This window comes from Callorhinchus milii, unplaced genomic scaffold, assembly GCF_018977255.1.
Source record: "Callorhinchus milii isolate IMCB2004 unplaced genomic scaffold, IMCB_Cmil_1.0 Scaffold4, whole genome shotgun sequence".
NCBI lineage: Eukaryota > Metazoa > Chordata > Chondrichthyes > Chimaeriformes > Callorhinchidae > Callorhinchus > Callorhinchus milii.
The window spans coordinates 54,282,420-54,400,237 of record NW_024704745.1 but is presented as its reverse complement, the minus strand read 5'-3'; the positions used below and the strand labels follow the sequence as shown (position 1 = coordinate 54,400,237).

Here is a 117,818-nt window from a genome sequence, read left to right as displayed (position 1 = left end):
TGGGATATTGCTGTGCACAATTTGGCTGCTTTGTTCACCTACAAATGCAGTCACTCCACTCCCCAGTAATTCTTTGAGATGTGTTGATGACATGTTGAGGTGATATACGAAATGCATATATAAGTGGCACAATCAGTCTTTTTATGTACGATTTTGTTTGTTCGCAACATTTGTAATGCTATCCAAAGGTTCAAATCTGTGCTTGTCAGATGTCAAATGGCCAACTAGCAACTATGTGTAAACTATCTCCACGGTGAGGTGCTTGGCAACGGAATATCAGAATTGAGTCAACCCTCTGTGGCAACCTCAGTAGTCCAGTTCCTTAGCCAGGTGGGTCCACAGTACCCCTAGGGAATGCATCCCTAAAGGGAGAGAGTGTGCATTACATTCTAAAAATGGGAATTTCCATGCGTGGGTGGCACACGTGGAACTCTTAAATCTGGTTTAAATATTGTTAAGGATGGTGATGGGTTTCCACATGTGCAAGATCCCTGACTGGCAAAAAAAAACTCCAACAAATGAATACCCTGGGATCCGTCAAGCTCTTGCCAACGTCCTCCTAAATGTCTGAAATTAGGTAATCAGGATGTATTCCTCCAAGGAAATTCCATTCTAGATACAGTGAAATTTCTGTGTATAAATGGCATATATATGTCAAATTACAGTCTGAGTTGAATACGTTTAAGCATGATGGTGCATTTCAGCATGTGTCAGATATTCAGATGACCAAAAAAAATGAAATGAATAGTTAATTATTTTGAATTTGTGGATTAATTTGGACGAGGAGGAAATATAAACCAGGATAATTGGAAGGTCGTCCCATATATCTTTGATATTACAGGGGGAAGGGGATTTTTCTTAATGTCCACATAAAACGCAAAGCAGATAAAATTACATAAAAAGCAAATTATCTACAAATAACTGAATAGCAAATAAATGTGTTTGCAATGTTGAATATTGTTATGTGACAAAATTAATATAACAATTGTTATTAATTATAAGTTACAAATTGAAATGCATATCTTTCAAATGACATTTTTATTAGAATAGATAAATTAGCATTGATTCAGAGCAACATTGGAAATCATTTTGTAATCAATGTAAACAGGATTTTAGATGAATTATCATATGACTGAAGTGTCTAATTTGCAATTTTTTAAAACTGATTTCTTAACGAGAAATGTGCATCTATAGAACTCCTAAAACAAAATCATCTGGAGAAATAATTTTGAATACCTCTATTAAATCTCTCCTCAACCTTCTCTACTCTGAGGAGAATAATCCCAGCCACTCTTGTCTCTCCACATAATTGTAGTCCCTCATCTCTGGTCTAATTGTTGTAAATATTCTCTGCATCCTCTCCAAGGCCCAGACATTCTTCCTAAAATGTGGTGCCCAGAATTTGAATACAATACTCCAGCTGAGGCCTAACCAGCGATTTGTAAAGGTTCAACATAACTTCCTTGCTCTTATACTCTATGCCTCTATTTTTAAGTCAAGGATCCCATATTGCTTTTTTTCAAATATCTTTGTGAACTTGTCCTGCCACCTTCAAAGAACTATGTATGTGAACCCCCAGATCTCTCTGTTTCTGCACGTCCTTTAAAACTTACCATTTAGTGTATATTGCCTGTTCTCATTCCTCTTCCCAAAATGAATCTGCATTAAATTTCATCTGCCATGTGTTTGCCCATTTCACCAGACTGTCTATGTCCTCCTTTAATCTGCTACGATCCTCCTCATTGTCTACTACATTTCCAAGTTTTGTGTCATCTGCGAACGTAAAATTTTGCTCTCTATACCTGAATCCAGGTCAATAATATATATTAAAAGGAATGGTGGTCCTAATATCAACCCTTGGGAACACCACTGTATACCTCCATCCAGTCTGAAAAACATCCATTCACTACTACCTTCTGCTTTCTGTCTCCCAACCAATTTTGGGTCCATGCTGCTTCTGTTACCTTAATCCCATGGTCTTAAATTTTGCTAACAAGTCTATTATGTGGCACTTTATCAAATGCCTTTTGAAAGGCCATATACACAACATTAACTGCACTACCTTCATCAACCCTCCCTATTACTTCATCAAATTTTTGATCTGTTTGCAATTAATTACGGTCAGGGTCAGGGGTATCATGTAAACAATTTCTTCCTCTGGGGCAGACACCATCTCCTGAGGTTTGACAGTAATTTTGAAAACATCCAGTCACGTAGGCACCAACTTTCTCTCAAATAAAAATGAGGCGAAATAGGAGAATATCACAATGGAAAGTAAGGACAGCAACATTGTGAAGGTTCTAAAGGGAAAGAGATGCACAAATGTTCAATTTTCAAAGGAAATGTCTGGATATTGAATGATGGGTGGGAATTGAAATGAAGGTTCACCAGCTAATACTCTTACTGTGAGCCCAGTAAGATATCTTGCAGCTGATCCATATGCATTTGTGTTAGGAATGAAGAGAACACAGACAAGTTGTGGAAACAATATGGAATAAATGAATTCTGCACACAGGAACCATAGCTGGTAAACAGAGTCAAATAGAAGACTCATTAGACTTCCAATTGCACCAAGTAGCTGAAGGGAGAGGAACCTGGAGCGAAAGTTAACCCATTCATTAACCCAAGAAATCCTGACTCAGCTAGGCCATAATCAGGGACGTGGAGGTGGCTTTGTCTCGGCTATAGTCGAGGGGAACCGACCATGCCCTCAGTGACGTGTTTCGGTCCCACACCCTGATGTCAAGTGAGCAATCGGTTGTGTGTCCCCTTTAAGAAATACGAGGGACCAAGGCCGTTTATATCCATGAAGGTGTGTGGGACCATCCATGCTATTTTGGTAGATTCAGGCTCTGCAGCCACCCTGCTTAATTTCGACAACCAACCCCTTCCTCCCCTAACAGGTGAATGTTTGGAATTTTCTGGTGTGTCTGGTAGCCCTATGTATGGTCAAGTGTTGCGTCCTTTGCCTGTACAATTGACTTGTAAAGCAACAATTGTTTTAAAACAGCCAATTGCTGTAAATTTAACCACTGAACCTGGTATCCTCGGTAGCGATGAACTAACCTCGCGTAACGCTCTGCTTGACTATACTAATCATTGTTTATGGTTAGATCAACATCCTGGTCAGGGTCGGTTTTGTGAGATATTAGATCGGCATGCTGTGTGCGCTATTAAAAAGCCCACCCCGTACCCTCCAGTTCAGTCAAGTCACCCCTGGATTGGTCCATTATTATCCCAGTTTCCAGGTCTCCTAGCCACTCACAAACACGACTGTGGGAGGATGGCAGTAACTGAAGAGGTTAATGGTCCCACCCACCAGCCCTGTAAACAATACCCTTTGCCTAAAGAGAGTTTACCTTATGTCCAGGCCACAATTGAGAGTTTAAAGGAACAAGGTGTGATTCGTGAAGGGATATTTACTACTAACTCCCCTATATGGCCCATTAGGAAACCTGATGGTTCCTGCGGTTAACCATTGATTATCAGCAGCTTAATAAAATTACACCTGCTTGTGCCCCAGTTGTAAGTGACATGAGCCAGCTTCTGAAGGACATCCCGTCTACGGCTAAATGGTTCTTGACCCTGGATATTTCAAACGGATTCTGGAGCATTCCTCTAAAACCAGAGGACCAGCATAAGTTTGCGTTTACGTTCAATGGTCAACAGTACACTTGGACAGTTCTACCTCAAGGCTTCCATAACTCTCTGACCATATTTCACAAACGTATGGTTCAGGCACTGCGTAATGTTGTTCCTCCTGATGGTACAAGTATTCTCCAGTATGTTGACGATATTTTGCTAACTTCTGATACTCAGGAAACTCATCGGACTCTCCTAGAACGGGTATTGAAAGCGCTTTTTCAAGCTGGATTGAAACTTAACCCCATGAAGGTACGGTTGTGTGTTCCAGCTGTCTCTTTTCTAGGTGTACAACTGGATGCAGAGGGACTTCGACCCGATGCTCATAAGGTCGACATCATTCAGCGCCTCCCACTGCCTGTGACCAAGACTGCTCTTCGTTCCTTCCTTGGACTGGTGGGGTACCAAAGGCAATTTCGCCCACAATTTGCTGAACTGGCCAAGCCACTGTACAACCTTGTTAAAGGCGATATCCCTGATGATCTCCGTGAACACTGGACAGATGAACATACGGAAGCTGTATCTCAACTTAAACAAGCAGTGATGCAGGCTGCTGCTTTGGTGCACCCCCAGCATGATCAGCCTTTTCACTTAGAGGTTGCCGGAGGTCCTACTGCATTAGCAGCCGTTTTGAGTCAGCAATTTGAAGGTCGGTACCTCCCGATTGCATACATATCTCACTTTCTCACTGGTGTGGAGCAACAGTTTGATCCATGTGAACGTCACCTTTTAGCCGTGTGTTGGACAGTCACCTCCTTTCAATACATCACTGGACTCCAGAAGATTATTCTTCACTCTCCGCACACCCCCGTTCGTCTCCTGCAACGACCGGGCAATACGCTCGTCTCCTCGCAAAGACTCACTAAATGGGCTCTCACTCTGGCTGCTGCTGATTTATCGGTTGTTACTGGTCCGACTACCCTCATTCCCCAGATGATATTGTATGACGGTGACCCGCATACATGCCCTCTTCCGTGCTTGAACTTCAGTGATACTGGGATCCTTAAGTCCCCGCTGGAGGCTTCCCCGGTGCAGTCTGTCGCCAATGTGTACATTGATGGCTCATCCTTCCATGTTGATGGCAAGGCTTTCACTGGTTTTTCCGTTATCCTCCCTGATCGTGACATTGGTTTCCGCTGCATACCACATTCTGCTCAATATGCTGAGTTGGCTGCATTCGTTGAAGCGGTGCGCTAGACTGCCAAAGTGGCTACCAACATATGGTCCGACAGCGCTTATGTTGTAAATACTGTGTTACTATTACCTTTGTACTCTTCCCGAAATTTTTGTACCTCTGCAGGAACGACGTTGGTTCACGCATCACTTCTGAGATGTCTGGCTGATGAGATATCCTGTCGCACCCATCCAATGTATGTTGGTAAGATGGTAGGTCATCAAAAGACTGGACCACACTCAGACGGGAACAATCGTGCTGATGTCGTTGCTCACCAGTCCGCTCTTGATGGAGAAGCATGGATTTCTTCCCCTCTTCCGTCCCACTCAGTGATGAGTATCTCAACTTCGCCCTCTTTGAGTGATTCGATTAAACTCCAGAATTCATACCCGCCTTACATCGAAGCCGTGCAGTGGCACCAGGAGCAACTTGCTGGACTTGATATCCATCCCGAGCCGCAATATGATTGGCTAGTGCACACACATTTGTATGTTCCTCTGGACTCTCTGGCCTCCCCTGTTCTCATGTATTCTCAGCACGATATCTCCACTGTGTGTATTCCCCCAGATTGTGCTGATGCGATGTTTCAATTATACCACTCACATCCTACTGGTGGTCACTTTGGTCCCTCAAAAACCATCACTAAGTTGTTGCGCTCTGTCTGGTGGCCTGGTTTGTCTTATGACGTTTGAGAACGATGTAAGACGTGCCTTGTATGCCTCCAGCACAATCCCCCTCGATCTACTAATCGAGCGTTATTGCAGAGTGCAGCCTCTCCCTCGGGTCCTTGGACCAATATTCAGATTGATTTTATTGGGCCATTGTCCACAGCTGCCGGTGGTTACAAATACTGTTTAGTTATTATTGATAAGTTTACAAAATAGATTGAAGCTTTCCCGACTAAAAATAACACAGCGCTCACTGCTGCACGCATTTTATTGCGTGAGGTAATCTGCAGGTGGGGAATCCCTGGTATTTTGGATAGTGATCAGGATCACATTTCACGGGCGAAGTTTTTACCAAATTGATGGAATTGCTGGAAATTGATCACAAATTGCATGTGTCATACCATCCTCAATCCTCAGGGGTAGTAGAAAGAAGTAACCGCACATTAAAGGTTTTGTTGACAAAATTTTGTGCAGATCACCCCACGCAATGGATGAAGGGATTGCCACTGTGTTTAATGGCAATTTGCTCCACCCCACATGCTAATACTGGCATTTCACCCTATCAAGCGATGACAGGTTTAATGAGGCTACCAGGTTGTACAGTAGCGATGACTAAACAAGCCCTTGAACAATTAGAGGGTAATGTTAAATTGCAGGGAACTGCAGAGGAGACATGGCTGAAAGAGATGCTAAAGATCATACAGGAAACCAACAGGTTTGTGGCTACAAGCACTGGTAAGGCGAAACAAAGTATGAAGCAACAATTTGACACTACCGTTAACCATGTAGAGTATGAAATTGGAGATGAAGTCATGGTCCCCGTGTATGGGAAAAAGGAATCTCCTTTTGCCCCGCGATGGAAAGGGCCTTTTGAAATTTTGGAAAAGGCAAGCCCGGCAGTATATTTAATTGCCATGCCTTTGTCTTCTAAACTGACTAAATGGTACCATGTGAATCAACTCCAAACTGTAAAGAAGGGAAAAGGATAAACTGATGACTGAATATATGCTACAGTTGTATTTTGCAGGCACCAACCGAGTGATTACCGGATCTTCTGTATCAATATGGATCTGGATGGAATTACTGGAGGCCTGGTGCTTGGCGTTTTAATACTACTAATCCAGAACTGCCATGTTTACTCCCATGATAACCCCTTTAATGGAAACCCGCATAATACTTTCTTATTAACAGCTTATAGATATGCACAAAATAACCAGGTGTCTAGTTGTTATGTATGCGCTAATATACCAGTTATACTTTCTATACTTTTATATTATCTGTCTTTTGTACTATCAGGTTGTGTAACCTTATATTATTTTCCTGATTTTATATTATATTCTTTTTGTAGTTTTGTGATACCTCATGTCCATTCGGTATCAAGGTGGGGACTGTTAGAATTTACACTTTTTGTATAATGTTAGAATCATAATAGATGTTGCGAACGGGTTAACTTTTAAGTTAAGTGTGGGGGGCAACTGGACTGAAACTCATGAGTTTCCCAGGATCAGGTGAGTGTCTCAAGGATAAGATGTGTACTACTGCCCTGCAAGTACACAAGATAACGGACTGTCTCAAGGACAGTGTGTTTGTGTGTGTGAGGCACGTACACCCCATGAGATGTTCACGTGAACCCAGCATGATTTTGGGCAGGTGACCTAATGTCTGCACCATGATTGGATGGACACAAGCTTAAGACACCGTGCCAGACCAAGATCGGCGCGCGCCCAGGACAGTACCTACCGTGGATGGAAGACTGAGAGCTAGAAGGCAGAAGTAGACAACCACGAGGAGGGATTACGTATTGTTCTGTCAGTGAATCGATTGATTGTGCTTACTTGCCCACGCCCATCGGGAACTTGGACGGATCCTGGCGTTTAATAAACACCACTCTGGTTGCAAACAGTAGCTGTGTTTGATTGGAACTCGAAAACTTTTTTTTCCTTAACAGTAGGGTGGGGGGTAAGCAAATCGGATAAGTAGGGAGGTGCGAGGGCGTGAAGGGATTTGAAAACAAGTGGGAGGTTCTTGAAATCGATCTGTTCAGTAATTGAGAGCTAGTGGAGCCCGGAAAGGACTGGTGTGATGGGGGTATGGGGATATGGAGTTTTGTGCCAGTGCGAATCCAGGCAGCGGAGATTTGAATTGATTGTATTTTGTGTATTGTGGAGCTGGGGAGACCAGAGAGGAGGATATTGGAATAGTCCAGGCGGCAAGTGATGAAGGCTTGGACAAGGGTTTTGGCTGCTTTTGTTGTGAGGTATGGACGGAGACAGGCAATATAAAGGAGGTGGAAGAATGCAGTCCTGTTCAGGGAACACATGTGGGGTAGAAAGGAAAGCTGGGGATCAAACGTGATGCCTAAGTTGCGTATAGGTTCGGTGAATTTGAGGGAGAGACTGGGGAGGTCAATGGCCTACGTGTAGAAATAAATATTGCTAAATTTGCAGATGACTTTAACCTGAGAGATGTTGTAAATTATATAAATAGGTCATAAATGTAAATCGACCTGGACAGTTTAATTGAGCAAAACTAGGTCAGGCGGAATTTAGCAGAACAAATTATGAATTTGCACACATCAGATGGAAAAATAGTGGTCGGGAGTATGTTTGAAGTGGGAAAGTACCAGAAGGGGTAGATGTGCAGAAATCTAAGGGTTCAAGTGCAGAGATCATTAAAATCTGATTTGCACAGAAAATATTCAATAAGGCAAGCAAATCAAATGGGATACTGGCCTTTATTAAAAGAGATCTAGAATATAAAAATTTGGAGGTTCTTCTCCGGTTGTAGAGAGTGTTAGTTACTTAGAATCATTGTTCACTTTTAGGTAAATTATTTTTTCTAAAAAATAATAATTGGTTACTTCAATCCACGACTGTTTATGGGACACTGCTGTGTGCAATTGGCTGCTGGGGTTCACCCACAAAATATACAGTCAATTCACTTTACATTGTATTCTGTGAAGCGCTTTGAGACATCTAGAAGACATGAAAAGGACTATATCAAATGCAAGGATTATTATTTATCAAATGAAAGAATTATTATTATTATCAATCTTAGGAAGGATGTACTTGGAGACTGTCCAGTGATGGTTCACTAAATTTATACTAGGGCTGAAGGGGTTTAGTTACAATAGCTATGATGAGAGACTGGGTCGACTGAAAATAGATTCCGTAGAAGCTAAAGTGAATATTTAATGAGGCATTTCAAATAATGAAATAAAAGAAATTGATAATGTAAGATGATGGATGACTTCCCTCTGGTAGAGGGATCCATTACAACAATAATATAATAGTATTCCTTCTATTTGATATAGTGCCTTATCATATCATCAAGACATCAAGGTCCCTTGAAAAGAGAAGAGAGCTTCTTCAAATGCCCTGACCAACAATCCCCCAAATAAAATTGCACAATTGGGCCGATGTGTTTGCCTACAAATACATAGACACTACACTTCACAGTAAATCCTGTGAAGCACTTTGAGATTTCCTCCTGATGTGAAAAGCGCTGTAACAAATACAATAATTACTGATATTATAACAATTTAGCGTAACTTGCTACTAAATTGTCACTGTCACTCAGAAAGGTTTTGCAAAGGATTACTGTGGAATAACTTTTCTCATTTTCTGATTCATGAAGTGAGTAACCAATTTTATTTGGGGATTGTTGTCCAGAATACCAGGAGAAACTCCATTCTCTTTTCAAATAGCGCCATGGGATCATTTGTCCATTCTTCCTCTGTCAGCACTGCATTTGATAATCAGATATGACGTTGATTTTAAGGTCCTTACATAGGCTGTGAACCCACAAATTTCTAACTCACAAGTGATTCAAAAGCTGACACCTACCTAGAAATTGAGAAACCATCTGAAATATAAAATATGCAGACAAACAGAAGGGTAGAAAAAGCATCAGAAAGAACAGAGGAAACAGAGGAAAAAGCACAACAAAGAGAAGCAACAGACTTTACCGAGATTCCACCTGAGATTAAAAGGTCAGTTATAAATGATGCAAATAGCATTTCATTGAAAAACATAGAAGGTCTGAGAAATAAACGATGTAATATTCAGGAAAATATGGAAACTATTTTTTCCCTGTGGGTTTGCATCAAGTATGTGCAATAAAATAAAAATAAAATTCAAATGGAAAAGCAGCAACAACAGATAACTCCAGATACACATGATACTATTTGTGCTTGAGTGTCTGATGCTGCAGCAAAAACTCGCTGACAATAAGGTTCCCAGCAAAGAGATATCAAGGTCTGAAGGAGTAAACAAGAAGTTAATATTTAAACAAATGGAGAACCAAACATGCAATAAAAGGTTAAATGAATACAATATAACAACATTAAACAGGCTACAAAAAGTACCAGTTACACAGTGTAATAAGGATAACAATAACACTGAAATATTCTAACCAGATGAAAGAGATCATCAATCCATCGCCCAATATGGTTTATCGCTATTTTTCCAATCAGGGGCTCTGATAGAGTTCATTTAACATGGTATATTTAATGTCTCCAACAGCTGGATTCGTTATGGCAAAAGGCACAAAACACCACTGGATGAAAAAAACAAAGCAACTATTGAGGATCATGTAATGTTGAACAAACCTCAATAGCAGCAACAATTTGCATTTATATGACACCTAGCATGCATGATGAATGTCTCAAAGCACTTTGCAAAGATGATGGGGATCATCGAGTGGGAGGAAGTGAATGGGAATTTGAGAGTGTTCATCAAGGACGTGGTCATAGACGTTTCAACGACGTGATAAGAAGGTGCTATACCAAATGCAAGGATTACTATTATTATTTTTGATGTAGCATGTTTACAGTGTTTTTAAGGCAGGTAGAAAAGGTACAAGCTGAAGACATTGTGAGAGAGAGGATGGAGGGGAAAGGTTGTTAGATTATAGAAGTTGTAGTCTATAATAATGAACATTAAACAAATGTAGAATGGAGAAAGTACTGACAGTCATGGGATAGGACACATCTGTTTTTCTCTGTTTTTGAAAGAATAACAGGACAGCTTTGGAATAGGGCAGGGGGTCACCTCTCATCAGTAAATGACAACAAACCCAGAGAGATAACGGTCCAAGGTACCGGTCGACACAGGATCTCGACTTAGCAATAAGTCTCTAGATTCTGACAGGGCCTGCCAAGCGACAGAAGGCAACCCTCAAGAATACCAACTAATGAGCAAGTTGCTTAAACTGGAGGACCTTGGTACCATTCCGGGATACTGATAAGAAATAACCAGTCACTTAAAAGGAATGTACTAATGATCCCACATAACAAAATAACAAGCACCAGATACAGCCCTAAACTGATCAATCCTCTATCTTAGACAGGAAAAAGGGAAGACCTCGTGGAGACTCAGTCAGGCTGGCACCAAGCTAAATGATTGATTAACCTGAGTATGTGACTGTATCAGAAGTGGGTAGAGGGGCCCAAGGAAGGATGAGGCAGTTGGTTGACAAACCACCGAATAAGGCTAGGTAAAATACAAAGTGATTGGATATGTAAATACGGGATGTAATGGCAAGTCATGCGACTGACTATAAGTAGCTGAAAAAGAGAAGTGGGAAGCAGTCCGGAACGGCGCCAACAGGCGGTGATGGAAGATCGAAAGCCTGAATAACTGAAGCAACTAAGAAAGAACCCTGTTCCAGACTCACAGCACTCGGTCTGGCGGCGTTGATGGTTGACTGCTGAAATAAGCGCGCTTCAATGGTATTTTTGTTTGAATAAACTTGGCTTAACAGATTTTACCTAAACGGAATGCTGGGTGACCTTTTTGATATCTAACAAGGTGACTGTAAGCAATGTCTAAGAGGTTGATTTTTATGTGGTGCAGGTTATATGGATTTTATCCTGATGTGAAAGATGCTACATAAATGCAAGTTGTTATTGCATTTAAAGGCAGATTAGAATACAAAAGTAGGGAAGTATTGCTGCAACTGTATAGGGCCTTGGAGAGACCCCACCTAGAATATTGTGTGCAGTTTTGGTCTCCTTATTTAAGAAAGGACATACTCACCTTAGAGGGGGTGCAGCCTAGATTTACTAGATTAGTTCCTGGGATGAGGGGGTTGACCTATGAGGATAAGTTAAGTAAACTAGGCCTATATTCTCTAGAATATAGAAGAATTAGGGGTGATCTTGTAGAAACATATAAGATTCTTAAGGGGGTTGACAGAATAGATAGTGTAATACTTTTTCCCCTGGTAGGAGAATCTAGAACTAGGTTCACAGTCTTAAGATTAAGGGACAGCCTTTTCGAACATAGAGTTGAGGAAACACTTCTTCACTCAGAGGAAAGTGAATTCATGGAATTCTCTACCCTAGAAGACTGTAAATGCTCAGTCCTTGAACATATTCAAAACTGAGATTGATAGGTTTCTAAAGGATAGAGGGATTAAGGGATATGGGGATAAGGCGGGCAGATGGAATTAGGTTAGCAGATCAGCCACGATCTTATTGAATGGCAGGGCAGGCTCGAGGGGCTGAATAGCCTACTCTTGTTCCTAATTCTCAGCACCTTGGGACGTCCTCCCGATGTGAAAGGCGCTATACAAATGTAATCTTGTTGTTCTTGTTGTTGTTTCTATGTTCCTATCTTGAAGTCGATCCAATCGATCATGGGGAGCCAGTGCAGCCTGGCCAGAACTGGTGAGATGTGGGTATGGAGTTTGGTCCGGGTCAGTATGTGGGCAGCAGAGTTTCAAATGAGCTGGATCTTGTGAATGGTGGAGCTGGGGAGACCAACAAGGAGTGCGTTGGAGTAATCAAAGTGGGAGGTGACAAACACTTGCACTGGGGTTTCGGCTGCATATGGGGTAAGGTATGGTTGGAGGTGGGCAATGTGGCGGAGGTGGAAGAAGGCAGTTCTGGTCAGGGACCAAATGTGGGGGAGAAAGGACAGTTGGGGGTCGAACTGGACTCCTAGGTTGCGTACTGGTTCAGTGAGTCTGAGGGAGAGCCCAGAGAGGTTGAAGAGTTTAGATCCGCAGGAGTGAAGATGTTGATGGGAGTCAAGGAGTATGGGCTCCGTTTTGTCCATATTCAGCTGCAGAAAGTTTACAATCATCCAGGCCTTGATGTCTGCCAGACAAGCTGATGGAACATCGGCGGACCTGGAGTTGATACTGGAGGAGGCAAAGTAGATTTGTGTGTCATCCTCGTGGAAGTTGACCTTGTGTCTGCGCGTGATATTGCCCAGAGGGAGCATATAGATAAGGAAAAGTAGAGGGCCAAGGATGGAGCCCTGGGGTATCCCGCAGGGTAGGACGGGATGAGAAACCATTTGCTGAGATGAAATGGAGGCAATTGGTTAAGTAGGACTCAAACCATGCGAGTGCTGTCCCACTAAGGTGGATGATGGAGGAGAGCTGATGGAGGAGGATGGCGTGGTCGACTGTGTCGAACATGGCAGAGAGATCCAGGAGGATGAGGAGGCAGAGGGAACTCTGGTAACAGATGGAGAGAATATCGTTTGTGACTTTGACAAGCGCTCTCTCTGTGCTAGGGTGAAAGCTAGACTGCAGGGACTCGAGAGGGAATGGAAAAAGAGGTGTGACCGAAATTGACCTGCAATAATGCGTTCCTAGACTTTGGCAAGAAAGGGTAGGTTGAAGATGGGACAGTAGTGTGCAAGACTAGAGATCGAGGGTAGGTTTTTTGAGAAGGGGTGTGATGACAGCGGTTTTCAAGGGAAGTGGAACAGAGCCTGAGAAAAGAGACTGGTTGACCGTGTCAGCCAACAGGGGGGAGAGAAGGGGGAGTTGAGTGACCAGCAGCTGGGTGGGGAGAGAGTTGAGGTAGCAGGTGGTGAACTTAATCCAGGTGATTGTGGTTGAGAGGGAGGAGGGAGAAATAGGGGCAAAGGAGTGTAAGGAGTGGGGAGTGGCAGGAGCGGTGGCGGACTGAGAAGGTGGTGGAGTGAGAAGGTGGTGTGGATGGTCTGGTAGGGGACATGGGGAGGTGCAGAATGATGCAGCCAAGTGGATGTTTTCAATTTCTAAGTCAAAGTCTAGGACCTCATCGCACTTGGTGTTTGATGTGAGGATAACGGGGGCTTGAGGGGTTGCATGGAGGAGGTGATGGATGGTGGAAAACAGCATCTTTGGGTTGTTGTTTACCTCCACAATGACTTTGGAGTAAAGGTCAGTTTTGGCCTGTGAAAGGGAGAGGCGATAGGTGCGGAAGTGTTCGAGCAACACCTGGCGGTGGATCTTGAGGCCGGATTTCTGCCCTCTGTGCTCAAACATCCAGGTTTGTGTTTTGAGTGAGCGGAACTGATTGTTGTACTGGGGGAATGGGTGGGTTTGAAAACTACCCTGGATTTCAGGGGAGACAGGGAATTGAAGTTGTGGAGAAATGGTCATTCAGCAGCTTCATCAGGATCGCTGCAGGTGGAGGGCCAGAGGGAGAGGAGGTCCGAGGAAGAGAGAGCATTTGTGAAGGACTCAGGGGGAAGCTTTTTCCAGGGATGGAAAAAAAGGTGGAGGACTTGGAGGCGGGGAGGGAGATGTGGGAGGAGAGGGAGATGAGGAAGTGGTCCTAACGGATACAATTTTCTAACAAAAATCTTATCTAATTTCTATGATAGAATCATGAAAGTAACAGTGTTTCTGCATGAAAACAGAACAGAAAAAATTGGAATTTGCAAAAAGAAAATATCAGGGCTGGATAAAGACCGACACCTGAACATCACTCTTTGTGCAGCAACAATAACAAGGTTACATTTGTATAATGCCTTTCACGTCGGGAGGACGTCCCAAGGCACTGGACAGTGTACAGCATTTAAGACCCGAGCAGGGGTCAGGCGGGGAGAAGAGAGGGGAGGGGAAGGGGGGATGGCCGACGGCATGGTCAAAAACGAAGGTCTTGATCATGTAAATCTAGTTTGAGTTGACAGTGCTGAGCCATATCAGCATTAAGTAGTGTCCTGCACTTAATGAACTGGCTTATTGAGCAACTGCTGGCTGGTGTTCAAGACGTACCTCTTTGATTGCACTTTCAGTCATCTTTCGGAAATCCTCCTAACGTGAAAGATATCTAGGGTGTTAGCTGTTGGTGTCTGGGGTATTGGTTGTGGGCATTTGTGAAGGACTCAGGGGGCAGCTGTTTCCAGGGACGGAAAAAAAGGTGGAGGACTTGTCACCTCCTTTCTGTTTTGAAATACCTGCCTGAAAAGTTACCTTTTTTTGATTAGCCTGGGACATAAGCAGAAACCCATCACCGTGTATCTCACCTACACATGGAAATTCCAGAGATATTTATTGGAATGCAATGCACACTCTCTCCCTGGAGGACCTGAAACGTTAACTCATTTTCCTATCCTCTTTCCTCTATCCATGGATGCCGCCTGACCTGCTGTGTGTTCTCAGTGACTTCCGTGTTTATACCAGATTCCCAGCATCTGCAGTACTTTGCCTTTTGTTTTCCGTAGATTATTAGGTGCAGGTTGGCAAGACCGCACCTGTGGTTACACCCCCTTCCCGCCGTTGAGTTCTCTGTAATAATATTTACCAGACCAGGCTATGTCCCATCCAAGGGATTTTATTTTAGATCTGATGTGACTTTTCCACAGGAGAAACAATACAAATGCTTACGCTGTATTAAGCTGATAGTCTGGAACAAAACATACATACAACAACAGCAAGATTACATTTGTATAGCGCCTTTCACATCGGGAAGATGTCCCATATCTTTCCTGGGAGCTGGTCGGAGATGTCTTTTTCAGTTCTTGTCAGCAAATAATACAACCCCTTTACCCAAGTACTCCCCCAAATCTTTATACCACATTTGTCCAAACCTAATGCATTCATGTTTCTCTCTTCCAGTGTCCTGGCCAGGGCATTAATGCAATCATCCTGGTCAAGAATGTTAGTACAAACAGAGTCTCCAGGCACCTCCTGTCTCTCTTTGTCACAGTTGGTTGGTCCCTTAATAGTGGCCTTCCTTATCTCACCCCACAGTTCCAGATCAAGGCTTTCACTCTGGCTTTGGGGTCTAAAGCAAACCCCTAGTAATAGCTTACTTCTGTTAATTCTTTTAATTCTCCCAAAGTGATTCTGCGTCTGCCCTTTCCCTTTTTATATCCACTTTCACTTGTGTCTCAATAATAGGCCTTATATATAGTGCCACACCACCTCCTCTTCTTCTAATACAGTCTCTCCTGAACAGTTTATAACCTCCAGATGCATATCCCATTGATTGGATTCATTCCACCATGTCTCTATTATGTTAATGATGTTCAATCACCCCCTACAAGACCTTCTAGATCACGCATCTTGTTTGTCAGACTTCTTAAATTAATACAAGTACAGCTCCATTGTTTTTTGCCTTTCCCATTTACTTTATAAGCATCCTTTGTTTCTTTTTCACCAATCTTTGGAATTAGACCCATTACACTGGTCCGCTTTAAAGTTTTCCCTAATCAGTTCAGATGCTCTCTTACACCTACAACAACCACCCCGTGCCTAGTTCAAACACTCCCTAAATAAATCATCTTTCTTTCCTGCCAACACCTCCAACCCCTCCACCCACCAGGATTATTATTATTATTAAATACTCTCTTCTGATCCCCAATCATGTCTGCACTAAGGTGACTAGTTGATCATTAAGGTGATTAGTTGATCACGTTAGCCCATTAGTCTTCCCTCCAGACTGCAGATCCCATTAAGTCATTTATTTACATCTCTACACCACAATCCCTGCCCACTCAGCGTTGACCCTGTGCAAGGCATCCTGTGTGAAATGTGTTATATAAATGCAAGTTATTCCTAAGGTGATCTCCACGTGGTGCTTTGGGACACTCAAAAAATTGATCACTCAACCCATGTTTGCTTGTTGCACAATTGGCTGCTGCATTTCAAACAAAATCTACAGTCAATTGACTTTACAGTATATTCTGCGACGAGCTTGAATTCATCTTGAAGATGTGATAAGGCCCTACATCAAATGCAAAGATTATTATTATTATTATTATTATTATGAAGGCTCTGTATAAAAGTGCAAACAGCTGCTAAACTGCAGGGTCAGGAAAGCCATCACGACCCGCCCTTAAAAGTGCGTCTTGAGTCTCATAAAATGAGCCACTTAAAACTGAACGGTTAGGAAATTGTGAAAGAGGCAGTTGGGGAAGGCTGACATATGGAGAGAGAGAGAAAAAAAAACAAATCATGTGGATCAGCAAAAACTCAGCAAAGCACATTCCTGGAGATCACCGTGGAGACGAGGGGGAGGACAAGCCGACACTTCCCAACAGTTGCAGTGATTCCCCCGCAGCCGACGTGCAGAGAGGGAGGAGATCCCCCAGTGAAGCTCAGGCTGTGACTTACAGCCCATGGGTTTGGGAGCAGAGCGATCCTGGTCGGTGGATGCTCACACACCATGAGTCCTGCCTGTGCTCTGGCTTTCCTCACTCTCTGGTCGCTGGCAAACTCCGCCACTCGAACCTACCACATGGGAATTAAAGAAGAGGAGTGGGACTACGCACCCAGCGGGGAAAACCTGCTCACCCGCCTGGACCTGGAACGGGATGAGTATGTGGGGTGAATGTTTGGGGGCAACGTCCCTGATCTCCGGTTCGCCTTTCGCAATTATTCCGTCTCCTTCTCGGCGCGGCTCAACCGCTGCAGTGTGTGCGGCAGCTCCGCTCCCGGTCAGTCAGACAGATACCCATCTCGCACGTACTTGATACCTTACTCCCAGACCCCAGACCTGGTCTCCACTGTGTGCTCTTGTCTGTGTTGATGTACTTAAGCCCCGGAATCGCCACCACAGCCCCATTCCCCCCCACTGAGGGAGGCGTACAAACAGCGGATGCGTCTGCAGTATTTTTGTTGTCCAAACAGCAGTGCTTTGTCTGATGGTTGAAATATTTCTATAAAAGGTTGGGTGGTGATATCCTGTGCTCCAGCAACCGAAAGCAATTGTTTCACAGGAGGGTTTTTTTTGTTGCTGTTGGGTGGCAGATCTGACAGCTGGGACTGTCCTGGTCCCTGCTGATAAGATAGTTGTGAATCTGAGCCTTGGAAACAGCTCGTTACAGAGCTTTCCTGTGACAGTTACGCAATCTTTTCCGTTGCGGAGAGAGTTAAGAATTATACAAGCGTAGAATCTTAATAATAATAATAATAATCCTTGCAGCTTGATACAGTGTTTTTCACGTCTTCTCGACGCCTCGAAGCGCTTCACAGAATAGACTGTAGAGTGAATTGACCGTATATTTGGGGGCGAAACGCGGCAGCCTTTTGCGCACAGCAGTGTCCCACAAACAGTCCTGGATTGAAATGACCAACTTATTATTGTTTTTTTTTTGAGGGATTATTATCAGGCGCGTGGAGTAAGGAAACTTGGCCAAGGTTTTGCCGGGAATCGAACCTGGGTCTCTCGTTTGCGAGGCTTGCGCACTAACCACTGAGCTACAGGACTCCACAAGCAGGAGGCCATTCGACTCATCATACCTGTACCAGCTCTTTGAAGGAGCTACTAACTCTTCCCACTCCCCCAATCTTACCCCAGAGCCTGCAAATTTTAAGGAAGAAGATGATTAAAAGTTTTGAATGTTCATTGTCTTGTAACTGAATGTTGAGGTAAGATGTGGGTGTCCGCCAGTTCAATCAGTAAGTGTTGAGACATAATTGAAGTAAAGAGCTTATAGCAAACCAGCTTCATAATTGAGACTTTATTCATAAATTTGACAAACTGTTGGATGCTCTGAAATACAATGTTCACAGAGTAAATCTATAGGTGGAATGTTACCCCTAACAATATTTGAAAGGAATTTGACCAGATTGGTCTTAACTCTTTTGAAATGAGGATTGCTCATTTTTTTAAAAAAAAGGACAGATCCACTGCAACGACAAAAACAATAACAACTTGCATTTACAATAATAATAAGCCTTGCCTTTGATATTACGCCTGATCACGTCTTTGAGACGTCTCAAAGCGCTTCACAGAATATACTGTAAAGTGAATTGACTGTATATATTGTGGGCGAAATGCAGCAGCCAATTGCACACAGCAGTGTCCCACAAAAAGTCATGGCTTGAATGACCAAATTTTTTTAAAGGAATTATTACCCCTGGTAAAGCGATCCGCCAATCGACCAACAACCGGGTTCCTACTTACTGCTAGGTAAACAGAGGCATGTGGAGTAAGGAAACTTATCGAATGATTTGTCCTGCTCAGGAATTAAACCCAGGTCCTCTCACTTGTGAGGCAAGTGCTATAATCACTATGCTACACGACTCCATTTATATAGGGTTTTCATGCGAGGTAGCAATTTAAGAGCACCATGATGAATTTTCTGTGAGTGGGTTCTCAATCCAGTGTTCTCATTTCATCTTATTGAAAGCATTGCCTCATACCGGAGTCTGGTTTCATAGAAGCTGGTGATTTGCCAACAATTGTGAACTGAGATGCCTTGTTCCCAATTTGCAGGACCAATTGGCCCAGGATATGTGTGAATGACACACAAGTTTGGATGTATACTGGTACCACATGCACATCATAACTCATTTATTTTACCTTGAAATGTAATCCAAAATATGGGCGATGTAATTTGGAACATATGACCTGCACAGGAAGTTGCAAAATTAGGTTTCCAGTGAGTGGTTATGTGGCAATGTGGATATTCTAAGATTACTCAATAGTTGTATGATGCAACTCAGTTCATCTATGTCTATAACCAAGTTGTGTACTTTGGTTTAGGTTAAAAATAGAAATCTCATTCTTCCTGTATTGCAAAGTTCCTTGCTTTTTTTGTGAAATGACTCTTTTGCTCTAAATAGCTTTTAATTTTGTAGAGATTATCTCAAAATGCTTTACAAAAATGGAGTGAGAGACTGAGCTGGGAAGGAGGTTCCTGGGAGGGGGATCTAGGGAGATGTTGTTTGAAGACGCAGGTAAAGATAGATTCTAGCAGAGAGGAAGGGGGTGAGATAGAGGGATTTGGGAAGAAAGTTGCAGAGGGAAAATTGGATTCAGCAGTGGTGTAGAACAGGCAGGGGAATGAAGCAGGCCACAGAATTGCAGAAAATTGCAGTGGCGAGGATGCGGACAGACCTTTGAGATAATTGAAGGTGAGGCAAACATCTTAATGTTGATCTACTAGGAGGCGGGAAGCCAGTGAGGATGATGGTGATAGACTTGGGGAGCTTAGTGCAGGGAGAATGCAAACTGGCATTCTGGATGATCTGGAGCTTGTGGAGGATGATGCTCATGGGGAAGCTGGTGAACAAACCATTGAATGAGTCGATGTGACAAAGAGATAAATAAAGATTTTGGCTATGTTGGGATGAGGTGATGGTTTCGGCAAGTAATGTTGTTGGAGATGTCAGAGCTCTGATGAATAATAATAAATCTTACATTACCTAAAATTCATCCATGGATTCATCCCACCCTAAATCTGTGACCTCCTACAACCTAATATCTCCGCTCAGTGAACACTGGCCTACTTCATGTCTCTGCCCTATCTGCCCCACCATTGGTGGGCGAGTTTTCAGCTATTCTGCTCCTGCTTTCTGAAACTTCCCCAGCTCACCCTCTTCATCTCCTACCCACCAACTCGGGTGCCCAGCCAGCAGTGTCAAGCATGTTGATACATCCTGGATTCTGAAAAGAGCCATAGAAATGTAAATTGCATCGCATTGAATTTGATATGGCAAATTAACGCATTAACCTTCCAAAGTGCTTCACAGATTATTTCTGTGAAGAGTAGTGACTGTGTATTTGGAGGTGAACACAGCAATCAATTTGTGAACAACAATGTCCCACAAACAGTGATGAAGTGAATAACCATTTTTTTTACACTGGGTATTGACACAGTTAGAAATCCTTCTCTTTTTTGAAAGTGACATGGGTTCTTTAACGTCCATTAAATGGCAGACAGAACCTCAATTTAGCATATCATCTGAAGAGCCAGGAGTGAAAACAAGGAAAGTGTGGAACCATAGGGGGTATCAGGGAGAAGAGACTGTGGGGAAGGATAGAGTACTCAACAATGTAAAAGCAAGTAGAGAGATAGAAGAGAACAAGGAGCCCTGGTTGTAGATGGAGAGGATGTTTGTGACTTTGATCAGGGCTGCCTCAGTACTCTGGGTGCAGTTGAAGCCTGATTGGAAAGACTCACTCAGAAACTGGTGGGAGAGGAAGGAGCAAACCTGAGAGACGACACGTACTAAAATCTTGGAGAGGAAATGAGAGCTAGAGATTGCCGGTAACTGGTGAAAGAATAGTCAGATCTGCTGTTGTACTGCAGGGCAACTCTGACATCAGACTATTTTTGTAAAAGAGCACATTGTTTCTAATATTTCAGGATCGCTTCAGGTATTTATGAAAATGTTAAATGTTAGTCGATTGGCGGATCGCTTTTCTGGGGTAATAATTCTTTGAAAAAAATTGTGTCCCTTCAATCTATAACTGTTTGTGGGACACTGCTGTGCGCAATTGACTGTCATGTTTTGCCCACAAAATATATAGGCAATTCACTTTACATTATATTCTGTGAAGGGCTTTGTGATGTCTTGAAGATGTGATAAGGCGCTATATCAAATGCAAGGATTATGTATTATTAAATGTAATTTATAACTATTTCTGCTTGCTAGACATTCCCCAGGATGTAACAAATAGACGTTACATGCCTGTATGGGAAGACTGAAGACAAAATTACAATTATAGAGCGCCTTTTACGTCAGGAGGACATCCCAAAGACCTTAGCAAGCCGGAAAAGTTAACCCATTATTTACTATTATTTATTATTTACGTAACTAAACTGTAGGTCATTTGGCTGAGTAGAATTGTGTCAGCTGTGGTCTAGTGTGGAGAATGGACACAGTGACTCCAGTTTAACAACAATAATAAAATTACATTTGTGTAGCACCTTTCACATCAGTGCCAAGGCGCTGGACAATCAGTCTGCCAATTTCGGACCCGAGCTCGGGATCGGGGAGAGTGGAGGGCATGGTGGGGCAGGAGGGTGACTGAAGGCACCATCAAAGAGGAGGGTCCTGAAACGGGTCTTGAAGGAGGCAAGGGAGGGGGCGAGGTGGAGGGACTGCGGGATGGAGTTCTAGAAAGTGGGAGCAGAGTGCCAAAAGGCCCGCCTGCCAATGGTTGGGCGGACGAGGCGGGGGATGTGAAGCAGGCCAGAGCCCGCTGAGCCGATGGAGCAGGCAGGTTGGTAGTGGGTTAGGAGGTGGTAGTGATAGGGGGAGCAAGACCATGGAGGGCTTTGAATGTGAGGACCAGGATCTTGAACTGTATCCTCTGTATGATGGGAAGCCAGTGGAGTCGGGTGGGGATGGGGGTGATAGGGTCGCGGAGCCCGGTGCAGGAGAGGTGAATGATCTGCAGCCTTTGGAGGGAGGAGTTGGGGAGACCAACAAGCAGGGAGTTTGCATAGTCAAGCCTGGATTCATGAATGTGTGTATAAGGGTTTCAGCGGCCTGTGGAGTGAGACAGTGGTGGAGCCGGGTGATATTGTGGAGGTGGGGGAAGGCAGAGCGAGTCATGGCATGGATGTGGGATAGAAAGGAAAGTTGTGGGTCAAACAAAACTCTAAAGTTCCGGACTGGCTTAGCAAGTGTGCAACCATGGATGGTGATGCTGTCAGCGCCTGTGGTGTGGAGGGATCTAATCAGGAGAGCCTCGGTCTTGTTGATGTTCAACTGAAGAAAGTTAGCTCTCACTCAGGACCTTGACCTTACACATATCTGCATTTGCTACCCCCAATGAAACCTGGATGTAGTACTTTCCTTTGATCTGTCAACAAACAGTCGTAAGTGGAACCTTTAATACCCTGCATTTAATTTTATATCAAGCTCAATTTTTTATCTGGTTTCTTCCTGTTCTCCTCCAAGTGACTAAACCATACAGCACTCTGCAAGAACACCAATTGTTAGGTAGCAGTAATGTCCATGAAAGTCCATTTTGAATGCCATTAAATTGAACAACATCTTCTTCCTTATTTATCAGTGATTCAAATTATTCAGTTCTAGCATAAATTCCAGTGCGGGGGTGGGTGAGTGGGGGCTGTTGGGGGGGGGGGGGGGGGGGGGCTGGTTAGGGCCATTTGCATTGTTGGAGGTGTCATGTCATTCTTTGAATGAGATGTTACACTGAGGTCTTGTCTGTATGCTTTGATGGGTATTAGAGAACTCAAAGTACTATTCGAAAAGAGAAAGCATTTTCTCTAAGTTCTGGCCAACAATCCACCAGATTTTAAAAAGATGAGTTATTCACTTCATGTCTGTGGGACATTATTGTGCACAAACTTGCCACACCTACAAAAACACAGTCAACAGACTTTACAGAAAAGTTTTGACATGACAGGGCACTATGTAAGAAGATTATTACAACAATTGTATATTAAATCTGTAAGGCTAAGTGCTCCTCATTTTTTTTGTTCCTTAATCCATTGCCTAAGGAACTCATGTCATTCCAAAATTATTCTCTTCAATAAACTTTCTCTCGGTGGATGACCTCTGTGCCTACGTTAGTCCTTGACCTTACATGCACCTACATTTGCTATCCCCAGGGAAACCTGGATATAGTACTTTCATTCGATCTTTGTTGTTTCAAAAGTAGGTAATATAACAAAACAAACACAAAACACAACATAAACCTGTTAGATTGGCATGGGAGGCAATCATATCGCTTGGTTGTTCCTGAATGTTTCTTAATAGCCTATTCTTTAGGTTTTTAATTATGCAACAGGTTAATTATCATACAAAAGATGTCCAAGTACAGATATAAATACCTCTGTTCCAATTTGTTCTCTAGGCCTCTAATTGTTACAGGAGGTTAGTTTTTCACACAACAAATGTACTTGTATAATTACTGCTACTTTATAATTATGATTGCTTTATGCCTCTAACTTTGATTTTATATTTGTATTATATCTAGGGTTACTATCGTAACAGTGACCTCTTGTTTTTGTCTTGTGACCATTATAATCCTTGCATTTTCTATTTACTTCCTTTCACTAATCCTTCAATTCATTTGATCCATATGCTTTCCCCCTTTGTTATTCCCTAAGTTTCTTTCATCTGTCCATTCACTAAATTCTCCCTTGGCAGAAATCTGAATTATGTGTCCAATATCAGAATATACGCTAAAGTGAATTGACGGTATATTTTGTGTGAGAAATCCCGCAGCTAATTGCATACACACATTCATGGATTGAGTGACCAAATTATGATTATTTATTTATTTTTACTTATTCATTTTTGAAGTGATTATTACTCCCGGAAAAATGATCCGCCAATCGACCAACAACCATTTTCCTACTTACTGCGAGGTAAGCAGAGGCGTGTGGAATAAGGAAACTTGCCCAACGTTTTGCGCTATCCGGGAATTGAACACAAGTCTTCTCGCTTGTGAGGCGAATTCTCTAATCATTAATCTACAGTCATGGCTGTTGATGGACTTTTAGTGTATGTAAATTGGCCGCTGCATTTGAAGACATTGGGAAACATTATTTCACTATGCAGACAGTGTATTGCAATTTCTTGGTTAGGGAGGTTAGGACAGAATATATAAGTCATAGCAGTGTTTGACATAACGTAGCTCTAGAGTGTTAGGGTGACAGGACACCTTGGAACCAACATGCCCTTTTCTTCTTACAGTGCCCTTTTCCAGGTCTGCTCAATTATTTGGTTTGTAAGCCTTCAGAAGCCACTTCCACTCCAGTGATTGCTAGATTCACATGTCTTGTTAAGTTGCTCAAAAACTTATTTATGTAACCCTATCAACTCAGATTCTGATTGACTCAATAACCTGGCACTTTATGGTTATTGCATTCTGTAAAATACTCTGTGATCACAATATTGCTGTGCTATCCCATTCCAGTGCTTGCAATAAACCATTTTGGTGAATTTTACTGCTAACACACAGCTTCCAAAATTTTGACCCCAGTTACCTCACTTTACAGCAATTCCCTGTGAAGTGATTTGAGATGTTTCTGCATTATGGGTGCTGTATCAAATGCAAGGATAATGATATTACTGTTTTGCCATCAATGTGGGCTGGATTTTAAACTCATGTTCTGGAGGCAAAGACTTCACCAATACACCCTCAATGTTCTATGCATTACTTTCATAAAGGTTAGCATGTGGATATAATAATCCCTACATTTATGACACTTCTGTTCTACTAATGTTCTGTGCATTACTTTCATAAAAGTTAGCATGTGGATATAATAATCCTTACATTTATGACACTTCTGTTCTACTAATGGATTTGTTTTTGCTTTCTTTTAGGAATGCAGCTGTTTTTCTGAAAAGGGATAGGAACCGTATTGGACGTAAATACAAAAAGGCCATCTATAAACAGTTTACTGATGAAACATACACCACTGAGATTCTTAAGCCAATTTGGCTGGGATATCTTGGCCCACTGCTGAGGGCAGAGGTAGAAGACGTGATTGTTGTTCACCTAAAGAACTTTGCATCCCGCCCTTATTCTCTGCATCCACATGGAGTTTTCTATGAAAAAGATTCTGAAGGTAACTTTGCTAAGAGCATGTGCAATATTTGTGTACACTTGAGTTGGGAATTCATTGAGCTAAACTGGTAGTGTTAAAATCAGCAAAAGTATTGCTTACTGTGTTTTGGGCTCTTGAAGAGCTTATAGAAATAATTGAATATTCAGCATAAATACAATGAACAATTCCCTTTAATAATTATACTATTGTACATTGTATATGTGGTCACAACTAGGGAAAAATTTCATCCATATTAGTGTAGCACCGTTGTCGATGCACAGCTTTAATGGCAAACCATAATTCCTTCAAAAAAAATTGGTCACTCAATCCATGACTGTTTGTGGGACACTGCTGTGCGCAATTGGTTGCCACATTTCACTGAAAAAAATACAGTCAATTCACTTTACAGCATATTCTGTGAAGCACTTTGAGACATCTCGAAGACGTGATAAGGCGCTATATCAAATGCAAGGATTATTATTATAAATCATATTAGTGACAAATTTGATGCACGTAACGCTGAGTGGAACTTTTACATCAAGGCCAGGATATACCTGCATTTCACTTTTTTTTAGTCACGAGGAGCATTGGTGCAGTGAGTCTAAGGGAGAGTCCAAGGAGGTTGAGGAGTTTAGATCCGCAGGATTGAAGATGTTGATGGGAACCAAAGAGTATGGTTTCTGCCTTGTCCACATTCAGCTACAGGAAGTTTGCACTCATCCAGGCTGTGATGTCTGCCAGACAAGCTGATAGAACATTGTATACATGAATAATTTGGTTTCAGGTATAAGAGGGGTAATGTCAAAATTTACGAATGACACCTTGCTGTGGTCATGGTAAGAAGTGAAGGGGATTGCAGAAGTATGTAGGAAGACATAAGCAGGCTAGCAAAATGAGCAGACATATGGCAAATTAAGTTTAATGTAGGAAAACACAAAGTAATTCACTTTGGCAGGAAAAATAAAGAAGCTGTCCACAGTCTAGATGATAGGAACCTAAGAATAGTAGAGAAGCAAAAAGATCTGGGGATTCAAATCCACAAATATTTGAAAGTAGCTGAACAGGTAATTAATGCTATAAAAAAGACCAATGGGGTTTGGGGCATTATATCCAGAGGGATAGAATATAAAAGTGAGAAGATGATGTTGAATTTATACAAAACCTTAGTTAGAGCACATTTGGAGTAAGTCTCCACACTATAAGAAGTTGTATAGCAGTGATGGAAAAAGTAGTGTGGTTTACGAGGATGATACCAGGGCTGACAGATTACTGCAATAAAGATAGACTAGATAGGTTAGGCATTTTTGCTGGAGAAGAGACTTTTAAGGCCTAGCAGAAGGTTCCCTCCCTTAAATGTCTTATAACATTTCTAATTATACAAGAGTTGATGAAGTTAGGATAATTAGACTGTTTCCATTGGTTGGGGAGTCCGTAACCATATGACACAAAGATAGCGACTAGGGGATCTAAAAGAGAATTTAGCAGGAACAACTTTATGCAGAGGGAAGTGAGAAAGTGGAATTTGTTGCCTAAAGTGGTGTTTGAATCAGATAGTATTGTAGAAGCTAGACCTCTGCATGAGGAATAGGGGAATAGAATGCTATGGAAGGGAGTAAGGAATGGGTGAAGACTCCTGTATAAACACTGGCACAGAATGCTTGGGTCGAGTAGCCTGTTTCCTTGCTGTACATTGTTCGTAATTCTTACACTTTCACATCTGGGAATTAACTTCAGACAAATCTCCATGATAAGGAACATCCACATTTTGTATATATGTAGCTTTCTGCCATCTAACACAAACTAATTGGTAGAGGAGAATAGAATGACTTTTGAATCATATGTAGTCCTATTTGGTTATTCTTTGAATTTGACCCATTGCATGTGATGTTTATCTTTTAGCTCAGATCCACCTGTGCTCCTAAGGTCACAGTTGGATTCTTCTGTCCATTCACGGTTATATGGTCCTGCTGCAACATTTTCTTTAGTACCTTCAGGCATTGCTGTCACTAAAGCAATTCAGGTATAAGGGCAATCTCTCCAGGTGTTGCTATTTGAAGCAATACATTCAGGCTCCTTTAATATGGCAAACTTGGTTATTGGGGAGTCTTCTGTGGGTTAGTACCAGCATTTGACTCTTTCCAACCTGCACCTAATACTTTCAGGGATCAGGAAAGCAGGGTGTTCTCTCCAGGGAGAGAGGGCACATTCCATTCCAACAATCTATCTCTGGAATTTCCATATATAGTAATATAATAATAATACTTGCATTTGATATAACACCTTATGACATCTTTGACATGTCTCAAAGCATTTCATAGAATATATGGTAAAGTGAATTAGTTTACTGTATATCTTGTGGGCGAAACGTGGCAACCAATTACGCACAGCAGTGTCCAACAAATGGTGGTGGATTGAGTGACCACATGTTTTTTAATGGATTATTACTCCCAGAAAACCTCCAATTGACTAACAACCAAGTTCCTCCTTACTGCTTAGTAAACAGAGGCATGTGGAGTAAGGAAACTCCCCAGGAATTGAACCCAGGTCCTCTCGCTTGTGAGGCTAGTGCTCTGACCACAAAGCTACAGGAATCCACCTGTAGATGGGATGCATGGAATTTTCAGTTTGGTTTGGATACTCTTAAGCAGTTTCTGGATGAGTCAGACACCCGGCTGACCCCAAACCAATGTGTGTTTGGAAATTTCAACCTTTCCTGTAATAACTATTCTTTACACAGCTGTTATTTGAAATCATTCAAAACATTCAGTAAGATCATATTTAGCCTCTAATCCATTCATTGCATTCCTCATCTGCTGGAGAGCAAGGGAAGGAGTCGCTGAGATTTGTTTGTAATAATTTTGAGTTTATCATCCTTTTCAGTGTAAGTAAACTACTGAGCAGTATTTTCTCACCTTGAGATTCCTCACAAGGAGCATAAACATTTTAGAGAACACAGACTGTGACCAGCATTAAATGCCGAATGTCTGAGGAACTAGAGTAAGATTGTTACAGCTAATTCTATTTTGAGCATATTCCTTTAAGAGTCATCGGATGGTGCAGGGCTGGAACAGTAATACACCAAATCTGACGTGTTTGCACCATGTGATTCTGTTTGGACAGACTGGTGCACAATGATGAATCTTTGTTGAATAGCACACTGTTGTTCCAAAGAATATGCTGTAGGGTGGCAGTGGTGGGGTTGATTTATCCTCGTATCCTCTTGCCTCTGCCAGTTTTGCAGCTGCTGTATTTTTATTCTCTACTGAAGTGTGAAAAGCAGGGAAGTAGATAGTGACGGTTGTCTAGAGGAAAAGTGAAAATATAGGTTAATTACAGACAATTTGTTTACAGTACTGTAGTCTATTTATTGCCAGGGTAGAACAATTTTGGGAAAGGTCTGTGAAAAGGAAGGATAGCACCTTGATTTTGGCAACTGGGGAATAAGGATAAGGGAGAAAAAGCTGAAGAAAAGAGGAGTTAAAGGGAGTTGTGTGTGGAGCTGTGCAGAATAACTAACCAGCAGGGTGTATAATATGTTCTAAATTGTTACAGGAAAGGGGATAATTGAAAAAATGCTCAATAAAATTCTTGAAACTCTAGTCATTTGATGGATAATTAATCATTAACTTTTTTTTAAAGAATAAACAGTTAAATGATGCACGCTTGATCTGTTGATTTTGCTGGGACACGATTGTTATTTTTTAGCTGAGTGAGTGAGTGGAGGTAAATTGGCTGACAGTGTAATTCCTACTGAATCTCCCCCCTATGTTTTGGATTCCTCGAACTCTATGAATTCTAGAGGTTAGAGGTTAATTAAATTTGTCTGTACTGGAGCATTGGTATTTCTGTTGAAAAATATAGTCCAGCATTTTAGTAGTCAGATACTTCATAGAGGAACAGGTTTCATAAATGCAGTTTATTTTGTTACAGGATTTTAACCTCTGACACTTTTGACCTCTGAGTCCTGTAGAATATTGGTTTAAAGCACTCGCCTCTCAAGCGAGAGAACCTGGGTTTGATTCCCGGGCAGGGCGAAACATTAGGCAAGTTTCCTTACTCCAGTTGCTTGTTAGTTGATTGGTGGATCGCTTTTCCAGGGGGTAATAATCCCTTCAAAAAAAGAATAATAATAAAAATTAATAATAAAAAAAATAATAATATGGTGAATCAGTCCACATCTGTTTGTGAGACACTGCTGTGTGCAATTGTCTGCCATGTTTCACCCACAAAATATATAGGCAATTCACTTTACAGTATATTCCGTGAAGTGCTTTGAGATATTCCAAAGACACAATAAGGCACAATATCAAATGCAAGGATTATTATTATATAGTCACACTTTACAGGAAACTCTGTGACATACTTGTTATATTATTTGGAAATATTTATTATCTATAGTATAAAGCAGCCAAAATTAAAGACACCAAAGCGTCCAGAGGCACATAGTATAAATGGCCCCTGAGTAGGGAGACCGAGTCATGTGATATGGAGACTGATGGATGTACATTCCTTTTTCTCCACTCCAATAAAAGACAACCTACTTAAGACAACACCTGCCTTTGTCTCCCAACATATTACACTAACATATTTCACCATGACTAGGTACTTTACCAAATATAAGGCTTATTCATATTATTATTCCCCCTGGGTAAAACTGGTCATATGGCTTTTGAAAGACCTTGAAGGCATTTGAGATCAGTATGTTTTAGCAATTATTTTAGCAAATTCTAAAATTTAATTCATAGACTGGAAGTTTAGGGTGTCAGCGTGGCCTAATTAAATCACTCTCACCTCTATGTCATGTCAAGACTTTGAACTCACAGGCTGGCACTCCAATGCAGTGCTGGGGGTGTGTTGCATTGTTGAAACTCCCGTCCTTCGGATGAAATGTTAAACCAAGGCTCCTCCTGCTTGTTCAAGTGGACTTTAAAGATCCTTTGATTCTCTTTGAAAAGAGAAGAGTTTCTCCCAGTGTCCTGGCCAACAATCCGTCAGATTAAGTTGTTGAATTACTCCTTGGGTATTGCTGGGACATTGCATTGCAAACAATAGAAGAATTGAAGCTCTTCCAAAGGCTGTTTGATCAGTTTTGGTCAGGTGAACATTTGCGTGACAAGCACACAGTCATTACACTTTACAGGCAACTCTGTAAAGTACTTTGAGATGTTTTGATACTAAAGCCACCATGGCACATGCAATAATTATTATAATTTGCTAAAAGTGCAGTGATATCTGGTTTGCAGATATTGTTGATTTATTTCTTGGTAACCATGCACATCGGTTACAGTGTAACTCTTTCATGTATTTCAGGTGCTCTCTATCCTGATGGTACGTCGAGGAAGCAGAAGCTGGATGATGCTGTGCCACCAGGAGGAACCCATGTGTATACATGGGTGGTTAAGAAAGAGTATGCACCTACCAAGGATGATGCAACTTGTTTAACCTGGATTTACCATTCACACATTGATGCTCCAAAAGATATTTCCTCGGGTTTGATTGGGGCAATGTTAACATGTAAAAAAGGTATGATATGGCACTGGGCATTCAGCCGTTTGGAAACACTACTGTCGGAGTCTCACAGGCTATCTTAACACAAACATGTACTTTGTTACAAAATGATAACATTTTCTTAGTGCCCAATTAATGACATGAAAACACTTAAATGTCTTCATATAGCCCTTTAGATTTAACCAAACTACTACATGCTTTCTTTTTAGCATATCATAGATATGAAAGTGTGACCCATGTTATGAAGATTTAAGATCTAGATTAAAATACAGCTATTGTCTTGTAAAGGTGAAATTGTGTTGGTGGCCTAAGGTTCACAGTTACTTTAATGTCACTGCCTTTGCTTGGGGCTGAGTCCCCATGAATTTAACATCAGTTATTCATTTGTTTGTTTAACACAGTATTTGATCCTTTGGGAGCTGAGTACACTGTTGATCAGTTTAGGTATCCACACTGCTTGGGACTGGCCCCTCTGCAGATAAACTGAAAGTGGCGATAATTTGACAATATGCAAAATACAAATTGACAGCACTAACGTAAACAAAGTTCCATCAGGAGTTATACTGTCATTATAGTATCACACTATGACAGTCATTCTCTCACTCTCTCTATTCTCCTTCAGACTTTTTATCATTTTTATTTTTTTCTGCTGTCACTGCCCTCCTCAAAAATCCTTCCCTTGATTCTTCCAGCTTTGCAAACTACTGGTCCATCTCAAACTTTCCTTTCATTTTATTATTATTGTTATTTCTAAAGTCCTGGTATGTGTTGTTGCCGACCATCTACACTCCCACCGCTCCCTTCACTATCACAACAAAATTGCATTTGTATAGTGTCTTTCACGTCGGGAGTATGTCCCAAGGCGCTGCACAACCAGTGTTTCGGATCCGAGCTGGGGGGGTCGGGATTAGGGAGGGTGGAGGGTAGGGTGAGGGGTGGCCAAAGGCATGGTCGAAGAGGAGGATCTTGAGATGCGTCTTGAAGGAGGCAAAGGAGGGCGAGGTGGAAGGACCGTGAGATGGAGTTCCAGAAGTTGGGGGCAGAGTGGCAGAAGGCCCGCCCACCAATGATGGGACGGGCGAGGCGGGGAACATGAAGCAGGCTGGAGCCCGCTGAGGGGAGGGAATGGATAGGTTGGTAGTGGATTAGGAGGTGGCAGAGGTATGGGGGAGCAAGGCCAGGGAGGGCTTTGAAGGTGAGGACCAGGATCTTGAACTACCTACTTGAGCCCCTCCAATCTGGTTTCCGCCCTTTCCACAGTACTGAGACGGCGCTCATCTCAGTCACAAATGATGCCCCCTCTCTTTCTGTGACAAGGGGTCCCTCTGCCTCCTTGTTGTCCTGGACCTCTGCACTGTCTTCGATACAGTTGATCATGTCATTCCCCTCGACTGCCTCTCCTCCCTCATTCACCTTAATGGGACTGCACACTCCTGGTTCGAGTACAACTTGACCCACTGCCATCACTACATCTCTCGTAATGTTTTTTCCTCCAGCCCCACCAGATCCCACATGATGTACCCCAAGGCTCCATCCTTGACCCTTTCTTTTCTTGATTTACATGCTCCTTCTCAGCGGTATCATCCGCAGACATGGGGTCAACGTCCACATACATGAGGACGACACTCAAATCTGCTTCTCCTCCTCCAACTTTGACCCCAGTTCCACCGATGTTCTGTCAGACATAAAGATCTGGATGAACATCAACTTTTGGCAGTTAAATATTGACAAAATGGAGATTTGTCAACATCTTCTCATCTGCTACTCCGATCTCCTTAACCTCCCTGGCCTATCCCTAAGACTCATCAAACCTACCCATAACTTTGGCATTAGGATCAATCCCATGCTGTCCTTCCTACACCATATCCAGGCCCTTACCAGGACCGACTATGTCACATTGCCCTCCTCCAACCATACCTCATGCCCAACACAGCCAAAACCCTAATCCACACATTCATCACCTCCCACCTCAATTTTTCCTATGCCCTCCTCGTCAGCTCCACCATTCATAAAGTCCAATTAATTAAAAACTCCATGCCCGTATACACATCTGCCATAAACTCCATACTTGCCAGGTTCCATTGGCTCCCTATCATAAAACAAATTGATTTTAAAGTCCTCAGCTCACATATAAATCATTTCTACCCTGGCACCTCTCTACCTATCCAACCTTACAACCCATTCCACTAACTGCCACCTTCGCTCAGCTGACTCCAGCCTCCTGCACATCCCTCATCCCCTCCACTCTACCATTGGTGGTCTTGCTTTCAGCCACTATGTCCCAAAACTATGAAACTGTCTGCCTCAGTCCCTCCGCTTTGCCTGTCTTTAGATAATGCTTGAAGACCTTCTTCTTTGACTGTGCCTCCCCAATCTCCCTGGCTCGGTGTCGAACTCCATCACTGTCAAGTGCTCCGACATGCTACCCCACATGAAGGGCACTGTTTAAATGCAAATTGTTGTTGTTCTCTCTCTAAACGTCTGTGTAAGTATGTGCCTCTTTATCTATGTGTGTCTTTCCCTGAGTGTCTCTCTCTGAGCGTCTCTCTAACTTTGCACCTTTCTGTCTCTACAATATCTCTTCTCAAACCCTAATGTAAAAGACGAAGAAAATGTCATTGAATATGTGCACAGTTAGTTGTAGGCATAAGTAGGAAGTTGCCAGGTCAGTGTATTCGTGGGTATCCTGCACACAGCTTGGCACATGCTTTCTACTTGGGTGACATATTGCAAGACTGTGTCTACCTTCTGCAGCAGAATCCAAGCGGATAAACAGATTTGTGAATAACTGGTGTTCTATTTTAGTAAGAGCTTTTAGAAAAATAGTCTTATGTTTTAGTCCCAGCAATAACGTAATGTGGAACACAAATTCCAACTTGTTTTTCTGATAGCAACCATACCCACAATTTCCTTGTCTGCCCTGGGGGTGAATAACAGCTTTCGGTAAATGGATTGTCATTATTAAGTAAATGAGTAAGTTTTAATTTCCTCCCAGTGGGTTTCTAGCAATGCAACATTTTTTTTTACCTTATTCTTTACTTGAAGTAAGATTAAAAGCTCCTTCCTGATTCTGCTTCAATGACCACAGGAACCTTGGATGCTAATACACTGGGACGTAAAGATGTTGACTGGGACTTTGTGTTAATGTTCAGTGTTGTGGATGAAAATTTCAGCTGGTATCTGGATGATAATATAAATAATTATTGCACTGAACCATCTTCAGTTGACAAAGATGATGAAGATTTTCAGGAAAGCAACAAAATGCACGGTGAGTGCTGTTATGTGTCTTTACCAATCTTATAGAAACTATTTTTGCAAGTTTACCACTCAACACCTTGATACAATGGAAGGAAATGGATATTGCTGTGATCAATATAGATGCAGTTGACTGCAGTTTCAGAGGAATAAACTCACTTTTGATTTCCATTTGATGGTAGTGTGATTATACTTGGATGAATTTTTTTAGGTCAGCCACACGCAGAAACCTATCACTATGCTCAATACTAACCAAACCAGACCGAAAATTCCACATGTACATGGATGAATCTAAAATTCCACATGTATGTATGCAAGAACATTTATCTGTGCCTGGAATGGAATGACTTTGGTGAAATGAGCAAATAATGTGCAAGGTCCTCGTAATTACCATAGAACAGATTGTACATTTTAGCTCTTTAATTTATGGAGTCAACTTGTATTATCTGGAAAGGCTGAATCTACATTCCACATCTGCTTACAGAATACAGTCTAACTACACGCTACAGTAAACCTTGTGCAATGCTTTGGGATGTCCTCCAAATTTGAAAAATGCTATATCAAATGCAGGGATAATTTTATTCTAATAATGTGCCAGTGGTATCCAATTTCTTCTCAATTCTCTCGCGAAGAATGTGAGGTTATAAAATAATCCTTGCTTTTGATATAGTACCTAATGAAGCCCAAAATACTTCATACAGTTTTCTGTAAAGTGTAATAACTGTGTATTTGAAGACAAATGTATTGACCAGTTTGCTATAAGAATGTCTCACTAGCAGCCATAAAGCAAATGGACATTTTTTAAAAATCTGGATTGTTTGGCAGGACAATGGAGAAACTTCTTTCTCTTTTCAAAGAGTACCACGGGATTTCTAACATCCACCCAAAATGATTATATTTTAAAAGGGGACCTCAGTTTGATATCTTTTCCGAAAGATGGCAACTCCCAACAATGGGAGCACTCCCTCATCACTGCTTTGGAATATCGGCCTAGAATATGAACTTAAAGGGCTGGAATTTGGGGCCGGAACCAACAATCTTGTGATGAAAGTGCTACCAACTGAACTAGCTTAACAACTTTGTAGATTATACTATAAATAAGTGCCCTTTGCAGAAACATCTTAATAGTTCTCAAACAGTTTTCTTCACTGTTGTGTTCCCTTTACAATTACAAGTAAATTGTGAATAATAATTCAGAACTTAGCTTTACAACACCCATGCCCAGGCAGGCACACCTATGACATATCAGATATCAAACTGTCTCATTGCAATTCCATTGCAAATATTAATAGTCCTATTATCATCTTGACAGTAAATGTATTCATATTGGAGGGGGAGGGAGGTTACAATTGGATATCACTGAAATAAAATTTAGCTCATTTTCAGAAATTAATATTGAAGGATTAATACTGGGTTACAGTACAGTATCGGAACACTTTGTTTATGCTTTGTAAGAACCTACTGGTGAACAGTAGTCAGGATAAATGTACTTGTGGTTTTCTTACTGTACTGCAAGAGATTTTTATCACGGGGTCTTTAAAATATAATTAATTAATGCACATTATACTCTGATGCATCTGTATTGATAGATTTTAGATTGATGTTATTTACTTAAATGTAGCAGTTGTATTAGGTGACAAATGCAACCCGTGATGTGTTAATTAAAACGTGATAAGGCGCTATATCAAATGCAAGTACTATTATTATTATCACTGATAATAAATGACAGGTCAGTATCTAAACATTTATTGTGGGTGTGAGAGGTTGCCCTCCGCACCCTGCCCTCAACTTCATCACGATGGTTGGCCTAAAACGAGGGCATGACACCATTGGGCGACCCAAGTTCAGATAGCTGGTATTGAAGTGCTGTGGAACATTGCCTTAAGTTTGATTTTGTTTCTTCAGTTAAACTGGTATCCCACTAACCAGCACTCCAATGCTGTATTCTGCAATTTAGGAAGCATAACTACTGTGATGAAGTTGGTGGGGCAGTCATACCTGAGGCCGGTCTATAGTTATCGACTGTCCTTAGTTGTCATCTGGCTTTGTTGCCCACGTTTATCAACAATGGGATAAGATGTCAAAGGTTCCAATTTACACTCTGTTGTACTTCTGGCTATGAAGGTCATTTGTGCCATCGTTTATTTGAATTTTGAAGTCAACACCATCTTATTTTAGTCTGTCTTAAAATATTTTGCCTTCAAATACTTTGGAACCTGTGATGTTGAATTTAATCTACAAATTTGCAAACTTGCACGCTTAAAGGGATTTTTTTATATCACCTTTGTAAAAATAAATAGGTAACCAGAAATAACCCTCAAACATCAGAATACATTTTTCCCAAAGCTTTTTTATGCCTTTTCCCCAAGTTTCCAGCTCAAAGTGATTATATTTATGAATTTAAACTGAAATATGAAGAGAACTCAGAAATATTACTTAATGCTGCCTCTTGTTCCCTCTCCTCAGCTATCAATGGCTATCTGTATGGAAATCTAGTTGGGCTTGAAATGTGCAGTGGGGAGTCAGTTTCTTGGCATTTGTTTGGAATGGGAAATGAAGTTGACGTGCACTCAGCTTATTTCCACGGCCAGACTCTCATTGATAGAGATCACAAAGTGGACGTCATCAGCCTTTTTCCAGCTACCTTTGTTACAGCAGAGATGGTCCCGAGGAATATTGGAAAGTGGTTATTGAGTTGTCAAGTGAATGACCATATTGAAGGTGAGTGGTTGACCCTCTGTATTTCATCAATCTGACTTAAAGTTAGATTAGAAATTCTAACTCCTTCATTGTTGGCATTCCAAGAATCATAATTCTATCAGTTTATAGAAGTTCTTTATAAACGCAGAATTTTTAGCACAAATTCAAACGTTGGTTATAAAAGGTACATTCAAGATATAACAGTCAAAAGAGCCGACAGTTGGGTAAAAATTCCCGGCAGCATTACTACACACACATTGGCTGTCAGGCTACAATGAGGGTTTGCATGGTACATCACCAAAGGACCCTGAACGGAAATTTTACCCTATGTGTTGAAGTGAACATAAATCTATATTTATTCTTAACTCTGTTTTTGTTTAATGAAGAATTGTGCATAGAATAAGTTTTGTAACTTAACTATATACGGTGGAAGCCGGTTAAGCCGGACACATCGGGAACAACGTTTGGTCGACCTTAAGAAGTGTCTGAGGTTAGCTGGAAATACCATTCCCATCCAGCAGAGGAGCCCCACCGATGCCGTATAACGATATGTAATAATGTTGTTTCACTTGAAGCAATGTTAACTAACCAGATACAGTTAAAATACTCTCACAGAATTCACTGAAGTATACTTACCTTTGTTTGGCTGCAAATTACAATTCAGTACTTTCCCACCCAGCAGTGGGGGAGGAGCTTCCTACCTCCCATTGCCTTTCCCAATGGATGGGAAGGGGACTGGTTTGCGGGAGCTTCGAGGTGATTGACAGCCTGCAGCGACTTGTGAATGGATGGGCTCCACCTAGTTACAAGTGGCTCAGCTGTCAATCAATCGTGATTTCCCCTCCCTTGTTGTTCCCTGTTGTTCCGCCCGCTCACAGATTGACAGCCCAACTCCAGCCACTTGTGAATGGCTGGTGTCTGCTGTCAATTGCAATTTGACTCATCCCATCTATATCCGAGAGTCCCTTGTGGCCGAATGGACCGAGTGAGAACATTCAGCGGTGACCAGAGCGTTTTTTTGCCCCAAATAACCAGATTTTAGTCCGAATCAACTGGTATATTTAAGCATAAATAGGTAAGAATACAAATGAATCAGTGCTGGGCGTTTTGTTCGATTTACCCGACGTCCGGGTTTAACCGATGTCTGTCAAAAGCAGATTCCACTGTATTCTCTTTTAAAATCTTAATAGTTTAGTGAAAGATGTGTGAGATTTATTTTATTTTGCAGCTGGAATGCAGACATTGTTTACTGTGAAGGTTTGTGGGGCGAATTCTACAGAAACATCACTGACTGGGAAAGAGAGGAAATACTTCATAGCGGCTGAAATGGATCTGTGGAAATATGCTCCCTCGACATACAATCAATTCACTAATCAGCCATTAGATGCAGAAGAAAGGTAATTTTTAAACTAATCTGAGACCCTAGTAGAATATTAGTGTGCACTTTTTTCCCTCTGCTGAATGCACTTACTAATGAACAAAAGTCTTGATTCAAGCTGTTGCTTCAGGGGAATGGGTCTGAATCCGTATGAGCATTATGTCATGGCCATGCATTTTTTGAACAGCCTTGAATACAATACATCTTAATATAATGATGCTAATAATAATAATAATCCTAGTGTTTGATATAGCACATTATCATATCATTGAGACATCAAAGTGCTTCACAGGACGTACTGCAAAGTCATTCTGGCTATGTGTTTTGTGGGCAAAATATATATATTCAGTTTAGTGCCTTTCTCACCGCCAGTGCACCCGAGCCATGAAGGGGGAGGAGAACTGAAAAGGGTTATGGGATGGAGAGTGGTGGGGGTGGGGGTGGAGAGATGATATTCCTATGCTCCGGTGATGACATATGGAACGGACTGACCTGACCAAATGCAGAGGGATCTGGATACTTATGGAATTGGACTGGCAAGTTCTAAATATTATTTAATGAGGATTAACGCAAAATAGTGAAATTGGTGAAGTAAAGGATGTAAATTAAACAATGTTAGTCTAGAGCACATAGAAGAATGGACAACTAAATTGATAGCTTTAACTATGAACTTGAACTACAGTGCTTATGCCCTCTAGGTCTGGTCTATACACACAGCACAAAAACTGCATTACCTATTATTATCCATTACACTCAGTACTTAGCAACATAGGAACAAAAGAAAGCTATTCATTAACAAAAATGCTAAACACTTATTGTTTAGCCTGGTCAGTGTCAGCCTACCTCAGTTGGTAGTGCTTTCACCTCTGTGTCAGAAAGTTAGGGGTTTAAGGCCCACCTTGGGACGTGGAGCCCATATGTCTATTATTGAAACTCCAGGTCAGTGCTGGGTGTTCGCTAAATTGTTGGAAGTGCCATCCTTCGGAAGAAACGAGATCTCATCTTTTATGTTCAGATAGACATTAAAAATCCCATGGCACTTTTCAAACAGAGATGGGAGTTTCTCCCAGTCCAACAATTCCTCAAATAAAATTGGTTACTGAACATTTTATTATCATAAAACAAATTGTTGGGATGTTGGTATTTATAGATGTACAGTTTTAATTTTCTTTTTGTATCTCCATTGTTCTTTTGACAGTGACTCTGAGCCTTTCTTCAAGAAAAGTACAGATCGAATAGGAGGAGAATACTGGAAAGTGCGATATGTTGAATACACTGATGAGAGCTTTAATACCAAAAAAAATAGATCAGCAGCAGAGGAACATCTTGGGATACTTGGTAGATATAACATTTTTGCTGGCAAATCAATTATGATATTGGGAAACAATCAAATAAAACCACACATGAATATTGTGTTTCTATTTATAAGGTCCGATAATCAAAGCTGAAGTTGGCGACACTGTTCTTGTCACATTTATGAATAAAGCAAACCAGCCCTATAGTATCCAGCCACACGGGATATTCTTCAGTAAGGAATCAGAGGGAACAAATTATGTCGATGGTATGTTTTTGTTTCATAAATGCTATTGATGAATTATGTTTTAGCTGTTCTAATGTCCTGGCTAACATTATAAATAAAACACAATATGAGACAGTGGTGTACACTTAAAATGCCCTCCTGATGTGAAAGGTGCTAAATAAATGTAAATTGTTGTTGATTTGATATAGACATTCTCCTTCAGTAATCAATGGGCTTTCATGCGATCTAAAACTTGGTGATATGAAACTAGATTATTCAATGAAAGAATCCAAATGAAGAGTGTTTACAGTAGTCAGAAGTGTGTCAAGCACATCACAGTACCTCTGTCGGACAGCTAAAGGCATTAGTGGGAATTCCTGTGAGTTGGTGTGAAGTACTTCTGGATTCCTTAATTAAACACAATCCCTTTATTTATGATTCAATTATTAATATAGCAATGGATCAACGTTTAAAGGTATATCAATTACTAAAAATGTATTTTAAAAGAGAAAGAAAGTCAAAAAGATGTTCCAAAATTTATTGGATCTAAAATTTAGTAACTATGTCAGGTTGATAGGACTCTGGCCTCTGAGTCCGATGATTATGGATTCAAGCCCTATGTCAGTACTTTGAACTCACAGTCTAGGCTGGCACTACAATACACTATTGGGGGAGCATTGCATTTTTGTAAGTGTCATTCTTCAAATGAGCTGTTAACTGGGGTCTTGTTAGCCTGATCAGACAGTGCTGTGGATCAGTCTGACACCTAATGTACATTTGCTGCATCATTCGCTTGCGCAGTACCACCCAACCACATACAGCCTGGCCAATACATATTGGTACAGTGTACATCTTCAAGGTATAAATGTATGAAGTAGCAGATGAACACAATGTAAAGTGGCTTGATTTGTGTAAATATATTCCATTTATTTTTATGTAAATGTTACACTTTGAAAAAAAACTCCTTGATTTGTGTAACATCATCACATCAATGTATTTTACAGTAATTATTGTCAAGTGACTGGGTGTTTGTAGACAGTTGGAATAGCCAATTTGTGTACATCAGGGTTACTATGTGAAAATGACCAATTAATCTGGAGTATTCTTGGCCAGAATACCGGGAGAAACTGCCTTCTCTTTTCAAATAGTGTCATGAGATCTTTAACATCCATCTAAAGAACAGGTAGACAGCACTTTTGCACAACTTCTCATCTGAAAGATGGCATTTCTGATAATGTAGCACTCCCCAGTACCAAACTGGATTAGAAGACTGGACTATCAGCTTTTGTTCCAACATGGGACTTGAACCCACAGCCTTCTGATTTACAGACAGCAGTTGAACCAACTGAGCCAAGTTGACATCTCATTTTATGTAAATGTAGTGCATTTAAAATGTATTTACCTTATGATTTCTTTAAAAAATGTTTTGTAATTTTGAAGGTTTTCAGAGGAAAGGAGGCCATGTAGAGCCTGGTAGTTTCTTCATCTATAAATGGACTGTGCCTGACCATGTTGGACCAACAAATACTGGTGACCCATCTTGCCTCACTTGGATGTACTACTCAGCCACTGACCCAGTTAAAGACACCAATTCTGGCCTTGTCGGGCCATTGATAGTCTGCAAACGAAATATGTTGACTCAAGGAGATTTACAGGTATGTTATATTAGACATGAATTTCAACCCTTTATTAATGTTATTATTTAGCATACTTATTTCTGAGAGAAAGAGTAAGGTATGATTTTATTTATTTTAATAAAGGATGGATTGCAAAGGATTTTATTCAGTCCTACATATTCCTTTGATTAATATGTTGGATGGCTTAGTATTGCCATTAGAATTTGGAAGTTATAAAGTAACTATGAAATCAGACAGACACTTCTTAGAACAAGAACGAGTCTTGTTCTCCAAACAAACAAACAAACAAACAAACAAACATTTCCTGTAGCCCACCAGGACCCACTCAAATCCAGGCAGAAACATGACATTGTGAACTTCTTGCCCTCCATTGCACCAGAGTTGAGATACATGACAGTGATTAATAGTGAGACTTTATTTTATAACTATTCAGCTTTAACATAGAAATTTCAAAAGGATACCACAAGTACACACACATAGGCACACAATGTACTGGGAATTTGGCCTTTAAATGCTTGTTGTTTTAAGTTTGGGCTCTGATTGTTTCTTACTAATTTATTCATATTTTTAATTTCTACGCACATTTTCTTTTGTGCACAGAATACCACATGAAAGGTAATTGTGCAAGTTAATAACATTCTAAAAGTATTTTCTTCAAAGCTAAGTGTGCCCCAGTGAAAGGTTCAGACCAAGGTTGGGTATAGCCTCTCTGGTCCACATGAAGGTGTTGACACCAAGCTTATCTGACTTTTGATAGAAGGGGAGAGAGGCATCACCATTAACCAGGTTCAGTTCAAATACAGGCACCTTGCAGCTATTTTTTTATTTTACAAGAGCTCGGAATGTCCCCCCAGCTCAGTGCATCCATTTGTACTGTTCTCGCTGAACCGAGTTGATGAAACGTGACTCGTCATTTGACTTTTCAACTTTTGGTACTATACAGCTCCGTTTCATCTGGCAGTGGAGAAACTATGTCTATAACTTATGTTCCAATATAGCCAGAGAAGTATTTTAAACAAAAAAAATATTCCCACAAGACACCACTTACTGTCATGGTAAGTTAAGGAGTTGTAAAATGATATTTATCCTCGCAGTTGGTATGACACTTCCCACGTCAGGAGGATATTTCAAAGTACTTCACAGGATTTACACAGATGAACGCAGCAGCCAATTGTGCACAGCATTGTCCCACAAGCAGCCATAAACGAATGAGCAACAGTGTTTAGGGGATTCTTGGCTAGGATACTGGGAGAAACATCCTTGTCATTTCAAATACTGCCATGGGATCTTAATATCCACTTGAACAGGCAGACGTGAGGTTGATTTAATGTTTCATCAGAGTCAGAGCTAACTGAGCCAAACTGACAATGTAATAGTACAGTATCAATACTGACTGTAATATTACAGCATTAATATTGAAGCATTAGACATTCACACACAGACACCTTTACATGCACAAGTCTGACTATAGAGCTCCAGTGTAATTAGAAACCTTCGCAATAGTATGTTAAGAAGTAGAAATGCAATATTCATGCTATAATTCATAGATATATTTTACAGAAAGGAATTGACAAGGAGTTTTACCTGCTGTATACAGTTTTTGATGAGAACCTCAGCTGGTTCCTCTCTAAAAATGTGGAAACATTTATTCAGAATGCTTCTGGCATTGACCTGGAGGATGAAGACTTTCAAGAGTCGAATAAAATGCATGGTGCGTGGTTCTAATCAAAATACTACTGAGACATCATAGTTGTATGAATGTTACAGGATTGCCATGTCACACTCAAACTTCACAAGGATTTTCACCAAAGCCAACAAGTGGTCAGTGTGTTATGGTTTACGTTTTTGGGGTTGGGATTTGTTTTCACCATCCTTCATTCCAAATGAACTGCTTCTAGTAAGGAAGAGACTCGAGACCTCCTCTTATGTAGCTTAATAACATACTGCTCAGAGGTGTATAAAAACTCCTGGGTACTGAATATATACTTCTGATAGCATCATGAGAATCATAGGCAAGCAAAGTTAAAATGGATCAGCATTGTTTTGATGCTATAAGTATTATTGATGGGTGCTGCAGTACTGATAAGTATCTATCAGTGGCAATGTTGGAAAGAAATGTCTTGCACATGTGCAGCAGTGCAACCAGCAGGGAACCAGTGGTACTGCATCACATTTTGAACATCTTTCTCAATATATTTCCTCCAATTGGATCTCTGACCAATTTAGGTGTAACAATTTATTTTGTTGTGTTACAACAAAGCGAACAATAACTTTTGACCCCTCTACTGGGCAAGCTCTCTTGTCTGACTGCTTGCCCGCCTCAAGACTCTCCTCTTCAACCGTGCCTTCGATCACCCTCCTTCCCTCCCTGCCCTCCACCCTCCCCGATCCCGACCCCCAACTCGGGTCCGTAACACTGATTGTCCAGCGCCTTGGGATGTGCTCCTGACGTGAAAGGCGCTATGCAAATGTAATTTTGTTGTTGTTGCACCAAGAACAACCACAGCTTGCATTTATATAGCGCCCTTCATGCCGGATGACGTGTAGGACGTGAAAGGAAAAGTTTGCACTCCAATGGTGCTCACCTGTTTGATATATTGAAACAACATCAAAGGTTAACCTACTCACATCAATGATTTAACCATGTTCCTCAAGAAAAAAAACAAAAAATTGGTCACTTCAATCCAAGACTGCCGCATTTCGCCCACAAATTTACAGTCAATTTGCTTTACAGTATATTCTGTGAAGTGCTTTGAGACGTCTAAAAGACTTGAATAGCGCCATATCAAATGCAAGGATTATTCTTATTATGTCCATTTTTAGACACTTTTGTAAAAAAAATCTTAAATTCAGTCTTACTCTGTAAGCTGTCTTTCCGCAGTTTTTAAAAAGGTTAAGCACAGTTTTTAAACAATAGACTAAGGTAGAGGTATCCAAAACAACGGGATTTAATCTTAATATTAGAGATAGATCATTTAGAATCCAGCTCAGAGAATGTTCCTTCACACAAAGTGTTGTAAAATAATAATAATAATGATGCTTGCATTTGATATAGCACCTTATCACGTCTTTGAGATGTCTCAAAACACTTCACAGGATATACTGCGAGGTGAATTGACTGTATATTTTGTGAGTGAAATGTGGCAGCTAATTGCACACAAGCAGTGTCCCACAACAACAACAACAACAAAACTACATTTATAGAGCGCCTTTCAAGTCGGGAGTCCCAAAGCGCTGAATAGGCAGGTGTCGGGACCCGAGCATGGGGGAGGGGTGGTATAAGGGTGAGGGAAGGCAGAGAGGTAGGAGGGAGACCAAAGGTACGATCGAAGAGAAGGGTCTTGAGACCGACCTTGAAGGAGGCAAGGGAGGAAGCGAGGCGAAGGGACCATGGGATGGAGTTCCAGAGTGTGGGGGCAGAGAGGCTGAAAGCCCGGCCACCAATGGTAGGGCAGGTCGGGAGACATGGAGCAGCCCGGAGCCCCCTGAATGTAGGGAGCGGGCAGGTTGGGAGGGAGTCAGCAGGTCAGAGAGGTAGGAGGGGGTAAAGCCATGGGTGGCCTTAAAGGTGAGGACGAGGATCTTGAACTCGATCCTCTGGGGGATGGGGAGCCAGTGGAGTCAGGGCGAGGGTGGGGGTGATGGAGTCACGGAGCCTGGTGAGTGAGAGTACATGAGCTGCAGAGTTTTGGATGATCTGCAGCTTGTGAAGGGAAGAGTTGGGAAGGCCGATGAGGAAGGAGTTCCCGTAATCGAACCTTGATGTGACGAATGTGTGGGTGAGGGTTTCGGCAGCCTGTGGGGTGAGGCAGTGGCGGAGTCTGGCATTGTTGCGGAGGTGGTGGTAAGCAGTGCCGGTCATGGCGCGGATGTGGGGAAGAAAGAACAGTTTAGGGTCAAACAAGGTACCCAGGTTCCTGACTAGCTTAGTGAGGTTGAGTGTGCAGCCGTGGAGGCTGATGCTGCCAGCGCCTGAGGTGCGGAGGCGCTGGCGTAAGCCAATCAGGAGGGCCTCGGTCTCGCTGACGTTGAGTTGGAGAAAGTTGGCCCTCGTCCACAAACAGTCATAGATTGAAATGACCAAATTATTATTTATTTAATTACTAGGAAACCATTTCTCCCTATTGATTCCATCAAAACCCCTCAGAAATGTCAAAGATCTCCATCAGGTCACCTCTCAATCTCTTTTTTTCTCTCCAGAGGAAAATGTCCCAGTTCCTCAAGTCTCCACTCATACAGAGACCAAACCACTCATTCCTGGTATCATCCTAGTAAAACTCCTCTATCCCATCTCTATCACTTTAACATCTTCCCTAAACTGGACACAATATGCTAACTGCCATGTCAGAGTGGGATTGTCAATCGCTCCTGTGACTGGTCCACCAATCTTTGCCCATCTTTTCCTCTCAACCCGCTCACACACTCACTTATAATAATAATAATCCTTGCATTTGATATAGCGCCTTATCACGTCTTCGAGATGTCTCAAAGCGCTTTACAGAATATACTGTAAAGTGAATTGACTGTATATTTTGTGGCCGATATGTGAAATGTTAATGATGCAGAATTGATTTTTAAGTTGAAAGGCAGATTATACATTTAGGATGCAAGGATATTAAAGGATGTGGAGAAAGGCACATTAAAAGATCTACCATGATCTAATAAAATTGTAAAACAGGTTTGAAGGATTGAATGGCCTTCTCTTGTTCATAAAGTGGTAAATAACAACAACAACTTGTTCTTTTATAGTAACTTTCACATAGGAAAATGTCTCAAAGTACATCATAGAGCCAAGTAGGAGCCCAAGCAGGGTGGAAGATGGGGGAATGGGTAGGAGCAGATGACCAAAGATGGAATAAAAGAGGAAGGATTTTGAAAGCAGGGGGGTGATTTGAGGGGGAGAGGTTTAGGGAGAGTGTTCCGGAGAACGGTGGCAAAGCAAATACCATTGAAACTTTTCTTTGTACATTAGTTACACAATTATAATGGTTCAATTGTTTTTTTAAGCCATCAATGGTTACATGTTTGGCAACCAACCTGGACTGGAAATGTGTATTGATGATATTGTAGCATGGCATTTGATTGGACTTGGCACCGAAATCGACATGCACGGAGTTTATTTCCAAGGGAACACAATCCGTGTGAAAGGATCCACACGTGACACATTCTCTCTGTTTCCTCATACTTCTGCTACAGTTCTCATGCAGCCTGATAATGTCGGTAAGGGTCTTTTCTTTCTACTTTTGTCTCACTAATCATAATCTTAACAGGTTGAAGTCATTGATGTTTGCTCTTTATCCATTGTCTCTTAATGCTGGCAATCTATTGTCTACAGAATCTGAAATAATTTCATTTTAAACTATACAACTTTACTGTAATAATGATAGTTGTATTTCATATAACCCCCAAAACATTTCAAAGCGTTTCAAAGGGAATTGCAACAGGTAGTGGTCATGTATTTGTAGACAAATGTGACAGCCAATTCATGTACAATAAGGTACCATAAACAGCCTTAAAATGAATGACGGTACTTCCAACAATGCAGAGTCCCCCTAAGTCCGATACGGAGCTTGAACCTACATCTTTCTCACCCAAAGGCAAGAGTGCTACCAAGTAAGTAGATTAGTAGGGATGTAACCAAAACAGATTACAGGAGAATGAGTTTTTGAAACTACAGCTGATGATTTGTGCCAGAATTGCTTTGAATGGTTTGAAACTTCAACCAGTAAATTGAAGAAGTGAACCAGAATAGCAGATTTGAGTGGAGAAATTCCATTTGGGTGTAGATTTACTCTGTTAATGTAGTATTTTAGAATTTTCAGAATTTGGCAAATTGTTGAATTCAGTCTTAACTTTGAAATTATAATAATAATAATAACACTTGCATTTGATATAACACCTTTCCCGTTGGGAGGTTGCCTCAAAGTGTTTCACAGAGTGCTTCTGTAAAATGTAGTGACTGTATTTTGTAGACGAACCTGGCAGCCAATTTGACCACAAACAGCCGTGAAGTAAATGACCAATTTTATTTGGGGGAGTTTGGGCTAGGAAATAAGTTTCCTGTAATTCTTAAAAAAAACTGACTTCAAAGTTAAGACCATATTTAATAATTTTTCCAAGTTATGCACGTTTTGACATGCTACATAGAGTAAATCTAGACCCATGTGGCATATCTCCCTACATGTGTCTCAATTTACATTTTACATTTAATGAAACCAATGTTCCAGTTTTCATTACCTTCCCAGTTGTAATTTTAAAAGTTTGTTTGATATATTTTTAAAAAAAACATGTTTCAAATTTAGGTACATTTAAGGTAATCTGTCGAACTGTTGATCACTATGTGGGTGGAATGAAACAGCTGTACCATGTTAAAGAATGTAATACAACTGCTTCAGAGGAAATGTATGGAACACTAAGAACATACTACATTGCAGCAGTAGAGATGGAATGGGATTATTCTCCTGACAGGAGCTGGGAACTAGAACAACACAACACTACCAAGGAAGAGAGGTAACATCAAGGGGATCAATTTGCTCATGTTCTTAGGCTTAAAAACATTGTCTTAAAATTTAAAATTGTGGGAAAGTTTCCAATCTTTTTCAGTACAATAAAGTTGGCCTTCAAATTAATACTGTTTTTCAAAATTCTGTACAATCTTACATTTTGCGGGCAGGATACTAAAGCCTGAGATTTTTCAGCCATTGCAGATTTCTACAATGAAAATACAAAGAGCAGTGAAAATGAGTCATCGATACATTGAAGTCAACTATTGCTAAATTCTGTTGAACAATGGAATAATTCTTGTCAGTGCATAAAATTATCTCTAAAATGTTTGTACAATATACTCCTGGATTCTGGACCATTTTTTAATAAAATAGATAATGGCCTTATGCAAATTGCATAGAATTATATAGAATATTCAACACAGAAACAGGCCATTTGTCCCACCTGGTCTATGCTTCACATGAGCATCCTACTGGCCTTCCTCAACTAAGCAAATGTAACTTGAGATCTATGCAGAAGATTTCTCATTGGCTTCTGTGACTGCTTCAGTAACTTTCAGTGAGTAGCTGAGCTATTTGGGGCCAATATGCAGCTCAAATGTAAAACTTTGTCATGTGTTGATTTAGAATGACATTGTATGTGCTGGAGGTTGATCCCTACTCCCTCTCCAGCAATCACAACATCCATGAAGCTGCATTGCTCATTCAACTTCCGATCAAAGCATTCAACTACTGATCTGAGATTTTCTACATGACAAATCTCAACTGTGTCACTAAATTGACCAAATTATTGAGATATTTTATTTGCAGCAATTGCATTTTATAGTTTATAAAATTCCAACTCATTTGCAACTATGTTGATGTTTTGCAGTGAAATGACCAGACAATTTTAATATGCAGGAAGGATAATCTGGACCATTGGCACAAAAATTCCAATCTAATGTATTTATACAAGATTTACATACTGTGCCTAAAAGGTGTGGGTCATTGATGTTGGTGTGGATCATCTTACTAGCTGCCCAAACTTGCACTGTTTTATTAAAAAATATATTATTGTTATGAAGTAACTGGAAATTAGTTTCGACAAATCATGCAAAGATGTAGTACCTATTACGTTGAAACATCTCAAAAGTAGTTGCTATTAAGAGTATTACAAGCAAATACAGCAACCATTTTACACAAAGACCATTTGTTTACAACAATGTCCCACAAACAATTTTGAAGATAATGATGATTGATGTTATATTTTGTTGTTATATGCACTATATCAAATGTAAGAATTATTATGATTCATTATTATACCATATAAATCTAACCTATCATTAATTCAGCCCTGTGCTCTGTTGTTTGACCCTGGAGCAAAATTCTGCTGCAAAACTCTAGCCTATCTATGCATCCTGTAGCTCAGTGGTTAGAGCACTCGCTTTGCAAGCGAGAGACCTGAGTTCAATTCCAGGCAGGGCAAAACCTTGGGCAAGTTTCCTTACTCCACATGCCTAATAATAATCCCTCCAAAACCAAAAACAATAATAAATTGGTCACTTCAATCCATGACTGTTTGTGGGACATTGCTGTGCGCAATTGGCTGCCGCGTTCGCTCACAAATATACAGTCAATTCACTTTACAGGGTGTTCTGTGAAGCGTTTTAGGACGTCCTCCCAATGTGAAAAGCGCTATATCAAATGCAAGGATTATAATTATTATTATATCCAAATGTTAGCAATATTCAACTCTGGCTGCTGCTTTATACAGATGTCCCTTATCTTCCAACGACACAGAAGCCGTTATGACCATTGGGTTGGGCTTCTCTTTGCATGATATGTTGAAACTGTACTTAACTGTACTTAACACAGTAAAGATAATAAATAGTGTGACATTATGATGAACCACAATTTGTCTGGAGTAAGGCTCTGCCACTGTAAAGCATTCTGAGTAATATACAAGTGATACAAGTGCAAGTTGTTGTTGTTGGAGGATTCTTGTGACGAATATCAGCAGAATATCAGCTCTTCTTGAATAATGTCACAGGATGTTAAATCCCCATCTGAACTGGAAAATGGGATCTTGTTAGAAAAATAGCACACAGCAGTACCTCATAAAAACACAAAAGTGAATGACCAAAATGTGCATATTGGTGACCATAGTTTGTTTTGTTTTCCAGCTATGGACAAGTGTTTGTCGGTTTCGGAATTGGTTCTAAGTATAAAAAAGCAGTTTATAGGGAATATACTGATGGAACATTTACTAGGCAGAAGATCAGGTCACCTGAGGAACAGCATCTGGAAATACTGGGTACTGTACAAAAAGTTAACTTGCTTCCATTACTTGCCTTTAGATGTGGCTTTATGTACTCTGAAGAATAAATGGGGTATAATAGGTTGTCATTCTAAAAAGTTGTCATGAATTCATTGCAATTTTCACATTGATTCAGAAGTGAAAGTGGAGCATGAACTGTATTTCTTGGCATCAATTAGATTCGGAAGTTGTTCATCAGTAGGAAGAAGGTTCAGGAATTAATCCAACGAATCAGCTGTAGTATGCAGCAGGTAATACAGGAACTTTTCTAATTAAAAATCTGTTTCAAAGTTCTTATCATTCCTTTGGAGCATTCATTCACTGTTATTGGGATGTCCTTCTGACCTGATATGAGGACATTTATATCTACATACATATATATATTTATATATAAATGTAAATTAAAAAACTGGAGAACAAGGTGCCCCAAATCTCTCATTATTTTCATCTTAAAATGATTTAGAATTAAAATTAAAGATTGTACAGAATTTTGGAAAACTCTTAAATTCAGCTTTAATTTGGAGGCCGGTTTCCTGCAGTTATTAAAAGAGCAGCATAAACTGGCTTCCAAATTCGGACTGAATTTAAGAGGTTTTGTTTTCAAAATTCCACATGATCCTAACATATTAAGCCAATTGTCTTCAGGGTGAAAATCAAGAGACTAGCTGTAACCAGCTATCCCTGATCCAGCACTGGTTAGCAGATATACATATATGTTCTTAGTTGTATTTGCACTGGGAGCTTCACAGTGAGTGTGACTTTGGAAATCTAAATCATATCTCCCATTTCTAATTGCTCCACTCTTGAAACTGGCAATGAATCACTCCAGCTGTACAAATCCAGCATAAATAAACTCTGTTGTTTATTCTTCATCCTGCTATTGTGCAGGAAGTCTTCTCTGTGACATTCCGGTATAAATTAGGCTACAAAGCACCCATCAGGTCCATCTCTCATCCCGTATATTTAACAGTATAGAATAATTTTTAAAATGTTTCAGTGTGAAAGGAGTGCAGGCAATGACAACTTTTTTTAAAATTACTTCTTCATCTGCGGGGTACACCAGGGCTCCATCCTTGGCCCTCTTCTTATCTATATGCTCCCTCTGGGCGATGTCATCTGCAGACACGGGGTAAACTTCCACGTGTATGCGAATGACACACAAATCTACTTTGCCTCCTCCAGTACCAACGCCAGGTCTGCCGATGTTCTATCAGCTTGTCCGGCAGACATCAGGCCCTTTCAAAAGGGAACTAGATAAATATCTAAAAAGGAGTAAACTACAGGGGTATGAGGAAACGGCAAGTAAATGTGACTGAAAAGATTGTTCTTTAAAGAGACACAGTGGGCCAACTGGCCTTCTTTTATGTCTTGTAAATTATTATGGTTTCATGGTTCCAAGTGTCAATCTTCATGTGTGAGGCATTAAAAAGCTGTGCAGCTCCAGCAAATGTCACTCGAGGGATATCAGGAGCAGAATCCTGTTTTTATTTAAATGATGTACATGAAACCGAGAGCAGAATAAGTGTACTATTAATTGGTGGTTTGGTGGATAAAATCAAACCCCATTTTACAATGAGACATACGACTGCTGCTGATGTTACTTCCTATGTACTTGCTTGGTGCAGTAAGCATCTGTGGCCTTACTTCCTGTGAGCTGTGCACTATGCGCAAGGAATGGGAGTGTACTGTACTTCTGACACACGTATTCAGTATGATCGCACTTTAAGCAGACCTGCCCGTATCTCTTCATTCAGGATAATTTGTATTCAATATTTAATGAATATCCAAATTTACACTGCACATAAACCTTCTATTTTACCCTAATTGCGTTTACAGTTTCCCTGTCTAAAATGTTCCTTTTAGATATGAATGTAATTGATCTGTGTCAACATGAACCTATTGTTACAGCCATTTATTTCTTGAACAGCCTGTATATACCATTTTACGACAGATTAGAATTTATGTGTACAGTTACATATATCAAAACTGATTTCACATAACTTTCTGTGTCTAGGTCCCATCATCCGTGCTGAGGTGGGTGATACCATCCTGATTGTATTTAAGAACTTAGCTTCCAGGCCTTACTCTATACATCCACACGGAGTTGAGGAAGTGGGCAGTGGTAAACAGTTAAAAGTACCAATCACTATGCCAGGTAACATAGATTTTCTTTAAAATTGTCTATGCAGCTGTTTTCTTGAAATAATTACAATGTCCTATTGCCTTGGAAATGAAACTCTTTTAGATGAGATGTTTAATTGAGGTCCTGTTTGCTTGTTCAGATGAATGTTAATGATCCCATAGCACTATTCAAAAAGAGAAGGGAATTGCTCGGGATTCCTAGCCAGCAATTCTCCAAATATAATTGGCTACTCACATCATGGCTGTTTGTAGGACGTTGCTGTGTCCAAATTGGCCTTCACATACAAATATGTTTGCCTACAAATAGTCACAATACTTCAATGTAAAATCTTATGAAGCACTTTGAAATGTCTCAGCAACATACGGCGCTGTATCAAATGTAAGGATTATTATTAAAAAAGTCTACTTTGGTCTGCAGAAGCTGATATGCATGACATAAAATAAGCTTAATGGTCAATTGCCAACCCTAGGAACATGTACCATACATTAAACTGTAAAAGTGACGTGGGGATCTGAACTCAACTGATTTTTAGAATGAAGGCCGGCATCCTGTTTGTTGGAAGAGTGATGAGTCAACTAAAGTATGTCAACTTATTCCTTGCCAAGTTCTATCCATGGATTATATGCATCTCCTATTGCAAATGTGTTGTTATATTGGTTTTTAACCTTTATGAGCATTTCATTGCACTTGAGTTTAGTACGAAACTTGGACTCTGCTGTGATAACACCACAGTTTTAACTATTGTTCTATTGCGACTGCTTTAAATGTGCATGACCTCAAATTGGAGCTTGCTTCAATGCAGTTTGCACAGAAATGAGAGGGCACTTTTTTCAAAAGTGATTATTCCAGCGACACACTTATTTTTGTCCTCATGTTTTGAGGAGTTTTAATATAAAGATGTTTGTTTGAAAATAAATTGTTCTAGTTATAGAGGTTGCTGTCACATCATATTAGATCATTTCAGAGATTGACTTCTCTGATCTTAACTATCTTTGATGCTTGAATGCAGCTTACTGAAGGAGAATAATGTATCAAATCAACAGCAACACTTTACATTTATATAGTTCCTTTTACAATAGGGAGGACAACAACAACAACAAAATTTGTAAAGCGCCTTTCACGTTGGAAGGACTTCCTAAGGCGCTGGACAGAGTTACAGACCCGAGCTGAGGGTCAGGGTGGGGAAGGGAGGAGGGTGGGGGGGAAGCAGGGAGATTGAAAGCACGGTCGAAGAGGAGGGTCTTGAGATGGTTTTGTTGGTGGCAAAGGAGAGGCGAGATGGAGGGACTGCGGGATGGAATTCCAGATGTGGGAGCAGAGTGTCAGAAGGCCGCTCGCCAATAGTGGGGCGAGCGAGGCGGGGGACATGAAGCAGGCTGGAGCCCGCTGAGCTGTGGGAGCGAACAGGATGGTAGAGGGTTAGGAGGTCGCAGAGTTAGGGGAGCAAGACCGTGGAGGGCTTTGAAGGTGAGGACCAGGATCATGAACTGTATCCTCTGTGTGATGGGAAGCCAGTGGAGTTGGGCAAGGATGGGGTTTATAGGATCACGGAGCTTATTGTGAGAGAGGACACGGGCTGCAGAGTTCTGGTTGACCTGCAGCCTGTGGAGGGAGGAGTTGGGGAGGCCGACAAGCAATGAGTTTGCATAGTCAAGCCTCGATGTAATGAAAGCATGTATGAGGGTTTCGGCGGCCTGCGGTGTGAGACAGTGGCGGAGCTGGGCGATGTTGCGGAGGTGGGGAAGGCAGAGCGGGTCATGGTGCAGATGTGGGGTAGAAAGGATAGTTGAGAGTCAAACAAGACCCAAAGGTTCTGGACTGGCTTAGCAAGGTGGAGTGTGCAACCATGGATGGTGATGCTGTCAGCGCCTGAGGTGAGGAGGCACCAACGGGAGCCAAGCAGGAGAGCTTCGGTCTTGTTGACGTTCAACTGAAGAAAGTTAGCTCTCATCCAGGACTTGATGTCCGACAGACATTCTATCAGCACAGCAGAGGTCCTGGAGTGAAGGGTCGAGGCAGAGAGGTAGAGTTGAGTGTCATCCGCATACATGAAGAAGTTGACCCCATGTCTGCGGATGATGTCACCAAGAGGGAGCATATAGATATTGTAGGAGAGGGGACCAAGTCAGAGCCCTGAGGAACGCAATGGTCCGAGGCTTAGAGGAGAAACCGTTTGAGGAGATGAAGTGCAGGCGGTGTGAGAGGTACAATCTGAACCAGTCATGGACAGCACTGTTGAGGTGAGAGGAGAGGATGAGGATAGAGTAGTCGATGGTGTTAAAAGCAGCAGAGAGGTCGAGTAGGATGAGAAGCAGAGGGAGCCCTGGTCGCACATGGACATCTCAAAGTACTTCACAGAGTTGACTCAGAGCCTGAGTGTTGTGGGGGAGCTGGGGAAGGGAAATGCAGTGGAAAGTATTGTTTAAGAGAGAGATGTTTAAGTTGTGCTTTGAAGGTAGCCTTGGGAGAGAGTCAAGACTGAGATATATATATTTCTTATTGCAAAAGGGATTAAGAGATATGGGGATAAGGCAGGGTTATGTTATTAGCTGGAGTTAGATTAGAAGATCAGCCATGATTGAATGGCGGGGCAGGCTCGAAGGGCCAAATAGCCTACTCCTGTTCCTACGTGTTATGTTAAGATAGAAGGACTCTAGAATAGAGATCCAGAGAGTGGGAAGAGAAATTGACCAATGGTGGGTAACATGAAGGAGACTGGTATTTGCTGAACAGAGGGAGCAGCCATACCAGAAGGGTTGCTGGGGTAGGGTGGGGTGAGGCCATTGCAGGCATTTAAAAGTGAGCACGCAAATCTAGTTCAATATGTTAGGGGACACTTGTCCAGCCAGTGGAGCTGGACAAATCTTAAAAATATGAGTTTATCTTTTTTCAACAAAAAAAAGTGATGTTTTATTATACAAAAAGCACTATTAACAGAAATATCTTATCTAAATTCTTTAGAATTATAAGTATATAATATTAATGTATTTTTTATTTTTGAGTCCAGTCTTAGGGAATTAAATGGAGCAAATTATATCAAATGAAAGGATTATTATTAAGATATCCTACTTTGAACAGTGGGCTTTGGTAAGATTTTAATTGTATCGTTTCTTTTTTAAAAAAATGTAATGTGCAGAGTTACTGCAGAATGATGGGTTTGCAATAGGATTAAGATGGAATCCAATGTCAATGATTTTACCAATAGTCTGAATAGGAAAATTCTAAAACTTGTAATATGCATTGTCCAAATAAAATAATGTGTTTCAATGATGTGGTTCATCGATTAATTCAGTTCGTTTTCTGGCCTGGCTGATTGCTATATTCAGTGGAATAAACCAGGAAATCAACCTACGTTTGACACCACTCACAAATTGCACAATCCCGCTCATTTCAACTTATTACAGTGGGACAAATTTCAATTGGAGACACCTATTCTGAGTACTCTTTCCAGCTTGCTCCACATATTGCCAGATTCCTTTGAGTTCCTTTTCCTTTTAACTTATTATCAATAACAATAATAATAATCCTTGCATTTGGAATAGCTCATTTGACGTCAGGTGGATGTCCTGAAGCACGTCACAGGATCTATTGTAAGTGCCCTTTGCATAAAGTAGCATCTCAGAGCACTTTCTATCCATGGGGAACTCAGGCCAATTGTAGTGCCAAGTATGCCAGACCCGGCTGATAATAATCAAAGCAACAAAGTTCGTGGATAGAGCCTGAGACCTTATAGTTTACTATCATTGAGGAAGTTGAGCATGTGTGGATGTTGTAGTATTCTATAATAAAATATATAAATTTGAAAGAGATCCATAACAGTACATTTTATTCCTGCACTCGAGACACACACATTCAATGAATACTTTAAATATTTTTAAGTCATTGTTAGTGATTGTAATTTTACTTTTTTGCAGGTGAGATAAAAACCTATCGATGGAATGTTCCAACAAGATCAGGCCCTGGTCCTGGAGACTTAAATTGTATTTCCTGGATTTATTATTCTGCAGTAAAATTTGAGAAGGTATCATTCAATTAAAGCAGTCATTAACTGAACCAAAACTGAAGCAAGGCCATAGATTTTTTAAACTACTGAAAAATCATAGTTAAGATGTGTTGATTTCTGGAATACCAGTATTTTTATAGGAATGTGTGCCATCTTGGCCTGGTAGTTAGGGCTCTTGACACCAGGTCAAAAGGTTCTGGGTTCAAACCACACATCAGGACATGAGCTCAACGTTAGGGGAAACCAATTAACCCATTAAATTTTCACTGCAAACTCTGCAGCAGACTGTTTTGATGTGTGTAACATTGAAGGAGCTCACTTGCTCTTTGTAGAATACTGTAATGAACTTCTACCCTGTCACCTTAACATCCAAAGTTATCTGCTTCATAGATGTAAGAGTATCGCAAACCTGTATGTAATTTACAAGAAGCTTCCGATAAAATTTGGTTTATTCTATTTCAGGATTTATACAGTGGTTTGGTTGGCCCCTTAATAACCTGCCGTCAAGGAACACTTGACGAGAATGGAAAGAGGAAAGATATAGATCGAGAATTTGCAATATTATTTCTAGTATTTGATGAAAACATGTCCTGGTACTTGGAAAACAACCTCTACACTTACTTTCATGTTGATCCTAGTAAATTCATCTCCAATGATGAATTTGAAGAAAGTAACAAAATCCACGGTGAGGATACTTATTGGCTATAACTTCTTAAAATTACAAAAGCAAGAGCAATTTTACAGAATTAGCTCACGAGATTTATTTGGATTTTATTTTATTTCAGCAATTAATGGGAAGATCTATGGAAATCTTCATGGACTGAAGATGGTTAAAGGAGAGAAGATTGACTGGTATTTACTTGGTATGGGAAATGAAGTAGACATACACACTGTTCATTTTCATGCTCAGAGTTTTATTTACAGAGTAAGTAAACTTAAGTCACCAGTTACTAAAAATCTTATATATACACTCTACAACTGCTTGTGGGAAGTTGTTCTGCGCAAATTGGCTGCTGTGTTCTCCTACAAAACGTGGCAGTATACTATACAATAAATCCCCTGAAGCTTTTCAAGACATTTCGGTATAATGAGGTGCTATATCAAATGCACCTCATAATACCAAAATTATTTGTTGTTTATTAACCATATGTTAATGAAATACTGTTTAGTTCATCTCCCATATGTCCCTCGTCCCCTCCACTCCATCATCGGCGGTTGTGCTTTCAGCCACTGTGCCCGAATCTCTGGAACTCCCTGCCTCAATCCCGCTACCTCACCCATTCTTTGCCCATTTTCAAATTGCACCTGAAGACCTTTCTTTTTGTGCCATGGTCACTTCCTCTTTCTCTCCGGTTCGCCGTTATTTTAAGTGCTCTGAGACACCACGCCGTGTGGAGGCTGCTATATAAATGCAAGTTCTTGTTGTTCTTGTAGAGGGTTAAGGTGATGAGCTTATGAAGTTGAGAATACAAACTGAACACAATTTAAAGTCATTTGTTTTGAAGATTTAAGTTTGTGCTTTTATTCCTAAATTTGTTTCTACACAAGGCAGGAAAGTGAAACTAAAAGGACAGTTCCTTTTAGATGGCCAACACAATGGGCCTATGTTGCACATTTTTATGGTTCTGTCATAATTTGCTACCAAACTCTATGAATGTGTTCACACTTATTCTCTATGCGACTTCTGCCAATAAAATAGTCATAAACTGATGCATTTCTGTGGCATCAGTTACAAGTTTGCCGCATGCTGCATTTTGCTGATTTTATTATAATCGATTGTTAGACTCTTAGTTTACTGCCAGCTTCCAGAATCGTATCAATTTTCTCCTACATAAAAAATGCAAGGTTTCTATTATTTTTAGGAATATTTATTTAGATAGGTAAATATATATAACTGAGTTGAATTCACAGTAGGTGTATTATTTACACTATTGTAGATACAGTTGCGCGTTTGCTTACAAAACACAGTCACGTAACGTAATAGTATATCCTGTAAAATGCTTTGAGATATCCTTCTGAAATGCACTATACCAAATGCAAGAATTATTGTTATTTTTATCATCTTGTTGAAGGTAATATTTTGCATTTGGGATTTTATTTTTGTAGATGGTTAAGAATCACAGAGCGGATGTGTTCGACCTCTTTCCTGGAACATTCCAGACAATAGAAATGATAGCAGGAAACCCTGGAACTTGGCTGCTGCATTGCCACGTAACTGATCACATTCACGCTGGCATGGAAACCGTTTATACGATCCTGAATCGTACAGGTATCCAATGATTATCCAGAACCTTGGCCTATTACAATATTGCATACAGAATCATTTCTGCACACACTTGACAGACTAATTTCTGTGTCCATGCCATAGAATGCAATAGTCCAATAGAGCAAGTATATCCGTAACTCACTTTACAAGTCAGATGTGGTACAAATGAAGTGAACCTTGAGCTTTAAACGTGCATGATGCTTTCACTCAATACCCCAAAAAAACGTGTTTCATAATTAATGGGCATTTCCATTCACTACAAGCTCAGTCCGCCGTGTAGCTGGTCTGCTAGATCTACCCATAACACTGTATTGATTGTTATTTTAATCCTTGCAGATCGTGTGAAGACTACTGTGCAAACTGTTCTTGCAACAAATGGTGAGAAACTGTAAAAACCCTTGTCTAAAAAATGTCCAGACCTGAAAAATATGAGGTGTTGTTGGTCGTGATTTATACAATCAGTTTCCCTAAAAAACTAAGAGTAATTTCCAATACATGTATTATTTGTGTAATATAGGTGTTAAATCTACTATCCTGCAAATAAGCCTTTTTAGACATTTGTAAACTAGTTGTAAGACGAGTGTAGTCACCAACACTTGACTACGAGTTTTTCACAAAATAGGTTAAATGATCCAAATGCAAGGTAACAATGGTAAGTTTTATTTTAAAAATGCCAAGGATTGAGAACAAGCCAAAACAAAATGTATTGTTTAATTCTGTAGATTAGTTTAATATCATGTATGGTTCAGCACATTGCAGAAAATATTTTAGAGTTTTACATGACATGGATAACACAGAATTCACAGTTCACACTGACACTCCAATACAGTGCTGAGGAGTATCTTTCAGATGAAATGTTAATCCGAGGTTCCATTGGCCTATTCAGGTGGACATTAAAGATCAGGTGGCACTATTTGAAAAGATAAGGTCGTTTCTCCCGGTTTCCTGGCCAACAATTCCTTGATAAAATTGTTCATTCACTTTATGGCTGTTTGTGGGGTCACTAATTTGTGCGTATTGACTGCCATGTTCCCCTACAAAATACAGCCCTTACACTTTACAGTAAATCCTGTGAAGTGCTTTGAAACAGCTACCTAATTTGAAAAATATAGAAAATCCAAGGATTATGTTTTTATTGTTATTTAGAGCAGTGAACAAGCCGACAAAGTGATTTTCTATTCTACTTGATAATTTACAGAAGACTTAAAATAATAACCTGTATTTTCGTTTTTGCAGGTCAATTTGAGGTAGACTTCCTTGGAAAGAAGCTTCATAAAAAGGAAATCAAAATTGCCCTGTTAGTGCTTCTCATCATTGGAATTGTTTTGCTGCTGATAGTCCTTACACTAATCGGCATTTTTTTTTGCCAATGTGGAAAGAAGTCAGATTATGTTATTCATAACCAGTCCTTGATTGCCATGAATAGCATCTGATGTTCTACAAAGAAAAATTGCCGAAGATATTTTTGCCTCTAAAATGTTCAAAATTGCATCTTCTCTACTGGAACTGACAATAAGTTAATTTTTTTTGCAGATGCTTAAGAATGAGTAAATAACATGTCAGTTTGGACTAGGGTGTTTTGGGAATTGGAAAAAAAAATTTCATTACGTCTGATGGTTAAATGGAATAGGTCACAAAGACCATAAAGTCGAGGGTTCAAATCTTGGTCTGTGCTGAGTTAACTGATCTTAACCAGTAGGATGCTACATCTCAATTGGCCTCAGTGCCCCTGGGTTAGAGAGAAAGAAATCACCAATGTTCCCATCCAGAGACACCCACCCCAACCCACTCCTCCTGAAGAGGGCACACATGTTGAAGTTGAATGAGGACATGATTGGGGTCAGCGTCTCACAGTTAAATAGTACATGACTTTGTAGAATTAAAAAATAGTCCAATGCCTTCAGGAGAGGAGTAGAAAGAAAGTAGACCCCTTTATGTGTATAAGGAGCATTTATCATTGTGTGAAGTAACCAGATCACAAAATATACAAACCTTCAAAAATTCTTCCACTTATTTGCAGACAATGGAGAACACCACTATTTTTTGTAAACGTTCCAGACAATTTGTATAGTTCATCTTAGTGCCGATGAGCTTTTATACTTTGTCACTTGTGAGAAATTGCCTCTGGAAGTATTTTTAATGAAACCATTTTCAGGTTGTATGTGTTTTCCAATAAAGTAGCTTTCATTTGTATTTTGTTCGCTCACATAACATTCACTGCACTATGTCTTGTAAAGCACTTTGGGACATCCTCCTGATATGAAAGGCGCTAAACCAAATGTAAGGTACATTACATTTGGAATAACCAATTCCTATTCGTACCTAATTTCTCAACCTTATTCCTCTCCTCTGCACTGTGTTTAGCATCTGGGCGGCCCCTTTATGTTGCGACAACCCAGAACTGCGTACGGTACTGCAGCTGTGGCATGACCGGAACACTAACCACCACTAACCACTAACCTTGTTTTCCATGGCATTGGAGTACTGCCTATTAGTGGCATTCATTTATCTTAAAAATACAACTGAGCTCACTGAATGTCTATAACATTAGTACTAATAATAATCCTTGCGTTTGTTATTGGCCTTTTCACTTTGGGAAGCTGCCTCAGACGCTTCACAGATTTATTATGTAGTGACTGTTTTGTTGGCAAACACATTAGTTATTTGCGCGCAGAAATGTCCCACAAAGTGATAAGGCTACAAATATCATCAAACGCCAAGTACCATTTTGTAAATAAAACTCACTAGTGCACATGGGGCCTTTAAACCCAGCTTTTGAATGGCCAGCAGTGAAATATGTGGTCAAATTATGATCTTTCTCTTTGTGAGTCATCTGGAAATTCCTCTCCCTTCTGCGAGTAATAATTCTTCCTCCTGTTTTGTCTAGTTTTGATAAGGTTAGAAGGATAAATAGTGGTGATTAAAATTGTCCAAAAATATAACATGAGTATTTTCCTGAAGGGGATTTTTGCAATTATTGTAAAACATTCAGATATCTGCTTGCAATCCAAATCAACGCTTCACTGGGGAATAAGCTACACATTAAATCACTCATATAAAAATTATGCACATCTGTCCATCCAAGCAGTTACCAGAACCCTATCTAATATAAATGTGGACTTAATAATAACCCTTTCTGATATTAAACCTATTAAATCTATATGATCCCTCTGGGCGATGTCATCCGCAGACACGGGGTAAACTTCCACATGTATGCGGATGACACACAAATCTACTTTGCCTCCTCCAGTACCAACTCCAGGTCCGCCAATGTTCTATCAGCTTGTTCGGCAGATATCAAGGCCTGGATGAGTGTGAACTTCCTGCAACTGAATATGGACAAGATGGAAGCCATACTCCTTGGTTCCTGTCAATGCCTTCACTCCTGTGGACCTAAACTGCTCAACCTCCCTGGGCTTTCCCTCAGATTCACCGAACCAGTACGCAATCTAGGCGTCCGGTTCGATTCCCAGCTGTCCTTTCACCCTGCATCCGGTCCCTGACCAGGGCGGCCTTCTTCCACTTCTGCCACGTTGCCCGCATCCGACTGTACCATAAAACAAAGGCAGCCAAAACCCTTGTGCATGCACTTGTCATCTCTTACCTGGACTATTCAAACACAATCCTCACTGGTCTCCCCAGCTCCACTATTCAAAAAGTCCAGCTCATTCAGAGCTTTGCCGCCCACATACTGACCTGGACCAAACTCCGTACCTCCATCTCACCAGTTCTGGCCAGGCTCCACTGGCTCCCCAACACTGAACAGATCGACTTCAAGATCCTCACACTCGTGTTCAAATCCCTTCACACCCTGGCACCTCCCTACCTCTCCAACCTCCTCCCTCCCCCAAACCACCACCCGGCGCCTCCGCTCAACTGGCACCGGCCTTCTGCTCATCCCTCGCACCATCCGCCCCACCATCGGAGGTCATGCTTTCAGCCAATACGCCCTGAAACTCTGGAACACTCTCCCTCAATCCCTCATGTGCGGTGAGTAGAAGACGTGTCACAGGGAGAGAGCAGAGAGGTCATGGGGAAATTTAAAAGTGAGCATAAAAATTAAGAATTTGATCTGCTGGGAGATGGAGAGCTATAAAAGGACTGAGCGAGTTTGGGTATGATGGGCTTGGTACTGGATAATTCACGTTCTACAGAGGTCTGGATCATTTGTTTAAGATTGTGTAAGAAGGTAATTATAAAGCTATATTGCTATGTATTTTAGGGTGGAGGACTGAACATGCCTAAATTTATATTCTTAAATCATCCATTATTCTAAGCACAATGCATCAATCATCTCTTCAGGAGTTTCTGGGTGGTACTTTGCGGATAATAATAATCCTTCCATATAACCAAGAATTTAAAAAATGCTTCACATTATATATTATTCAGATCCCATGACACTATTTGAAAAGAGAAGGGAGCTTCGTTAGTTTCCAGGCCAACAAACCCCGATCAAAAATTGATCAATCATTTCTTGGCTGTTTGTGGGACATTGCTGTGTGCAAATTGGCTGCGCATTTGTTTACAAATACAGTCACTATACTTTACAGTAAGTCTTATGAAGTGCTTTAAGACATCTCCAATGTGATAATGTACCATATCAAATGTAAGTTATTATTATAAAAAATACAGTTTTGCAAATAGTGTTGTAAGAATCCACATGTCCAGTGGAGAGAATACAGCTTAAAGGTTTTTGGCCTCCTCTTTATTTATCTTTAAATCCCTCCTTAAAACTTATTTCTTCAACCGCACCTGTGGGCATCTCCCCCTTCACTCTTGCACAGTGCCCCTGCCATTGTGCAGCACTCGGAGATGATATCCTGACGAGATAAAAAAATAATAATCCTTGTTGCATTTGTTCTATTGCCTTATTACTTCGTTGAGGGGGTCTAAAAGCGTTTCACAGGATATACTGTAAAGTGGATTGACTGTGCATCTTATGAGCGAAACACAACTTATTGCTGTTGTTGACATTTGTAATAACAATAATACACCGTGCGTTTGATATTGTGTCATTGGGACATTTCAAAGCGCTTGGCAGAATATATTGTAGAGTGGATTGACTGTGTATTTTGCGGGCAAAAGGTAAATGGCAAATTACATTAGAGTATACAATACAGAAACAGACCATTTGGCCCAACTGGTCTATGCGGTGTTTATGCTCCACATGAGCCTCCTTCTGCCCTTCCTCAACTAAGCCTTCAAGCATAATCTTCTACTTTCTCCCTCATGTATTAGCTTTCCCTTAAATACATCTACGCTATTTTACCTCCACAACTCCTTGCATGTCCCACATTCGCACGACTCTCCGTGCAAAGAAATGTCTTCTAACTTACCTATTTGATCTTTTTGTGACTATATTACTTTGAGGGCCACTGGTTTGGGTCTCCCCCACAAGAGGACACATGTCCCCTGCCTCTACCCTATCAAAGCCTTTCACCAGTTCGAAGACCTCTATCAGCCTCACCCCCTGTACCCTCCTCTTCCCAAGAGTCCCGAGCACGCTCAGCCTTTCCTGCCGGGTATAAGGGAAGGCGAGGTATAAATTGCAGGGTGGCAAGTGCGACTTTATTATTAATAAAAAAAAACTTATCAGATTGGAGCACTGACATCACGGGATGGTGACAACTGCAGCCTTGTAACCCTCAGCCGCCACAGCAGCAGCAGCAGCAACAGCAGCCATTGTGTCCCTGTGTACAGTGGTGTGAGGGAGTGAGGGGAGGGAGGGAGTGAGGGGAGGGAGTGAGAGAGCCTTTATTCTCAGTGGCACACAGTGTGTCTGGTGTCTGTCTGTCTGTCTGTCTGTCTCTCGGTGCCAGGCTCCGGCTGAGGCTGAGGCTGAGGCTCCCACCGCCGCCTCCTCCTCCCCTGCGCCACACAAAGAGGGATGGATTGACGGCTCGCGGGACATTTTTTTCCCCCCCTTTTTCCTCTCCTCCCCCACCCCAAAAAAAAAAGCAAGAAAAAGCAGAAGAAGAAAAAAAAGAAAGAGAGAGAGAGAGGGAAGGAGGGAGGACGAGAGAGAGAGAGAGAGGGAGGGAAGGAGGGAGGACAAGAGAGAGAGAGAGAGAGGGAAGGAGGGAGGACAAGAGAGAGAGAGGGAGGAGGGAGGAGAGGGAAGGAGGAGGGAGGACAAGAGAGAGAGAGAGAGGGAAGGAGGGAGGACAAGAGAGAGGGAAGGAGGGAGGACAAGAGAGAGAGAGAGAGGGAAGGAGGGAGGACAAGAGAGAGAGAGAGAGGGGGAAGGAGGGAGGACAAGAGAGAGAGAGAGAGGGGGAAGGAGGGAGGACAAGAGAGAGAGAGAGAGGGAAGGAGGGAGGACAAGAGAGAGAGAGAGGGGGGGAAGGAGGGAGGACAAGAGAGAGAGAGAGAGGGAAGGAGGGAGGACAAGAGAGAGAGAGAGAGAGAGAAATAAATCAAAAGTGAAAGTGAAAGGCAGTAGAGCGGTAGCGGTGAGTTTGGAGCCATTGATCGTTTGGGCTCATCCCCCACAGCACAGTCAGCAAAGCCACTGCCTCCCCTCCACCCCCTCCAAAACCCCGACACACCGCGGGACTGACTCTACTGCGCCCACCACCAAGAGTCGGGGCTCGTCCTCTTTTTTAAAAAAAAATATTATTATTATTATTACTATTCTCGATTTTTTTAATATATTTATTTATTTCTCGTGCGCGTGTGTTGTGTGAGTGAGTGTGAGTGAGTGAGTGAGTGTGTGTGTGTGTGTGGGCGCCTCATGTGAGTGCTCTGAGGAGTGCTGTGTCCTCTTTCTCTCTCTCTCTCCCTCGTCAATCCGTCTATTTATTTATTGATGGATTTATTGATTGATTGATTGATTGATTGATTGATATTGGCCGTTTTTGTGGGGGGGGAAAAAAAAATCAGCCCCTTTTTAGCCCCTTTTTAGCTGACCCCCCCCCCCCCCCCCCCCCCCCCCAAACCGGTTGGAAATAATGGCCATAACTCACGCTGCGGCTGAGTACGTTTTCTCGGACTTTCTGCTGAAGGAGCCCTCGGAATCCAGGTACAAGGGGGTCAGGCTCGACCTGGCGGTGGACAAGATAGTCACCTTGGTGTCAGCGGGCCTGCCCCTGCTCCTCATCTCGCTGGCCTTCGCTCAGGAAATCTCTGTGGGTAAGGACAAAGCTTTGCTATCTCTCCCTCTCTCTCTATTTTCTCTATCTCTCTCTCTCTCTATTTTCTCTATCTGTCTCTCTCTCTCTCTATTTTCTCTATCTCTCTCTCTCTCTCTCTCTATTTTCTCTATCTGTCTCCCCTCTCTCTCTATTTTCTCCATCTCTCTTTCCTCTCTCTCTATTTTCTCTCTCTCTCTCTTCTCTCTCTATTTTCTCCATCTCTCTTTCCTCTCTCTCTATTTTCTCTATCTCTCTCTATTTTCTCTCTCTCTCTTTCCTCTCTCTCTATTTTCTCTATCTCTCTCTATTTTCTCTCTCTCTCCTCTCTCTATTTTCTCTATCTCTCTCCTCTCTCTCTATTTTCTCTACCTCTCTCTCTCTATTTTCACTATCTCTCTCTCCCCTCTCTCTCTATTTTCTCCATCTCTTTCTCTCTATTTTCTCTATCTCTCTCTCCTCTCTCTCTCTTTATTTTCTCTCTCTCTCTATTTTCTCTCTCTCTCTCTCTATTTTTTCTCTCTCTCTCCCCTCTCTCTTTCTCTCTCTCTTTCCTCCTGTCATGGGATTTCGCAGTCTTAAGAATCACATGCTCCACAACAAACATAGGCAGTGAGTGTCTTTAACTGTGTGCATTGGTTAACATGTTGCATGATTGTTTTAATCCCCCCCAAAAAATATATCAGATTGCTGTATAATAGCGATGCCTAAAGTAATTGGGAAGATGTCTCTCCTCTCCCCTCCCTTTCATTGTGTGTTGGTTAGACATTGTCTCTCTGTCTCTCTCACACTGTCACACACCAACTGGCTCCAACAAGCCAGGCTCAGGCTCCCCCACAGCTTTGCTTGGTGCTTGGGGTACATGATGCCCTTTCAGTGGGGTGGGTGGGGAGGAGAGATGAGGGAGGTGGAAGGTGTTATTGCCTTCTACCTTTACACTTAGCAGATGATGGCTGCGGTCTTTGAGCTTCTGTGAAGAAACTCAATGCAGGAAAGCAATGGAACAGTGCTGCTGAGCCCAGTCCTGCGGTGCCTGGTTTCACAGCACCTGCATGTATTTGGTTGTTCAGGCTTGTTTTAATTCCATATCAACAGAGAAAGGGAACAAATCAAGTAACACACACATATGTATATTTTTAAAAAAGCCCTTGCCAAAGGAGGTAAAATGTTGTCGACTTTTACATGTATTTTTGTTTGGTCCTGTTTGCAAATTCAGCATGAGTTGCATTGCAGGTCAGTGGTTTGACATATCAGCAGCCACAAGGAGAGGTCATCATTGGACAATGTGCAGTGCCGGGCACCTCCATAGCTGCACAAAGCTGTTTTATCTGCAAAAAAACAATCGGTGGCCATTAAAGTTTGGAGTAATAGAGAGAAGGGATGGGATGCTTGCAAGTGTAACCATTTTAATGAGTGCTACATTTAAAAAAAAATTATATATATATTCTGTTGCACAGTTCATTGTTTTTGAGAGAGGAGGGGGAAATGCCCTTGTTGGGCAAGTAGTTTAGCTTCTAAAGGGAAATGCTCTTCTTTATAAAAGTGGGCACGTTACAAAACAAAATAAAGCAGTCAAAAGGGAGTTTTTTTCCCCGAGGTATGCAGCACTTGTCAATAACTGAGATGCCATTTCAAATGATTTTTACACCTAGAGGCTGAGATGGTCCCTCTTGTCAGTAGAACAAATCAAGATAGCAACACTTGTCCAATTGTGTGGTATAATATCAGTCAGTGCCTGCAAAATTGTGTTATTTTATACAAGTCTATTACCCGTCATCTGATTACAGTAAATTAGAGTTGTGTATATTTCATGTACAATAACATATGGGCAGCAATGTTGAAGTAACCTTCAATTAAACACACAGCTTATGACTCTGGGCCATGAATGCTGAATAAAAATGTGCAATTGATTTGTGATACAATGTTACTTAATTGGTAACATTCTTGTCTCTGATTCAGAAGGTTGCGACTTCGAGCCCCACTTCGGGACTAAAATTAGTTATTCACTTTTTGGCTGTTAGCGGGACATTGCTGCGTGCAAATTAACTGCTGCTTTCACCTACAATATGCATAGTCCACTTTGAGGAATATGCAAACTTACTCCACTTTAAGGAAATTCTGTGAAGTGTTTTGAGACATCTTCTCGACTTGAAAAGTGATATATCAAATATAAGGACTATTATTATCCTAGGCAGAATATGTGTATCACTCTGCTTTCTCAATCCTATCTAAAACCTTGTGAAGCTTTCTAAGGTCCCTATTGGGACATCTCTCTGAGACTGAAGAGCCATAGCTTTTCTAATATTGTTTTATAACACATTCCTTTAAGAGTAGGCAATATCCTCAATGCTCTCCTCTGCACTGATTCCAGACCCTGGACGATTGTGACTTCAGGGGCTTTGGGAATTTAGTTGAACATCCTATTTGCCTTGTTCTTTGCTTTTTATACTGTTTAATAATAATAATCCTTGCATTTGATATAGCGCCTTATCACGTCTTTGAGATGACTCACAAAGCACTTCACAGAAGATACTGTAAAGTAAGTTGACTGTATACAGGGCAGCCAATTGCACACAGCAGTGTCCCACAAACAGTCGCTTGTGAGGCGAGTGCTCTAACCACTGAGCTGCAAGCCTCCACAAAGTTTCACTTGATAAATGAGTGAAATGAATTCCCCTAAGTTTTCATTCAGCTTTTGCTTTGACAAGTTATTGTATATCTGTACCACAGAGTACACACGCCTACAATTCTTCTTATCCATATACTAATAAAGAAGAAATGTATGTGTGTGTTCCTGCCAAGAACTGATTGACGTAGAGACATGATTTATACCTCATTTGAAAGGTCATGAATTGGGAGTGTTATGGGCATATTAGTTTTCGGTGATCTTCTATTGTTGATGAGCTATATTTAAAAAATTATTTTATTAAGCCCCAAAAGATGAGGTATGCATGGTATTCTGCAACAAAGTAACAACAGGGGAAATCACACACCCTTCTCGAGAGATACATCTATACTAATATATTCTGTAATAAAGTAGCAGCAGAGAAGCTATGACCTAAACAAGCTCATCACACATGTATCCACTCCAACAAGGAGCCCTCCCAACAAGGAGCCCTCCCAACAAGGAGCCCTCCCAACAAGGAGCCCTCCCAGATGAGTATAGATAAAGATGAAATGTCTGTCTGTGTGTCAATCTAAATTCCATATTGGATCCTTTGGTTGCAAACAAAGCTGCAACTATGTTAGTATGCAATTCTCTTATTGACCTTCATTGGTCAATCAGTAGCCCATGTGCATATGCTATCAAGCTCCAGGACGAGCAACACAATTAAAAAAAACCAGAAGCGCTAATAATCCCTTCAAAAAAAAATAATAATTTGGTCACTCAATCCACACCTTTTTGTGGGATACTACTGTTCGCAATTGGCAGCTGTGTTTCGCCCACAAAACACACAGTGTTTTAATTCTTTACAGTGTATCCTGTGAAGCGCTTTGAGACGTCTCAAAGATGTGATAAGGCGTTATATCAAATGCGAGGATTATTATTGTAAACACCCTACCAAGTCGATCAGGTTCGAAAAGAAAGAAATAGATTTAATCTTTTGAGTATGATATTTCATCAGTACTGAATCAATAGGCTGCGAAAAGACAGGATGGACCACTTTGAGGAAAACAATGTCTGGAGAAAGATAAAATATGATTAGATGCAGAAAAAGAACACGAGCAGACTGTGACATGCTCTTTGAGACAATAAAAATAATAATCCTTTCAATTGAGAAGATGTGAAAAGCGCTATATCAAATGCAAGGATTTTTATTATTATTATTATTATATAGCACCTTTATGTGTCAGCCTGGCTCAGTGGTAGCACCGCTCACCTCTGAGGCAGAAGGTTGTGGGTTCAAGCACCACATTGGGACTTACACAGTCTAAGCTGACACTCTAATATAGTGCTGGGAGGTGTTGCATTGTCGGAGGTGCTGTCCTTCATGTGAGATGTTAAACCAAAGTGGAGTCCTGTAGCTCAGTGGTTAGAGCACTCGCTTTGCAAGCGAGAGACCTGAGTTCAATTCCAGGCAGGGCGAAACCTTGGGCAAGTTTCCTTACTCTACACGCCTAATAATAATCCCTCCAAAACCAAAAACAATAATTAAATTGGTCATTTTTAATCTACGACTGTTTGTGGGACATTGCTGTGCGCAATTGGCTGCCGCGTTCGCCCACAAATATACAGTCAATTCACTTTACAGTGTCTTCTGTGAAGTGCTTTGGGACGTCCTCCCGACGTGAAAAGCTATATCAAATGCAAGGACTATTATTATTATTAAAATCCCATCTGCCGGTTCAGGTAGACATCAAAGATCCAATTTGTAAGATGTCCATTTTAAACCTGTGGTGAAGTTCAGACTGCCACATATCCTATATTAAAAAAAATTATGCTTATTAATTCAGATTAATAATGGTTATGGGTAGTTAAAAGAATACAACAGAATAATGCTTACTTATCCACGTCCAGTTCACAATGATTAAGGTTGGCCAAACCAAATGTTGCGGAAGAGATGGAGGAGTAATGTCCGATTTAATGTTCAATTTAATCCACCAAAAGGTATCCAGGTACTGCCGTACAGTTGCCTGCTGGAGAACGCTGATAAATTTGTTGACTGTTGTCTTAGTCTTAATTTTCCTTCTTTAGAAGCTGGAATATGGTTCGCAACTCCAGATTCCAACAATCTATCTCTTCTGATTCTTGTCCCAAATCGATCTCCCTTTATCCAGTTGGTAGATGACCTTTCACCTACTTTGCAAGATGGCTCCTTTATCTCTAGTTTTAACTCGGGGAAAATGGAGCCGTGGCCTCAAGCAACCAGTGGCCTTGAGCATGGGAAAAGAACTGATAGACACCTTTAGGGAGTTGTTCTACAACCTGTGTGTTTCTCAACCTTGAGCATCTCAGATAATATTTGTCACATTAATTACAGGATCCTTACAAAATGGCATTATTTGAAGAGAGCAAGGACAGTCAAGAAATAACTGGCTAGTTTTATCTGAGGGATTGTTGACCTGGACACTGAGAGCAAGTCCCTTCCCATTTCGAATAGTGCCATGGATCTTTAACATCCACCTAAATAGGCAGATGGGCGGCCTCAGGTTTAAAAAGTTTCATTCAAAGATTGGCACTTCCAACAATACAGCACACCCCAGCACTGCATTGGTGTGTCAGCTTAAACATAAAGCTATTATTCATTGCGATGGGATGAAAGATGCCTTATTCCACTTTTACATTGTAAGTTTGCCTCCTGAGGCTAAGTCTGTCCTTGGAATTAACTCATAATGAAAAACATCCAAGCACAGAAGAGACCCAATGCCATAATGAGATGAGTTGGCTCTCGGTTGACTGTCCTGAAATTATATTTGCAATCATGGTAGAGGAATTGAAAGGCCAGGAGCAAAGTTGCCTGTTATTGAAATGCAGATCCCAGCCTTCGTTATCATTATTTATTATTTAGGTAATGGATATTGTTATTATTTAGGTAATGGATATTGCAACACAATAAATTGGCAGAGAGATCATGATAATACTTAAGAACATAGTGTAACTGTTTGGGAAATAAACAGTCGGTCTCAATGGTTATGAAAGATTTGACTAAACAGTGATTATAATATTACATATAGCATTACAGAGGAGTGGCTGTGAATTGCTGACTTGTACGGAAAGAATTCTTATTCCTCAAGTTTTTGAATGGTTGGCTGTTTGCACGTTTCTAGTTAAATTGCAGAATTTTATGCAGAAAGCACATTTTGTTAATCTAGTCATTCCTCGCAGCTCATCCCTTTAACACCAGGGATCAGGCTCATTGTATGGACTTCTAACCCTTCACAGGTGCATTGTTTTATATGGAATGTTTGCTTCTCACCTCTAAATAATTTGTTTTTTTAGGTGGGGTGAGAGCAGAATTACAGGTCTGACGCCCATGTTTTATTTTCATGCATACTTCTTTAAAGCACCCACACATTACTGTGCAGTGCTTTATCCAATCATATTTTTCACAACTTATTTCACACTTGCATCATATGGAAGTGCCTTCGTCTTGGCAACCTTTGGATGTTTCACTCAACAGTACAATATACAGTATAATTTACACATATATAATGCCTTTTGCAGTGGGAAGACATCTGAAATAAATATAGCTGGACACTGGAGCTGAGGTTGGGAGCTGAGTGGAAGGGGGGTGGGAGGAGGCAAAAGATGAAAATTAAAAAGTAAAAATGCTAACAAGGTAGTAATTTAATCTCACATTTCTGATGAAATTCATAGACCTACTTTTAATATTATTCCGAAATACACAGTGCATTAATATATTGATTTCATCAATAATAAGAATTGTAGTCTTTTTTTTATTAGCCATTCAAAAACATGTAGAGAAAAACACTAGCACAGATTTGATGGACTAAATGGGCCATTACTATAACATTCTGTGTTTACATATCTAATTGTAAGAAATTTGACGGAAAAGTAATACAACTCTTTCAGTTGCATTTGCTGCAATTGGGGGGGAAGAAAACTTTCTTGATTGTGAATTGATATCACAAGTATCACATAGAGCTCAATGTGAGACTTCACATTTAAAGTTAATAACATGCTTTTTAATTCATGAGACAATGCTCCATCCCACTAAAGTATGCCAGGTATAGAGAATTGACCCGCTCTGCCTTTCCTCACCTCCGTAACATCGCCCGACTCCTCCACTACCTCACCCCTCAGGCCGCTGAAACTCTTCATGCCTTCATCACCTCCAGGTTCGACTATGCAAACGCACTGCTTGTCGGCCTTCCCAACTCCTCCCTCCACAGGCTGCAGATAATCCAGAACTCTGCAGCCGGTGACCTCTCCCGCACCAAACTCTGGGACCCCATCTTCCCCATTCTCGCCCGACTCCATTGGCTCGCTATCCTTCAGAGGATCCAGTTCAAGATCCTGGCCCTCACATACAAAGCCCTCCATGGCCTCGCCCCACCCTACCTCTGCGACCTCCTAACCCCCTACCAACCCGCCCGTGCTCTCCACTCAGCCGGCTCCATCCTGCTCCACGTCCCCCGACCCACCTGCCCCACCATTGGCGGGAGAGTCTTCAGCCACTTGCCCCCAATCTCTGGAATTCCATCCCCCAGTCACTCCGCCTCGCCCCCTCCTTAACCTCCTTCAAGTCCCGGCTCAAAACCCTCCTCTTCGACCATGCCATCGGTCACCCCCCTTTCCCTCCCCTCCCTTTTCCTTCCCTGACCCCAGCTCAGGTCTGAAATGCTGTACACTGTCCAGTGCCTTGGAATGTCCTCCCGACTTGAAGGCGCTATACAAATGTAATCTTGTTGTTGTTGTTGTTAGAGGCATTGTAAAGTTTTTGTCAGTATTAACTGTTTAGATGTATAATGAATAGTTCAGACATTTATAATCGCATAGAAATTTGTAAATATTTACTAGCTACATTAAATAACGAGTTCATAGTTATTTTTTCTGTGTCCTTCTGCCTTCATTCATTATATCAAATTGGCACTTAGATTGATAATCTAGATTTGCAAATTGCCATCTGACAACTAGAATAAATCTGACTTAAAAATATACTTTTTCTTAGTCTCTTTTATAAAAAAAAGCTACTTCTTTTGAGATGATTCTATTAGAAGCACAATTGCTTTGAAAGCAGTAGTTTACCTCTGTTAAATATTTGCTTGCGACTTAAGTTAAATGCAACAAAATGTAACAGCTTGTTTATTAAACAAAGAACAGTGCATCTTTCATTCAAGCTTTCCCGTTCTCATCGGGCAAGTATTGCTGCTTCTCAGAATTAAACTGTTCAGTGTAGCCCAAGATATAAGGAAGGATAACAATTGGCTAAGCAGTAAGGATCTCTTTTCAGCGAAATATAGAATGAGTTTGAGACTAATCATGTGTCGAACCCAGGATGTAGTCGCTATAGCTAGGATTAAACGAACACTCACAAACAGAGTTAGCTCAGAAATATAGTTTATTCAAACACTTGCGGCAAGGAGAGGGAAAGCAAGAGACAATACAATAGCATGTCTCTCAGAAGAGTTGGTACTCTCCCTCTACCAATGGGGCAGTCCCATTAGTTTATATACATGATTATTTGCGATCACCTCATGTCTCAAAACAATTCTTGCTGTTGATTGACAAGCAACATTCAGTCATCACAAGCTTGATTATATATTTGCAGACACTACAAGGACACTGGTTCTGCTCTAATTATCTACACTGTTGCTTAAAAACAACTAAAATCTTATCATAGTCCAGACACTCTGTACTTCACGTGATTTAGTCCTTTTACATTCCCACACATGGAGCTACAATAGAGAATTGGCTTGACTTCCCTGTTTAAAGGGAAGTTATTGGGGAAGGAAGAGAGAGAAAATAAAATTAAACATAGCATAATACTTCTGTTTATCAAGTGAGCTTTACTGAGTTAGAAGTGCTGTATTTTTTCAATGAATTTGAAGAATTTCATATAGCAGTACAAAATCCTCTTCCTCACCTTCAAGACCCTCCACGGACTTGCCCCTTCCTACCTGTGAGACCTGCTAAACCCATAACAACCTGTCCATTCCCTCCGCTCAACAGGCGCCTGCTCCATGTCCCCCCCCCCCCCCCATCAGCCCGCCCCACCTGTTGACAGTTGGGACTTCAGCCTCTCTGCCCCCAACCTCTGGAACTCCATCCCACATTCCCTTTGCCTCACTTCCTCCCTTGCCTTTTAGTTTATTTTGGATATTGTACCAATAGAGGTGTGAAAAGGTAACATTGAAGTTTTTATTAATGAAAAAAGCTGCAGTGTTTTTTTATTGGTGACTAGTCTAAGTGTCTCTCCTATTCTTTCACCAACAGGAACCCAAATTAGCTGTTTTTCTCCAAGTTCCTTTTCTTGGCGACAAGCTGCCTATGTAGATGCCTACTGTTGGGCCTCATTGCATCGATATTTACCCAAGCAAGAAACCGAGAGACTTCCACTGTGGCTTCATAAGGTAAGAACACTTTTATGGACTTCAACCAAACTTTGTTTTCTTTCATATTGGTCTACTCTGACTTGTGAAATGATTAGTACAATGCATGACTTGACATGAGAGGCTTATAATAATAACCTTGCATCTACAACAACAACAAATTACATTTGTCTAGCGCCTTTCATGTTGGAAGGACATCCCAAGCCGTTGGACAGTGAAGGGTTTGCACCAGAGCTGAGGGTTGGAATTAAGGAGGGGTGAGATGACCATAAGCACGATCAAAAAGGAAAGTCTTCAGGCAGGATTTGATATTAGGGAGGGGCAAGGCAGAGGGATTGGGGGAGAGAGTTCCAGAGTTTTGGGTCGTAGTGACTGAAAGCACCGATGATGGAGCGGAAAGGGCGAACAGGAGGCTGGAGCCAACCGAGCGGAAGCAATGCGTAGTGGAGTGGAGGGTGAGCAAGACGTAAAGATAGGGAGGTGTGAGTGCACAAAGAGATTTGAAAACGAGAGAGAGGATCTTGAAGTCGATCCATTCGGTAATTGGGAGTCGGTACAGCCTGGCAAGGATTGGTGTGATGGGAGTCCGGAGTTTTGTACGGGTTAGTATCTGGGCATTGGAGTTCTGAATTAGTTGTATTTTATGTATGATGGAACTGGGGAGGCTAGCAAGGCGGACATTTGAAAAGTCCAAAGGCGTGGATGATGGTTTTGGCTGCTGTGGGTGGGAGGTATAGACTGAGGCTGGTAATGTGGTGGAGGTGGCAAAAACGGTGCTGGTCAAGGAACGGATGTGGTGGAGAAAGGAAAGTTGTGGATCAAACCTGATGCCTAGATTGCACACTGGTTAATGCCTAGAATGCTAATGGGCTCAGTGAGACTGAAGGAGAGCCCAGGAAGGTTGAAGAGTTTGGACCCATGGGAAATAAGATGTTGATGGGAGCCAAAGAGTATGGCTTCTGTTTTGCTGATATTCAGTAGCAGGAAATTTGCGCTTGATGTCCACCAGACAAGCTGACAGGACATCAGCAGACTGACAGACACAGCTAGAGAAGCAAAAGAAGTAGATTTGGGTGTCATCCGCATACATGTGGAAGTTGACTCCATGTCTGCGGATGATATTGCCGAGAGAGAGCGTGTAAATGATGAAAAGAAGAAGGCCAAGGATGGAGCCTTGGATTACCCCGCAGGTGACCGGGCGAGGGCGGGAGGAGAAATTGTTTCCCGAGTTAAATTGTTGGGAGTTTTATCATGTGGAACTGGAACAATGTGAGTGCCTTCCCACTAAGGTGGAGGAGGGAGGAGAGGTGGTACAAGAGGATGGCATGATCGACTGTGTCGAATACGGCAGAGAGGTCGAGGAGACTGAGGAAGCAGAGGGAGCCCTGGTCACAGAAAGGATGTCATTTGTTACTTTGATGATCGCTGTCTCTTTTGTTATGAGCAGGGCGAAAACCTTCATGTAGGGAGTTGAGGGAGAGGTGTGAGTGAAGTTAATTGGCAACCACACGCATTCCAAAACTTTGGCCAGGAAGGGCAGGTTTGAGGTTGATCTAAAGCTTGTGAGGTTGGAAAGTATCGAGGGTGGGTTTTTTGAGAGGAGTGATGACAGCGGTTTTGAGGGGGAATGGGACAGAGCCTGAGGAGAGGGACTGATTGATTGTGTCAGCCAGTAGTGAACAGAGGAGGGAGAGTTGCGTGACCAGAAGCTCGGTGGAGATGGGATCGAGGCAGCAGGTGGTGGGTTTCATTTTAGTGATGGGGCAAAGGGGGGCAGGATAGATGGAGGCAAATGAGAGTAGTGTGTGTGCCGTCTTAGGAGGAGAGGATTGTGAGGGCATGGCTGGGGTGGTAGGCAAAACTGGGGTGGAGGAGGAGGAAGCCAGGTGGATGTTGTCGATTTTGGTGATAAAAAAAAGTCCAAGTCCTCTTCACACTTGGCATCTGAGGTGAAAATCGGGGCTGCTTGAGTCCTAAATGATTTTACATGGTGTACTTCAAACACTCAGCTAAGGTGACACTCCATTGCACTGCTGGAAGGTGTTGCATTGTCTCTTGAGTATCTGGGCGGTGGAGTTTTTAATTAATTGTATTTTGTGTATGGTGGAGCTGGGGAGAACAGCAAGGAGGGCATTGGAATAGTCCAGCCGGGAAGTGACAAAGGCATGGATGAGGGTTTCAGCTGTGTCAGTTGTGAGGTACGGATGTAGGCGGAGATGGGCAATGTGGCGGAGGTGGGAAAAAACCATCCTGGTCAGGGAATGGATGTGTTGTAGAAAAAGAGTCTGAGAGTTCAGACCCGAAGGAGAGAATATGTTGATGGAAGCCAAAGAGTATGGCTTCTATCTTGCAATAAGGCTTTGTGAAGTGCTTTCTGATGTTCTCCTGAAATGAAAGGTGTTACATGAATGTAAAATTAATGATGTTGTTTTGTAATGTTTTAATTTTTTTTTGACAAGTACGGAAAGAATAAATATTTTTAACTTATGGTGTCAGCAGCTCTGTTTATTTTCCTTTGAACGCATTGTTGAAAACATGGGGTCTGGTGGTTGCTTAACCTTGAAGGTTTTAAGAATGTGGAGGAGCAGCCATCTCCTCAAAACAGTTTGTATTAAAATGTTAATCAATGTTTATGGGAAAGCAGTGGGTAGTAATTGGAATTCCTAGGAGATATGTATAATTTAATATTTTATACTATTGTTATCTTACTATTATCAATATTTTCTACTATGGTAATAATCCCTTCCAAATAAATAGACCAAGACAGACAGAAAGATAGAAAGACAGAAAGAAAGAATGAAAGAAAGACAGAACGAACGAACAATGATAATTTGGTCACTGAATCCGCAACTGTTTGGGACAATTGTGCGCAATTGCCTCCTGTGTTTCACCCAAAAAAATACAATCAATTCACTTTACAGTATACTCTGATATCAACGACGTGATAATAATAATCCTTGCATTTGATATAGCGCTTTTCACGTCTTCTAGACGTCTCAAAGCGCTTCACAGAATATACTGTAAAGTGAATTGACTGTATATTTGTGGGCGAACGCGGCAGCCAATTGCGCACAGCAATGTCCCACAAAACAGTCGTAGATTGAAAATGAACAATTCATTATTGTTTTGTTTTGGAGGGATTATTATTAGGCGTGTGGAGTAAGGAAACTTCCCAAGGTTTCGCCCTCTGCCTGGAATTGAACTCAGGTCTCTCGCTTGCAGAGCGAGTGCTCTAATCACTGAGCTACAGGACTTCACAAAAGGTGTTATATCAAATGCAAGGATTATTATTATCGATTCTAGTGCATTCCTGAATCAGTGCAATGGTCTACAATATTTAATCTTTGTATTAAAAATAAAGTTAATGTTTTATTCATCAGGTTGCAAAATGGAACCTTCTCCATTCATGTAACTAATGGCACCCTGGCATTCTCAGGTTCATTTATAGGTTAAACCTCCTTAACCCGAATTTCAAAAGAGAGCTCTGTTTCCTGCTCCCTGGGCTTGTGATCTTGACTTAAGTTAATTTCTCAAACCGTTGGTTTTCTGAGTGAGCCAGGGGGAGGGGGAGGAAGGTGACTAAAGGCTCGGTCGAAAAGAAAGGTCTTCAGCAGAGACCTGAAAATGGGAAGGGAGGTAGCGAGATGAAGGGAGTGACGAAGGCACTTCCAGAGCCTCAGCGTAGTGGATGAAAGCACAGCTGCCGAGGGTGGAGCGGAGGACTCGGGGGACGAGGAGGAGGCCAGACCCGGAGGAACGAAGGCAACGGGTACTGGCTTGAGGAGAGAGGAGGTCAGAGAGGTAGGGAGGTGCAGAAGAGTGCAGGGACTTGAATATGAGGGTGAGGATCTTGAAATTGATCCTCTCTGGGATAGGCAGCCAGTGCAGTCTGGCAAGGACTGGGGTGATCGGGGAGCGGAGTTTTGTGCGGGTGAGAATGCGGGCGGCAGAGTTCTGAATGAGTTGGATTTTATGGATGGTAGTGGATGGGAGACCGGCGAGGAGGCCGTTAGAGTAGTCCAGCTGAGAGGTGACAAAGGCATGGACTAGAGTTTCAGCGACTTTTGGGGAGAGGTATTGGTTGATATCAGCCAGTAGTGGGCAGAGAAGAGGGAGCTGGGTGACCAGTTGGTGGGGAGGGGATCAAGACAGCAGGTGGTGGGTTTCATGGAGGTGATGGTGTTTGAGAGGGAGGAAGGAGAGATGGGGAGGAAGGAATGTAGAATGGGGGTGGTGGTAGGAGCAGATGATGTGGAAGGTGAGGGGGACAGAGAGGACGTGGTGGTGGGTGACAAGGGACAAGTGGATGAGGCTGCCTGGCAGATGTTACGTATTTTAGTTGAAAAGAAGTCCAAGACCTCCTCGCATTTGGCATTTGATATGAAGATTGAGGAGGCCTGAGGGGGGTGGGGGTGGCACAGAGGAGGTAGTGGGTAGTGGGAAAAAAGGATTTTTGGGTTGTGTTTAGCTTCCAAAATGTTGTTGGAGTAGAAGGCCGTTTTTGCACGTGTCAAAGAACGGCGGTAGCTGTGGAGATGCTCGAGCCACAGTGGCGGTGAACTGTCAGGCCAGTTTTCCGCCATCTGCGCTTGAGCAGATGGGTTTGGGTCTTTAGGCGGCGGAAATGGTTGTTGTACCAGGGGGATCGGGTGGGTTTGGAAGCTAATACCACATTTTGGGTGGTTTGTCCCACAGAGCTATACATACTATGAGATGTGATAGGAGATGCATTAGGATTGCTCAAGCTGTTTTCACTGAAAGACATTACCAACAAAAACACCTTACATTTATATAGGGTCCTTCACACAATGTCTCAGAGCGCATTTTGGGACTATTCTCTTCCAGTACAGAGGGTCCATCGATATGGGATTTTTCGCTTCCTTCCTGCGGTGTTTGCCTAAATTACTGAGTATAATTGATTCAATTGCATTACAAGGTTCAGGACACGTGAAGGAAGCATAATTTGTTATAAAAGTAACATGCTTTGCGATTCCATGTCATCATTCCAAATTGGCCACTGTTCTTGCCTACAACTACACAATGGAGTCCTTAGCGTATTGGGATAGAGCACTCACCTTGCAAGCTAGAGGACCTGGGTTTGATTCCCGGCAGGGCAAAACGTGAGACAAGTTTCCTTACTCCACACGTCTCTGATTACTTAGCAATAAGTAGGAACCCGGTTGTTAGTTGATTGGTGGATCGTTTTTCCTGGAGTAATAATCCCTTCCAATACAAATAAACAACAAAATAATAACTTGGTCACTGAATCCATGACTGTTTGTGGGACACTGCTGTGCGCAATTGGCTGCCGCGTTTCACCCATAAAATACACAGTCAATTCACTTTACAGAATATTCTGTGAAGCGCTTTGTGACATTTCGAAGACGTAATAAGGTGCTATATCAAATGCAAGGATTATTAATACAAAATACAAGGATAATAATTGCACTAAATTACTGGGTGACAATGTGATGAGATCTCTGATCAACTATAATTTATGTATTCAGACTACAGTACTCTAGGTGTGGTCTCACCAAGGCCCTGCAACTGTAAAGGGCCTTGGTGAGACCGCACCTAGAGTATTGTGTGCAGTTTCGGTCTCCTTATTTAAAAAAGGACATACTTGCCCTAGAGGGGGTGCAGTGTAGTTAGTTCTTGGGATGAGGTTAGTTCCTGGGCTGAGGGGACTGACCTATGAGGATAGGCTGAATAAATGAGGGCTATATTCTCTAGAGTACAGAAGAATTAGGGGAGATCTTATTGAAACATATAAGATTCTTAAAGGGCTGGATAGACAGTGAGGGTCTGTTTCCCCTGGTAGGAGAATCTATAACCAGGGGTTATAGTCTTAAAATTAAGGGTCAGCCTTTTAGAACAGAGTTGAGGAAACATTTCTTCACTCAGGGGATAGTGAATTTATGGAATTCACCATCCCAGAAGGCTGTAGATGCTCAGTCCCTGAACATATTCAAGGCTGAGATTGAGAGATTTTTAAAAAAAACAGAGAGATTAGGGGATATGGGGATAGGGCAGGTAATTAGAGTTAGGTCAGAAGATCAGCCATGATCTTATTGAATGGCGGGGCAGGCTCGAGGGGCCGAATGGCCTACTCCTGCTCCTAATTCTTATGTTCTTACAGTCAAGTGCATTGTAATAATGTTTTTTAAAAAACAACGTGACTCGACTATAACAAAAACCTTGCAAGCTTTAAAGATGTGTCAAAATTTCCGTGGCATTTTGTTTTCTTACATATTTCAAAATCTCAATATAGGCAGAAGGTATTGGGCTCTAAGGTCACAAGAGTAATAAAGCCACTCATATTCACAATTATAATAGTTCTGTAGTTTGACTGTTATTTGGGAGTTTGTTGGATTGCAGTAAACAGGGATGGCAAAAGAACAACAACAAAATTACATTTGTATAGCGCCTTTCATGTTGGGTTGACGTCCCAACCAACGTATGTCCTTTAATCTTAAAATGTGAACAGTGGAATTGTTTCACAAGTTTGTAGTGTCAAAAGCAGTGTTTAATCTCCAACTTTCCATTGTGTTGTGAACTCACTCCTATTGTTAGAGTTATGTTTGTTGCTGCTCAGATTGGCAGTCACAGTACAAAGACTGCAAAGGCCCCGATAGCCATGTGCACAGGGCCTGATAGCCGACCACACCCGACTACATGTATTCAACATTTCCCTAATAGCACAAAGGAATCTATATCTATATATATATATATGAACAGAGGGACTGAACCACTCAATCAGCTGAACTGGACAATAAATTATATTTTAGTTTCTGTTCTACTATGATAGTAGATATCTCATGGATATTGCCTCTCCTCTCATCCCTGTCCCTCTGCACAAAATATCTGCTCATATTGGGCGATTTCAACCTCCATCTCAATTCCTTGTATCCTATCTCCTCTGACTTTGCCGCCTTCCACTCTACCCTAAACCTCACAAAACCGGCCTCACGAAGCACCGCTAACTGTGGTTCATACCTACCACTGCTCCCTCTCGCAAGCTAAAACCACCTTCTATGTCCATATAGTATTTTTTTCCCCTTTACATCACGATTGGTGGAATTTGAGAAATCCTACCTCCTTCTGTTCATCAAGTGATTATTTCAGTCTGAAATGAGCTTTTCCTTCTGACCTATAATTTCCATCAGTGTTCATTGACCAAGTACAGAAAAGAGGAAATGGAATAGATTTGTGGAGTCTTGTTGCTTGAGTGAAAAAATGCTTAAGTTCAGTAGGATTCATAAAAATCACACCAGTAAAATGCTTCTCAGGATGCTACTTTAAAGTGTAGTGACTGTATATTTCTAGACGAACTTGGTAACCTATTTGCGCAGACCAATGTCCAACAAACAACCATGAACTGAATGACCAATTGGATCTGGGGATTGTTGGCCAGGATGCCGGGAGAAATTCTTTCTATTGAACTAGTGTTAGACAACCTTTAATATCTACCTGAACAGAAAGATAAGACAGTTTCAATTTAACCTATCATTAGAAGAACAAAACTCCACAAAACAGCGCATCCCAGCACTGTACTGGAAGGTACGCCTAGACTGTAAGATCAAAGGCCTGAAATAGAGCTCAAACCCAGAACCTTCTGACTCAGAGATGAGAGTTCTACCAACCAACCAGCAACACTTTTGAGAACAGCACCAAGTTGCATTTATATAGCACCTTTCATGTCGGGAGGATGTCCCAAGGTGCTGGACAATGAGGCGTTTGCACTCGAGCTGCGGGTTGGGATCAGTGAGGGGTGGTGGGCAAGGAGATGGAGGAGGGAAGATGACCGAAGGTATGGTGGAAAGGATGGACCTTGAAGGAGGCAAGGGAGGGGGCAAGGCAGAGGGGCTATGGAGTGGAGCTCCAGAGGGTGGGGGCAGAAAGGCTGAAGACTTAACCGCCTTTAAGGCAGCAGGGTGGAGGATGTGGAGCAGGCTATTGCCTGTAGAGCAGAGACAGCGGACCGGTTGGTGACGTTTTAATTGTTCGCAAAGGTAGGGAGGAGCAAGGGCTTGGAGGGCTTTAAATGTGAGGACAAGGATCTTGAACTCTATCTTCTGGAACATGGGAACCCCGTGAATCAGGGCAAGGATAGGGGTGATCCGTTCACAAAGTTTAGTGTGGGTCAGGACACAAGCCATGAAGGTGGAGCTGAGAGGAGAGGCAGTAGAGAAGAATAGAGTGACCCACAGTGTTGAAGGCAATAGAGAGATCGAGAAGCATGAGCAGACAGAGAGAGCCCTGGTCACAAATGAACAGAATGACATTTGTAACTTTGACGAAGGCTGACACCTCCTAGTGCATAAGAATAATCTTATTCTTGTGAGATTGACTGGAAATAATTTTGCCTTAAGGAAGTTCCTGTCATTTTGGAACTGTCATCGTGTCTTTTTTCCAAATACCTTTCTCAGTCTCATTCAAAACCTTTTTTAGTAAACTTGAACTATTTATAGATGAAAACTATTGTGGAGCATATATACCTGAAGGTGGTTTCAGTGTTGCCTGTGTGATCCACTTGTTTCACCTCTAAGCACAACTCCATTCTGCTAGCATGATCTTTGAGGTGCAGTGTTGAATGAAGTGGGCGAGACAGCTTTGTGTAACATGCGTTTATTGGAATAGCTTTCTGATTGTGTTTCAACCTTGCATTTGCATCAACCTTTAACTCGTGTTACTTGGGCACGAGAGTCTTGTTTGTCCTCTGCTAAGACCAAACTTTGTGGTGGTTTGTTTCCCATGTTTAATTTTACTACTACAAACGAATCATTATGGAACTCTTCCCCCTTGTTGTGTAAGAAGCGATCTTACTACACTGACTGCTTAAGCCTTCAGATCATGTCAGTAATTATCTGGCACTTTAGAGGCAACATTCTACTTAAGTAATGTTACACTTTAACATAGATAAAGATATTTTGTTGCACCACTTTGGGTTTGATTCTGCTTACATTTCAATTCGGTCAATTAGGGCTAGTCTGTAGTATCACAGTAATTACAGAAACTTAAGTGTAATTAGTAAATAGTTGGGAAAGTACTAATTTCAGTACTGTGACATCAAAAATATGCTGTAAATACTACAGTTGGTGCTAAACTGGAAATAAAATGCCATTTGACTAATTTCATTGGTATGTTTTTGTTTCTTTTCACTGACCTTCTCCAAGTATTTTCTTCTTTTCCACCTAATTCAATTACAACAAAGAAATGTTAACCCTCCAACATCCACTTCCATTTCTACAAAAGAATAAAGAAGTAATAAAATGTTAAAAATAGTCCTTGCATTTTACATCAGGAGATGTCTCAAAGTGCTTCACTGGTTTTACTGTAAAATGGAATAACTGTACTCTGTCGGAGAACATGGAAGGCAATTTGCCCACGTTAAGATCCGACAAACAACCATAAATGAACAACCAATTTTATTTGGAGGATCATTGGCCAGAAACTCCCTTCTCTTCTCAAGTAATGCCATAGGATCTTTAACGTCCACATGAACACGCAAGTGGGACCATGGTTTAATATTCTCTAACAATGCAGAATACCCCCAGTACTGTATTGGAGTGTCAACCTAAACTATATGAACAGCCTAAACTCATATAAACTATATGAGCTCAAAGGCCCAGCATGTAACTTGAACCCACAACTTTATGAGTTAGAGGCAAGAGTGCTACCAACTGAGTCAGCATCGGCAACCAAGGCTGCACTCTCCACCTCTCAAAGCCAGTCAGGAACCTCGGCGTTCTGTTCGACTGGCACCTCCTTCCATCACCTCCGAAACATCGCCAGACTACTGCACTACCTCACCCCTCACGCCTCTGAAACTCTGGTCCACGCCTTTATCACCTCAAGGCTGGACTATGGGAACTCTCTCCTCGTCGGCCTTCCCGGCACCTCCCTCCACAAGCTGCAGGTCATTCAGAACTCTGCAGCTCGTGTACTGTCCCGCACCAGGCTTCGCGACCACATCACTCCCACCCTCGCTCGCCTCCCCTGGCTCCCCATCCCCCAGAGGATCGAATTCAAAATCCTCATCCTCACCTACAAGGCCATTCACGGCCTTGCTCCCTCCCACCTCTCCGACCTACTATCCCCCTATCTACCTGCCCGTACCCTCTGTTCCTCTGGCTCCAGTCTGCTCCACATCCCCCACCCCAACCGCCCTACCATCGGTGGCCGGGCCTTCAGCCTCTTAGCCCCTAGGCTCTGGAACTCCATCCCCCAGTGCCTTCGCATTGCTTCCTCCCTTTCCTCCTTCAAGGCCGGTCTCAAGACCTTTCTCTTTGATCGTGCCTTCAGCTCCCCTCTCGACTCTCTACCCACTCCTCGCCCCCTCCCTTCCCTCCCCTCACCCTGACCATTTCCCCCCTGCTCGGGTCCTGACCCAACTGTCCAGCGCCTTGGGACGTTCTCCCGACATGAAAGGCGCTCTATAAATGGAATCTTGTTGTTGTTGTTGTTGAGTCAGGCTGACACATAAAAAATAATCCTTGTATTAGATATAGCATCTTTCATGTTGACAGAATGTTTCAAAGAGCGTCACAGGATATATTGTAAAGTATAATGACTGAGTATGACTTGTTAACTTGATCATAGTATTGGCTCTTTTGTCATAGCTCTATCATCGCTTTGTGAACAAGATTTTTCGTAGTTATAGAAAGTTGTGATCAGTTGTGTCTAAGCTTGTAAGTCAATAAACACAAATTTAAATAGGACCCAGTGACTAGTTGGTAGCTCTTTGAAAGAGTTGGCACAGGCACGATGTGCCGAATGGCCTCCTGTGCTGTAAGATTCTATGATTTGCATTTTACTGTGCTGATACAAAAATGCCATTTTTTTTATACAGATTTTTCCATATGTCCTTCTGCTTGTGGCGATCCTCATGTATATTCCAGCCTTGTTCTGGCGTTTTACAGCAGCACCTCAGCTCTACGGTGATCTGACTTTTATAATCGAGCAACTTGATAAGGCCTACAACCGGGGAATCAGACTAGCACAGCACATTGTCAGTACCAGTGGCTATGATGCTAACAGCTGCTTCCGAACTGGTGGTGAACAAAGCAGGTATGTAGATAAACAGAGCACTGATAGTATTTGTATATCCTGTAAGTTATAAATCCTTGCAGTTATGCAATGCATTTATCACTTCCAGGCGTGACTACCCTGACCATGCTGCCGATTATTCAGAACTCTGTTGTCTGTGTCCTCTCCCACACTAGGAGAGCCTATCACCTCCATCCGTTCTTGGTTCTATGGGCTCTCCATCCCCCAACAAACTAACTTCAAGATCCTCGTTGTCACCTTTAAATCCCTCCATGGCCATGCCTCAGCCTACCTCTCTGATCTACTTGAACCTTACTGACCCAGCCACACTACCCCGTTGTAGCTTCATGTACCCCTCTGCAACATTGGTGGTCAGGTTTTGACTTTCTGCCCCTGCTCTCTTGAACTCAATCCCAGAATCCCTCCAACTCACTCCTTTCCCTCCCCTCTTTCAAGGCACATCTCAAAACCTACCTCTTTGACTGCGTTTTCAGTTATCTTTCCCTTCCATACTCCCTCAGCTCCCACCCCAGGAGCTGGACGGGAAGACTGCCTGCCAAGATATCAGCAGCAGACCCCGGCACAGGAACCAGACAACCAGGACTCAGACATTCTCCCAAATGAAAAGCGCTATACAAATGTAATTTTGTTGTTCCCACAGAGGATTGACTCATTTCCAGCATTTCATTGCCAAGCATGTCACCTTGTATCCAGTTTAGCTCCACCTTGTACCCTGCTTACCTCCTTCCCCTAACACCACCCACCCCTACGGTCTCCCAAGGAGGATAGTCATTAATTGCTCATTTGAAATCAAGTACAGATTTGAGTTCTCATGAGGTGGGTGGCTGATTCATGTTATAGTACCAGTTTCCTGTCACTAGAGGCCAGCAAAGAGGTACATGAAAGGTAGGATAAACATATACTCTAGTGGTAAAGAATACTGAAATATTTCAGCTTACTCTCCCACCAGGTCACAAGTACTGTTACAAGTTTTCTATCATAATAAATAGCGTAGGAAAATCCAGGACCGGAAATGACTTTTGCGGTCTATGTGCCTAAAATAACAGTCTATGTGTCATTGCCTAAATTATTTTTTCATTGTTAGGTTACCCAATGCTTCCATTGCCTTCCTGGGTGTTACACTCCATATATGCACCACTCCCTGTGTAAGGTACTTAATTTGTTCACCTTTCCTCTTTTGGGTTGAAATCCTTATCCCCTTTTGGTAGAATAATGTTAAACGTATTATTAGTTTCAATTTATTTATGTTTTTTTGATCTGGAATAAGTTCTCCTTTGCACCTTTTTGACCAGGTAAATATTTACCGATTCTGTAATCTCCCTGCTGGACTATCCTTTAAATGAAATAAGAAGATAATTTGGTGTATTCTGTATGGGAGAGCAAGCAGCAGGACAAGAAGGGCCACAGCCTCTTTTGGGCTGTAAACTATCTCAGATTCTGCGTTAAATTCACATCCCTTTTACCCTTTATTTGCTCATTTTAAAAGAAAAGCACAGGGAAATTACTGAAGAATTAAATCTTTTTCTCACGGTACTTCCAAGTCATTTCTTTAATGAAAGACTGAATTGTTTACAGCTTGTGCCTTGATTTGGACTTGGCTATCTGCTGAATGTGTTTACAGTAAGATGAAGGTCAACAAACTAGTCAGAGGTTTAACTTGCATTCAGATGTCCAACCACAATGGGCAATCTGTTTTGTGAATTGCTCATTTTATTATGAGTTAATAGTGACTGGACATCTAAGAGAGCAGGGTAGGAGTCATAAACTTAGAACAAGTTAGAAAAATTTGTTCAGAAAATTATAAACTGATGTCCACGCTGAAATATACTTATGTATTTGAATTTTTCCACTCTTGCCCCAAGAGGACTGCTGAAAGCATTTATCCTTCTTTCCCTCAACTGAAATTGCATTAAGTTGGCAATATTTGTCCTCCAGTACTTTTCCAAGTGACAATGATATATGTGTGAGCTATGACTCTTGAGCACAGGCAGTGAATTCAACCATAGGGACATGACCTACACACATTACCTTCTGACAGAAGCCTCTGGATAGTGATTAGGAGCAGGAACTCTGCCTAATTTCCCAATCAAGGAGCGCAGAGGCCAATCGAGGCATCTTGGCAGTGATCAACTAAATCAACATAAATCAGAATTAAAACTAAAACCTTCTGAATTGCATGATGTAGCTGAGTGGAGTGGGATGAGAAGAACAGTGGGGTAGAGGAAAATCACAGAGGTGCTAGGGTATGAAGCCATTTATAACTGAATACTGAAGGTCAGGACCATGAAGTTGATCTGTTGGGTGACAGGGAGGCTGTGGAGCTTGGCAAGGACTAGGGTGATGAACATGTGGAGTTTGGTGCACTTTTGAGTTTTATATCAACTGACTTTATGGGTTATGGAACTGGCGAGACCAGAGAGAATTGCATTTAAAGAGTCAACAACAATAACAGCTTGGATTTATATAGCGCCCTCCACACCGGAAGGCATCTCAGAGCGCTTCACAGTAACAGATCCCGGGGCTGAGCCAGGGGGAGGGGGAGGAAGGTGACCAAAGGGGCGGCTGAAAAGAAAGGTCTTCAGCCGAGACCTGAAAGTAGGAAGAGAGGGGATGAGGCGAAGGGAATGAGGAAGTAAGTTCCAAAGCCTCAGCGTGTAGTGGCTGAAGGTACAGCCTTCGGTGGTGGAGCGGAGGACTCGGGGGACAAGGAGGAGACCAGTCCCGGTGGAGTCAAGATGTAAAAAAGAGGCATGAATAGGGATTTTACTATTAATATGTACGTTTTACAATCGGCTATTCTTCAAACTCCAGTTTTAGTTTTGTTACGTATTCTTATAACGCTGTTATAAGGCAAATGCCATGTGGACCCGCTGTTGGTGTCAGCACATGGCCTGACTGGCTTCCTGGAAGCTAAAAATGGCCACTTGCTGTATTGTCAGGTCACTTCTAAAGTCGTTTCCTGCACACTGCACATGTGCAGGAAGCTTCTTGTGCATGTATATCGCACAGTAAATGATTGTGGCGACCCGATAACCCATTACAGCCATTTGTTAGTGCGAGAAGCTCCTGTGGACGAGGCATGCAAGAAGTGACATCATCAGCAACCAGGTCACCTAGAATTCTGAATAGAAAAGAACACTTCACTTTTTAACACAGCTGTCTTTTTCATTTAGCTCTAGAGAGAAGAAAGAGAATTTCTTTCAATTTCCAGTTGTGGAGCGTTATTTAAAATCAAAAGAAGACTCCTGCAGCTTGTTGATTGTGTACTTGACCCGCAAAGCAATGGTTCTCATCTTCCTGATACTAGCCTGCAGCTACCTGGGTTATTACATCTCTCTGACGTACCATACTGATGAGTTCAAATGCTCTATTAGAACAGGCATTTTGGGAAATGAAACCGGCATTCCAGAGTTTTTCCAGTGCAAACTTATTTCTGTTGGAATTTTTCAACTGCTGAGCATCATCAACTTTATCGTGTATATCCTACTCGTACCAGTCACAGTGTACAGCATGCTCTTTCCGTTAAGAAGGAACCCCACTTTTCTTCAGGTGTATAATCTCCTGCCACAGTTTGAAGTGATGAAGGTGTCCAAAGGATCGTGGAATGACTTGACTCTGTACCTTCGATTTTTGGAAGAGAATGTCAGTGAAATAAAATCACATAAATGCCTCAAAGTATTGGAACACGTAAAAGACATGGGAATTGCTGAAGCAATGGATGTATTGTTGCCTCTAATTGCCCTTGGACAAGTCAAATCAGATGTGGTCGATGGTTTGAATAAAGCTAAGAAAGCAGAGCAGAAGTCAGAGACAGACCTAGATATGAATGCAGCCCAAATGAAAGGTAAGACTTTTTGTATAAACCTGAAATAAATCTCCTTTTAATTTCCTACAGCGAGTAATTACCTCTCTAGCTGTGAAAAAGGACAGGAGCAGATTTCTCCTTATTCTCTCGTGGATTGACTGCCTTGCTGTTTTGTTGATAGCAGGAGGATCAACATTTTAGTGATGCAAGGTTGCATAGCCAATATCTATTACAATGAATGACAGATTTTGATGTACATTTTACAATAGACTTGAGTAACTTAGATTTTAGAATGTCAAAGTCGTTTCTTAGACTGCAACTTACTTATATTTGTACTTATACTTACGTATATGTATTTATAGATGTATAAATATTTATATAAGATTTGCTTCAAAGCCAGTCCAATTGACTTCCATTTTCAACCAGTGTACAACTTCTCGGACTTGGGTACTAATAATTGATAGCTGTCGCTTATTTCCTTTGAAGGCATTTCCTAATTTTAGTAACAAATGATTCTAGTCACCAAGGGATGCAAGGCCTAATCTGAACTACTCTATGGACAGTGTGATCACTTGTTTCAACATGATATAAAATTGTGAAGCAGGTCTGACTGCTCTGATAGAATAATAATAGTAATAATCCTTGCATTTGATATAGCGCTTTTCCCATCTTCTAGACGTCTCAAAGCGCTTCACAGAATAGGCTGTAAAGTGAATTGACCGTACATTTGTGGGCGAAACGCAGCAGCCAATTGCGCACCGCAGTATCCCACAAACAGTCATCGATTGAAAATGACCAATTTATTATTATTTTGTTTTGGAGGGATTATTAGGCTTGTAGAGTAAGGAAACTTGCCCAAGGTTTCGCCCTGCCTGGATTTGAACCCAGGTGTCTCGCTTGCAAAGCGAGTGCTCTAACCACTGAGCTACAGGACTCCACAATCCAGTGCAGTGGAGTCCTATAGTTCAGTGGTTAGAGCACTTGCTTTGCAAGCAAGAGACCTGGTTTTGATTCCCGACAGGGTGAAACCTTACTCCACACGCCTGATAATAATCCCTCAAGAAAGAAAACCAATAATACATTGGTCATTTAAATCCACGAGTGTTTGTGGGACACTGCTGTGCGCAAATGGTTGCCGCATTTCACCCACAAATATACAGTTAATTCACTTTACAGTCTATTCTGTGAAGCGCTTTGAGACGTCTAGAAGATGTGAAAAGCGCTATGTTAAATGCAACGGTTATTATTATCAGTCAGAATTCTATATTTTTTACCTTTCCATCGAGAATGTTATGAAAATGCAATCACAAGATATAAATTAACACACTCCGATGGGTCTCTTTCTTTCTGAAAATCCATTGGTGTCATCAACAGTCAACAAGTGACCTGTATGCTATTTTATTATTTACTTATACTTGATGGCTTTATGTTTGTGGTGATGGGTTGAACCAGAGTCTATATGTCCTACATGAGGACCTATTGCCATTGTAGCATCACCTGACCATGTCACCAGAGCGAGAGCTATGCCACACTGTGACCAACTTAATTCTTATCTCTACCATGTCGCTCTTCAAGAATTTCCACTTACATTCCTTCATACAAATGGGTTGCTTTGGAAACATTGAATATTTTTGTAATGAAAAACAATAACACATTTCCACATCTCAAAACCAAGCACAATTTAAATTTGGTTGTCCGAAATTGTCATCGGCAATAAATATAATTTTTTTTAAATTGTAGTTGTTTTTCTACTTGGGATTTTTATTCCCCTTTAATAACCAATGAATAGTTCAGACTAGAAACAATAATCATGTATATTATTCACTCACAGAAGTAAAACTAGTTTATGGAGGCCGATAAAGAAGAATCACTTTGGAGGGAGTATATTTTATTCAAGATGCTTCTACAAGAAACAGCGATAAATAAGTTACACTTCAATTTTTTTCCTATATTTTTGCTTTAATATAACAACAACAGCTTGGATTTATATAGCGCCCTCCACGCTGGACGGCGACTCAGAGCGCTTTACAGTTTCAGATCCCAGGACCGAGCCAGGGGGAGGGTGGGGGGAAGGTGACCAAAGACGCGGTCGAAAAGAAAGGGAGGGAGCGAGACAAAGGGAGTGAGGAAGGCAGTTCCAGAGCCCTGGGGCATAGTGGCTGAAGGCACAACCACCGAGGGTGGAGCGGAGGACTCGGGGGACAAGAAGGAGGCCAGACCTGGAGGAACGAAGGCAACAGGTGCTGTTTTGAGGAGAGAGGAGGTCAGAGAGGTCGGGGGGTGCAGAGGAGTGCAGGGACTTGAATACGAGGAGGATCTTGAAATCAATCCTCTCTGGGACAGGCAGCCAGTGCAGTCTGGCAAGGACTGGGGTGATTGGGGAGCGGAGTTTCGTGTGGGTGAGAATGCGGGCGGCAGAGTTCTGAATGAGTTGGATTTTATGGATGGTGGTGGATGGGAGACCGGCGAGAAGGGCGTTGGAGTAGTCCAGCTGAGAGGTGACAAAGGCATGGACCAGAGTTTCAGCAGCTTTTGGGGAGAAGTATTGGCGGAGACGGGAGATGCGACGGAGGTGGAAAAAGGCGGTGCTGGTAAGGGACCGGATGTGGGGGAGGAAGGACAATTACTATACTAATACAGTACATAGTACCCACTACTTTCTTCACTAGTATATATCCTAACTAATAGTCCTCTGAATATTCAACATTCATCTCATGTTGCTTCCTCATGGTGACATCATCCACAGACATGGGATTAACTTCCACATATATGTGGATGACACCCAACACTACCTCTCTGCCTCCACCCTTGACTCCAAGACCACTGCTGTCCTGACTGAATGTCTGTTGTGGATGAGAGCTAACTTTCTTCAGTGGAACATCAACCAGGAATGGGGAAGCTTAACTATGAGGACATGCTGGAAAAGTTAGGACTTTTCCCATTAGAGCAGAGAAGGTTACGCGGGGACCTGATAAACGTCTTCAAGATCATGAAAGGTTTCGACAGGCTAGATAAGGAAAAGCTGTTTCCACTGGTAGGTGTGTCTGTGACTCGTGGTCACAGTCTTAAGATATCTACCAAAAGAAGCAGAGGGGAGGTTAGAAGAAATGTTTTCACTCAGCGAGTTGTTGGAATTTGGAATGATCTGCCTGAAAGGGTAGTGAAGTCCGATTTGATAACAGCTTTTAAGAGAGAACTGGATAGATATCTGGGGAAGACAGGTTTGCAGGGTTATGGGGAGAAAGCTGGTGAGTGGGGTTAATAAAAGTCAGTTGCTCTGTCAAAGAGCCGGCACAGACTCGATGGGCCGAATGGCCTCCTTCTGTGCGGTAACAGTCTACCTCATCCTCACCTACAAGACCATTCACGGCCTTGCTCCCTCATACCTCTCTGACCTACTATCCCCCTACCTACCTGCCCGTACCCTCCGTTCCTCCGGCTCCGGTCTGCTCCACATCCCACGCCCCAACCGCCCTACCATCGGTGGCCGGGCCTTCAGCCTCTCAGCCCCGAGGCTCTGGAACTCTATCCCCCAGTGCCTTCGCCGCTTCCTCCCTTTCCTCCTTCAAGGCCAGTCTTAAGACCTTTCTCTTTGACCGTGCCTTCAGCTCCCCTCTCGACTCTCTACCCCCTCCTCGCTCTCTCCCTTCCCTCCCCTCACCCTGACCATTTCCCCCCTGCTCCGGTCCTGACCCAACTGTACAGCGCCTTGGGACGTCCTCCCGACGTGAAAGGCGCTCTATAAATGGAATCTTATTGTTGTATGAACAAGACCGAGGCTCTCCTGATTGGCTCCCGTCAGCGTCGCCTCACCTCAGGCACTGACAGCATCGCCATCCATGGTTGCACACTCCATCTTACTAAGCCAGTCTGGAACCTTGGGGTCTTGTTTGACCCTCAACTATCCTTCCTACCCCACATCTGCGCCATGACCGTTCTGCCTTCTCCCACCTCTGCAACGTTGCTCGGCTCCGACACTGTCTCACACCACAGGCCGTCGAAACCTTCATACACACCTTCATTACATTGAGGCTCGACTATGCAAACTCATTGCTTGTCTGCCTCTCCAACTCCTCCCTCCACAGGCTGCAGATCATCCAGACCGTTGCAGCCCGTGTCCTCTCCCGCACCAGGCTCTGCGACACTATCACCCCCCATTCTTGCCCAACTCCACTGGCTTCCGCTCACACAGAGGATACAGTTCAAGATCCTGGTCCTCACCTTCAAAGCCCTCCACAGTCTCCGACCTCCTAACCCCCTACCACCCTGTTCACTCCCTCTGCTCAGAGGGCTTCAGCCTGTTTCACATCCCCCGCCTCGCTCACTCCACGATTGGCGGGCGGTCCTTCTGCCACTCTGCCTCCACTCTCTGGAGCTCCATCCCGCAGTCCCTCCAACTCACCCCCTCCCTTGCTACCTTCAAGACCCATCTCAAGACCTTCCTCTTCAACCGTGCTTTTGATCTCTCTGCTTCTCCTTGCCCTCTACCCTCCCTAACCCCAATCCCCATCTCGGATCCGTACCTCTGTCTGTCCAGCGCCTTGAGAAGTCCTCCCAATGTGAAAAGCGCTATACAAATGTAATTTTTGTTGTTGTTGTTTGTTTGTGGAACTTTGATGTATAGAAAATGGCTCCCGTATTTGCCTACAAAAAACAGTCTTTTCACTTGACAATAATTTCTGCAGAGTGCTTTTGAAGTACTTAAAATACAAGTTCTGTCTTCCTTATTTACAGGAAGGAGTCTGACTGGCTTTGTGTTTTTGTGCTATGCCCAAATTGGCTGCCACATTCACCTACAACTATACAGTAATTACATTTTATAGAAACTCTGTGGAGCTCTCTGAGACGTCTTGATGTTTTAGGCACTGCATCAAGTGCAAGGATTATTATTAAATAAAAATACAAATTAAAAGACAAAAATTTACGGTGTATTTTCAGGCCTATTCCGTTCTCCATCTTTGACTTAAGAATAATACACTGTTTATACACTGTACTATCTAGTTTTAGATTCAACGCCTGGCATAGATAAATGCTTGAAGATCATATAAAGGGCACACGAGCAAACGATAGAGTGGGATTAGATTGCCTGATTTGGACGAAAAATACTGCCACTGACTTGATGGACTAAATTGCCTGTTTTTCTAGGACTGTAACATTCTATGTACGTTGATTTCCTAGTCTCTCAGGGACCTGCCGTGGGTCTCCCTCTCTCCACAGGTACTCCAATAATGTAAGTAACAACAGCTTATGACTCCATCCTTCCACAAGGAGGAGCAGCTCGGATCAGGAAGTGAGTGTAGTGAGGGGTAGATGAACCATCTGCCTACTGCCAATTGCATCTGATTTTTATTGTATATGTGGGTAGAATGCCTTCAGTGTAAAGGATTCCCCTCTACCTACAGTACACATAGGGAGAGTATTTTCAATGTAATGGATCATCCATCATCTCATCTAGATAAGCTTTTTTTACATATAAAAGAAAATAAAGTCTCCCACCTTATAGGACTGAGATATTTAAAATGTAGTGTTATTTTCCCTTCCGCAGAGACCCACTGTTTCAACTCGGCAACAGTCAACTGGCACAGACATTTCCCTGCTCAGCACCAAGGACAAGAAGAGACCTCGATCTGCATGATTTCTTACAGAGCTGCTTGCTGATGGGTCTCGTGACTGATGTCAGATGAGTGGCCACTGCTCAGACTGTGGAGATCTGAAACGGCAGGTCTCTGTGGGGAAAGAAAATAGCACTAATGGTTTACAAGATGTTTTACAAGATAGAAGCTTTCTGGGTGTGGGGTGGAGGGTGCAATGAGGTACTTTACTGTACCTGCTCTCACCTTGTCTTCAAGGACATAACCACTAACTGTTCTATTCTACCTCAATGAACATCCTACTTAAAGGAATTGTTATGCTCTTCACTTGTTGGCTGTATTTCCTTTGCTGGCCTCAAGTGTAACATGTGGGCGTTCCACTTGAAACCAATTATTTTATTCAATTGCTGGAGTCTTGGGAGAACTGCAGTGTTACTAGTTCCATGACTGCCACCGATTACAGTTCTTTCATTTATTATATGGGGTCAGAATCTCCTGGTGTAAACTGTATTAAACTACCCCTCCACGTTTTAATTCATATTCCAGTATCTGTATTTATTCACAAGAGAATTGCAAGAAAAGTGCAGATGAAAGAGAGCCTTTCAGCTCATTCGGTCACATCCTTCCAGAATACCAGTGCAGGAGTCGTTTAATGTCTCTTAAACTCCAGCAGTACCCCAATGCCAACTCTGGGGTCTCTAAGCCTTGGCTCTTTCCAGCCTGCGCCTCATACTCTCTGAAATAAGGTAAGCAGGATGTATTCCTTAGGGAGAGAGTGCACATTCTATTGCAATACGCAGGAATTTCTATCTGTAGGTGAGATGTAAGCTGACCAAAATAACATCTGCATCTTGCTCCAGATAACGGGTATAATTAAGCTACACTTAGATAGAAAACGTTTAATAACAGAACAAAGAGGAAACTAGAAAGCTACGGAAGTTGAAAGTCTTTATACTTTCTAATGTTCCAGTGATTTCCTCTTGGCTCTGATGCCTGCTGGATTAAAACTCTGCAAGCACTAGTCAATCTATGAGATCTCTCTGTCGGCATCATATTTTACTCCCAAGAAATATCACAGTTGAGCTCAATCCAGTCCTCATCTGATGACCACTCAATGGCACTTTTCTGTAGGACACGCTGATTGACATTTAGGAGCAGAAATCCTGGATGAATATTTTGCACCTTCTTAGAGCTGGAGAACTGAATCTAATTATAGTTTCTCTACTACTGGCGCAGCTCAGCTAACACAGCATCGATTTAATGCAATGTTTTGTTTACCTTTGCATAAAGTTTCATATACAAATAAGAAAGTTACAGGAGAAAGGCTCTGTGCCTGAAATGCATGTATTTGTAAATTGATGAAAAATACAGTGAGAGTTAAATCTGTACTAACTCTTCATTAATATCTATTGTCTAGTGTTATGCGAAAAATAACCACTTTCCGCAGTTACCGTACAAATAGATTTTTTGCACAGTACGGTGATTTGAAGCAGTCTAGAGTACTGAATGATACAGTGTTGCAACCAGAGGTTGAAAAGGATTCTAGATTTCGGGCTTTGAGAACAAAGTGTATGCTGCAGTTTACCAGGGATCTGGTAACAGGCAGATGAAATGCCGTGAGGGAAGTTTTTTAGTCATAAGCACACACACATTTCGTGTGCAAAATTGATTCCCTACAAAATACAGTGTCTGCACCTTATAGTGAATCCTATGAAACACTTTAATATTTTATTCAGCCCATCAGGCCTACTCTACCGTTAAGTCTATAAGTAACTCCTTAATTTCTTTTCCCTATCTTTTTTCATATTCTTTAATATTCTTGCTTAACAAATGTCTATGAAGTCGTCCGGTTCAGGTTGCCCTCCATCAACTCCCACATACAACATGTGATGAAGATGGGCAAACTTACCCCAACACCTCTATACAGGAGGCCACACAAAGGGGAATAGTCAAAAGGCATATAGTGGTGATTGGGGATGAGACAGTCAGGAAGACTGACGCACTTTTCTGCAGCCGTAGCAGGGGGACAAGAAGACTCTGTTGCCTTCCCGGGGCCAGGGTGAAGGACGTCACTTCTGAGCTGGAGAAAAATTTGAAGCAGGAGGGCGTGGATCCAGTTGTTATGATTCACATACCAATGATGTAGGTAGGACCGGTAGGGACGAGTTGACGAGCAAGTTCCGGGAATTGGGAGTTAAGCTAAAGAGTAGAACTTCGAAGGTATTAATATCAGGATTATTACCTGGGCCAGGGGAAAATTGGTACAGGCAAAAAAAAATTAAAGAACTGAATACCTGGCTAAAAGAGTGGTGCGGAGGGCAGGGGTTTCACTTTAAGGGCCACTGGCCCCAGTATTGGGGGAGACAGGAGCTATTCCAAAGGAATGGACTCCATCTAAACAGGGCTGGGACAAATGTCCTGGGGACACGAATAAATAAGGAGGTAGACAGGGCTTTAAACTACTGAGGGGTGGGGGGGTAAAATCAATCACATGTAATCCGTCACAAGTAAAATTGGACCGATGAAAGTGGGAGAGCAGATTAACGAGGGAGATGAGCAAAGTGTGTCAAGTGGGGAAAAGAAACCTAGGGATAGGGTATTGGTGAATAGGACTAAAACCTGAAGTCAGAATTAAGGGCGCTATATCTGAATGCGCGAAGCATTCGAAACAAAATAGATGAACTAACTGCACAAATAGAAACAAATGGTTATGATAGCCATCACCGAGACATGGGTACAGGGAGATCAAGGGTGGGAGCTAAATATTCCAGGGTACGTGGTGTATAGAAAAGATAAGCATTGTGGTAAATGCGGAGGGGGGATAAAAACAGTAGAGAGGAAAGATTTTAAATCAGAAAAGCAGGAAGTAGAGTCAGTATGGGTAGAAGTACGTAACAACAAGGGGCAGAAGCCTCTAGTGGGAGTAGTTTATAGACCCCCGAGCAACAGTCACAGTATCTCTCAAGGTATAAATCAGGAAATTAGTGGAGTATGTAGCAAAGGAAAAACATTAATTGTGGGTGATTTTAATCTGCACATAGATTGGGACAACCAAATTGGGAAAAGTAAGATAGAGGAAGAGTTTATAGAATGTATTGGGATAATTATCTAGATCAGTATGCCAAGGAGCCAACCAGGGAACAGGCCATATTAGACCTTGTTTTGTGCAATGAAGCAGGGCTGATCAAACTGGAAATTAAGGCTCCTCTAGGGCAAAGTGATCATAATATGATGGAATTTAGCATTAAGTTAGAGAGGAAGTAGTTAAGTCCGAAGCAAAGGTCTTAAATTTAAGTAGAGCCAACTTTGCTGGTGTGAGAGAGGATTTAGCTAAAATAAACTGGGAAATTAGACTTAAGGATTTGACAGCAGACCAGTAATGGCAGACGTTTAATGAGATAGTGCAAAATTCCCAGCGAGCATGTATTCCTTTGAGGAATAAGAATGCCACAGGAAAGATGACCCAACCGTGGCTAACTAGAGCAGTTAGGGAAAGTATAAAGTTAAAGGAAGAAGACTGTAAAACAGCTAAGATGATTAGTAAACCCGAGGATTGGGAGAACTTTAGGGATCAACAAAGGAGAACCAAAAATGTGATTAAGAGGGAGAAAATGGAATATAAGGGCAAACTAGGGAGGAACATAAAGACAGACTGTAAGAGTTTTTACAAATATATAAAGAGTAAGGCTGTCAAAAGTAAATGTGGGTCCATTAGAGGCAGAGATGGGGGGAATTACAGTAGGGGACAAAGACATAGCAGCGTCATTAAACTAGATAAGGAAAAGCTGTTTCCGCTGGTAGCTGTGTCTGTGACCTGTGGTCATAGTCTTAAGATCTACCAAAAGAAGCAGAGGGGAGGTTAGAAGAAATTTTTTCACTCAGCGAGTTTTGGAATTTGGAATGATCTGCCTGAAAGGGTAGTGAAGTCCAATTCGATAACAGCTTTTAAGAGAGAACTGGATAGGTATCTGGGGAAGACGGGTTTGCAGGGTTATGGGGAGAAAGCTGGTGATTGGGGTAAGTGAAAGTGACTTGCTCTGTCAAAGAGCCGGCACAGACTCGATGGGCCAAATGGCCTCCTTCTGTGCCATAACGTTCTATGAATCTAAGTACTTTGCTACTGTCTTCACCTTAGAAGACACTGAAAACCTACCAAGAATAGAGGGGAACCAAGAAGACAATGTTAGCGAGCAACTTGGGGAAATTAATATTAGTAAAGAAATGGTTTTAGGTAAATTGTCAGGTCTTAAAACTGATAAATCTCCTGGACCTGATGGCCTACATCCTAGGGTTTTAAAAGAGGTGGCTACTGAGATTGTGGATGGCTTGTCTTTGATCTTCCAAAATTCTCTGGATTCTGGAATGGTTCCCATTGATTAGAAGATTGCAAACATAACACCACTATTTAAGAAGGGTGGGAGAGAAAAGATGGGGAACTATAGGCCAATTAGTCTGACATCAGTGGTTGGGAAAATTTTCGAGTCCTTAATTAAGGATGTCGTTATGGGATTCCTGGAAGACCATAACAAGATTAGGCAGAGTCAACATGGTTTTACAGAAGGGAAGTCATGCTTAACTAATCTTTTAGAGTATTTTGAAGATGTATCTAGCAGGTTAGATAGTGGGGAACCAGTAGATGTAGTATATTTAGATTTTAAGAAGGAATTTGACAAAGTGCCACACAAAAGGCTATTGCACAAGATTAAGGCCCACGGGATTAATGGGTACATATTAGCATGGATTGAAGAGTGGCTAACGGGTAGAAAACAGAGAGTAGGGATAAACGGGTCATTCTCGAATTGACAGGATGTGACTAGTGAATTTATGGAATTCTCTACAACCAAAAGGCTGTAGATGCTCAGTCCTTGAACATATTCAAGACTGGGATTGACAGATTTTTTGAAAATAGAGGGATTAGGGGACATGGGGATAGGGCAGGTAATTAGAGTTAGGTCAGAAGATCAGCCATGATCTTATCGAATAGCGGGGCAGGCTTGAGGTGCCGAATGGCCTACTCCTGCTCCTAATTCTTATGTTCTTATGTCTATATCTTTTGAATGGTTCAATCAAGTCTATATCTATGGTTCTACGTTTAGGATTTAGAAGAGCAAGTTCAAGACAGATGCCAGGAAGTATATCTTTAGGCAGAAGTGCACTGACAACTGGAACAGATTACAAGAAGGGTGAAAACAGAAACAGAAGTTGCTGGGAACACTCAGCAGGTCAGGCAGCATCTATGGAGAAAGGAAAGTGAGTCAACATTTCGGGTCCATGACAGGTCGTTCTTGTTTTCAGATTTCCAGCATCTGCAGTATTTTGCGTTTTGTTTACATGAAGGGTGGTTGAAGCCAGAATGCTGGACTCATTTAGAAGCCAGCTTGATTGTGGAGGATAGTAGGGTGGATTTCATGGAAGCATGAGATTCAATGGGCTGAAGGATGATTTTCAGCTGATACTCTCTTGTGACATCTCAGGTGCTACCTTTTTGTCACAAGAAAGGGTGATTGTGGGTAGGATACCTGCCTCATTAAAGAAACAATTTGATGTTGCAAATGGAAGGATCATTTTACATTTCACAGCTTCCATCTTGTTCTCGCATTGAAAGATCTTTTGAATGAAAATTAGACTGCTTAATTATCAACTGTCAAGGAGTATGAGGCATTAAACAGTTTCTGCACTGGCATTCTAGATGATGAGATCAAATAGGCCGAACAACCTTCTTTGCCCACCTCTCTCTTGGAACCTACTGCCTTTAGTTACAGCAACCATCCTGTCCAAACAATAAAGTTTGTGTAGTTGTACTGAGAGGAAATCAGTTAATCTTTTTTCACTACAACTTGCTTTTGATAGTCCAGTTTACCACATTGAAACAACAAAGCACCTCCCATAATGAGTTTCTTTGAAGTGCAGTGAGTGCTTTGTAGGCAAATGTGATAGCTCAAGTGAGGCAGTGGCGTCTCTCAAACCACAATGAGATGGACAAATAATCAGTTTATTTTTTCCGGTGTGGGAGAGGCACTGGGACTTTTAATCAGGGAAAAATATTGGCCTAAATATCGGGAAAGTTCTCTGTTCTTCAGAAAAGTGCTTTGGGATCTCTAATCTGCCTGAAGTCAGTTTAATAATGTAAGGTTCACCAGAAAGAGACTTTACCCAATATAGTGGTGTAGATTCCAAATCTTTTAATATACACAATTCAAAGGTTAACACATACAATTATTATTTTGTGAAGTTACGTTAAAACAGTTAAGATTCAACAAAACCGATATTACCCCATTCTATTTGGGATGTCGCTGACCACTAGCTGCCTCACAACTGTTCCTCCTACAATGATTCCAACTATTCCAAAGTTACATCTTTTATATGTTTCTAACTCCATCTCCCCTTGTCACAGAGATAGCCCCCTCTCTACGCAGGCTGCTTTGGAAAAAGAGAAAGAGAGATATGGACAACTTCCACAGCCTGCTTGTTTCTCAGTTTTAAGAGAGCCAGATGCCTAAGGCTGCAGCCTTTTCTTTCTGTGGTCCATTCTTCTTACATCTATACTCAAGCACCTGATTTCTCATTATCTCAAAGGAGTGAACATTTTCCTAGGAAAATATGAAATGTAATCAGAAGCTGACCTCAACTGGTCCAGCAAAGCTACTTATAACGACTGCTAAGCTAGTCATTAAATCAAACAAACCTTATTAAGGGATTATAGGTAGGTTACATTCTAAACGTATATAAAGATTAAGTAAAAGCCTTAAAAAACATTAAGCATCACCAATAATCTTACAATAATAATAATAATCCTTGCATTTGATAAAGCGCTTATCACATCTTTGAGACGTCTCAAAGGGCTTCACAAAATATACTGTAAAGTGAATTGACTGTATATTTTGTGGGCAAGTTTAACATCTCATATGAAGGGCATACCTCCAACAATCCACATTATGTTATGCACTGCATTTTGGGACATTTTTCTCACTGATCATATTACATAGAATGATATAGCACAGAAAGAGGCCAACTAGTCTGTGTCAAACTACTGTCAGTTCCTATTTTATGATATTTCATGCTTTTGCAACTATTTAATCTATAGGATTGTTGGCTTCCTTCTCAAGTGTTCAATTCTTTTACCTGATTTTTCTTTCACCACAATATCTGATATAACACTGTGGTGAATTGCTCAAAAGTAACCTATTCGTAAATGGATCTTTTTGAAATATTGTTTTCAGTTGCGAGAACTAAACCGGATTCGGTAGAAGACGGGACCAGATCTGCTGATGAGGAGAGGGAAGAGAACATGAACGTACGCCAAAGACTTATCGAGTCTCAGATCAGTAGTTCAAACTGTTGAAACAGGAAATATCCAAACACCAGACATTGAACAGCTGTACAAAGCAAGCTGCGGATTTGTTGGAGGTCAGATGTGCGATTAGATGTTACATTGTGTTGTCCTTCCAGTTGAATTGTTTTGTTACTTGGAAGAAAGAACAATATGTGTGCAGGCTCCTGTTGTTTGTTATTAACTTGTTTCTTACCTTTTATTAAAGTTTGTACAATTGTTATTTTGGTCTGCATGGTGAGTGTGCATGTGAGTAGAATGCAGATTAATAAACCTAGTTTACTGGATTGAGGCAGCAAGATAGAGACTGCATACTGGAGGTGTTGGACTCAGAAATGTATTTTATGTATTTATATTAAGGTTGTTTGAATAAAGCAATCGTTACGTTTGTTGCTGAGGATTTTCCTGAGTAGAGTGAAGCTGCTAACTGCATTGGTGCTGATACAAAAAAGGAAACTGCTTCAGTCAGTTGCTAGTAGAACAACTTTGAGCTGGAGAGATATATTCCTGTCTCTCAGTAGCCGATTTGAAAAAGCTGGTTGTCAGACTTTGCTCATCAATCTTTGCACAACTTCCAGTCAGTCTGGCCTCAAATTTGATACAGCGTCACTTACATTTGATGCCACCTCACCTGTCAGGTTGCTTTTCACTTAACATGCTGGTCATTCAAACTATTTACCCACATACTAAACTTGACAAAACTCCTCAAAAAACAGTACAACTTTGTTCACTCCAGCATGATCCCATGCGCATTTACATTTTATAAGAATGTGAAGTTGACCACGTCCTGCACCACGTCTCCTTGCAATCCATTTGTAGTTTTGTAACTCTCCATGGATTATTGACACCAGATGCAGTAGCTGGAACCATTATTTTATTATAAGCTCATAACCTAGGAATTTCCCCACCTCCTCACAGAATATGAGGTTACTTGTTTTAAGTGTTGTGAAAGTTTACTCTAGAATTCAGGAATTACTTGTCTAGTAATGTATATTTTTGTGTCCAAAACTGTTTTGCCAATTCTTTTTGTATTGTACTGTAAGAGTGACTGTTTCCAGATTTGTACTGTCCTTTGTTGTTTTGAAAAAAAACATGACATTTGGAAACTGCAATATTCCAGTATGAGATCCCACATTCAAATTCTACACTGAGTCTTTGCAACAAATTATAGCTCATGTACAAGATTTCTAAATTGTACTTTTTTTAAAAAAAAACATTGTAGATTTTGTAAATATTTTGAATTTAGTTTTAGAAATTCTGCAAAGTTTAACATTGTGTTGTGCTGCTTTAGGGCTCAGTACTGGTTCTGTTTTCTAAGAATTGTTCAATGACCTTGTGATGGTTGTTTAAAGCATGCATGTGAAGTAATTATTGAAGTTACGCTGAGATCAGCTGAAATTTGCTGTTAAAACTGACTTGCGTTTACCTCAGACACATCCCTTAATTAATGTTAAACACGTATGACTGTCACTAAATTGTAGGCCAGAAATTCCACCTAGTGTTCATTCGCCCAAAAGATTATTTTGCCTTCACAATACAAATTCATAGCGCCTTTCACGTCAGCGGGACATTCTAAGGTGGCTAACTGGACTGACTTGGCACCCAAGCTGAGTCGTTTAAAATTTAAGATTAGGCAGAATTACAGAAAATTCAACATTAATTTGTAAACTGGAAAGGCAGCTTCTAAATTAAAGCAGAATTTCAAAATTAGGGTTAGTCTTAAATTTTAAGACAAAATGATCTTACTGACCAAGACTAGATGCAATTTTGTACCTGGTGTCTGTAGTGTTGTTATATTGGTTCTGATTAACTGTTAGACAATAGAACAGTGTCGCACTCCAGAACTAACCACACTGAGCACCATGGGCAGGACACGATACTGTAAATGTATTTATTTACACAAAAGTCAAACTGACCATTAATTATTCTACAGGAGAGGAAGAAAGTAGAACTACATGCCCCTGAACAAAACTGCAGAATGGTCCCCTTTCCTTTGGGGTGCTGCACTTAGTATTCAGATCCAGGTTACCATTTGAAACTGCAGCAGTATTAGTTGACTAGCTGACTTCTCTTTACACCCCTCCCCACCCCACCATAAATTCACTAATGCCCTCTGTCGATTTTATAGAGCTGTATAGATGCTGAAAACGGATTGATTGTTGAGACATCAGTTGCCCTGAACCAAAGGACACTGGCCTTTTAAAAGCCATTTAGCTTTACCTCATTTTATTTATATAATATTATACTTTTATATCTTAAGACGGTGCTGAGTGGAACAAGCTAGAAGCATACTGAAATTGTTTTTTTTGTAATTGAGCCTAATTAACATTAGTTTTAAAAAAATGCAGATTTTACACATTTTGACTGCCAGCAGGCATTTTAATCTCTCGTGAAAGGGATTTGTTTTTTTTGTGAGGAGGAGTTGCCTTAACAGTGGGGTCTGTTTATTTGTCCATCCGTCTGTGAACAGTGGTGTTAAAGTGGCTTCATCAAAATTTAGCTAAACTTTGTGGAAGACTGACTGACTCTGCAGAAAACCTCTCTGTGTATAAATCGTATACTAGTGCAGAGCACTGCGAAATCTTCATGTGTGGCATTTGTCCTTTGTGAGGTTGTGAGCAGTCCTTGCCGTTCCTTAACACTGTGCTGTGCTTTAACTTCTTCAACCTGGAAGTACATCTTCCAAAGCGAATTGCATTTCAAACATGCTTTTCCAGCATTTAGACATCAGCAGACTGGTACTAAGTGACCCGTAAGATAAGGTAAAAATTAAACCTTTTTTTCTAATATATAATATAACAGATTAAAGTAACAAAATCTAATCTCGAGTGCCTACTGACATTGTCATAAATAAAATTAATACGTGACCATTTTAATTGTTCATCTTCAAGCGTACAGCCATCCTGTTAAATGAACCTTTGGAATAGATCTGTAGAGCATGGTATCAGTGATAGAAAGGATGCTGATATAGTCATTTACGAACCAACTTAACCCTAAATTAAAGGAGACAGTATTACCAGCCAGAGAGAGATTCGGACACAAAACAACAATTGAGATTTGAAATCAAGTATCATGTAAGTATCATTAGCCACCATGATTAAAAAAAGAAATTATCAGGCTGATAAAAAGGGAGTCTTTCCCACACACAGATTGTGCATTGTGTGTTAGGGAATGCTTATAAGATGTTAGAACACAAAGCTTTCCTGTATATGTCAAGGAAAGAACACTATATGTGCTGGGATTGAAATGTATTTGTCAGGGTAATAGAGCAATTGTGCTCCCATTGTTGCCAGTGTTAATTGTACCAGATCAATTCTAATTTTAGGCTCTGATAATATATTATTTATTTCCAACAGTGATTATATAGCTATTTAAAAAATGATCTGTAAAGTTGGTTACCCAAAAGCTGAAAATAATCTCCTCTGATAAGAGCAGTGATTACAAAGCTCTATAAACAGAGTACATGATGTACTGTAGGTCAAAATAAGTATGACTATTAAAGCAAGGAAGTTCTACTTATTTCATACCAAAGGACTTTAAAAGATTCTTTAAATATTGGAACCACAATTGTATTATGTAATTCATTTATATTATGATGTCCAATAGTGCAGGGGCTAGCACGCATGCAAGCGAAAGGACCCAGCTTCGATTCCCTGGCAGGGCGAAACTAGGCAAGTTTCTTTATTCCACATGCATCTGTTTACCCAGCAGTAATTTGGTCACTCACTCCATGATTGTTTGTGGGATATTGCTGTAAGCAGTTGGCTGCTGCGTTTCACCCAAAAAATACACACACAAATCATCATTTTAAATTTTACCTGTGCAGTTTAACAATGGTATATTGCCAGCCTCCTGTTGTACATAAACCTTAGCCAGTCATTAGACAAATTGTGTTAAAACATAATCTTTCGTTTGTACAGTACATACGTTTTTCTTAAACAATTAGACTGTTTAAGATACTCATGTTTACCTGAAACTTTGTTTTTTTCCTGAAAATAGTGATTTCCATTTAATTTATATTAATAAAGATGGGTACAGTGACTTAAGACCAGTTCTTTGATTTGTTTTACCTTTAGCCAATAAAGTGGAGATTTCTTTTTCACTAAGAGGTCACTTCAAATTGCTCTTGGCAAATTTAATGTGTCTGGTCTTCTCTAGGTGTCCAGTGAAAAATAATCAAAAGTGCTTCACTTGAAGAATTCATGGATAATGTATGCAGAACTGAAAAAGCTACTTGTGTATTTTATGTTAAATACATTCACATACATACGCACACACATACGTACACACATAAGCTTACACATACATATGTATGCACATACATATGTATGCACATACATACATTACAAATTTACATTTATATAGCGCCTTTCACATTGAGAGGATGTCCCAAGCTGTTTGACAATCCTGGCTTGGCACCCGAGCTGTGGGTAGCAGCCGAGGAGGTTACGGGAAGGGAAAGATGATCAAAGATGTGGTCAAAGAGGAAGGTCTTCTGTTGGACCTTGAGATAAGTGATGGAGGGGGCGAGTCGGAGGGACTCCAGGATACAGTTCCAGACAATGGGGGCAAATATAACAACATTTATATAGTGCCCTTCATGCTGACAACGTTTTGGGAGTGCTTAAGCCTTGTGGAGCTTAACACCGAGCCAGGGAGATAGGTGAGGTGACTGTGTGCAGCGAAAGAGCAAGGCTTTCAGATGCAATCTGAAGATGGGTAAGAAGGGGGCCAAGCGGAGGGATTGCAGGAGAATGTTTCAGAGTTTTGGGGCATAGTGGCTGAAAGCACAGCCACCAGTGTGGAAAGAAGGGACAAGGGTTGTGTAGAAGGCCAGAGCCAGCTGAGCAAACAGTAGAGGAGTGGGGTGTAAGCAAATCGGAGAGGACGGGAGATGCCAGGGCGTGAAGTGATTTGTACTTGATGTGAGGATCTTGATATTGATTCATTCTGCCATAAGGAGCCAGTGGAGCCGGATAAGGACTGTTGTGATGAGGGTGCAGAGCCTGATAATGGTGAGAATAGGGGCGGTGGAGTTTTGGATCAGTTGTACTGAAATAGACTGAAAACCCAACGGCCGATGGTGGGGTGGGTAGGGCGAGAATATGAAGCTGACTCATGCCTTCTGAGCAAAGGTAGATACCACATGCATGCCATGACCTTCTCTGCCTTCCCCCGCCTCTGCAACGTCACCCAGCTCCGCCTCTGCCACCGCCACTCCTCAGGCTGCCGAAACCCTCATCCACACATTCATCACATCTATGCCCGACTATGCAAATTCCCTACTTCTCAGCTTTCCCAACTCTTATACATATTCACAAACATACATGTCCACGCTCGCATGTTTTGCAGTTACTATAAAATGAGTTAGTCTGATCCTCCAAATAACTAGCTGTATTCACCCTGCTGAAAGGAACTCTGCTCTGAAGTGCTCCTGAAAGAAGATTAATAAATAATCTTGAGAAATTAACAAATAAAGGAGATTGTGTTGGAGCAGAGTTCCTGTGGGTCATTGTGATGCACATTAATTATCTGCAAAAGTTGCTTTTTGCAAATTGCAAGTCGTAAATCCTCTTTCAGCTTTCAATCTTTGGTTTGAATAAAGATGAGGGTCTCCTTTTCGCTGCTGTAAGGGTCTCCTATGAAATGGCAGTCCATGCCCAGTTTCTCCAGCTACAGCACCAAACCTACACTTTAGCATACATTTGGCATAATATTAGCAATGTCACTGATGGCACAACGAATAGGCACATGCTATATGTATAGGAAATGGATAATGTCTCAGATCTTACACCAGTAAATTTACAGATTTTTTCCCATTATAAACTCACGTTCATACATTTTGCAGCTTTCCCAGAATCATCTATATTGTTGCGCAGAGGAAAGGGAGCATGATTCTACATTCTGTTGCTGGAACCTTTGATGCTGAAATTGAGATGTGCAAAGTAGAAAAGCATTCTATTCTCCAGCATTGATACCCCCAACAACTCCACCTAAAACAACAACAACAACGAAATTACATTTTTATAGCCTTCCACGTCGGGAGGAAGTCCCAAGGTGTTGGACAGACAGAGTTACGGACCTGAACTGAGGGTTGGGCAGGGGGGGAAGCAGGGAGATCAAAAGCACAGTCGAAGACGAGGGTCTTGAGGTGTGTCTTGAAGGTGGTGAGGGAGGGGGTGAGACGGAGGGACTGTGGGATGGAATACCAGAGGGTGGGTGCAGAGTGGCGGAAGGCCCGCCTGCCAATAGTGGGGCGAGCAAGGCGGGGAATTTGAAGCAGGCCAGAGCCTGCTGAGCGGACGGAGTGAACAGGATGGTAGGGGGTTAGGAGGTCGTAGAGGTAGGAGGGAGCAAGACCGTGGAGTGCTTTGAAGGTGAGGACCAGGATCTTGAACTGGGAAGCCAGTCGAGTTGGGCGAGAATGGGAGTGATAGGGTTACGGAGCCTGGTGCGGAAGAGATCACGTGCTGCAGAGTTCTGAATGATCTGCAGCCTGTGGAGGGAGGAATTGGGGAGGCCGACAAGCAGTGAGTTTGCATAGTCGAGCCTCGATGTAATGAAGGCGTGTATGAGGGTTTCGGCGGCCTGCGGTGTGAGACAGTGGCGGAGCTGGGCGATGTTGCGGAGGTGGGGGAAGGCAGAATGGGTCATGGTGCAAATGTGGGGTAGAAAGGATAGTTGAGGGTCAAACAAGACCCCAAGGTTCCGGACTGGCTTAGCAAGGTGGAGTGTGCAACCATGGATGGCGATGCTATCAGCGCCTGAGGTGAGGAGGCGCTGACGGTAATGTAAAATAAAGGTAAGTAAAAAGAAGTTGCGTAAATGACAACTAACCTGAAGGAACAGTTAATATTCTACAGTGATAAAAAAAAACTAGATCAATATCTACACCACCTTTGATCCTGAAATGGTGTTGCTACCTTAACTCTCTGCACTTTGCTTTTGAATCTGCTGATATTACACTCGAGTCCTCGACTAGGCCCTGAAGACGCCTTCCCAACCATTGCCATAACCAGGGTTCTGGATGGAGCAAATGTTATGTCCAAGGACCAGAACTTCTGCCCAGAGGAGAAAACAAATTGACCCCAAATCCTCTGGCAACACCTATAATTTAATACTAAAACAGAGGTCACTGAGTCAGGCAGTATCTATGGAGAAAGGAAAGTGGGTCAACGTTTCAGGTCCAGCAGGTCAGGCAGTATCTATGGAGAAAGGAAAGTGGGTCAACGTTTCGGGTCTACAACCCTTCGTCAGAACTGCAGGATGTTGGAAGGGAGAGATTTTAAGGACTAACAGAGGGGAGGCAGGGCAAGAAAAACAAGGAGAAAATTGGGTAGAGGGCAGGGGATGATGGGTTAAAGAGGTGTTGATGATCCAAATCGAAGGAGGGCAACAGAGGCTGATCAGAGAAAGAAAAGGTGTGTACCTATAATTTAATTACAGGTTCCTCTGACATCCTACCTGGAAGCTAAATTAATGAAACAATCAGCTAAAAAAATCACTTACGCCACTAAAATTGATTCCAGGAATAATAATAATAATAATCCTTGCATTTGATATAGCGCTTTTCAAGTCAAGATGTAATTAGGAGATGAGGTAATGAACAGCTATAAATCTCAAACAAGTACGTCAAACAACACATTCCTGTGTTAAGCATCAAGGGTGCTTGTCTACACATAACACAATTTTGATCTCTGTATGTTAAATTAGATATTTCTCAGAGTAGACAGAAGGAAGAAATAAGTGGTTAGTCTTAGACTGATTCATAGTCAGTAAAGCCAGTTTAAAAATCAGATTAAAAGAAGTCAGAAGTTTAGGAAAAAAAGATAAAGACATACTCTTAAAGTCACAAACTGTGTAATAAAAGTGAAGAAGTGAAAGTCCATTGCCTTTCTATTCAGAAAGCAAAGACTGGAAGTTATACTAGAAATTATAAGAGAGTATGAGAGAGGAAGGAAGGAAGGCTAGAATGTATTTTTAAATTAAAATTCATATAAACTATTACAACTGAAAGAAAACAACAGAAAGGATTTTCACCCTGTGTCCAGGCCAACAATCCCCCAGATAAAATTGGTCATTCACTTCCTGGCTGTTTGTGGAACATAGCTATGTGAAAATTGGCTGCCACGTTTGCCACAAAATATACAATCAGTACACTCTATAGTACATCCTCTAAAGCATGTTGAGACATTTTAATGCTGTGATAAGGCACTATATGTAACAAATGTAATTTTGTTGTTGTATAACAAACACAAGGATTATATATATTTGACTATTCTGATGTATGGTATATGCCCAGCTATTTAAAAAAAACAAATTAAATGGTTCTACAAGCAAATCTTTTTATGTACCACAAGGTTCATATGAAGTAAGCCTTTAAAGTGCTTGGATTATTCAGGACAATTCTGCATTGTGGATTGCTATTAGTCACAAGGTATTATAGCAGTCTCTAGTGGCAGAAAACTAGTACTCCATCTTTGAACCTACCTTGAATGTTAGATATCTGGATAACTGTGTACTAAACAACAACAATTTACATATATATAATGCCTTGTGTACATAATATCTATACATTTCACTTTGGGAGAACTTAATACAACAAACACAATGGGCTGGAAGCCCGAGCTGATGAGGAGCTTTCTTTATCAAGTCCTGGACGAGGGACAACTTTCTCCAACTCAACATCAGCACCTCAGGCACTGGCAGCATCAGCCTCCACGGGTGCACACTCAACCTCACTAAACCAGTCAGGAACCTGGGTATCTTGTTTGACCCTGAGCTGTCCTTTCTCCCCCACATCTGCGTCATGACCAGCACTGCCTACCACCACCTCCACAACATTACCAGACTCCGCCACTGCCTCACCCCTCAGGCTGCTGAACCCTCACCCTCGCATTTGTCACCTCAAGACTTAATTACGGGAACTCCCTCCTCATCGGCCTTCCCAACTCTTCCCTTCACAAGCTGCAGATCATCCAAAACTCTGCAGCTCGTGTACTCTCACTCACCAGGCTCTGTGACCCCATCACTCCCACCTTCACCCGACTCTACTGGCTCCCCATCCCCCAGAGGATCGAGTTCAAGATCCTCGTCCTCACCTTTAAGGCCGTCCATGGCCTTGCTCCCTCCTACCTCTCTGACCTGCTGACTCCCTACTAACCTGCCCGCTCCCTCCGCTCATCAGGCCTTTGGTCTCCCTTCCACCTCTCTGCCTTCCCTCACCCCTACACCACCCCTCCCCCATGCTCGGGCCCCGTTATCTGATTGTTCAGCGCTTTGGGATGTCCTCCTGATGTGAAAGGCGCTCTATAAATGTAATTTTGTTGTTGTTTTGTTATAACTAGGATCTCAAAATTACTTTCTGGGCGGTAAGTTATATCTATGTAATAATATATGTTCACTTCATCAGATTGTTTAGTATTTGTTTTTTCAGTTTCATTGTAGCCACGACTTTACACAAGACGCCTTAGGACTCAGCATCCTGGAAGCCAAGATGACTAAACTATTCAACAATTATTAGGCAGTTTGTTCTGAACAACCAGGAGGTGTCCTACTCCCACATTGTGACTTTCAGATTGCAAGGTGCTTGAGTATGCTCTGATCTGTACAGTTAGTTTGTAGTTCATTTCCAACTGGGGCCTGGAAGTGTCTTCTCAAAAACATCTAGAGCATTACAATGTAGTCATTCACTGTTACAATAATAATAACAATAATCCTTGAATTTTAATATAGTACCTTACCATGTCCTCAAGACGTCTCAAAGAGCTTCACAGAATATACTGTAAAGTGAATTGACTCTATATTTTGTGGGCAAAATGCAGCAGCCAATTGCACACAACAGTGTCTCTTAAGCAGTTGTGGATTGAGTGAACAAATTATTTTTATTTATTACACAGTGTCTATCTACCCCTCAGAACCTGCATGACACTAGATCCAAGGCTGGGATTTCTCCATTAGAGGACATAGCAAACCCCAGTGCTGCCCTCTGTTTCTGTGTGACACACAACATCAGATGCCTTGCAGCTGTGGTCCTGCCTCTCCCAAGACTATCCCGTGTGAAGGGTCACTATATAAATCCAAGTTATTGTTGTTGACTGGACAGATGTAAGTACTTTTAAGCTAAAGTACAGTAAGTACAGTGAAATTCGGTTAATTGAATACTCAATTTGACAGCAGAAATTATTTCAATAAACCAAACTATTCATATAACTGAACTAAACATTAGAGGAGACTCATCTCCCGGAGCTCTAGCCACACTGAAAACGCTCTACTCCACCAATCAACCCCATCCTCACTTGCTCATAGCCAACTGACTAATCTCCAGCGACCTCTCTGGGAAGTGAGGCGAAGGGAGAGGACACCGGCAACATCTGCGCGATACTGTTGAAGGTAGTGATTTTAGACTCTGCATTTATCTGGACTCAGATTAATTGTTTTTTATACAATTAATCAAGGGGAAATTTATTCAATAAACAAAATTATTCAATATATGCAGCAAATGCATATGCAGCAGCCAATTGCACACAGTAGTGTGCCACAAACAGTCATGGATTTAAGTGACCAATTTTTTATTTTTTTTTGAAGGAATTATTAACCACGGAAAAGCGATCCGCCAATCAGCTAACAACCGGGTTCCTACTTACTGCTACGTAAACAGAGGCGTGTGGAGTAAGTAAACTTGCCCAACGTTCACCTTCATGGGAATCGAACCCAGGTCTCTCACTTACGAGGTGAGTGTTCTATCCACTGAGCTACAGGACTCCAATCACAATACCGTACAATTTACATTTATACAGCACCTTTCATGTTGGAAGAACATATCAAAGGTCCAACACTGCTGACTGGGCACACAAGATGGAGTGGGAGCAAAGGAGGTGGGAAGGGGAAAGATAACCAAATGATCACTTACCATAAACAGCCTGGCGCAATGGTAGCACTCTTGCCTCTGAGTCAGAACACGAGAATTAAACATAGAATTTCCAATTTTAGTATTTCTAGAATAAAACCTATTTGTCTCTTATTGCCAATGCTCTGATAACATTACAATAGCTGGAATTTCATTCATGAAAATATTTATAAAGAATATTACTATTGACCTGAGTACAAGTAAAAATAAACACAGGTAATGAATTGCCATATACTATTACTATACTCATAGTTCTGCAACGAGAGCAGATTGAGTAATAGCTGACATTTTCAATCACCACGTTGTTCCTTTGGCTAGGTTTGATTTATGGAGCTCTCAGAATTGAATATTAAAATATTTTTTCACTGTGAAGCTGCATTAACAGAAAACCTCTGTGGTTCAAATCATCATTGTAACTGGTATTAGTCGTCTGCCCACTCCATTTCCTGATCCAGAGATAGACAATTATTTTTTGTAGGGGTTTCTTAATGTTTGTTAGAAGACTGATAGTAACAATCACAAATATATACAAAGCTTATTCCGACATCTTATAATTCGGTTACTTATTTATTGAGAAACGATTTACTAAAGCAATACCTTTATTTTTGTATTCCACTTTATCCAAAATTCAATAGATTTCCTTTTTTCTATCTCTCCTTACATTTTACTACTATTTCATCTTATTCTTGTGGTTTTCATCTTCTTTCCCATCCTCTCACCTCTTTATGTATATGCTGGAGCATGTCTGTTATTTTCTGTATTTTAATGTCTGTATGTACGTACGTATGTATGTATCTATCTACCACTCTGTTTCTGAATGTGTGTGTGTAACAAATAAGGAGCCAAAGCTGAAATGCAAGAAAATTGGCAAGAGAAGCCTCTCTTGCAAGCTTTCGTGCTGTGTGTCTGACTAGGACCACCCTATCTGTTAGTGGTTGGCTTCTAGGGTTAACAGGAGCTGAGCGGTATGTATCCTTGACCCACAGTTGAGTAATGTATCAATGCTTCATTGCAGGCTAGCTTGTCCCTCTAAGTCCTACCGATGAGCCAGGCTAGCCGGTCTGTCATCATCAGTGCCCTGGAGTACTGCAGACCCGCCTGGCTTAGGAATCGGACTACTGAGATCAGTACAGAGGGTTGGCCCCATTCCAACGTTCCATTCCCATGTTACCTTGGAGCCAGTTCAGCTCCAAAGAGAAGTTAAAAAGTCCAAATAAAAAAATGTGAAGAAAACTCCAAAGAGAATCCCTTTTATTTTAGTAAAAAAATAAATTGTAAATCTCTTTAGAGTTCGCCTAACGTTTTCAATTCAAATAAATATTTTCAATTCAAGCACTTGGCTGGTTAAACTCCAGCAGTATCCCAAAACACACTCTGGGATCCCCAAGCCTTGGCTCTTATCAAGCTGCACCAAATACTTTCCAGAATTGGGTAAGCAGGATGAGTCCCTCCAGGGAGAGTGTGTATTCCATTCCAACAATCTATCTCTGGAATTTCCAAGTGTAGGTGGGATGCATGGGATTCTCAGTTTGGTTTCAATACTCTTAAGTATGGTGATGTGTTTCCACATGAGTCAGACAACGAGCTGACCTCTAAAGAATTCTAGATGTTACATTATTTGTATTTAGAATATAAAATATTGAATATCGAGCATTACAAATAGTTATCAGATGTCTTCTGAAAACTGCCTCCTTATGAAGTGAGAGTGGTGCAGCAATTCATTGTGCTGTCATAGTTCAGACTGCAGATGCTGTTTCCTTTCTAAGCAGTTTTCAGGAACATCTGACTCAATTCAGTGCAGATTATCTATGGAAGTAAAATGGGGAAATGGCATTTGAAATTTCTGTTTTTCAAATGGTGAAAATTACCTATTCAGCATTTTGTACCATGCTGCTGCTGTATTGATAAATAAATTACATGCTTCTTGATCATCTGAAGGATAGGTTTCCATTATAATTGAGCTGCTGACATTTGCTGCATCGTATAATAAATAGCTCATTTTATTTTTAAAATAGATTACATACAGCAGCGGCTGATGTGAAGGTGCGCAATTAGTCAGAGTTTCAGTTAGGCTGCATTCCCTGGGGATTATCCCCATCATTGTGACATTTCTCTCACAATATTATGAGATATGTGGAGTCCTGTCGCTCAGTGGTTAGAGCACTCGCCTCGCAAGCGAGAGTCCTGGGTACGATTCCTGGCAGTTTCCTTACTCCATACGCTTGATAATAATCCCTCAAGAAAAAAAACAATAATAAATTGGTCACTTCAATCCACGACTATTTGTGGGATACTGCAGTGCACAATTGGATGCCACGTTTTGCCCATAAATATACAGTCAATTCACTTTACAGTATATTATGTGATGCGCTTTGAGACACCTAGAAGACACAATAAGAGCTATATCAAATACAAGGATTATTATTATAGCTTCTTCAGAGATTGTTGTTGGTCTTCTCTTCAGTCCTGATTTTAAATAATAATAATCCTTGCATTTGATATAGGGCCTTTCAACAATAATGACAACAACAACAACAAAATTACCTTTGTATAGTACCTTTCACGTCGGGAGGATGTCCCAAGGCGCTGGATAGTCAGTGTTTCGGGGTCAGGATTGGGGAGGGTGGAAGGAGGGTGATCGAAGGGGGAGTCAAAGAGGAGGGTCTTGATATGGGTCTTGAAGGAGGCAAGGGAGGGGGCGAGTGGAGGGACTGCGAGATGAAGTTCCAGAGGGTGGGGCCATAGTGGCTGAAGGCCTGCCCTCCAATGCTGTAGTGGATGAGGCGGTGAATGTGAAGCAGGCTGGAGCCTGCTGAGCAGAGGGAGCAGGCAGGTTGGTAGGAGGTTAGGAGGTCACAGAGGTAGGCGGGGGCATAACATCCAGGCTTAACTATGCAAACTCCCTGCTTGTTGGTCTCCCCAACTCCTCCATCTATAGGCTGCAGATCATCCAGAACTCTGCAGTACGTGTCCTCTCCCGCACCAAGCTCCATGATCCTATCACCCCCATCCTCACCCAACTCCACTGGCTTCCCATCACGGAGGATACAGTTTAACATCCTGGTCCTCATCTTCAAAACCCTCCATGGCCTTGCTCCCCCCTGCCTCTGCAAACTCCTAACCCTCTACCAACCTGCCTGCTCCTTCCGCTCAGCGGGCTCCTATCTGCTTCAGATCTGTCAGACACTCGGCTGACAAAAAACAACAGCATGTTTTCGTGCTGTTTCCTGTAAGTCTTATCTCCACCGTTGTGCAACATTTGATTATTAAGCCATTGGAAAATGGAGTAGATAAGGTTTGCAGGGATTACACGTTGTTTATTAAGCTTTTTTTCTTCCTTAAACGCACAAAATGCGCAAAAGCCAAAGATATGTGCAAATAAAAAAAGGACAATTGCAACTTAACATAAGGGAGAGTTTGTCGGAATGATACAAAAAGTTTTACAAAGTTAACCTGAAAATATGGAAAGTGAGGGAAACCTCAGTAATTAATTAAATAAGCATTGCAGACTAACTTTAAATTATGCTATATCAGAGAATGATTTTTTTTAAAGACATATTTTCAAATGAAGCTATCAGTCTTTCAGGTCTCTGTAGCAAATGCTGAAGCCAGCACTATTTAACTCATTGCACTAGCTTACTGCGATCACTATTTTAATCAATGCTAATTATTCAGCACCTCAGTTACACAGCAGATCAAATCCAGACATTTATTGATCCGATTGACTTGAACCTTGAACCATGTTTGCACAGTAAACAGTTTCTGAAACAGAGCATACATTAGCTTGTACCAATTACAACCTGACCCATATTAGGAGGTGTATACAGAGCAGAAAATCGACAAGGGAGTTTGATGTGACTTTCTCAATCCTGTCGCAAATCACTGCATAAAGGACAACAGTATTTGTGTGCTGTTGCTCTGCACTATGAGTGCAGGAAACATATTTGCAGTATTGATTTGAACCAATATCAAATGCAAGGATTAGCACATTACATCATTTTGCCCTTAAAATATACAGTTGATCCACTTTCCAGTATATTCTGTGAAGCACTTTGAGAGCTCTCAATGATATAAGGCCCTATATCAAATATAAGGATTATTAACATTATTACATATTTTTTCCCCAGCCAATTACCATCCCTCATGCCTTATCTTGTCCACTATGAAAACCAATGAATCATAATACTCAATTCTCTTTTTGAATGAATCTGTGGTTCTTTAACGATGACTTGAACAGGCTGATGGGATCTTGGTGAAATGTCTCATTCAAAAGATGGCACCTCCAACAATGCAAACCCCCCCCCCCCCCCCCCCCACCACCATTGCCCCCACTAAGCAATACATTGGAATAACATCTTGGACTGTGAGTTCAAAGTCCCAACATGGGGTTTGAAACTGTGACTCAGAGTTGAGAGTGCTATCAACTAAAGCTGACACATTTCACAATAGGGGCTAGTTTGCAGCAATATCTAACAGAATTCCTTAATGACGAATTTCATTAAAAAATCATGACATATTAGACCCTACTGTTAATAAGGAGTCCAAGTTGGGATTTTTGTGTGTACGTGCATACTACATTATACCAACACATTTATTCTGCTTTGAAAATATAGTAGTTCCCTTCAGTTAGCATGACATATCTCTGTTTCCTTATTACAAAATCCCATTAGAAATTGATCATTTCATTAACATTTTACAATCATACATATGTGATTATAATCTTTTCTTTATATTCACTATACTATAAATTCCAAAGTCAAGTATAATTTTCTTGTTATGT

At 41.5% G+C, this 117,818-nt stretch overlaps 2 protein-coding genes across 5 annotated transcripts; both read left to right on the top strand.

Annotated features, from left to right (window-relative positions):
* Positions 1-16,550: 16,550 nt before the first annotated feature.
* Positions 16,551-61,305, top strand: LOC103184218 (ferroxidase HEPHL1). 2 transcript variants are annotated; one of them, XM_007902116.2, is made up of 20 exons: positions 16,551-17,034; positions 24,757-25,001; positions 30,291-30,503; positions 33,577-33,756; positions 36,210-36,464; positions 37,672-37,840; positions 39,020-39,159; positions 39,251-39,382; positions 40,781-40,995; positions 42,538-42,688; positions 45,985-46,197; positions 47,280-47,487; positions 49,643-49,773; positions 51,791-51,931; positions 55,834-55,940; positions 56,385-56,607; positions 56,708-56,847; positions 58,029-58,191; positions 58,525-58,566; positions 59,425-61,305. In XM_007902116.2, the coding sequence occupies exons 1-20, from the start codon at positions 16,883-16,885 to the stop codon at positions 59,619-59,621; spliced, it is 3,417 nt and encodes a 1,138-aa protein (XP_007900307.2). In that variant the 5' UTR covers positions 16,551-16,882; the 3' UTR covers positions 59,622-61,305. The 2 variants fall into 2 exon arrangements, with proteins under 2 accessions (XP_007900307.2, XP_042190146.1); XM_042334212.1 differs by having other exon boundaries at positions 16,551-17,043.
* A 3,833-nt stretch (positions 61,306-65,138) lies between these two features.
* On the top strand, positions 65,139-102,700 carry panx1a (pannexin 1a). 3 transcript variants are annotated; one of them, XR_006085037.1, is made up of 6 exons: positions 65,139-65,319; positions 74,218-74,354; positions 85,186-85,403; positions 88,577-89,247; positions 94,754-94,930; positions 102,020-102,080. XR_006085037.1 is itself a non-coding variant. In XM_042334517.1 (5 exons), the coding sequence occupies exons 1-5, from the start codon at positions 65,139-65,141 to the stop codon at positions 102,139-102,141; spliced, it is 1,329 nt and encodes a 442-aa protein (XP_042190451.1). In that variant the 3' UTR covers positions 102,142-102,700. The 3 variants fall into 3 exon arrangements, 2 of the variants coding, with proteins under 2 accessions (XP_042190451.1, XP_042190452.1); XM_042334517.1 differs by lacking the exon at positions 94,754-94,930 and having other exon boundaries at positions 102,020-102,700; XM_042334518.1 differs by lacking the exon at positions 102,020-102,080 and having other exon boundaries at positions 94,754-95,337.
* The last annotated feature ends 15,118 nt before the right edge of the window (positions 102,701-117,818 follow it).

Excerpts from the sequence above, each read along its gene's own strand:
- panx1a (XM_042334517.1), top strand. The coding sequence starts at position 65,139 with ATGGCCATAACTCACGCTGCGGCTGAGTACGTTTTCTCGGACTTTCTG. Across the intron at positions 65,320-74,217 it reads CGCTCAGGAAATCTCTGTGG|GAACCCAAATTAGCTGTTTT; the intron begins GTAAGGACAAAG and ends TTTCACCAACAG. Across the intron at positions 85,404-88,576 it reads ACTGGTGGTGAACAAAGCAG|CTCTAGAGAGAAGAAAGAGA; the intron begins GTATGTAGATAA and ends TTTTTCATTTAG.
- LOC103184218 (XM_042334212.1), top strand. The coding sequence starts at position 16,883 with ATGAGTCCTGCCTGTGCTCTGGCTTTCCTCACTCTCTGGTCGCTGGCA. Across the intron at positions 49,774-51,790 it reads ACAGCATCTGGAAATACTGG|GTCCCATCATCCGTGCTGAG; the intron begins GTACTGTACAAA and ends TTCTGTGTCTAG. Across the intron at positions 56,848-58,028 it reads CTCAGAGTTTTATTTACAGA|ATGGTTAAGAATCACAGAGC; the intron begins GTAAGTAAACTT and ends TTATTTTTGTAG.